At 43.6% G+C, this 119,519-nt stretch overlaps 4 protein-coding genes and 1 pseudogene across 12 annotated transcripts; 3 read left to right on the top strand and 2 right to left on the bottom strand.

Moving 5' to 3' along the window:
• Window positions 1-1,692: 1,692 nt before the first annotated feature.
• Srsf7 (serine and arginine rich splicing factor 7) lies at window positions 1,693-8,408 on the bottom strand. 4 transcript variants are annotated; one of them, XM_075954941.1, is made up of 8 exons: window positions 8,211-8,360; window positions 6,895-7,075; window positions 6,151-6,327; window positions 5,205-5,279; window positions 4,903-5,004; window positions 3,729-3,782; window positions 3,184-3,219; window positions 1,693-1,988 (listed from the first exon to the last, which is right to left on the bottom strand). In XM_075954941.1, exons 1-8 carry the CDS (start codon window positions 8,236-8,238, stop codon window positions 1,934-1,936), a joined length of 708 nt encoding a protein of 235 aa, XP_075811056.1. In that variant the 5' UTR covers window positions 8,239-8,360; the 3' UTR covers window positions 1,693-1,933. The 4 variants fall into 4 exon arrangements, with proteins under 4 accessions (XP_075811056.1, XP_075811055.1, XP_075811057.1 ...); XM_075954940.1 differs by having other exon boundaries at window positions 4,894-5,004; XM_075954942.1 differs by lacking the exon at window positions 3,184-3,219 and having other exon boundaries at window positions 4,894-5,004; window positions 8,211-8,408.
• Window positions 8,409-13,248: 4,840 nt separating this feature from the next.
• Window positions 13,249-15,286, top strand: LOC142839086 (tetratricopeptide repeat protein 39B pseudogene; annotated as a pseudogene).
• Window positions 15,287-22,599: 7,313 nt separating this feature from the next.
• Window positions 22,600-26,117, top strand: Gemin6 (gem nuclear organelle associated protein 6). 3 transcript variants are annotated; one of them, XM_075955279.1, is made up of 3 exons: window positions 22,600-22,741; window positions 23,532-23,678; window positions 25,637-26,117. In XM_075955279.1, exons 2-3 carry the CDS (start codon window positions 23,551-23,553, stop codon window positions 26,010-26,012), a joined length of 504 nt encoding a protein of 167 aa, XP_075811394.1. In that variant the 5' UTR covers window positions 22,600-22,741; window positions 23,532-23,550; the 3' UTR covers window positions 26,013-26,117. The 3 variants fall into 3 exon arrangements, with proteins under 3 accessions (XP_075811394.1, XP_075811393.1, XP_075811395.1); XM_075955278.1 differs by having other exon boundaries at window positions 22,619-22,745; XM_075955280.1 differs by having other exon boundaries at window positions 22,619-22,714.
• A 17,737-nt stretch (window positions 26,118-43,854) lies between these two features.
• Dhx57 (DExH-box helicase 57) lies at window positions 43,855-107,651 on the bottom strand. 4 transcript variants are annotated; one of them, XM_075955847.1, is made up of 24 exons: window positions 107,524-107,651; window positions 101,176-101,393; window positions 88,676-88,834; window positions 86,030-86,239; window positions 84,821-85,656; window positions 83,008-83,183; window positions 80,300-80,421; window positions 78,965-79,115; window positions 77,873-77,997; window positions 74,991-75,124; window positions 73,865-73,919; window positions 69,987-70,192; window positions 66,045-66,161; window positions 63,062-63,158; window positions 62,308-62,481; window positions 61,400-61,600; window positions 58,710-58,986; window positions 57,421-57,516; window positions 57,252-57,335; window positions 54,729-54,863; window positions 53,887-53,961; window positions 50,624-50,758; window positions 47,293-47,493; window positions 43,855-44,484 (listed from the first exon to the last, which is right to left on the bottom strand). In XM_075955847.1, exons 2-24 carry the CDS (start codon window positions 101,385-101,387, stop codon window positions 44,341-44,343), a joined length of 4,122 nt encoding a protein of 1,373 aa, XP_075811962.1. In that variant the 5' UTR covers window positions 101,388-101,393; window positions 107,524-107,651; the 3' UTR covers window positions 43,855-44,340. The 4 variants fall into 4 exon arrangements, with proteins under 4 accessions (XP_075811962.1, XP_075811959.1, XP_075811960.1 ...); XM_075955844.1 differs by having other exon boundaries at window positions 78,920-79,115; XM_075955845.1 differs by having other exon boundaries at window positions 78,920-79,115; window positions 107,344-107,630.
• Window positions 107,652-110,641: 2,990 nt separating this feature from the next.
• Morn2 (MORN repeat containing 2) lies at window positions 110,642-114,881 on the top strand. The gene is made up of 4 exons (XM_075955849.1): window positions 110,642-110,647; window positions 111,016-111,122; window positions 113,005-113,141; window positions 114,657-114,881. The coding sequence occupies exons 3-4, from the start codon at window positions 113,005-113,007 to the stop codon at window positions 114,757-114,759; spliced, it is 240 nt and encodes a 79-aa protein (XP_075811964.1). The 5' UTR covers window positions 110,642-110,647; window positions 111,016-111,122; the 3' UTR covers window positions 114,760-114,881.
• The last annotated feature ends 4,638 nt before the right edge of the window (window positions 114,882-119,519 follow it).

Here is a 119,519-nt window from a genome sequence, read left to right on the forward strand (position 1 = left end):
GCCTACAGAGTTCCAGCACAGCCAGGACTACATAGTGAAACCATCTGGTGGAGGGAGAAAAAAAAGAAAATCTCCGTAGTTCAGGTCTGACTCTATCTCAAGATTCTCCAAAAATGCCAATACAGATATCACTATACCTGATCTCAAACTTACTATATAGCCTACTATAATGACCCTGCGGCTCCTTTTGGCACCATTATTCCCCAAAGTAAACTTTCAAAACAGGGCCTGAACTACTGTTATGCTGAAAAGTGAATGGAACTGGATCAGCACTTTTCCTATCTAGTAGTGGTAGAATTGCAGAATTCTGGCCTACACAGCCAGTGCTCTTGTAAAGGCAGCATGACTGTTTATGGGTTAATTTTATCCCATCCCATCCCATCCCATCAGGCTATCACATCTAGAATGCCATTAGTTAATCTTAAAAAGCTACAGGGTTGAGTGTAACTTTTGACTCAGATATCATACTTTCAAAAATCAAGTATCAGGATTATTTGTTCAATCTCTGCATATTTATTGTTGAAGAAACTTAAATTTTCAAATACAGAATTAAAGCTAACCAAGTGCAACAGATAAGTCTGCCCATTACTCACATAGCTTCATACCATGTATTCAACCAGTCAAATTTGAAAAACGAAGACTCCAAATGACTTCCACTCAGCCAAATAAATTTGAGGCAGACCAGTACAGTATTAAAGTTGCAATACCAGACAACTTTGTTGAAAAAGCCTAAAATGGACAAGGACAGACTCCTGTGCTACTTTTTTTACACTCAAGGCTAAGAAATATAGTAAAAAGTTTGTCCAAAAAACACTCAAAAATGACTGTTACTGCCCTTGTGTTTAGTATACTTAAAGTTTGAATAAGAATCTACTGGCTATACCATTCTAAGGTCTACCTTAGAATACTACCAGATACTATTAAAAAAACAAAAAAAAAACCATGAAATGCTGCTAAATATTTAAGGTTTACAAAACTGCTGTCTCATTAACATTTTTTCTTAACATCTCTTTATACCAGCTTGGCAAAATAGAACAATGTTGTCAGACTGCAAAAATCTAGCTCAGATATTAACAGGGTTTTGCACAGGATAAGGCAATCCATTCAAAGGAAGAATATTGAGGCTGAATAATTTTGCAAAGCTGGTTTACAGGGTTTTGTTCCAAATTCAGACAATTCTTTAAACATGCATTTTTTTTGGTATTAAATTGGCTGTTTGAAAGAAAAAGTACATTGAACAGAAATCATCTCAACTTAATAGTCTGAAAAAACCACACAGCTACTAAAATCTCAGCCTCTAGAAATCATTTTCTTCCTACTTCTTAATATGACATTTACACTAAGTTCCTGTCATGCACCCATTTATAGGCTAAATCAGTGGTCCCTCTAGCTTGAAAATTTGAGACTGTTAGCTTGACTTCTAGTTAACACCAATTCTCAGTTAGGGATCTGCCATGATGCATTCATGCTATTAACAGGACAGATCATTTAACCCATAGGTACAAGGGTAAAATGGAATTTTCCAAGTCCTTTAAAATCCTGAACAGTGAGTGTTATGTATAGAACAGTTAATGATGTTCTTAATATTCTAACACCATTTAACCTCACAGGCCGATATAGTCCAATTAACAATTGTTTTGACACCTGATGTTACCAAATTGAAAAGTATTAATATTGAACACGAATCAAAAATCTAGTTAGAAACATTTTATTTAAATGTGCCAAATAAAAACCCACATCTTCAGACCAAAAGATGTTAATACATTCAACAAAAACAATTACTTAACTGCTATGAATTTTACAGAGCATTAACCCAGATCCATTTTGATTAGATGGTTGATGATCCTTCCTAGGTTACATTTTACAGACATAACAAATCCCTTATAATAATGTAAACAAAATAACTTTTCCCTAAAGGGTGAACTTGAGAACTTCAGTCCATTCTTTCAGGACTTGCACTTCTTCGTGGACTTCCTGATGGGGAACGACTGAAAAGAAAAACATTAAGTATGGAACCAATTAGTGTTATAAAACTTCCTCTTCTTATGCACAAGTCAGAGTAATTCAGTATTTCAATACATTTATAGGGATCAAATTCCTATGGACAAAGGCCTAACATAAATTTATTTTTTTAAAATATTTATTTATTAATTATGTATACAATATTCTGTCTGTGTGTATGCCTGCAGGCCAGAAGAGGGCACCAGACCCCATTACAGATGGTTGTGAGCCACCATGTGGTTGCTGGGTATTGAACTCAGTCAGGACCTTTGGAAGAGCAGGCAATGCTCTTAACCTCTGAGCCATCTCTCCAGCCCCTAACATAAATTTATATATCCCTCTTTTACCTCACTTGGCACTAACTCTTTATAGCATTTTTTTTCACTATTTAATATTTATTATGTATGATGTTCTTCTGCAGGCCAGAAGAGGGCACCAAATCTCATTACAGATGGCTGTGAGCCACCATGTAGTTACTGGGGAATTGAACTGAAGACCTCTGGATAAGAGCAGGAGGTGCTCTTAACCTCTGAGCCATTTCTCCAGCCCCTGGTATTAATTCTTAAAGATTCTTAATTACCTGTGTGGGTTGTGTGCACTGAGTGGGTTGTGTGCACTGAATACAAATGCCTGGAAAGGTCAGAGGTATCAAACTTCTGATATGGGTATTAGGAATTGTACTAGATCTTCTGGAAAGAACTGCAGGTGGTCTTAACCACTGGGCCATCTTTCCAGCCCCAGTATTAAGCATTTAGGAACCAGTCAAAATTTTAAGGTTACATTAAACAATAAGACAACTATTTGAAGTTTTAGGTGTGAATCATTAAGGGTTATTGGACAGGAATGGAGAACAACTATTTAAGATTTATGTTTTTATGTGGACATTTCCTTTTTAGCTATTCTACACACAGGAGGAAAAAAACACGTTTCTTAAGTATAACATTCTGACAACTTGGACAAAAGACTAAAAGCACCTTAAATTTCTCCAACACTTAATTGTTATTTCCAACTAAAGTTATAACTAATACAGAATAAAGTCATCATTTAAAAATGTTTTTAAAATCCAATCTATACAGCACCAATTCTCCAAAGAGTTCAAAGACCACTAAGTAGGAACTTAAGTTCTCCTAAGAGGCCATAACTTTGACAAGATTTGGCAACAAAATATTTTATTTTGCTTACCTTCTTTTAGGTGACGGAGATCTGGATTTTGATCGGCTGTCAAAATACGAAAAATTCTAGTAAGAAAAGGCACGAATCTCTCTCTTCCTTACAGCCCTACTACAAAACAAACCCCCAAACTATCTTACAATTAAAATGTCATTACAGCTAAAATTTCAGTGCCTATCACATTTCCTTAAAAAGGAATCTTAAAATGGCCTATTCCGACATAAAATTGAACTGCAGCATTATTACAGTTCATCTTTTACATTCTGTATAAAGTACATTTCTCAGAATGTTTCTCTATGCACCTATAACTTAAGGCCTCTTAATTTCCCTAAGTAATGTTAAGTCACATAACATTAACTTCTCCATGAATCAGCCAAGTAAATAGGCCATGTATAAATAAAGTTCTCATTTGGGCTACCAATAAGGAAGGTAGTTATTTCTACCTAACATTCAGGTTTTGGGCTAACACCCAAGTTTCAATAATTTACAAGACTTTGAACTCTTTGGATATTGGTGCTATATAATTTAAGAACACTAAAAACAGTTTTATATCCTACCTGCTTCTTGGCCGTGAAATAGACCTGGATCTTGATCTCGACCTTGAACGGGATCTTAAAAAGAAAAAGGGACACAATCACACAAAAATTCCTTTATAACTGAGCACCCTTCCAGGTAAAAGAGACAGGACAGAAGAGCTAAGACAACTGGCTACATGACTCTTGACTTAATATACATTGATCCAATGTAGTACAAATGATCAGAGAAATTTCAAATACAACAAAACCCACCATTTCAAATTCCCACTTGTCATACACAATTGGTCACTACTCCTTTCTGGTACAGGCACAATAATCCCATTTTTAAACACTAATAACCAAGTTAACTGGGGGTTCCATCTGAGAAAATTGCTATGATTTGACTTTTTATTCTTGTTATCATAGTTGAAGGACCTTAATTTGTTAAACCAATTTAGGTTGACTATATCTTTTAAAAACCTTGAAATATTATAAACTGATATAGAAATGGTACAATAATTTTCTCAAATTGTTAACTCAAGAATTACCATATCTAAAGGTTTTGCGTATTCAACAACAGTGAAGGCCAGTGTTTTTATATACACTGCTTTTTCATCTGTAATGCAAAATTTTTATGAAATTTGCATTCAAATGTAAGGTTTTCCCCTATTCAGCTGGTATGGCGGCCTACACCTTTAATCCCAGCAATCAAGAGGCAGACAGAGCCTGTCTATCTTCCAGGGTCTCAAATGCACTCATTCCCAAACTGTTTTAAATCTTACATTTCATTTACTGAGAGTGTATGTTTTGAGTAGGTGAATGCCATAACCTTCCAGAACTCAGAGAGCAACTTGCGGGAATTGGTTCTCTCCTCCCTTTATTTGAGTTCTAGAATCAAAGTCATGTTAACAGGCTTGATGGCAAGCTCTGTAGCCATTTTCTTCAGCCAACTAGCATCATGCCCACCCAGATTATTCACTGTTCTGAGGTGGGTTGTAAACCTCACTAGCTCCCCTTCTATCCTCAAATTCTCAGGCCCAAGTATCCTGGTCTCAGTCTAAGTTCTAGGACTACAGGTGTACATCACTACACTTAATAAAAACCTTTACACCTCAAACATTCTGAAGCATCTCACTTAAGATACTTCACTGTGTCACTAAGATGTGACAATCCATCTACAAGTAAGCAGGAAAAATGTGTTACATACTGGAAATACCTCGATCCTTTTATAGAACCAGACCTAGATCTTCTGAGTGAAGCTGATCTTGATCTACGAAGAGACACAGACCTTGATCTTCGAGGAGATGCTGATCTTGACCTAAAAATTAAAAGAAGTTCTAAGTCCATCTCTTTTCTCCCCCTAAAACTTAAATTTATTTAATCCCAGCATTCAGGAGGCAAAGAGAGTTCAAAGCCAGCTTGGCCTACAGAGTTCCAGGATAGCCAGAGCTCTTACAGAGAAACCCTGCCTCTCAAAAACCCAAAACAAACCCTTAAATTTTTCTCAAGATTTCTCACCTCCTTCCCCGACTCCTGCTGCGTGAGCGAGAGTATCGCCTTCCCCTGGAACGGGAATGTGATCTAGACCGTGACCTATTTTTCAAGTTAGAAAAATATAAAATATTAGATGATAACTCAGTTTTAGTGTTTGTGTACCTCTGCTGAAATCAAATCTCAAACTATTTAAAATTTAGTATCTCATTTGGAAAAACTCTGGGCCTATAAGTTTTTTTTTTTACTACCTAAAAAAAGATTTGTTAAAAGCTGAATTACAACTTAGAATTACAAAATATAAAACACCATAATGCGTTTAAAATAAACCTTGCAAGTTTGCAGGTCGACCCTCTTTGGCCCATGGTCTAGTAGTAGGTCTAGTAGATCTAGACGATCTAGAAGTATCTATAGCCGATCGCTGCATCTAGATGTTTTCTTCAATCTAACGACGATCAAACTGACAGCCAAAAGAGCCAGATGAGGCTTGATTGACGCAAGAAGATTTTTCTAGTTGGGAATGTGGTCAATCTGGTGTTCCTCTTTCTAAAGCGGAGGGGGCCCCAATTGTAAGCCAAATTTACTGTTACGGCGATCACCGACTCAAATTTTCTGCCCTTTAAAGAATAAGGTGAAGCTAGGTGTAGATGGCTCGAGGGGATCTGGCCTCTTATGCTGATCACCTCAAGGTCTAGGAGGATCTTAATTGTCGGATTTGCAAGGCGCCTCAGCATGATATCATAAGGCTCGTGACATTCTGAATCAAGGCGACTGACTCAAACGAAGAAACCTGAAAGGTTTTGACCAGGTTGATTATTAATATATTAACATTTTAATTAAACAAAAAAAAACTGTAAAATACACCTGTACAATTAACATTCAAGTTTATAGAAAAACACTAATTTCTGCCTTGCTAATAAAAGAATTACTTTGATTAACTAGAATACCAACCATTCCTTTATTAATTAAATACCTGCTTCTTCTTCGACGGCTATAGCGATGACAATCATAAGCATAATGTCCCTTTTCACCACACTCATAGCATCTATCATTAGGATCAAAGGGACGTCTTGCAGGTGGCCTATCAAAACGAGATCTCCGAGGCATGCCTGTTGATAATTCAACCCTCACTCGAGAACCACAAATCACCCTACAAAACAGTAAGAAAGCACTATTAAGTTAAAATATTCAGGTGACTTCTAAGTTTAAAAGAACTCTATCAACAAACTACTCATTCTCCCTACCAGCTTTGTCTTTGTTTACAAAGTTCTTCCAATTCCACTTTTCATCTTTAATCTTAAAATTATCAGGGGCTGGAGATGGCTCAGCAGTTAAGAGAACTAGCTGCTCTTCCAAAGGACCGGGTTCAATTCCCAGCACCCACATGGCAACCCACAACTGTCTGTAGTTCCAGTTCTGGGATTCAACATCCTCAGAGTATATATAAGCAAAACACACGTGCACATTAAATAATAAACAAATCTTTAAAAAAAATTATCAGGTGCATGTAATGGCAGTACTAGATAGAGTGGCTGATGCAGGAGGATGCCATGCTACGGACCAGCAAAGGCTGGGAGACACACTATCAAAATACAAGTCTCCAAGCCCCCACCGCAGGTGCAGGTCTCCACACCAGAGAAAACTGATTAGCACCAAGATTACTTACTATCTAGCTCACAGGAATATTTTAAAGAAAATGTTATAACAACCCACTTACTTCCCATCCAATCCTCGAACTGCATCTTCTGCATCTCTAGGATCTTCAAATTCCACAAAGGCAAATCCTGGAGGATTTCTGGCAATCCACACTGTTCTTAAGGGCCCATAGTAACTGAATGCCCTTTCTAACTCGCCTTTACCAGCACCAGTTCCCAGGTTACCAACATACACCTTGGTTTCTGTTTAAAAATGCAAATAAAGCAAACGTTATTCCAAGTGTACCTTAAGCTAGAATTCCTTCCTTTACAACAGACCATCCCTAAGCTGCGCAACGGCACGTTTTGTTTTGGAGTGCTCAAGGAGACTGAGCCAGTCAGTGATCTACAACAGAGCCACACTCCAAATATTTATCTATACATCGCTCAAGTGCAGCTGGGACTAAAAGGCGTGCGCCACCATGCCCCTCACTCCTTTTTGGGGGGCTCTCCATCAATGCCTAAATCGTAGCCTTAACCCCGTGAAATAATAAAGCCCGACTCGTGAACAAATAAATTCTGGCGTCCTTATAGATTGGAAACCTTGGAAAATCTCTGCCAAGGAGCGTGGTGGAGGTAAGGCGTGGGGTGGCTGGGCCCCGCCCCTCCTCGGTCCCGGCAGCCCCGGGCGAGCTAGAGCGCGCGGGCTCCAGCGGCCCGGCCCGGCCCAGCCAGAGGTCTACCCGGGGCAGGGCCGCACCGGTTCCCGTCTTTCACAGCAGGCGCAGGCTCACCCAAATCCCCGCCCCTGCGGCCGAAGCTCCAAAGGACTAAAAAAAAAAATAAGAAAAAAAGAAAAAGAACAAAAAAAGCAGTCCTCGGTCGCAACGATCGCTCTTTCTCTTTCCCCTCACGCTCCTTCCTCAATTCAACCAGTTGCTGGGGCGATGCGCAGCTCGCAGCTACCGCCTTCGCCCCGTCTCTAATTCAACCCCGGATCTCCCCGCTCCAGTGGCGGGAAAGCGCTGAGGAAATGCGCCACCACGGTCGTCAATGTGCTCAAAATGGCAGCCGCGGCGGCCGAGGGCGGGGGGTGGGGGAGCGGAGGCGGACGGCAGTGCGGAGAAGGGGGACACGGCAGCGGCGACCGTCCCACCGGCTTTCGACCCGGCCCGGAGGCCGAAACGCCCCGGTGCCCGAGCCCCGCGGCGCACACGGGCCCTCCGGCCCCGCTCGCCCTCCCACACCCCGCCCCCGCGGCCTCCGGCTTCGGACGGCGTGCGCCGAAGCCGCCATTACGCACGCGGAATAACCGTCTCCAACTGCCGCGCCGACCCCACGGCCTCGCTCCGCTCGGGCCGCGACCAGCAGCGTCCTCCCCTGGGCCCCAGCCGCTCACCTCCTCCATACCGCCCGTAGCGTGACATGATGGCCGGTCCGCGTACTCGGCTCTCGCTCGCAGTGCCCGCAGCTCGAGTAGCACGGACGCGGCAACACAGCTCTCCTCGTCGACACTCCCGGCGGCGCTACAAGGAAGAGGCCGGATTCGCGCTTATATACGCGGCGGGCGGGGATTTTTTTTTCCTCCGGCGCATGCGCCGTGTCAACGTTCTGCGCGGCACAAAGGAGCTGGGTGGAAACAGCCTAGAGGCGGGGCGGAGGGGGAAAATCAGGAGCCGACTCGAGTCGCGGGCGGAGGGATACGTTTCCATGGGAACGTCAAGATCTCGCCCGTAAACCCGCGGCCTCCCGGGCGGCATCCTCTTCCCTCCCCTCCCCTTCCCCTTTCCTTAACCCCACCGGCCCTCCTTACCTTTTCCCAACCCTTCTACCTCTTCATTTTAACCTAGGAACTGACAGCGTTAGTGACCGTAGTACAGATGCATTAGACCGTTCTGTGGAAGTCTGTAATGTTTAACTGCTGATGTCGCTGTCGCCACCTTTCGGTTTGGGTTACCTGGCCTAGTCTTCTGCTCGGTGATCTTTGAGTCTCTTCAGAGGTAATTAAACTGACCAGAGTGAAAACGCCCCTTACTCCGCCATTCTGCTAAAGATCATTATGAAGTCCCAGGCCTCCAAGGGGGTGACTTCCCTCAGGGACTCCCATTTGCGCCGACTGGCGGTCCCTTTAACCAAGTCAAGTCACTAATGTGTCGCCAAGTTTGTTCTGCATCCTGAACAAAGGGTTAGAGCTGGGGGGTAGGGGTTCTGGTAATGTTAAAATTGCGGCAAAACTACAAGTTTGCAAGCATACTGACCCGCAACAATTCTTAAATTCCTTGCATCTGAAGCACAAAGTATTTTTCTTTTCTAGTGCTTTTGGGGTTTTTGGAGTTGTCTTTGAGCTTTTATTTAAACCGGGCGGTGGTGGCACCTTTAATCCCAGCACTCTGGAGGCTGAGGTAGGTGAATCCCTGTGAGTTGTAGGCCAGCCTGGTCTACAAGAGCTAGTTCTAGGACTGTTACACAGGGAAACCCTGTCTCGAAAAACAAACAAATAAACAAACAAAAAAACCCTTAGCGCTCAGCCTCTCAATATATGTAAATTTGTGAAATTATCTTTATATTGCTTTAATCTGCCTCTAATTTTACACAATGTGTTTGACAGAAGCCAACTCTAAGAACAGTTAAGTTCTTTTATTTTTTATTTATTTACTTATTTATTTTTTTGGTTTTTCGAGACAGGGTTTCTCTGTGGCTTTGGAGCCTGTCCTGGAACTAGCTCTGTAGACCAGGCTGGTCTCGAACTCAGAGATCCGCCTGCCTCTGCCTCCCGAGTGCTGGGATTAAAGGCGTGTGTGCCACCATCGCCCGGCTATTACTGGGTCTTGAGGAAGGTTGTTTCCTAATTTTCTGAGAAATCGCCACACTGACATCCAAAGGAGCTGTACCAGTTTGCATTCCCACCAGCAATGCTTTCCTTTTCCCCACAACCTCCCCAGCATAAGCTGTCATCAGTGTTTTTGATCTTAGCCATTCTTACAGGTATAAGATGGAATCTCAGAGTAGTTTTGATTTGCATTTCTCTGATGACTAAGGATGTTGAACATTTCCTTAAGTGTCTTTCAGCCATTTTAGATCCCTCTGTTGAGAGTTCTCTGTTTAGGTTTGTACTCCATTTTTTTTATTGGATTATTTGTTCTTTTGATGACCAGTTTCTTGAATACAATAATCTTTGTGTATTTTGGAGATCAGACCTCTGTCTGATGTGGAGTTAGTGAAGATCTTTTCCCATTGTGTAGGCTGTTGTTTTGTCTTGTTGACCATGTCCTTTGCTTTACAGAAGCTTTTCAGTTTCAGGAGGTCCCATTTATTAATTGAGAAACACTCTTCTAACCTGAATGACATCCCCAGTCCCTGGTTTTTGTTTTTATCTGCTTCTCTTCTGAAAAGCATTAAAGTATAAAGATTTTTATACTCGTCGAAGGAATAGTAATTCCATAAAGCCTCATTAATTTCACTCTTTTGTTTGTTTGGGTTTTTTTGTTTTTCAAGCCAGGGTTTCTCTGTATCTTTGGAGCCTGTCCTGGAACTCACTCTGTAGACCAGGCTGGCCTTGAATTCACAGAGATCCGACTGTCTCTGCCTCCCTAGTGCTGGGATTAAAGGTGTCATCACCACTGCCCAGCTCAAGTTGTTTTAGATTTAGGATTCAATAATTTATTTTGCACCATTTTTGAAGAAGAGAACCATGTAGTTAGGGATAGTCCAAGAGTGGATGTGTATGGTTTAAAATAGGGCAGTTCATACTCGGGCGGTGGTGGCTGCTACGCAGGGAAACCCTGTCTTGAAAAACCAAAAAAAAAAAAAAAAGTCCCCTTTTACCCTTTGGAACCTTCATTTGTAACTGCTTGTTGACTGCACTTAGAGAAACACTGCTGGGGCTGGAGAGATGGCTCAGTGGTTAAGAGAACTGCCTGCTCTTCCAAAGGTCCTGAGTTCAATTCCCAGCAACCACATGGTGGCCCACAACCATCTGTAATGAGATCTGATGCCCTCTTCTGGCCTGAAGGCATACATGCAGACAGAATATTGTATACATAATAAATAAATAAACAAATATTTAAAAAAAAGAGAAACACTGCTTAACACCATTGACTTTCCTTTGATACTAATGTAGTCCCTAGAAATGATTGAATTCCACCATAAATTAATAAATAGCCAAGTGTGGCGCATGTGTCTATATCCCAGCATATGATAGATAAATACAGAAGGATCATTGCATGTCCACACACCACATACACAAACAGAGAGGGAGATAGAGATAGGGAGGGAGGAAGGGAGGGAGAGAATAAATGAATGCATTTTTAAATTTTAAATGTATTTTAGCTAAAAAAAAAAATCTAAGGAAAATCCCAGCATTCAGGAGGCAGAGGCAAGCAGATTTCTATGAGTTTAGAGGCAGCCTGGAAATTCAAGATCATCCAGGGCTGCATAATGATAGTGAGATCCTGTCTCAAAAAAAAATTCAAGATCATCCAGGGCTGCATAATGATAGTGAGATCCTGTCTCAAAAAAAAAAAGAGTGGACCTGGTATGATGGCAAACACCTCTATTCCCAGAATTTGGGAGACAGGCAGGAGGGTCAGGAGTTCAAGGTTACCCTTTACTACATAATTTGGGGCTAGTGTGGACATCTTCATTCACATTAACAAAAAATAATGCCTACTTTGTAGGAGTGTGCTAGCACAGAGATAAAAAACTGAATAAAACAAATCATGCCTTGAAGTTCCGAGGTCGGATATAAAGGCAGATGTATGAATAACTACAGCAACACAGTGAGAGGTATGGGTCCGCAAACAATGTTGTGAGGGTTATGCTAACATAATGGGTATGGTTTCAGAACAAGCAAAATTTGAACCGTGGAGAATAAGATTCTATGGCATATTATTTGAAAGTTTTGTTAACAACTTTGTCCTTAGGCTGAATCTGGCTGTCACCTCGGTGCCTCTGGGTAACCTCAGTTTTATCCCTAGTACCATCTTTTGCTTTTGCAAGCATTGGGTATAGAACGTGGGGCCTCATGTGTGTTAGGCAAGAACTCTACCACTGCACTAACTTTTCAGCACCACCTATGGCTATGGCCACCCCAAAGATGTTCTTTCTCAATGCACTGGATGGCTTTCCCATGAACAGCACATCTTCCAGGGTTGTGTGTGGTTCTTTGCTTTTCAAAAGTTATTGATTATATCTGCTATTCCTTGAAACATAACTTGTAAAAACAAGCATTTCTCTAAAATAAAACCTCTGAGATGGCACTCCTCAATATTTTTCCTTTTTTCCCTCTTTGCTAAAAGCTGCATTTCTTTGCTGGGCATGGGGTCCCATTTCTTTTTTTTCCCTTCCTTTCTTCCTTCTTTCCTCCCTTCTTTCCTCCCTTCTTTCCTTCCTTCCTTCCTTCCTTCTTTCCTTCCCTCCTTCCTTCCTTCTTTCCTTCCTTCCTTCCTTCTTTCCTTCCCTCCTTCTTTCCTTCTTTCCTTCCTTCCTTCCTTCCTTCCTTCCTTCCTTCCTCCTTCCCATCCTTCCTTTCTTTATTATGCGTGCAATGTTCTGCTAGCATGTATGCTTGCAAGCCAGAAGAAGACACCAGATCTCATCGCAGATGGTTGTGAGCCACCATGTGGTTGTTGGGAATTGAACTCATGACCTTAGGAGGAGCACATAGTACTTTTAGCCTCTGAGCCATCTCTCCAGCCCCAAGGGGGCCGTTTCTTTAATCAGCGCTTGGAAGGCAGAGATAGGTGCATTTCTGTGAGTTCAGGCCAGCCTGGTCTAATGGTTCTAGGACTGACGGGGCTAAATAGAAAGACCCCGTCTCAACACCCTTCACAAACAAACCAACGAAAGACCTAGTCCAGTGACAGTATGCACACAGTACTGAAAACAGTGTGGGGATTTTCCATCCCCATAATCTTTGTCCTTAATCTGAATGAGAGAAATATATAGGTATCCTTTCTAACCAGAGTCTTGACTCCTAATGAGAGATTTTACAGCCATCACAGCAGAATACACAGAAGCATGAGTTTATGGAATTTGTACAATGGCTAACTGGGGACAGAAGAACTCCACTGCTTACTAAGGGTTTACTTTGTTCTTGTTTGGTTTGGGTTTTTGGTTTCTAGAGATAGGGTTTCTCTGTGTAACCCTGGCTATTCTGGAACTAGCTCTGTAGACCAGGCTGACCTTAAACTCATAGATCTGCCTGCCTCTGCCTCCCAAGGGCTGGGATTAATGGCGTGTGCACCACCGCCCAGCCATTTACTTTTTAGTGGTTAGTTTTCTTTAGTAGATTCTAGATGAACTTTTCAGAAATGCATCTTGTGGGTACATAAAGTGATCCTCTCCCTGTCTGACTTAGATAGAGAATGCCCTAATGCTGCATCTCACAGCTAGTCTTACATTTGCCTCCATTTTAACAGCAACTTGAGACTGAGCTTTGTGTGGAAGAAGAGCCTCTGGTCAGGAGTACAGCAGCTACTATCATTGCAAGTTCACTTCAGATATTCCTGCCTCTAATTGAGGAAGCAAATATGTCACGGTTCCTAAGAAATGAGGACAATGATGAGAACATGCTAAATATGTCCCTTAGTCTAAGAGAAGGGGAAAATGATAGGGTGGCCAGAGTAACTAAGAACCTCAGTCTAAGAGAAAGTGAAACAGAGGACAAGTTTGAGGATGCCCACGAAATTATCCCTGTGGCAACAACAATGAATCTCCTATCATCCTTGGAAGAATGTACAACTGGGTTGTACTTGTTTCTAAATAACAGATTCGCCGACGCAATCAATCTTATTCACCCCTGGTCAAAAAACAGCCCGTACCACGCCCTGATCTACAGCATGCTTATGGTTGTCAAGGCCATCCTGACTTTCGAGCCACAGGACATTCAGATTGGAATGAATGCTGCAAAGGAGGCTTTGAAAACCTGCAACAATTTCCGAAAAAAACCCAGGATAACGACTTTATCTCGCCTCGTGAGTAGACAGGGAATAAAGTCCATCAAAGAGGAGGAACTACATGCAGAAGTCTGTTATGCCGAGTGTCTGATCTTGAAGTCTGCCATAACATTTATACAAGACGACAGTTTGCTGAATTTCCTTAAAAGCGGCATCAGCGTTGGGTCAAGCTACCAAATATACAAAGACTGCCAGCAGGTCTTAGAACTTATGCCGGAAAGCCAAAGTAAAACCCACAGACACCTGGATGGAGGGGTAAAGTTTGGACTTGGAGTGTTCAATCTGATGTTCTCACTTGTGCCGCCAAGATCACTTAAGCTTCTCAATATTGTTGGCTATTCTGGCGATAGAGAAGTCGGTCTGGCCCTGCTTCACGAGAGTGCATCTGAACCTCACATAAACAACATCTTAAGCGTTTTCACTCTCCTCTTTTATTACAATTATGTGCGTGTAGTTGTTGGTGTCGAAAAGGCTTCCACTTCTGCTACAGAGAGTCTCTTCCTAATCTACCTGCAGAAATTCCCCAATTGTGTTGTACTTAAATTTTTTCGTGCACGTTTTAGCATGCTAAATGGAAATTTTGAAACTGCGCAGTTAAAGTTACAAGAGTGCATTATTACTCAGAATGAATGGAAGCAGGTTCATCACCTCTGTTACTGGGAACTTATGTGGTGCCATATTTTTCTGCAGAACTGGAAGCAGGCATACAACTATGCCAATCTACTGTCTCAACACAGCAGGTGGTCTAAGGCAATATACACGTACAGCAAGGCTATAATAATGGCCTTGCTTCCTCCTAATTCTGTGAACTCAGACGAGAGCATGAGCACTGTCTTCTTACACGTGGATAGCCTGAGAATCAAGTTTTTAGGCTCCTCTGTGCCAATAGAAAAGTTCATTGCCGAGAAAAGCCAGCGCTATGGCACTACAACAGGCTGGTTCACAGCACAGCCTCTCCTGGAATTCATGTATGCCTGGAGTGGCTTCCGAGTCATGAGCAAGAAAATAGAGCTTATTTCAAGTTGGCTCTCAATAATTGACAGAGGAAAAGACCTTTTGAATGAAAATCCAAATGAGGAGTATGGCATAGATGACATGAGCTTGTTAAATCTGCTGAAAGGTCTCTGCCTGAAACACCTGGGCAAACATTTGAAGGCTGAGCACTACTTTATTCGTGTTATTAGGAAGGAGAAAATGTTAAAATATGACCGATATTTGGTGCCATATAGCTACTATGAACTGGGAATGCTCCATTATCTGAAAGGAGATTATGCCAATGCAACAAAAAACTTAGACTACATAAAGAACTATAAAGACTATTCCATGGAAGCCCGGCTCCAGTTTAGGGCTCATATTGCCCTGGAGCAAATAGCTAAATTAGAAAAGTGATTTTTGACCCAGTGTGCTTCTCTTTAGTATGGGTAGAATATCTACAATCAGTCAAGCAATTAGTGGGTAGAAAAGCAATTCCCTTGTGAAAAACAAAAGTCCAAGAGGCAGCTGCTAAGAATCTGATTAGTCAATAAGAAAGGAATACGACATTTCTTTGCCCTCTCTCCTTCTCCTTCATAAAATGCAATGCTTAAGACTGAAAACTGGAGTGACGCACATTCTTGAAAAGAAAAGGCAAATGCTGTACATTGCAAACATATTCATGAATGTATTCCATTAACAGTTTCCAAATGTCCAAAGGTTTAGCCTCCCACTAGATAATGAATATGTCCTGCACAGAACATAGAGAATGCTTAACTGGTAAAAAAAAAATGACCTCAGTATCTGCCTGTTTCAAAAATAACAGCACACCGGGTGGTGGTGGTGCACACCTTTAATCAAGAAGCAGAGGCAGATGGATTTCTATGAGTTTGAGGGCAACCTGGTGTACAGAGTGAGTTCCAGGACTGCCAGGGCTGTACAGAGAAACCTGTCTTGAAAAATCAAAAACAAAAATAACAGCATAATGAGTAATATAAACTCTGAAAGGTTTTCTCTTATAAACAATCACTTTCATTGCCTTTTATATCAAAGACGATTTCCCGTGTGATAAGGACTATCTTTTACACTGAGATGAAGAATACTATTAAGTTCTATTGTGAATTTATAATTGGCCAGAGAATAGAGAAGAAGTCTCCACCCATATATAAACCCTATGATAATAAGTGGAGGAGATCAAGCGGATGATAGGCTATTGGGTTTAAAAAAGGGGGGGAGCAGGGGACATGACTTAGCAAATAAATCATTTGCCACAAAAACACGAAAACCAGAGTTTGGCTCCCCCGAACCCAGGTAAATTCTTCTGGGTGTTGGCAGCCTCACTTGTAAGAGGTGGGAGGAGGTGGGGGGGGGGGTCCCAGGAAGCAGCTGGCTAGTTAGATGAGCCAGAGTCTGGGAGCTCTAGGTTCAGCTGAGAGACTCTACCTCAAACAAAGCCTGCTAATATCAAACCCAGGCCACCGCATGTATAGGCACATACATACACTCTCACACGTGTTCAGACACATGAAAAGAAGCAAATACAGGCACACAATACCACACACAACTGACAAAATTAAAAATTAGCAAACATTTTTTTGAGGAATAAAAGGTGAGGCTCTTGCCAGGCGGTGGTGGCGCACGCCTTTAATCCCAGCACTCCAAAGGCGGAGGCGGGCGGATCTATGGGAGTTCAAGGCCAGCCTGGTCTACAAGAGCTAGTTCCAGGACAGGCACCAAAGCTACAGAGGAACTCTGTCTCGAAAAACGAAAAAAAAAAAAGGTGAGGCTCTTGGGAGGTACAATCAATGACTGAGGAACCCTTGCTTTCATTGTCCTTTCTAAGCTGTAATTTCTACTTTAAGACCAGCTGGCTTTCAACGTCACTAATCCATTGGATAGGCCAATCTGTGAGCAAGTGGTAGTTACAGGTTTGGAACTCAGTATTGTTTTATCTGCCTTAGGGCTAAAAAAGTTTCCAGACCAGTAAATTGGGCTGAGCTTATCCTCCATTCTTAAAGTTACACCCTTGACACAAATCTTGGGAAAGAGCCAGGCAAGGTGGTTCAGACATATAACCCTAGCACACACAGGCTGAGGCAGGAGGATTCAAGTTCTAAACAAGCCTGGGCTACATAGAGAGACTCTGGATAAATGAGACAGAACAAAAATAAAGTTGATACTGGTAATGTTGTTTGCCTAACATGTGCAAGGTCCTGAGTCTCATCCCTAGCAGCCACAAAATAAATATTTTTCAGTTTCCTAAGTTTGAATTGCTAAACACATTATCTTAATGCTCAATGGGTGTTGTGTCCAAAGAATTAAATGGAGCACAATGAGGTGTCAAGTTATTTCAGAATGAGAAATGCCTGTTTTTTTAGATTTATTTTTAATTGGTGTATGAATGGGGGTGGGGATGCAGGAAGGAGGGAGCTACAGGCAGTTGTGAGATGCCCAAAGTGGGCGCTGGGAACCCAACTCCAGTCCATCTGGAAAAGCAGTACATACCTTTTTTTTTTTTTTCCTGAGACAGGGTTTCTCTGTGTAACAGCCCTGACTGTCCTGGAACTCCATCTATAGACCAGGCTGGCCTCGAACTCACAGAGATCTACCTGCCTCTGCCTCCTGAGTGCTGGCTGGGATTAAAAGCATGTACCAACACCGTCCTGTTCTTTGCATTGATATTTGATCATAGTCAAAAACAAATATCTGCAACCATACTTATTCATATATTAAAAAGAAACAAATGGGTTGAAGAGATGGCTCAGCAGTTAAGAGCACTGACTGCTCTTCCAGAAGATACATGTTCAAGTCCCAGCACCCACAGAGCAGCTCACAACTGTTTAACTCTTGTTCTAGGGAATCCAGTGCCCTCATACAGACATATCTATAGGAAAAACTGCAATGTACATAAAATAAAAAATAAATTATTAAAAAAGATACAAACCTACAATACCCACTTCTCAAGGGGCTAAAGGCTAGAGGGTTGCTAGACAAAAAAAGAGAAAAAAATCTCAGTTTTTAACAATGCGTGGTGTTGGATGCTTGTAATCCCAGTACTTGGGAAATGGAAGCTAGAGAATCAAGAGTTCAAGGCCAGCCTCAGCTGCACAGCAAGTTAAAGGTCAGACTGGGCTAAATGAGACCCCCACCTAAAAAATAATTCTAGAAAACATAGCAGCAAACTAAAGCAATATATATATGTGTATATACACATATATATGTGTATATATACATATTATTTTAGCTGGGCAGTGGTGGCACACGCTCTTTAATCTCAGCACTCGGAAGGCAGAGGCAGGGGGATCTCTTGAGTTTAAGGCCAGCCTGGTCTACAGAGCAAGTTCCAGGAAAGCTAGGGTTGTTACACAGAGAAACCCTGCATCAAAAACAAAACAAAAAAGATTATTTTATGTGTATTGGTGTTTTGCCTGCATGTATGTCTTTATGAGGATTTCAGATCTGTGTGAGGACCTGGAGTTACAGACAGTAGTGAGCTGTCATGTGGATGCTGGAAATTGAACCTGGGTCTTCTGCTCTTAACTGTGGAGCCATCTCTCCAGCCCCTATAGCAATATTTTGTGTGTGTATGTGTGTGTTTACTACGTGAGGACATGTATATGGGTGTGTAGTGTGGGTGCACACATGTAGAGGCCACACCTTTGTGTGTGTTACATGCAGTTATGCATGTGTGCTGGCCACACCTTTGTGTGTGTTACATGCAGTATGCATGTGTGCTGGCCACAGCTTTGTGTGTGTTATATGCAGGTATGCGTGTGTGCTGGCCACAGCTTTGTGTGTGTTACATGCAGGTATGCATGTGTGCTGGCCACAGCTTTGTGTGTGTTATATGCAGGTATGCGTGTGTGCTGGCCACACCTTTGTGTGTGTTACATGCAGTATGCATGTGTGCTGGCCACACCTTTGTGTGTGTTACATGCAGGTATGCATGTGTGCTGGCCACACCTTTGTGTGTGTTATATGCAGGTATGCATGTGTGCTGGCCACACCTTTGTGTGTGTTACATGCAGGTATGCATGTGTGCTGGCCACAGCTTTGTGTGTGTTACATACAGTTATGCATGTGTGCTGGCCACAGCTTTGTGTGTGTTATATGCAGGTATGCATGTGTGCTGGCCACAGCTTTGTGTGTTATATGCAGGTATGCATGTGTGCTGGCCTGCCAGGCACATATACGATACAGACATTAAAATGTCTTCCTCAATCACTTCTTTTTATTATTATTATTATAGATAGGGTCTCACATGTAGTTCTGGCTATCCTGGCACTCAATAATATAGATCAGACTGGCTTCAAACGCACAGAGCTCCACCTGCCTCTGCCTCTCAAGGGCTGGGATTTAAGGCATGAGCCATTACACCTAGTTTCTACTTTATTTTCTGAGACAGAACTCACAGAGCTAGGACCTTGCTGCTTTGGCCGCAGGCCTGGAATCTGCCAGTCAAGGTCCCCAACCCCTGCGGTTACAGAAGCACATTGCCATGCCAGGCTTGTATGTGGGTGCAGAGGATCCAAAATCAGGGCCTCCTTGTGCTTCAAAACGACTTTACACAGTGAACCATCTCACAAACTCTCTACCTTGGTTTTAGAGACAGGGTCATACTATGTGACTTTGGCTGGCCTGGAACTCAATAAGCAGACCAGGCTGGCCTCTGCCTCCCTACTGCTGGGATTAAAGGTGTGCACCACCACACCCAACCTAAAACAGTTGTGTGTGTGTGTGTTCTTGAGTGTACTTCTGGAAGTCACAAAACTTGTAGTTCGTTCCTTCCACAAATGTCCCAGAGATCAAACGCAGGTCATCAGGGATAGTGTAGCAAGTTCCTTTAACCACTGAGCAGTCTCACTGAACTACAGGGCCTCATCTGGCTTCTCATGCTTTTGGTGCAAGCAAGCACTTTACTAACAGCCGTCACCACAGTCCACTGTATCAATGCTAACGGCCGTCACCCCAGTCCATTGTATCCTTTAAAAATAAAAATTTTACATGACCGAGTGTTTTGCTTGTATGTATGTCTGAGCACCACATAGGTGCCTGTTGTCCCTGGTTGCCAAGAGTGTCAGCTCCTGGGAGTTACAATTGTGAGCCGCCATGTGGATGCTGAGGATTGAATCCTGGTCCTCTGAAGAACAGCCAATGTTCCTAACCACTGAGCCATCTCTCCAGCCTCCTAATGTATTCTTTTCCTAAATTTCCTAAATTTGTTTTCTCTCTTTGTCTCTCCCTTTCTCTTTCTGTGGGGGTGGGGGCAATCTCAGGTGTCATTCTCAGGAAATCCACCCACCACCTTTGAGACAGAACCTCATTGTTCCAGAATTTGACAAAGGGAGCCCTAGGAATCCTTGTTTCCCCTTCCTGGGGGAAACAAATGACCACCACCATTACGCAAATACTTTATCCATGCAGCCATTTTTAGGCCCTCATCAATGTATTCTTGATGACTAAGCATTAGAGACTGAAGAGTTCTACCAAGCCTCGGCATAGCAAACATGGCACCCAACAGGGTTTGCCTGTTATCCTTCTCCCCCTTGCTAAAACCGTTAGTTTACAGTCCTCAAGCTAACTTCCAAAATTCATCCCCTTATTTGGCCACTAACTCACTCCTGAGACAAAACATCAAAATCCAGCAATCAATCAAGCTGGGTGGTTGTGGAGCACGCCTTTCTTTAATCCCAGCACTTGAGAGGAAGAGGCAGGAGGATCTCGGTGAGTTCCTGGTTTATAGAGCTAGTTCCAGGACAAGCTCCACAGTTACACAGAGAAACCCTGTCTTGGAGAACAAAACAAGAACAACAACAACAACAACAAAAAAGACATAAAACAAGCAAGCAAGCAAACAAACCAAGGATTCAATCAAAATTCATTATTTGGCTAGTATGTCCAATCAGGACTTACCAACTCACCCTAGCACAGACTCTCCCAGCTCCCCCCTCCCCCACTTCCCTTTAAAAACCAACTCTTGGGCCAGGCAGTGATGGCGCACACCTGTAATCCCAGGAAGACAGAGGCAGAGGCAGGCGGATCTTTATGAATTTGAGGCCAACCTGGTTTACAAGAGCTAGTTCCAAAACAGGAACCCCTGTTCTGGGGTTACACAGAAAAACCCTGTTTCAACAAATGAAAAAACAAAACAAAACCCCGACTCTTGGAAAAAACACCTGCTTGTTGGTTGCTTTCTGCAGCTACTGCTGCCTTTGCAGCCTCCCCACCCCACTGGCCCCTCTGGAATAATAAATCACCTTTGTGTTGAGAGTTTGCTGTCTGGATACGTCCTGTACCAATTGGGGTGAGGGTCCTTCCCAACAGAGACACTTCTATTGGCTGGTACACACAGAACAAACAGAAAAAGCTACAATACTTTGTAGTTGCTACACAATACTTGAAATTGATTTTTTTTTTGTTTTAGTTTTTAGTGACAGGGCTGGTATGTAGGCCAATTGGTCTTGAACTCTCAAACATTCGCCTACCTCTGCTTCCCAAAAACTAGGATTAAAGGCCTGTGCACCTCGTGTAACTCAAATGCAACTTAAATTTCTGATAGTTTGGAAAGGGTAGGGGAATGACCTTGTCTCGAAAGAACAAAACAGTACTCAAAAGAAAACGTACGGGGCTGGAGATATGGCTCAGTGGTTAAGAGCACTGACTGCTCTTCCAGAGGTCCTGAGTTCAATTCCCAGAAACCATATGGTGGCTCACAGCCATCTATAATGAGACCTGGCACCCCCTTCTGGCTTGCAGGCACATATGGAGAATGCTGTACACATAATAAATAAATAAATATTTAAAAAAAAAAAGAAAACGTACGTCAAACCTTATATTTTGCAGTAAAAGTTTAAACTGGGTGGTGGTGGCACACACCTTTAATCCCAGCACTCAGGAGGCAGAAGCAGGCGAATCTGTGAGTTTGAGGCCAGCTTGGCCTACAGAGTTACAGAACAGGCTCCAAAGCTACAGAAAAAACAAAACAAAACAAAACGCTTAAAATGCAAGTGAACAATTGTCACAAATTGGCTCTTTTATTCTGGGTTTTTAAAAGGTCAAACATTTCCTCCCACACTCTAATAACTTGGAATTTACATTAGCTTTGTAGATTTACAGAGGGTTTTAACTGGCAAAGTCTAACTTAATCCATGGAAACCACATTAATATAAGCAGTCAGTCATTCAATCAGTGAAGGTTTTGAGAGGATTATTTGATACGGAAGTCCACATAGTAATAAAAAGGAGATTCTTTTTTAATGTTTCTGCTCCTTGAAGTTTTCTGTTTTGTTTTTTGTTTTAATCACCCTTGGTTCCCCCCCCCCCCATAGGCAGGATCCTTGTACCACTTTTCAGTATCAGTGTCGAAAAAGGAGTCTGCAGTATGTCACAGTCCAATTAACTACGTGCCCAGAAACCTGAAGCAGAAGCAAGGGCTATATCCTTTTCCACCAAAGAGGTTTATAATGAGCGACGGCATTCAACCCAATTCAACGCTGATCGTTCCAGCTTCCGCACCGCCCTCGAATCGGGCTGCCTGCAAGTCCCAAAGGCGAACGCATTTTAACTGCCCCAAACGAGAATCCATGCCATTCACTTCAGCTTCTAGAGCTCTAAGATTTACCCAGGGAGGGCTTTGTCTTGAATCCATGGCAAAAGCGCATTTTTATACACACTTGCTCTGAGAGCGTGGTACGCATATTTTCCTCTTATAAAGATAACTTGAACTGTTCACGGTGGCCGCGAGAACTCAGGTTTCCTAGCACCCAAACTGCAGCTCCGGTGACTCCTCCCCGTAGCAAGGACGGAGGCAAAGGACTACAGAGCGGAGGATTCTGGGGGAAGGAAATGACATCAAGCGCAAAGCATGCTGGGCTCAGGCGGGCCGACTCAAGGCGGGTCGGCGGCGTGCAAGCCTGGTGGGGTCGTAGCTATGCGTGTCTGCGGCGTTTTCTCGGGTTGTCTGGAACCAGCAGCTGGTGCGCGGAAATTCTGATCTAGAGAGAGTAGGTGGGAATCCGACAATTCCGCATCAGTTATGCCTATTCGGGGTTTAGAGCAAATCCTTTTATCTAAGGAAAACAGCTGAGGATTTGAGTATCATCCAGAGTTCAAAGCCAGATTGAAAGCCGTATCTGGAATTGGGAGAGCAGGGTAAAGGGACATGCGAGAGGAGTTTCAGAATTGCTTCTGCGGCCATCGGTATTACCGTAGCTCAGGCTAAATTATAAATAATTTTTCTTTTTCCGGATATGGTAAAAAACAAAACATCCTCAAGAATTCTCCAGTTACTTATATTAAAAATGGGCAGTCTGTTGTTCCATTTGAGACTGGAGATCCACACTGTGTTAACCAGGCTGGTCTCAGACTTATCTCAGTGTTACTAGTAGGTAGGACTGTAGGTGTAATGTAAACTACTAAACCAGCTCTATGTATTAGTACTTACTTGTATTAAGATTAAGAAACTTGTTGCCGGGCGATGGTGGCGCACGCCTTTAATCCCAGCACTTGGGAGGCAGAGGCAGGTGGATCTCTGTGAGTTCGAGACCAGCCTGGTCTACAGAGCTAGTTCCAGGACAGGCTCCAAAGCCACAGAGAAACCCTGTCTCGAAAAACCAAAAAAAAAAAAAAAAAAAAAAAAAAAGAAACTTGTTAACCAGGACTACACAGAAAAAAAAAGAAAGACAGAAAAAAAGAGAGAAACTTGAGGCAAATTACAGACGTCAGAAGGGAGATTAGAGGTTAAGATATTTGCTTGTGTGGAATATGCATAGTGATTAACTCAAATGGTTTTAGATCTAGCCAGCCGGTAACCATGAGTGAATGGATGAAGAAAAGCCCCTTAGAATGGCAAGACTACGTTTATAAAGAAGTCAGAGTGGTAGCCAGTGAGAAGAAGGAGTATAAGGGCTGGCTTGTGACTACAGACCCAGTCTCTGCCAAGTGAGTATGCACCTTATTTCTGGAAGTGAGAGCCCCAGGTACTGCCTAGATATCCAGTGTTAGAAGACAGGTGATTAAAGGCAGGTTATTTGCACATGAGAAGTGCTGTTTTACTGTGTGTACTGTAGCAAACTAGACAGCTATAGGAATAGAAAATAGACATTCTCTGGTGGCGCAGGTCTTTAATCCCAGCACTCGGGACGCAGAGGCAGGTGGATCTCTGGGAGTTCGAGGCCAGCCTGGTCTACAAGAGCTAGTTCCAGGACAGGCTCCAAAGCTACAGAGAAACCCTGTCTCGAAAAACCGAAAAAATAAAAGAATAAATAGCTGGGATTGTAGGTCTTTGCCACTAAGGTCTGTCCTGGGAGTTCAGACTGAGCTTCAGAATTATTGTCAGAGATTTGTTTGTAGTATATTAAGCAGTGTTGCCGTATTCCTAATGTTGTGTCCTTTCCGTCTGTCTTGCCTGAGTGGGGTGTGGGTATTTGCTGGGGATTGAACCTAGGGTCTCCTACGTGGAGATGTGTGCTCTACCATCGGTTCTGACCCACTTGCCATCCAGGCTCGATGATAGGACTTTGGTTTTAATTTTTAGTTTTTAAAATTTTCTTTAATCCCTTTAATTTTATGCTTTGTTGTTTTCTTTGGTCTACTTTGCATATTTAAAGTTTACCTTTTTTAACAGGTTTATGTGTATGTGGTATATGTATGCTTTTTTTTTTTAATATTTATTCTTTCTACGTGTATGCCTGCAGGCCAGAAGAGGGCACCAGATCTCATTACAGATGGTTGTGAGCCACCATGTGGTTGCTGGGAATTGAACTCAGGACCTTTGGAAGAGCAGGCAATGCTCTTAACCACTGAGCCATCTCTCCAGCCCTATGTATGCTTTTTGTTTTGTTTCTCTCTCTCTCTCTCTCTCTCTTTTTTTTTTTAAGGACAGGATTTCTCTGTATAGCTTTGGAGCTTGTCCTGGAACTAACTAGCTCTTGTAGACCAGGCTGGCCTTGAACTCATGGATCTCTGATCCGTGCTCCCCCTACCTCTGCCTCTCGAGTGCTGGAATTAAAAGCTAAAGGTGTGTGCCACCACCGCCAGGTATGTAGACATTTTCAAGTCTGGTATGTGTGCAGGTAAGGTTGGACATATGTGCGTGAGTAGATAGGGCCTGAGATTGATGTCCACTGTCTTCCTCACGTACTCTCCTCCTGTATGGAGAGGCAGGGTTTCTCACTATGCCTAGTCCAACTGGCCACCTTGCTATAACTTTTTTTTTTTTAATCTTCATTTGTCGCACTTGGGAGACAGAGGCCAGCGGATCCCTGTGAATTCAAGGCCAGTCTGATCTATAAAACAAGTTCCAGGACAGCCAGAGCAACACACAAAAGTCTCACCTCCCCCCTCAAAACAAAAACAAAACAAACAGGGCTGGAGAGATGGCTCAGCGTTTAAGAGCACTGCCTGTTCTTCCAAAGATTCTGAGTTCAGTTCAATTCCCAGCAATCACATGGTGGTTCACAACCATCTGTAATAAGATCTGGTGTCTTCTTCTGGCCTGCAGGCATACATGCAGACAGAACACTATATACATAGTAAATAAATAAATCTTTAAAAACAAACAAAAAAACCCCAAACCCGCTTTGTTTGGAAGTGGCTAGCAAACCCCAGTACCTTACAAACGCTAAGCATGCCCTCTGCCGTTGAACTACAGACACTTCAGCCCCACCCTGACCCGCTCACACTATAGCTACTACATTAGCTGTGTCCTGTGCTGATTCTCTAGGCAAAATGTTTGGATGTTTAGGATGTCAGTGAATGCTTGTGGAATAAGTAAAAGCATTTGGGACAGTTCGCTCTTGTTCAGGTGACCTGTTTGGGTTGGTGATGTCCCATTGCTTCTTTATAGTTCTTGAGGTTTTTCTTTTACAAATCTGTTCTGAACTTATTTTTCTTTAAAGTATTGTCCTCGTGACCTTCCTTGAAGATGGCAGCTTGTCTGTGACTGGAGTTATGGGGCATTCTGTGCAGACTGTGGAAGTTGTGAGTGAAGGGGACCACAAAGTGAGGGAGAAGCTGATGCGTTTGTTCACATCCGTCGATTGTGAAGGATACAGCCCCGAGGATCTGGAAAAGCGAAAGAACAGCCTGAAGAAATGGCTGGAGAAGAACCACATCCCTGTCACCGAGCAGGGAGATGCACCAAGGACACTGTGTGTGGCTGGGGTTCTGACTGTCGACCCACCCTATGCTCCAGAAAATTGCAGCAGCTCCAACGAGATCATTCTGTCCCGCATTCGGGACCTGATTCAAGGACATCTCTCGGCCCCCCAGTGAGAGGCCGAGCCTGCGGACAGGCTTACTCCAGAGGACTCCACTGTTTGGTTTTGTGTTAATTGTTTCTATTGTAAGTTGATGATATTATAGGAGTTCAGAAGCACAGTGGGATGTGTGTGTGTTAAGTTTTTGTGTAGGTCAGATTGGATGAGTAGACCTGAGTGCTGATTTCCCTGGGAAGTAAAGGCCCAAGAAGAGCATCCCCTGCACTGAAATGGAAGCAGGGACGTAGTACTTGTGAGGGGTTTTTCTGTGGCGCGGATAAATGCTCTTTTTGTAAAGCAGGAATGCATTTTGAATAGACAGAACAATGTTAAATAGCCAGGTGGTGGCACATGCCTTTAATCCCAGCACTCGGGAGGCAGAGGCAGGCGGATCTTTGTTTGACACCAGCCTGGTCTATAAGAGCTAGTTCCAGGACAGGCTCCAAAACTACAGAGAAACCCTGTCTCAAAAAAAAAAATGTTAAGTGAATTTATAAATTTCAATATAAGATATTAAAGTAAAAATCACAGTCTCAGGTCCCTTTGACTAACCAGACCTCTGTGTTATTAAAATACTGGTCTTTGAGGTTGAAAACAACACAGTATTTGAATTAGAGTAATTTGGTTTGGTTATGGCTTGTGCCCCCTTCAGTTCTTGTGATGGGAATTTCTAACTTTAAGATGAGACATGGCGCTACAGAGGTAGCTCAGCAGTTAGGTGCACTCGCTGTTCTTCCAGAGGACGTGGGTTCAGTTCCCAGCACTCACATGGCTTCTCACAACTGTCAGTAACTCCAGTTCCGGGGACCTAACATACATGTAGGCAAACACTAATGCATGTAAAAGGAAATAAACCATTAAGAAAACAGAGATGAGATATAATGGGAAATCTTTAGCCACGTGGATCTCTGAGTTCAAGGCCAGCCTGGTCTACAAAGTGAGTTCCAAGACAGCCAGGGCTGTTACACAAAGAAAAGCTGTCTCAGAACAAAAGAAGAAAAAAGTTAACATGCTCCAGCTCTGACTTAATGGAGCCGATGCCCTGTTACTGTCCTGTACCTCCAGCACTGAGCTGTTTCTCTTCATAAATAGCCCATTGCAGGTATTCGGTTTATTTTAGTGACTCAAAGATGACTGGTATGGAGGATATTTTGTTTTGTTTTTATTTATTTATTTTTTCCATGATATTTATTGAGCTCAACATTTTTCCCTGCTTCCCTCCCTGCCTCCCTCCCCCCCTTCAATCCACCCCCAAGATCCCCAGCTCCCAATTTACTCAGGAGATCTTGTCTTTTTATACTTTGTACTTCCCATGGAGATTAGATCAATGTAAGTCTCTCTTAGTATCCTCATTGTTGTCTAAGGTCTCTGCGATTGTGTTTTGTAGGCTGGCTTTCTTTGCTTTATGTTTAAAAACCACCTTTGAGTGAGTACATGTGATAATCATCTTTCTGTATCTAGGTTACCTCACTCAAAATAATGTTTTCTAGTTCCATTCATTTTCCTGCAAAATTCAAAATGTTATTTTTTTCTGCTGTGTAAATGTACCACATTTTCCTTATCCATTCTTTGGTCAAAGGGCATTTAGGTTGTTTCCAGGTTGTGGCTATGACAAACAAAGCTGCTATGAACATAGTTGAGCACATGTCCTTGTGGCACGATTGAGCATCCTTTGCATATATACCCAAAAGTAGTATTACTGGGTCGTCAGGAAGGTTGTTAACTAATTTTCTGAGAAATCGCCACACTGACATCCAAAGGGGTTGGACCAGCTTGTATTCCCACCAGCAATGCAGAAGTGTTTCCTTTTCCCCACAACCTCTCCAGCATAAGTTGTCATCAGTAGTTTTGATCTTGGCCATTCTTACAGGTGTAAGATGGAATCTCAGAGTTGATTTGCATTTCTCTGATGACTAAGGATGTTGAACATTTCCTTAAGTGTCTTTCAGCCATTTTAGATTCCTCTGTTGAGAGTTCTCTGTTTAGCTCTGTACTCCATTTTTTTTTAAATTGGATTATATGATCTTTTGGTGTCCAATTTCTTGATGTCTTTGTATATTTTGGAGATCGGATCTCTGTCTGATGTGGGGTTAGTGAAGATCTTTTCCCATTCTGTAGGCTGTTGTTTTGTCTTGTTGACCATGTCCTTTGCTTTACAGAAGCTTTTCAGTTTCAGGAGGTCCCATTTATTAATTATTCCTCTCAGTGTCTGTGCTGCTGGGGTTATATTTAGGAAGTGGTTCCCTTGTGCCAATGCGTTCAAGTGTACTTCCCACTTTCTCTTCTATAAGGTTCAGTGTGACTGGCTTTATGTTGAGGTCTTTGATCCATTTGGACTTGAGAGGATTTTTTTTTTTTATGGTTGAAAGTTTTGGCTATTGGTAAATATTTTTTTTTTTTTGAGACAGGGTCTCACTATGTAGCTTTGGCTATCCTGGAGCTCACTATGTAGTTCAGGTTGGCCTCAAACTCACAGAGATCCACCTGCCTCTGCCCCCTAAGTGCTGGGATTTAAAGGCATGGACCACCAACCATGTCCTCTCTTTTTTCTTTCTGAGGAAAAGATTTATGTTCTATTTATGTGTATTTGGGTGCCTGTGTGGGCGTACACCATGTGTGTACATGCATGGAGGCCAGAAGAGGGTGTCAGATCTAGAGCTGGATCAGGTGGTTGTGAGTGGCTTGCTGTGGGTGCTGGGTCCCCTGTAAGTGTAGTATTCTTAACCCATTGAACTGTTCCTGTAACTTTTATAAGGCTGGCCTAGAGCTCTGTGAACCTTTTGCCTCGGGTCAGGCATACACCATCACACAGGCAAGATTTGTATCTCTAACACACTCCTAGTGGCCTTTTATTTTTTTTAAATACTTATTTATTATGTATACAATATTCTGTCTGCGTGTATGCCTGCGGGTCAGAAGAGGGCACAAGACCTGACTAGAGAGTTGTGAGCCACAACGTGGTTGCTGGGAATTGAACTCAGGACCTTTGGAAGAGCAGGCAATGCTCTTAACCGCTGAGCCATCTCTCCAGCCCAGCCTTTTATTTTTTTTTAATGTTTTTTTTATTAAGGTTTATTAAATAGCCCTGGCTGATTTTGACTCTCCCTTGTCCTCACAATCTGCTTGCCTCAGCCCCCTGAGTGCTGGGATTATAAGTGTGGGCCACCACACCTTGCTTTTTCTCACAGCCTTTAAGAACTGTCTAAAAGCAAAATTCAGTGACCAAAACTCTTTAATTGAGGAAGGAGAATAGGAAATAACCAACTTGATCATGGAGATGATTCTGAGCAGGTGACGCCTTTGGGAGGTGTCTGTATAGACAGGAAACTAGCCACAGCATCACTCAGGCGTGGCCTTGGCTTGGAGACAGATTCTGGGGCATTAGTACTGGTTAGATAGATTTGCTGTTAAACTAGTCTATTGGGCACATGCTGCTTCTTGGCAACTGAATCCTTTGTTTAAACAATCTGAGTGCTGGAGAGGGTAAATGATCCTCTCTATTTTGGAAACCACCTGCTCCCAGCACCTCAGCTAAGATGCTCCCAGAGAGGTTTGCTCACCCGGTTCTGACCCTTCCTCAAGGCTGTCGGTTACAGTTTCAGGAGTTTTAGGTTCTGAAGAAGCGCTCTCCCCAAGCTGGCTGCGTTTCCTGTTGGTTCTGGGTGACAGCCAGGGCTGTCTTTGAACATGATATCAACAATACTTTTTATTTTTTTATTTTATTTTATTTTTTGGGGTTTTTTTTTTTTAGTTTTTTCTTTTAGTTTTTTTTTTTTTTTTTTTGGTTTTTCGAGACGGGGTTTCTCTGTGGTTTTGGAGCCTGTCCTGGAACTAGCTCTTGTAGACCAGGCTGGTCTCGAACTCACAGAGATCCGCCTGCCTCTGCCTCCCGAGTGCTGGGTTCTTTTAGTTTTTTGAGACAGGGTTTCTCTATGGCTTTGGAACTAGCTCTGTAGACCAGGCTGGTCTCGAACTCACAGAGATCCGCCTGCCTCTGCCTCCCGAGTGCTGGGATTAAAGGCGTGCGCCACCATCGCCCGGCTTTTTTGGGTTTTTCGAGACAGGGTTTCTCTGTGGTTTTGGAGCCTGTCCTGGAACTAGCTCTTGTAGACCAGGCTGGTCTCGAACTCACAGAGATCCGCCTGACTCTGCCTCCCGAGTGCTGGGATTAAAGGCGTGCGCCACCACCGCCCGGCTCAACAATACTTTTTTTTAAAAAATATTTATTTATTTATTATGTATACAATATTCTGTCTGTGTGTATGTCTGCAGGCCAGAAGAAGGCACCAGACCTCATTACAGATGGTTGTGAGCCACCATGTGGTTGCTGGGAATTGAACTCAGAACCTTTGGAAGAGCAGGCAATGCTCTTAACCACTGAGCCATCTCTCCAGCCCTCAACAATACTTTTTAAAAAGCAAAAGACTTGCGCTGGAGAGGTGGCTCAGTGGTTAAGAGCGTGTACTGCTCTTCTGGAGGACCTGGGTTTGAGTCCCAGCACCCACAGCTGGCACACAGTCAGCTGCAACTCCAGTTCCATCTAACACTGGCTGTGGGACACCTGCACTCACAGGCACCCCCCCCCCCCCCAGAACGTAAAATAGGAAAATTAAATCCTTAAGGCTTTCTGGCACTCATTCAGCTTTAAATTTTTATTTATTTTTTAATTTAAATTATTTTGGGTTTTTTTTTTTTTGAGACTGTTCTTTTTTTTTGTTTTTTTTGTTTTGTAGTTCTGGCTGTTCCGAAACTCACTATGTAGACCAGGCTATCCTTGAATTCAAAGAGATCTGCCTGCCTTTGTCTCCCAAGTGCTGGGATTTTTAGGCCTGGTTTGAATTTTTTGAAAAATTCTTTTCAGAAGCAAAGTTTGTAGTCATTTCTTCCCATACAGGGTTTGTCTGATTTCCTAAATATCTCCATTGTTTCTTTCTTTTCTTTTTTTTTTCTTTTTTTTAGAAGAGTAGACTTGGGCATCTTATTTATTTATTTATTTATTTATTTATTTATTTATTATGTATACAATATTCTGGCTGTGTGTATGCCTGCAGGCCAGAAGAGGGCACCTGACCCTATTACAGAGGGCTGTGAGCCACATGTGGTTGCTGGGAATTGAACTCAGGACCTTTGGAAGAGCAGGCAATGCTCCTAACCTCTGAGCCATCTCTCCAGCCCTCTCCATTGTTTCTTAAAGACAGTATGGCTAAAATAGATTTTTCCCAAAATTAATTTTTTTAAATTATTGGAGCTGGTCAGGTGACGTCCCACCAAGGTTGATGACCTTCGTTCCACAGGGTGGAAGCAGAGACTTGACTCCTGCAAGAACCCCACACCCAATAAATCTAAAAATAAAATTGTTGAAAAATTAGAAGCCTTTACAGCCAACTGTTAACTTCAAGGGTATTGATGGAGGTGTGTGGTACTTGGTTTTTTTTTTTTTTTTTTTCGAGACAGGGTTTCTCTGTGGCTTTGGAGCCTGTCCTGGCACTAGCTCTTGTAGACCAGGCTGGTCTCGAACTCACAGAGATCCGCCTGCCTCTGCCTCCCAAGTGCTGGGATTAAAGGCGTGCGCCACCACCGCCCGGCTGTGTGTGGTACTTGGAAGCAGATTGTGGGATGCGAATTCATGCCTAGAACTTGGGAAAATCAGCATATTGAGGGTCAAGTTAAACATATTGTTTCTACTTCCAATTATAGTTGATTTTATAGAATATTATAAAATTAGAAGATTTTGTTTGCTTGTTTGATGAAAAACGTCCAGGCCTGGGCAGATGGCTAAGTTAGTAACGACTCTGGGATCCATGTGTGATGTGGAGACATGAACCTAACCTACAACCCCAGTCCTGGGTTGCTGCATTAGGCAGAACCAAGACTCGCTGGCTAGGTGAAATGGCAAGTTCCAGGCTTAATGGTAGATCTTGTCTTGAAAATTAAGGTGGGGGCAGGAGAGACAGCTCAGCGATTAAGAGCACTTGCTGCTTTTCCAGAGAACCCACAGCAATGGCTTACAGCTGCCTGTAACTCTCAGAACAAGGGTTCTGATGCCCTTCTCTGGCCTCCTCGGCACCTGGGCAACGTGGTACACATTCAAATATTCAGGTACATACATAGCAACGTGGTATACATTCACATGTTCAGGTACATACATAACAACGTGGTACACATTCAAATATTCAGGTACATACATAGCAACGTGGTACACATTCAAATATTCAGGAACATACATAGCAACGTGGTACACATTCACATATTCAGGTACATACATAACAACGTACACATTCAAATATACAGGTATATACATAACAATGTGGTACACATTCAAATATACAGGTACATACATAACAATGTGGTACACATTCACATGTTCAGGTACATACATAACAACGTGGTACACATTCAAATATTCAGGTACATACATAGCAAATACATTTTTAAAATATGTAAGATGGAAAAGTGACATTGAGTCAACCTCTGACCTCAGAACATGCCTCTCTCGTACACATGTGCATGTACCACATCCCACAAACATGTCACTGAGAAGTGATTTCCATGGAGTTTCATCACCCTCATTTATTATTTCTTTGTTTCTTTTTCTTTTCTCTCCTGGTTCTTTTTTTTTCCTTTTTTTTTTTCTTGAGATAAGTCTCCTGTGGCCTAGGCTAGTCTCAAACTATAGTCGTGGATGGCCCTGAAGGCCTGATACCAGATTCTGCCTCGCAGGTGCCGGGATCACAGGAGAGTTGTTAGTATGTGTACCTGACACAAAGTTCATCTTTAAGAATCTGCTAAAAGCCGGGCGATGGTGGCGCACGCCTTTAATCCCAGCACTCGGGAGGCAGAGGCAGGCAGATCTCTGTGAGTTCGAGACCAGCCTGGTCTACAGAGCTAGTTCCAGGATAGGCTCCAAAGCCACAGAGAAACCCTGTCTCGAAAACAAAACAAAACAAAACAAAAAGAATCTGCTAAAAGCCGGGTGGTGGTGGCACACGCCTTTAATCCCAGCACTTGGGAGGCAGAGGCAAGCGGATCTCTGAGTTCGAGACCAGCCTGGTCCAGGACAGGCTCCAAAAAAAAAACCACAGAGAAACCCTGTCTCGAAAAAACCAAAAAAAACCAAAAAAACAAAAAAACAAAGCCACAGAGAAACCCTGTCTCGAAAAACCAAAAAAAAAAAGAATCTGCTAAAGCCGGGCCTTGGTTAATCCCAGCACTCAGGAGGCAGAGGCAGGTGGATCTCTTTGAGTTCGAGGCCAGGCTGGTCTAAAAGAGAGTTCCAGACATCCAGAACTGTTAAACAGAAAGACCCTGTCTCAAAACCCCCTTACCAAAAAAAAAAAAAAATCCTGTTAAGATGGCTCAGCTGGTAAAGGTGCTTGCTGCCACACCACACCTGAGTTTCATCCTTGATGGAAATAGAGAATCAATTCCTGAAAGTTGTCCTTTGACCTCCACAGGTACATTGTGTTCACACACACAAATATAAAAGAATACTTATGGGGCTGGTGAGATGGCTCAGCGGTTAAGAGCATTGCCTGCTCTTCCAAAGGTCCTGAGTTCAACTCCCAGCAACCACATGGTGGCTCACAACCATCTGTAATGAGGTCTGGCGCCCTCTTCTGCATACACGCAGAAAGTATATTGTATACTAAATAAATAAATAAATATTAAAAAAAACAAAACAAGAAAGACCACAAACTGAGACCACCCATGCTCCACCGAGGAACAGACCATCCAAAGGAAATTCCTAACGTTCCAATTATTGTAAATAGGATCACATGATGTCCCTTAGCCCAACACACACCCATTCGCCAGTGCACCTCTAGACAAGTCTGTCGATCAGGGGTCCTGAACCTTAAAAAAAAAATTCCTCTGTTATTATAAAAACCCTACCCAGCCGGGCGGTGGTGGCGCACGCCTTTAATCCCAGCACTCGGGAGGCAGAGGCAGGCGGATCTCTGTGAGTTCGAGGCCAGCCTGGTCTACAAGAGCTAGTTCCAGGACAGGCACCAAAAACTACAGAGAAACCCTGTCTCGAAAAAATAAAAAAATAAATAAAAACCCTACCCTAACTGTACTCAGGACTCTCCGATCACGCCAATACTTTGGGCACAAAGAGTCCGAGTTCACAAACTTGTGTAAAAATAAAGGCTCTTTGCTTTTACATATGGGACTAGGTCTCTTTGTTGGTTTTGGGGGAACTTTGCAGATCTGGGTGTAAGAGGAGGTATTTCTGCAGTCCCACTGTGAGTTTAAGGATAGCTCCGTTGTATAATTGAGTTATAAACTGGTTTTTCTGTTGACTATTGAGATTGCATGTTTCAGTTAATCTATGCTCACCGTAAGAAACGGGGTGCAGAGATTGTGTGGAAATACTGGGGCAGCTGCAGTGGAAGTGTAGAGCTGTGCAGGTGATTTCAGACAGGCGGGCACAGAAGCATCTCCGGTTACCAGTGCTTTGTCCTGATCGGTAATCGGCTAGTTTCCTTGTTATACGCCATTGTCCCTTAGTGTTCATCATGTAGCGTGGCCTCTGAATTAGGACATCTGTCTTCCAGAGAGCACACCACACCTCGGCAGTCTTATGCATGAACAACCCCTGAAACCAATAGACTTTTCCAACAGACTTGGGAGAGAAGTTATTGTGCTTAGACATTAAGGTTCCTGTTTTGGTTTTCCATAGTAGACAAAGTCTACTGGATTGGACTTTGTTCAGTTAGCATGACGATAAGGCAAGGGTGTGTGTATATTTTAAACACCATAACATGGGCCTAAGTACGATAACTTGAGTTTTGCAGTGCCAATTATTAATAACAGCAATCACATTCAAATCATATCTTCACTTTTTAAAAAAGATGTATTTGTCTGCATGTGTGTCTATGTGAGGGCGTCAGATCCCCTGGAACCGCAGTTACAAACAGCTGTGAGCTGCCATGTGGCTGCTGGGAACTGAACCCTGGTCCTCTGGAAGAGCAGCCAGTGCTCTTAACTGCGGAGTCGTTTCTCCAGCCCCAGTATCTTCACATTTTTAAAATAAGTGATTTTTTTTAAAAGATCAGAACTGGTAGATCATGTCTTTTAATCCCTTTCCCTCCGTACCTAGCTTTTTCCTATTTGTACGTATCATTTTCTTTACACTTCTATACCTAGCAATACAATATAAGGGTTTATTTTATTTTATTTTTATTTTTCGAGACAGGGTTTCTCTGTATCTTTGGTTCCTGTCCTGGAACTAGCTCTTGTAGGCCAGGCTGGCCTCGAACTCACAGAGATCCACCTGCCTCTGCCTCCCAAGTGCTGGGATTAAAGGCGTGCGCCACCACCGCCCAGGCTGAGTCATTCTTATCAAACCACTTCAAGAACAATGTCAGATATCTTACTGGGATGGAAATTTAGAAATGTCAAAAGTTCCACCACACAAGTGATACATCTCTGCAGTTTTACGTTTTTGTTACTGTTGTTGTTTGAGACAGGGTTTCTCTGTGTAGCCCTGCTGTTCTGGAACTTGCTTTTTAGACCAGGTTGGCCTTGAACTCACAGAAATCTGCCTGCTTCTGCCTCCTGAGTCATGGGGTTAAAGGTGTGAGCCACCACTGCCCAGCTGCAGTTTGACATTTGTGATACCAAAAGAGCTTAGAGAGATGGCTCAGTATGTAAAGTGCTTGCCACCCAACATGGGGAACTTGAATGTGAATCCCCAGCACTGTAAAAAAGCCAAGCTTGTGGATCTGTCACCTCAATGCTGGCTGGAGCAGAGTTAGGTAGGCAGATCACCAGAGACTGATGGCCAGCCAATCTAGACACATTAGTGCGTTTCAGTTTCATGAGAGACCCTGTGTAATGGAAAAAGTAAAATGCTGCAGGTTCCCCGAGGGGCTGCAGTAGGCAGCGGGCCATGAGACCATGCTGCAGGTCTCTGGAGTGGCACACTGCACGTGGAGGCGGGCAGCAGGTCCAGAGAGCAGCCAGTCCCAGGCAGGGACGGTGCAGTTCCCCGAGTGGCTGCAGCGGCCATGAGTCCCAGGCAGGAAGCAGCTTGGTGGGTGAGAGACCTCAATGGGGCAGGAGTTCCACAAGGAAAGACAGACAGGTCTGGCCATGAGACCTTGCTGCAGGTCTCCAAAGGTGGCTGGTCTTGAGCAGGGAGCCACACAGTGGTGGGCAAGAGACAGAGACATGGATAGGCACGCAATAGAGTGAGGTTGGGTATCTAGTTAGTGGGTTATGGAAGGGAAGGGAAGAAGGAAGAAGAAAGAGAGAGAGAGAGAGAGAGAGAGAGAGAGAGAGAGAGAGAGAGAGAGAGGAGAGAGAAACAAGGGGGGGAGGGGAGAAGTGAGTAGAAGGGAGAGACAGAAGCTGCCTCTTCCAGAGGGAGATAGAAGAGGGACTCAAGCTGGAAGCTGAAGATCAGCTTGCCTCAGCGGAGCATGACTTGTCTCTTAAAGGGACAGAGCAGACCATTACACCCTGTCTTCAAAAACTGGATAGAAAGCAATAGAGAATCGTAACGTTGATCTCTGCCCCTCACACCTGCCCCCTCACCAAGTCCCATATCTGCCTGGGCCACACAGTGAGACCCTGTCTAAAATGCAAAACAACAAAAACAAGGAATGGGGATACAGCTCAGTGGTAGCTTACTTGCCTGGCTTGCACAAGGACCTGGATTCAGGTCCCAGCCCTGCAAAATAAAACCCAGCTTCCCCCAGATGGGGGAGGAGACCAAAGGACATGGAAGAAGCCTACCACCCTGGAACAATCTGAAACTGTTGTTGCGACAAGAGAATTCTGTCTATTTCATCTAAGGCACTCCAACAGCCCCTGACACAGACTCAGAATCTAGCCTGTGTGAGCTCCTGAGATTTGATCCTAAGCATAGAGGTGGAGGAGGTTGGAGTGAGAGCTAACTTCCAAAAACAATAGCTACTTTTGTATTTTATTAACAGGCTGAATTTCTTAAGGAGTTTCTCCCCTTGGATGCGGAGAGAAACAAGCTCCAGGATTTATGATTAAATTCAGCACACTTCAAGAGGGAAAAGCAGCGTATGCCTAGCAGGGGGGTGGGGGTGTGTTCAAGTAACAGCAGTATGAGCAGAGCCATTATTCATGGGGCAACTGGGTTACACCCACAAGATACTTCCAGTGTGTCATCTCCTTTAGATCTTGCAATTAAGAGAACGTATCGCAGAGTGTGCATACTCAGGGTGTGTGTGTGTGTGCACGTGCCGCGCATGCCCACCAGAAACAGACCCTAGGTGTCTCCCTTCCTTGTTCTTTGCCTTACATTTTTTCCCATTCCATTTACTTATCTATGACTTAGTGCATGTGCCCCACAGCTTGCACGTGGACGTCGGAGGACAGGTCCTCTCCTCCCGCTTTGTGGATCCTGGACATCACACTCAGGTCAGCAGTCGTGGTAATAAGCTTCTTTACCCACTGTCTTGTGGATCCTGGACATCACACTCAGGTCAGCAGTCGTGGTAATAAGCTTCTTTACCCACTGTCTTGTGGATCCTGGACATCACACTCAGGTCAGCATCGTGGTAATAAGCTTCTTTACCCACTGTCTTGTGGACCCTGGACATCACACTCAGGTCAGCAGTCGTGGTAATAAGCTTCATTACCCACTGTCTTGTGGATCCTGGACATCACACTCAGGTCAGCAGTCGTGGTAATAAGCTTCTTTACCCACTGTCTTGTGGACCCTGGACATCACACTCAGGTCAGCAGTCGTGGTAATAAGCTTCTTTACCCACTGTCTTGTGGATCCTGGACATCACACTCAGGTCAGCAGTCGTGGTAATAAGCTTCTTTACCCACTGTCTTGCTAGCCTCCACCTTATTTTTTTTTAATTGATTTTATTGAGCTCTACATTTTTCTCTGTTCCCCTCTGCTCCTCTCCCCTCCACTTCTACCCTCTCCCATGGTCCCCATGCTCCCAATTTACTCAGTATTTCCCATGTAGATTAGAACCACGTATGTCTCTCTTAGGGTCCACCTTATTTATTTATTTAGAGACAGAGTCTTTCACTAAACCTGGAGCTCACCAGTTTGGCAAGCTGGCTTACCAGCACCCAGCACTGAGACAGACACACACTACTATGCCACCGTGCCTGGTTTCTTCGATGGGGCTGGGGATCTGAACCCAGGTCCTCATGCAGCAAGCACATCACTGGCAGCCATCCCTCCAGCCCCCAAACACTATCGTTTTGTGCTGTAATTTTACGAAGTACTTTTTCAAAATTATATTTTATGACATTTTAGGAACATGTTTAAACTGTTGCCTAGAAGGGAGCTGACATTTACCGTATGACTCAGATTTACATGCTGTACTTAGATGTATTATTCAAATTAAACTACTCAGATATATAAAGACAGGAAAAAGATTAAAATTTGTTACATGCCAGGGAGCCAGTTATAATACAGCGATAAGGGACTTGAGGAGGAGAGCAGTTGTGTTACCTTCTCAGTGGGATTTGTTGTCTCCATCCTGCCATTTCTCGTCAATAAAAACCATCTGACGAGCCTGTGTTATACATGGCCCTGACGTATGGGACTCAAGAAGGAGAGGCGCTGTCATGCAATGACTCCATCCACAGAGAGCTCAGCTGAGCTTGCTCGCTAAGGCTGCCTCAGACTAAACACAAAGCATTCCTGCAAACTAGTTATGGAGTAACTACTCTATTTCTCTAGCTAGGCTGCAGGCAAACGTTTAAAGGAGCCATTTACCAGTCTCTCCATAAACTTACAGTAAGTGCTGGCTGTCTAGCTTAGAAATCAAATTTAGGGGGCTGGAGAGATGGCTCAGCGGTTAAGAGCATTGCCTGCTCTTCCAAAGGTCCTGAGTTCAATTCCCAGCAACCACATGGTGGCTCACAACCATCTGTAATGAGGTCTGGTGCCCTCTTCTGGCCTGCAGGCATACACACAGACAGAAGAACATTGTATACATAATAAATAAATATTAAAAAAAATCAAATTTTACCTCAAAATACAGTACTACATTCTGACTGTTAAGTGCAAAGAAGTATTCATGTCATAATTCCAGGGTAAATTTTTATTACATTTTTGTTTTGTTTTAAGACAGGGTTTCTCTGTGTAGTCTTGGCTGTCCTGGAACTCACTTTGTAAACAAGGCTGGCCTCAAACTCAGAGATCCGCATGCCTTCCGAGTGCTGGGATTAAAGATGTGTGCCACTACCACCCTGTGAGCTATATTTATTTATTTGTGTATGTGCACACGTGCCGTCTGTGGCGGTCAGAAGACAACCTGAGGGGTTGATGCCGGCCTTCCCTATGTGAGTCTTGGGAATTGAACTCATATTGTCAGGCTTGGCCTCTGAGCTTTCATGCCAGCCTGGGCTGGGGATTTCCTTCTCTTAAAAAAAAAAAAAAAGGAACCAAATAGAAGACCCGATTATCAGTCCATACATCTTTGAACACCTGATCTTTGATAAAGAAGCAAAAAATATAAAATGGAAACAAGAAAGCATATTGAAGAAGAGTGGTGCTGACATAACTGGATATCAACATGTAGAAGAGTGAAAATAGAGCCATATCTATCACCACGCACAAAACCCAAGTCCAAATGGATCAAAGACCTCAACATAAAGCCAGCCACACTGAACCTTATAGAAGAGAAAGAGGGAAGTACATTTGAACACATTGACACAGGGAACCACTTCCTAAATATAACCCCAGCAGCACAGACACTGAGAGAAACAATTAATAAATGGGACCTCCTGGCTGGGCGATGGTGGCGCACGCCTTTAATCCCAGCACTCGGGAGGCAGAGGCAGGCGGATCTCTGTGAGTTCGAGACCAGTCTGGTCTACAGAGCTAGTTCCAGGACAGGCTCCAAAGCCACAGAGAAACCCTGTCTCGAAAAACCAAAATAATAATAATAATAATAAAGTAAGTGTTCAACATCCTTAGTCATCAGAGAAATACAAATCAAAACAACTCTGAGATTCCATCTTACACCTGTAAGAATGGCCAAAAACTCTGATGACAGCTTATGCTGGAGAGGTTGTGGGGAAAAGGGAACACTTCTGCATTGCTGGTGGGAGTGCAAGCTGGTACAACCCCTTTGGATGTCAGTGTGGTGATTTCTCAGAAAATTAGGAAACAACCTTCCTCAAGAGCCAGTAATACCACTTTTGGGTCTATATCCAAAGGATGCTCAATCGTGCCACAAGGACACATGCTCTGCTATGTTCACAGCAGCTTTGTTTGTCATAGTCAGAACCTGGAAACAACCTAAATGCCCCTTGATTGAAGAATGGATAAGGAAAATGTGATACATTTACACAATGGAGTACTATACAACAGAAAAAAATAATGACAGCTTGAATTTTGCAGGAAAATGGAGCTAGAAAACATTATTTTGAGTGAGGTAACCCAGACACAGAAAGACAATTATCACATGTACTCACTCATAGGTGGTTTTTAAATATAAAGCAAAGGGCCGGGCGGTGGTGGCACACGCCTTTAATCCCAGTACTTGGGAGGCAGAGGCAGGCGGATCTCTGTGAGTTCCAGGCCAGCCTGGTCTAGAAGAGCTAGTTCCAGGACAGGAACCAAAAGCTAAGGAGAAACCTCGTCTCGAAAATCAAAAATAAATAAATAGATAAATAAATAAATATAAAGCAAAGAAAGCCAGCCTACAAACCACAATCCCAGAGAACTTAGACAACAATGCGGACAGTAAGAGAGACTTACATAGATCTAATCTCCATGGGAAGTAGAAAAAGACAAGATCTCCTGAGTAAATTGAGGCATGCGGACCTTGGAGGAGGGTTGGAGTGGGGAGGGGAGAAGCAGGGAGGGGAGCAGAGAAAAATGTAGAGCTCAATAAATATCAATAAAAAAGGTTTATTTATTTATTTTGGTGTTTTGTTTGCATATGTGTCTGTGCACCGTGTGCATGTGGTGCTCTCAGGAGCCGGAGAGAGCATCGGATCCCCTGGAACTGCTATACAGGCGCTAGGAGTTGAACTCAGGTCCTCTGGAAGAGCAGCCATTGCTTTAACCATTGAGCCCTCTCTCCAACCCAGGCGATTTTCTTTTCTTTTGGCGCGGGGGTTCAAGACAAGGTTTCTCTGTGTATCCCTGGCTGTCCTGGAACTCACTCTGTATATTAGGCTGGCCTTGAACTCAAGCGATCTGCCCGCCTCTGCCTCCTAAGCGGTGGTAACAAAGGTGTGTGCCATCACTGCGGGGCTGGGTTTTTTCTTGTTTCATGCTTTAAGTCAAGGTTTCCCAACCATTTTCACATTCAGATACAGTTACAGGATGACAGTATTTATGGATATGTGCCTGGAAGCTGTCAGGCTTCTGGAGAAGTTCTCAGTGTCCTGGGTGTGATACCTCCACTTGGACCTGCTGTGGCGAACCTGTGTTAAAAGCTGCAGGTCTGCCTTGGACAGAGTTCTTACCAAAGCGGCAGGAGCTTTGCAGTAGCATCACGAGACAAAATTTGTTAAAAACAAAATCAAACAGAAAGCCCTCTTGGGCTGCAGAGATGGTTCAATCAAGAGTACACACTGCAGGCTGGGCGGTGGTGGCGCAATACTTCTCGGAGGCAGAGGCAGGCGGATCTCTGAGATGGAGGCCTGTCTGGTCTACAGATCAAGTTCCATGACAGCCAGAGCTACACAGAGAAACCCTGTGCCAAAAACTAGAACCAAAATAAACAAAGAGTGCATAGCGCTTCTGCAGAGGACCCAGGTTCAGCGCCACCTCCATGTTGGATGCCTGGCGGCCACTGCTAAATCCAGCTCCAGGGATCCAGTGCTCTGGCCTCTAAGGGCATCTGCTCACTCATGTATAATATACCCTCCCCTACACTTAATTAAAAACAGATCTTTTAAAAAGTCATTTGGAGAAATAACAGGTCTCTATTTCTTCTAAGGGGCCTTGCTCCATTCATTCTGAAACAAGAGCTTAGTTTCAGCAGCAGATCAGAACCTGGATACTGTGGGTGCTTTAGAGACTAAAACATATTCACTTAGTTTAAGCTCTTCAAATGTATTAATTTGGGGCAGCCTAGAGTTTCTAAAACTTAAATACATTTTTCACTGTGATGCAGGTGTGTAGGCGGCTAGAGCCACCTGACTTGGGTTTTGGGAACTGAACTCAGGTCATCTGGAAGAGCAGCCAGTGCTCTTACTGCTGAGTCACCTTCTGTCCAGAGGGAAGAAAGATACCTTCCTCTTTCATTCTCTGAAGAGCTTGGGAGCCTGTCCTGGAAATCACTCTGTGGACCAAGACCAGGCTGGCCTCAAATTCACAGAGATCCACCTGTCTCTGCCTCCTGGGTCCTGGGATTAAAGGTGTGCGCCGCTGCCCAGCTGGAGTAAAGATTCTCAAATGTAAGTTTAGAGAATGAAAACAGGGTTGTTGTGCTTTTAACAGGGGTGTTGTAGAGGAGACCACCTTGCATTTTAGTACCCTCACAGAACTAAGTAACTTGCTTTTCTGTGAGTTTATCTCTCTCTCTCTCTCTCTCTCTCTCTCTCTCTCTCTCTCTCTCTCTCTCTCTCTCTCTCTCTCTCCCTCTCTCTTTTTTCGAGACAGAATTTCTCTGTAGCTCTGGAGCCTGTTTTGTGTCAGGAGCCATTTCCCCCCAAAAATATTGCAGGGACCATTGTCCTGGGGAGTTTGCAGAGAGCCCCACACCCCAATGGTATTTAGAGCTGTTTTGTTGGCAGAGCCTACCCCACACCCAACTACCTTGAGAGCTATCTGTTAGCGGAACCTGCCCCACATTCCAACTATCTAGAGAACTAGGTGTGTCAACTCGTGACTTCCTGACTGAGGAATCGTGACCTGACCGATTATAACCTCCTGGCCGCCAACCTCGTGACCGGCTCCAACCTTGGCTGCAAGATTCCTTCCTGCCCACGCCCCGGCCCCCCATCCCAACCCAAATTCCTCATCCAGGGGCTATATAAGCTGCAACCATGACGCTAATAAACAGAGGCTTTGACAACAGAATTTTGCTTGGCCTACTTCCTCTCTCCCGCCCATGTCTTTTCAGATAGCAGCGCCTCTCCTGGACCCCGGAATAACTGACCTGCCAGGCGGGTTACAACCCCTAGACTAACTGACCCGCCAGGTCTACAGTTCTGGAACTAGCTCTTGTAGACCAGGCCAGCCTCGAACTCACAGAGATCCGCCTGCCTCTGCCTTCCGAGTGCTGGGATTAAAGGAGTGCGCCATCACCGCCCAGCTTCAAAAAATGATTTTATTTTATTTCTATGTGCATTGGTGTTTTACCCGCATGTGTGTCTGTGTGGGGGTGTCAGATCTCCGTAACTGGAGTCACAGACAGGTGTGAGCTGCCATGTGGGTGCTGGGAATTGAACCCAGTCCTTCTGGCAGAGTAGCCAGTGCTCTTAACCACTGAGCGAGCCATTTCTTCAGCCTGATTTCTCTCTCTCTCTCTCTTTTTTTTTTTTGTTTTTCGAGACAGGGTTTCTCTGTGGCTTTGGAGCCTGGAACTAGCTCTGTAGACCAGGCTGGTCTCGAACTCACAGAGATCCGCCTGCCTCTGCCTCCAGAGTGCTGGGATTAAAGGCGTGCGCCACCACCGCCCGGCTTTTAGCAGATTCTTAAAGACGAACTTTGTGTCAGGTACACATACTAACACACTCCTGTAATCCCAGCACCTACGAGGCAGAATCTGGTATTAGGCCTTCAAGGCCATCCACGACTATAGTTTGAGACTAGCCTAGGCCACAGGAGACTTATCGCCCGGCCTGATTTTTCTCTTTTGAAGATAGGCTTTTACTTCTTTTTAAAAAGCTGATCTTTTATGAATAAGAATGCAATGCCAATAAGTTTGCTCCACAGCCAAGTCTAGAATGAAGTCTTTATTTTCCTGACGCACATGATTTTCTTTCTCTCATTCAAGCTCTCTCCATTAAGCCTTTATTATCATGGGGGAAAACCAAACCAAACATTTCTCATGCCCAATAAAAAACAGGAGAAAAGGATTATCAATCATGTATAGACAAAGCATAATAAAAAGTAGGAGAAGAATACAGAGTAAGACGGAAACTTGTATTAAACACTCATTTTTGAGTTATGAGGTGAATCTCATTCAGTCTGGTGCAGTCACAAAGAGGCAGGCTGGGTTTAGACTGTTCTACCACTGACACTCCAAATTGTGCCGGGAGTGTCCCACGCCTTCAGAAACACGGGTGTGGAGCCTGGCTGGCTGGGCACTCAGGCCGCGTGTCCCCAGCTCCCCAGGGCCAGCCCCAGGTCTTCAGTCGGAGGTAGAAGTGCTGCTGTGACTCGCAGGGAGCAGGGGTGGTGACGAGCAGGCGCCCCGCACTCGGGGTTACTGTGTGGTGACAAGCTTCACGATCATGCTGATGATCCGAGAACCTCGAGGACACGTACACAGATCTGTGCTTGGGTTTTTAATTTTATCCTGGAGGAGCTGGTCAAGTTCACAGCGAAGTTCCTTTACCAGTTCAGCTATCTACAATGAAAACGCAGTGTTAGCTGTGCTGGGAGGAAAGGGGAAGGTTTTCACAGAGAAATATCCAATCATGATTATCATTCTGCAATATACTAATGAGGCCCATTATAAACACATCTATCTATCATTAATTTATCTCTATCACATCTATTTATTATTTGTTTAAAGATAAGCTCTTGCTATGTAGTCGGGCTGGCCTGCAGCTTTTACCCTCTCACCCCAGCCTGTGAGTACAGCTTGTTGACCTTGTGTCTGTGCATGCATGTGAACATACATGTGGGTGTGTGCATGGGAATCTGAATTCAGGGCCTCATGCTCACACAGAAAGTACTTTACTGCTGGGCGGTGGTGGTGCACGCCTTTAATCCCAGGCGGATCTTTGTGAGTTCAAGACCAGCCTGGTCTACAAGAGCTAGTTCAGGACAGGCTCCAAAGCTGCAGAGAGACCCTGCCTTGAAAAACAAACAAACAAAAAACAAAACACTTGGGGCTGGAGAGATGGCTCAGTGGTTAAGAGCCCTGACTGCTCTTCCAAAGGTCCCGAGTTCAATTCCCAGCACCCACATGGTGGCTCACAACCATCTGTAATGAGATTTGGTGCCCTCTTCTGGCCTGCAAGCAGATATGCAGGCAAAACACTGTATACATAAAAAACAAAAAACAAAAAAACAAAAAAAAAAACCCACTTTACTGATGTGCCACCTCCCCAGCCTTGTTAGGTTTTTGAGACAGTCTCATACTGTAGCTCAGACTGTAGCCTCGAACTCACAAATATTTCCAACTCATCCTCCAAAATGCTGGGATTCCAGGTGTGAGCCCTATGTTCAGCCGAAGCTTTTTTTAAATTTTATGTGCACTGGTGTTTTGTCTGCATGTCTGTCTGTGTAGGGGTGTTGGATCCCTGGAACTGGAGTCACAGACAGTTGTGAGCTCCCATGTGGGTGCTGAGAATTGAATCTGGGCCCTCTGGAAGAGAGGCCAGTGCTCTTAACCACTGAGCCATCTCTCCAGTCCCAGTGGGAGTTTCTTAAAAACCATGTTTGTATTTTTTATTTGGTGCATTTGTGTGTGCATTTGGGCCACAGCATGTACGTGATGGTCAGGATGACCTGCAGAAGGCCATTTCCTCCCCCTCATAAGCGGGTCTGAGGGCTGACCACAGCTCCTGGTTTGGCAGCAAGCACCCCTACCTGCTAAGACACCTCACCAGTCTTTTTCTGCCGTTTTTCTTTTCCTTTTGAACAAGATTTTATCTAGCTAGCTCAGCCTAGCCTCATAAAGCTGAGGTTGGTCAAGAGTTCCTGTTACTTCTTATTCTGGGATTATAGGTATTACCATGATGCAAGGGTTTTTTTGTTTTGTTTTGTTTTGGTTTGGTTTAGCTAGGTTCTCACTATGTGGTCTCACTATGTATCCCGGGATGGCCACACTGAACCCACAATGAACCACTCACCTCAGCGTGCAAATGCTAGGATTATAAGCACACGCCGCCGCCACACCTTAGGAGGGAGGCTGCAGGTTTGTCTCCCGTCTGGGATGGCATGGTTACAGATGTGGAGCCAGGATCTAGGGCAGTCATCTTGCTCCACAAGCTGAGAGGGCCTTTATTGTCACTGAGCTGCTGCACCAAACCAGCCGTGCCTGGCCCCTTGATTTATGATAGCCACTAGTCACATATAGTTATTTGAATAAGCGTATAAACTGTGCCTGTGTCTGGTTCAAACTGAGATGTGCCAATAGTGTAAATACACCCCTGTCTTTAGAGACTTAATATGAAAAGAGAATATAAAGTAACTCAGCTTTTTATATTGATTACATGTTGAAATTAAAACATCCTGGGTATATTAGTTTAAATAAACTACATTAAGATTAATTTCACCCGTTTTTTCCACTTTTTTTTTATAGTACTGGGGTATTTTATATAAAGGTTTATACCTGCTGACTGCATGCTCTACCACTGAGGTATATTCTCAGGATTTTTTAAAATAAGGTTTTACTGTGCTGCCCAGGCTGATCTCTTGTTTCTGTTTCCTAGGTGACTGGGATTATCGCTATACATTTTAATTAATTTTTTGAAGATTTATTTATTATGTACACAGTGTATGTTTACAGGCCAGAAGAAGGCACCAGGTCTCATTACAGATGGTTGTGAGCCACCATGTGCTTGCTGGGAATTGAACTCAGGACCTCTGGAAGAACAGTCAGTGTTCTTAACCTCTCAGCCATCTCTCCAGCCCCTCATTTTAATTAATTAATTAATTAATTATTGTTTTATTTTTGTGGTTCTGGAGATTAAACCCAGGTCCTGCCAAAGAGCTATAGCCTGACCACATTTTTCTTTCATAGTAATGGAAATGATGATGCTTTATTTTTAATTGTTTACAAGTGCTGTGTTTTAATAGTCTTTGTGATGGTATGTAGTGTCCTTAGGTGATCAGGGTGATTTTTATCCACTTATTTTTGCTTAGTTGTATGATATTACGGAAGTCCCAACACCCTCTCTCTATAGATTCTGCTTGTTTTGTTTGTTTTTGAAGCAAGGCTTTTCTCTGTCACTCTGGTTGTCCGCAAACTCACAGTAATCCTCCTGCCTCAGCCTCCCAAATAATGGAGACTCTGATTTTAAACCTTTCCATCAATTCTAACCCATCTGGGCATCCCTGCCCCAGGTGCTTCCTGGCACCGTTACTAGGGTGCTTCTCTGCTTCATGTGGTTCCGCCCTTGCCGTCCATGGGTTCTGTCGTACATTTCACATCATCAACGCTCTTCATGACCTGAGCCTTTAAACACATCAGCTATTCCTTTACCTGATGGGAAGCAGCTACAAACCGGATCCACCCATCATCCAGGGAGACCACGAACGCTCCCCTCTGAAGCTGCACGTTCACTTGGCCTCCTCCAAACAAGACCAGGGGGTACACAGACACCATGCTGCAGTCGCGGATGAACACTCGGCTAGTTTTGATTTTCTCATGGTACAACAGGTAGGGGCTGTCGAAGTGTCTGACCTGTAATATAAGACCTCAGATGACAACGATTCCCACCAGTCCTGTGGCTTTCAAAGCTGTCAAGAAGGGCTCTCAATTACTTTTCCGTTGAGCTTCATGCTTTTATGTGTGACTACCTACTGGATTATCCATTCAGACATCTAATCAGCATCGAACACTGTCAAGCATCTCTCTGTTAAGAGGGGTGTGTAGCTCAGTGATAGAGCATTTGCCTAGCATGCACAAGGCCCGGGTTCCTACAACAGTAAATAACCTTTTGGTGGTATCCAAACAAAGTTTTTAAAAAGACGTTTTTGTCTGTATGGACAGGTGTGTGCATGCATGTGCCACAGCACACATGTAAAGGTCAGAGGGCAACTGCAGGATCCAGTTTTCTTCTTCTCCTGTCAAGGTCCCAGGGACAGAACTCAGGTTGTCAGATTGGCATCAAACACCCTTACTTATCTTTTTTTTTTTTTGGTTTTTCGAGACAGGGTTTCTCTGTGGTTTTGGAGCCTGTCCTGGAACTAGCTCTGTTTTTTTTGTTGTTTTTTTTGTTTTTGGTTTTTCGAGACGGGGTTTCTCTATGGTTTTGGAGCCTATCCTGGAACTAGCTCTTGTAGATCAGGCTGGTCTCGAACTCACAGAGATCCGCCTGCCTCTGCCTCCTGAGTGCTGGGATTAAAGGCGTGCACCACCACCGCCCAGCTGGAACTAGCTCTTGTAGACCAGGCTGGTCCCGAACTCACAGAGATCTGCCTGCCTCTGCCTCCCAAGTGCTGGGATTAAAGGCGTGCGCCACCACCGCATCCTGAATACACTCTTACCTCATGGTCTCGGCACTTAGTTCCTGCACTGGAACGTTCTCTCCTTAGAGATTTGTATGGCTCGCTTTTCATTCAGGACCTGATAGTTTTTGACTCAGGGTTCTTCCCAGATTGCCCTGTAGGAAAGGGCCCCTCTCTCAGTCTTGATACCTGCTGTATCTTCTTCTCTAGGGCACCTGCCATTGGCCAATATTGGCTTATTTCCCACCTATCTCCCTAGTCAAAACAAGCTGCTTGAGGGAGGACCCTGTTCACTTCCTGTCCTTCATGCCCACATTAGTCACAGCCTACAACAGAGCCCAAAGCAGAGATCAGACCGCAGGCACTGCTTGGATGTGTGAATAATGTTGTCTTCCACGTGGCTAACGGAAAAGAGGAATGACATTAAGCCAGGCCTCTGCTGCCTGAAGTCAGATGCAGTCAAGACGAGTGGATGAGACCCCGGTCCTCAGGCTCCTCTGAGCTCAAGGCGACCCTTCTGTGGCTCACCACCATCTTCTCAATAGCACCATGGGTAGACCTCATTTCACCTCTACTCTTTGGGCTTTTTGTTTGTTTGTTGCTTTGTTTTTTCAAGACAGCGTTTCGCTGCAACTTTGGAGCCTGTCTTGGAATTGCTCTGTAGACCAGGCTGGCCTTGAATTCACAGAGCTCCACCTGCCTCTGCCTCCCTAGTGCCAGGATTAAAGGTGTGCACCACCATCAACTGGCATCCACCTCTACTCTTTGTTTTGTTTCGTGTGGAGACCAGGCCTGCTTCTGCCTCCCGAGTGCTGGGATTAAGGCATGCAGCACTCCGCCTGGCTCCTTCCTCCTCCATCTCTCCTGGAAGCGTCACTGAGCATCTCCTTTCAACCATGCATCATGCTAGACTCTGGAAATGCAAAAAGGCATCAAACTCCACAGAATAACATGGTAAGAACAGTGGACAAATTCATACTCGCTGGCAATGGAACAGAGGAGGTAGAGGGATTTAGAGGGGAAAGAGACACTAAGGAAACTCTGTTCATTTCTAGATTGAATGTAGGGCTTGCCACAGCAGGCAGGTACTTTACACCCACAGCCAGGCAATGTCAGGGTAAGCATGAGTTTCCTGGGAACGAGACTATCACTCTGGGGACAGAAGCAGTGTGTCTTCTTACCATGACACCAGCCTGCTGGTGCAGGGGAACACTGTTCCATTGTATGCATTGCTGCAGCATCCAGAGTGATAGAGGAGGTGGGTTTTGAGGGCCAGGAGCCAGATGTGAAGGGTCAAGTGGGAGTCTACAGTAGACTCCATATATGAAGATTTAAGAAAAGGATCGAAGCTGGGCGGTGGTGGCACACACCTTTAAACCCAGAATTTGGGAGGCGGAGGCAGAGGCAGGAGGATCTCTATGAGTTCGAGGCCAGCGTGGTCTACAAGAACTAGTTCCAGGACAGGCTCTAAAGCTACGAGAAACCCTGCCTCAAAAAACAAAACAACAACAACAACAACAAAAAAAAAACAAAAGAAAAAGGATCAGGATATTCGTAAGAGTAATAATGCAGAAGGCTGGGGAGAGTGGGGAGAGTTCCAGAAGATTAGGGGGATGGGAGAGGGCAACCTGGTAATGGAGACAGGGACCAGGGACAGGAGGGGATACTTCAGGAGCAAATGAACATTGTTGTTTCAAGAGGAGGGAAGTTAGAAACGTCAAAACCACATGAGAAGCAAGTGTGCTGAGGACTAGGTGAAGCCCTTTAGAGTTGACATCTAGGAGGCTACAGTGACCATGGATGGCTTTAGTCTCTAGGGAAGAGGCCACAGTCTCAACAGCAGTAGCTGAAGGAAGAACAGAGCTAAAGGGTTGGCAAAAACATGCTGATGATGTAAGTAGCTCATGCCTCTTAAAAAGTATATATATATATATATATATATATATATATATATATATATATAGAGAGAGAGAGAGAGAGAGAGAGAGAGAGAGAGAGCGCCCTAGCTGTCCTGGAACTCGCTCTGAAGACCAAACTGGCCTACAGCTCATAGACATTCTCCTGCCTCTGCCTCCTGAGTAATGGGATTAAAGGTGTGAGCTACCATGCCTGGCCCACGACTTCTTAAACTAATTAAAAGAGACAATTTTCACTTGAGAGCTGGAATGGGCACTTTTGTATACAGTACAATTTTCTCAACATGGCGCTCCTTTCCAGAAACAGGTTGTCAGCTGACACAGATTCAGTCCTCTCTCATGCTCGTACTGCTGGGACACTGCAGTCACGGAGCTCATCTGCCATAGGGACTGCGTCTCTCATCCGACAGTGTGCGGAGCAAACGCTCTAAACAGCACCGTTCTGACCTGATAGTTCACCGAGGAAGGGTGAATGTGCACGTATCCGTCGTTCTTCGTGACAAACTTCAACTCAGCTGACTTCGGCTGCAGTCTGACAACTCCAGTACTGGTCTTCTGGAACTTTCCTTCTGGGGTCTTGACCTATACAACAGTATTTATAAAGGTAGATACACATTTTCTCTGTGGGACTCATTCTTTGGCACAAACATGTCTTGTTTGAATAGTTTTTGTTGTCGATTTTTTCAAGGCAGGGTCTCACTGTACAACCCAGGTTATCCTGGAACTTACTATATAGATTGGTTGGCCTCAAACCCATGGTCCTCCTCCTGTCTCATCTCTCTAGTACTGGTGTGCATGTGTGTGTGTGTGTGTGCGCGTGTGTGCAGGCATGCATGTCATGTGGAGGTCAGAGGACAGCTTGCATGAGCTGCTTCTCTACTTCCACCATGTAGGTCCCAGGGATCAAACTCAGAATGTAGGCTTCAAGGCAAGCACCTTTACCCACTGACCCACTGACCCATCTCTGGCCCAGGACTGCTGTATAGCTTGCTTTTTTCTTTTTCCTGAGATAGGGTTTCTGTGGCTGTCCTGGAACTCACTTTGTAGGCCAGGCCTTGAAATCATAGAGACCCAGCTGCCTCTGCCTCCTGAGTCTGGGATTAAAGGTGTGTGTCAACATCGTCTAGCCAAAGAGCTTCCTTTTAAACTTTGTTTACTGAACACATTTTTATATTTGTTCAAGATTTTCCTAAAGAATTGTTATCAAGAGTTATATAATACCTCATTCTAAGTATCTGTAATTTCACCATTAAACTGTCTCACAGAGATCTACCTGCCTCTGCCTCCCAAGTGCTGGGATTAAAGGCACATGTCACCACTGCCCAGCAATTTTTTTCTTTTTAAGAAAGGGTCTCTGCCCATCAAAATCCCAGCAAAATTCCTTAAGGACCTTGAAAGAACGGTACTCAACTTCATTTGGAAAAGCAAAAAACCCAGGATAGCAAAACAATCCTGGGCAATAAAAGAACTTCTGGAGGCATCACAATCCCTGAGTTCAAACTCTACTACAGAGCTACAGTACTGAAAACAGCCTGGGACTGGCATAATAACAGACAGGAGGACTAATGGAACGGAATAGAAGACCCGGGTATCAATCCACACATCTTCGAACACCTGATCAAAAAATATCAAATAAAAAAAGACAGCATATTTAACAAGTGGTGCTGACATAACTGGATATCAACATGTAGAAAAATGAAAACAGACCCATATCTACCACCATCCACAAAACTCAAGCCCAAATGGATCAAAGACCTCAACAGAAAGCCAGTCACACTGAACCTCATAGAAGAGAAGTGGGAAGTACACTTGAACGCATTGGCATAGAAGAACACTTCCTAAATAGAACCCCAGCAGCACAGACACTGAGAGAAACAATTAATGTAACCTCCTGAAACTGAAAAACTTCTATAAAGCAAAGGGCACGGTCAACAAGACAAAACGACAGCCTACAGAATGGGAAAAGATCTTCACTAACCCCACATCAGACAGAGGTCTGATCTCCAAAATATACAAAGAACTCAAGAAATTGGACAGCAAAAGATCACATAATCCAATAAAAAAAAATGGAGTACAAACCTAAAAAGAGAATTCTCAACGGAGAAATCTAAAATGGCTGAAAGACACTTAAGGAAATGTTCAACATCCTTAGTCATCAGAGAAATGCAAATCAAAACAACTCTGAGATTCTATCTTACACCTGTTAGAATGGCCAAGATCAAAACTACTGATGACAACTTATGCTGGAGAGGTTGTGGGGAAAAGGGAACACTTCTGCATTGCTGGTGGGAATGCAAACTGGTCCAACCCCTTTGGATGTCAGTGTGGCGATTTCTCAGAAAATTAGGAAACAACCTTCCTCAAGACCCAGTAATACCACTTTTGGGTATGTATCTAAAGGTTGCTCAATCATGCCACAAGGACATGTGCTCAACCATGTTCATGGCAGTTTTGTTTGTCATAGCCAGAACCTGGAAACAACCTAAATGCCCCTCGACTGAAGAATGGATAAGAAATATGTGGGGCTGGAGAGATGGCTCAGAGGTTAAAAGCATTGCCTGCTCTTCCAAAGGTCCTGAGTTCAATTCCCAGCAACTACATGGTGGCTCACAAAATCTGTAATGAGGTCTGGTGCCCTCTTCTGGCCTGCAGTCATATACACAGACAGAATATTGTATACATAATAAATAAATAAATTTAAAAAAAAAGAAAAGAAAAATGTGGTACATTTACACAATGGAGTACTACTACACAGCAGAAAAAAAATAATGACAGCTTGAATTTTGCAGGAAAACGGATGGAGCTAGAAAACATTATTTTGAGTGAGGTAACCCAGACCCAAAAAGATAATTATCACATGTACTCACTCATAGGTGGTTTTTAAACATAAAGCAAAGAAAGCCAGCCTACAAACCACAACCCCAGAGAACTTAGACAACAATGCAGACACTAAGAGAGACTTACATTGATCTAATCTCCATGGGAAGTAGAAAGTATAAAAAGACAAGATCTCCTGAGTAAATTGGGAGCATGGGGACCTTGGGGGAGGGTTGAAGTGGGGAGGGTAGCGACAGGAAGGGGAACAGAGAAAAATGTTGAGCTCAATAAATATCAATAAAAAAAAGGAAAGGGTCTCATGTAGTCCATGTGGCCTTAAACTGTGTGGCTGAGGCTGTCTTTGAACTTCTAATCCTTGCCTCTATCTCTCATGTGCCGTGATTTCAGGTGTGCACCACACACCTGGTACATGCTACTGTAAACTTAGATGGTCTGCTGAGTCAGTGTTCTCCTGGCTCTATCTTTATGCACATTTGCAAAATTTCTCTAATAGTCCTAGAAATAAAGCACAGTTAAGATGATAGATAAATTTTACCCTCATCCAGAGTGGTAATTTAAGGACTCACTCGGCAACAGCATTAACCATTAAATTTTTGTGTGCCATCTTTAAAAGTAAAGAAGTCTATTTCTTTGTGTAAACTTGCATTTCTTTGTACTACTAAACGGGCATTCTTTGTGTGTGCATTGTCGGTTCACCTACATCCTCATTTTATACAAAATATGTGTCCTTATAGATTGGGAGAATGAATGAACGGGGAAACCTTGTGGGCTGTGTGTATCTCTTGAAGATGACTAAGGAGCATATTTTAAGTTTATCCTTTGGTTGCTCATAAAACAAGACAGAGGAAGGTTCAGGAAAAGGGTGCTGTTACCTGCACTACGTTTGGATAGAGAGCAGCACACAGCACCGCAGATATCAGCTTGGGGTTCTCAGCATTCGTGTTGGCCTGGGAGAGAAACACAGCATTGTCCATAGGAGATGTTTTCTGCAGGTTTGACATTATATTTCTTTCTTTCTTCTTTGTGAACCAGGGTTTCACTATGTAGCCCTGGTTGGCCCTGGACTCACAGAAATCCATTGGCTTCTGCCTTCCAAGTGCTAGGATTAGAGGTGTGTACCACCACACCTAGCCATTTTGTTTGATGTCTATCTTAAAACAAAAAAAGTATCTACTTTTTTTTTTATCAATTATAAAATTTCTTTCTAAGCAGAAAATAAATCTCCCAGACCATAGTCACACAGGACACATTTTAAAGAGCCCACAACGATTCTAGATGCATGCAAAGCAGTTAGTTGTAAAGTCAGTGTCTAGACTGTGAGGTGATTAAGGGAGCCCTCGCTAGAGCCAAGGTGAAACTGCTGGCAAGCCCTGCAGCTCCCAGCACGACCTAAGTGAACTCTTTTTGTACAGGTTTAAACAAACAAACAAACGCTGGCAGTGCTGATAAGCACCCTGGAGAGAGAGCCTGGTTTGTGAGATGCTGAGACGCTCCAGCCAATACTGATTGCTTCAGAACAAAGGAACGTAAGTTCATCTGGAAGAAGAACTACTTGTGTAATTACACAGAATGGACACATTTGTGGGCAGGGGAAATCAGGAGCGGGCTAACCCCTGCTCACTGGGCTGAAGTGAAGACTGGCCGTGACGCCACAGGCCACATTTCAGTTGCCGGCGATGGCACTGAAGTGAACCAGACAAGCATACTGCTTTACCTCTTCTCCTGTGGCGTCCAGGACGCCATCTCCTCCTTGGGCCATTTTCTCAATTTCCCTTGCTCTGAGTCCCTCTTTCACAAAGCCGATGTCGGACAAGAGCTCCGTGAACTGCCGTTTGAGGCTGGCCATTTCCTGAAAGAAGGAACAAACTTTTAAACGAAGGAGCTATGAACACGTCAAAGGTGAGCGGCTCACAAGCGTGCAGCAGCCGTGACTCGTAATGAGTGCAGACGGCCCATATAACAAGACAGAGGGCTTTCACTTACTACAAACTGGCAGACAGTTACAAACCAATCCAAAGCCTTTGAAATCCCTGATGAGAACCTTTTTTTCTTCTTTTTGTTCTTTGAGACAGGGTTTCTCTGTTTAGCCCTGGCTGTCCTGGAACTCGCTCTGTAGACCAGGCTGAGAGATCTGTCTGCCCCTGCTTCCTGAATGCTGGGTGGAATTAAAGGCTTGCGCTGCCACCACCACCTGGCTAAATTTTTTGGTTTTTGTTTTTAAATAATGTATTTATTTGTACTTTATGTACATTGAGGTTTTGCTTGCATGTGTGTCTGTGTGAGGGAGTCAGATCCCCTGGAACAAGAGTTCCAGAGAGTTGCTAGCTGTCATGTGGGTGCTGGGAATTAAACCCAGGTCCTCTGGAAGAGCAGCCAGTGCTGTTAACCGCTGAGTTGCCTCTCCTGATGACCATTTCTTTCTTTCTTTCTTTTTTTTTTTTGGATTTTTTGAGACAGGGTTTCTCCGTAGCTTTTTTTTTTTTTTTTGGTTCCTGTCCTGGAACTAGCTGTTGTAGACCAGGCTGGCCTCGAACTCACAGAGATCCGCCTGCCTCTGCCTCCCTAGTGCTGGGATTAAAGGCGTGCGCCACCACCGCCCGGCCTGATGACCATTTCTTAAATACCATATTACATTCCACACATTTTAACTGGGGTGTGGTAGGTCTGATTTTCTTGCAAATTCTTGGGATGGTGAAAACGGACGTGATTTACTGCGCTGGGGTCCTGCTTGCTGCTTTGGTTTCCAATGTGATTTACTGTGCTGGGGTCCTGCTTGCTGCTTTGGTTTCCAATGTGATTTACTGTGCTGGGGTCCTGCTTGTTGCTTTGGTTTCCAATGTGATTTACTGTGCTGGGGTCCTGCTTGTTGCTTTAGTTTCCAATGTGACTTACTGTGCTGGGGTCCTGCTTGCTGCTTTGGTTTCCAATCTTTCTGTCTGCATTTCTGTCCAAGTCCTGTCAGCTCCTTACCTGAGCCTGGAGTGGACAATGTTTCTCTCTGTGGAACTCATGTGCAGAACTTTCCCTCTTTTCCTACTCTGTGGTCTTACTGGATCACAGGTGATGCTGGGGATGAGGATGTTATTAAGTGTTTTAGACACAAAAAAGTACAAATGTCTTGGTCTTGTGCCTTTTGCTCAAATCCAGGCTGCAAGAACCGAATGCAGTGGCTCGTGTTCGCCATTTCATAACTTGGAAGGCAGAGAGAGGCAGGAGGCTGTTGGACCCAGGTGTTTGGGGGCAGCCTCAGCAACAAAGGAAGAGTCCACCATTTTAAAAGTGGGGGGCAGCCAGGCGGGGGTGGTGCATGCCTCTAATCCCAGCACGTGCGGGAGGCAGAGGCAGGCAGATCTCTGTGAGTTCAAGGCCAGCCTGGTCTACGAAGGGAGTTCCAGACATCCAGAACTGTTAAACAGAGAGACCCTGTCTCAAAAAAAAAAAAAGAACAAAACAAAAAGGTGGGAGAAGACAAACATAGGTGGTAGAGGGTTTGCCTAGCCTGCTGGAAACCTGAATTTGACCCACAGCACAGTCTGAACAGAACAGGTGCGGTCTCTACTCTGGCACAGCTGATCTGACAGAGGGGAAGAAATAGATGCGGGGGATCAAGAACACTGATTTTATGACCCACTGTCCTCCCCTTCTCCGTCCTCCAGACTTTAACAAAACAAAGCTGGTAGAGCTCGATTCCGTCACTTCTTTGGCTTCCTAGACACTGTGGAATGAGGTCTAAATATTGTCACAGGCAAGGACAGAAACCCTATCTGTGACTATGCAAAAGACAACAAACTGACCACTGACAAACTGTGTGTTCTGGTGCACAAAGGACAAAATTAACCAAGAGAATCTGATTCAATATTAGTTCTTTGGTTTCCCCCCAAGGAGCTCTGGAGTTAGGGATGGTCACGGACCCCACTGATAGTGTGCTGAGAGCTACAGCTGTCTCTTGAGAAGTCACATGATATGTGTGTGTATGTACCACTGGGGAGACGGCCACCCTCACCATGCTGATAGTCTGCTCTGTCTCCCACATTAAAGAAGCACACAGTTGGCAATGTGGACAAGTCAGGTGAGAGTTTCATCAGTGAAGCCATTCTGCACAGCCAAGGAAACCACGCATGCTCAGAAATAACCTTCCCACCGTCCAGAGAGGACAAATGGGTAGAGCCGCAGGCCCCTGCAGAACTGTGAGCCCCACAGTGGAAATGGATGAAGGGGCAGCAGAGAAGCCACTCACCTGCAGAGTTCTTCCTGACAGGAAGTTCTGTCTGCAGTAATTATAGCCCGCTCTCGCGCTTTCTTTTGTACTCAGCTGCCAACCCTAAATTGTGGAGAAAATCAAGCTGAACTTACTTTAATGTTGGTGCCAACTGTGGTTACAAACCTAAGTTCTGAGATCACCTTACCTTATATGCACAGAGAAGGGCCAGATAGTCACTGTTTGCAAATGCAAATTCCAGCTTTTTCTGGTTAGCCTCTTCTTTTTTATCCCAGGGAGACACCTAAGTGAGGGGGATGGATTTGCAGGAAAGTTTATCTGAGGCTTCAAATGGCACTTCCCTACTGCCAAAACCCACTGCTTGGGGCAAGCGTCTTGCACGGTACAAAGTGTGCTAGTCCATGGGTAGGCTGATCCAAGGCAAGCACGAAACTGAAGCTAATGAATGGCCTTTTGTTCTGTGAGTTCAAAGTGAGCCCAAGATAAACAATTATGGTTTTTTAATACCAAATGGCAAAGGATAGTCATCAAAGACCTACCTATTTTTTGGATTTGTTTGGCTGTTTCTTTCTTTTGGTAATGATTTATTTTTATTTTATGTACATTGGTGTTTTGCCTGCATATATCTGTGTGAGGATGTCAGATTCTCTGGAACTGGAGTTACAGTAGCTATGAGCCGCCATATGGGTGCTGGGAATTGAACCTGGGTCCTTTGGAAGAGGAGCCAGTGCTCTTAACTGCTGAGCCATATTGCTTAGACTAGCCTTGAAAACTGGTCCTAGGGCTGGAGAGATGGCTCAGTGGTTAAGAGCATTGCCTGCTCTTTCAAAGGTCCTGAGTTCAATTCCCAGCAACCACATGGTGGCTTACAACCATCTGTAATGAGGTCTGATGCCCTCTTCTGGACTGCAGGCAGACATGCAGACAGACTATTGTATACATAATAACTATTTAAAAAAAATTTAAAAAAAAAGAAAAGAAAACTGGTCCTAGCGGGAAGGTTGTACAAAACTCAAAGCCACAGTGGGATGGTGATACATCTCCCTGCCTTAGTACTGGAGATGGAGCCCAGGGCCTCACACATGCTGGCAAGAGCTACACTTTAATCCTTAAAGGCCACTGACTTAAATTCTTGTAAATGGGTGAACTGTATACACAAATTATATTTCAAAAGTTACTTTTAAAAGTTGGTAAATGCGTTCATTACTTTTTGAAATTATATAGGGGTCTCTTGCTGCCTTACTGTTTTTTGATTTTTCTATAATAAGCAATAGCAAACTAAAACCACATTATTTTAATAGCTATACCTCTAATACCCAAGGGTTTTTTTGGGGGGGAGGGGAATAGAGATCTTTCTAAGGAAAAATTTCACATCCCATATACAAGCAAATTTTTAGAGGGCTCACAGACCTCTGAGGTCTAAAGATTCCTTCTAGACTGTGACATAAACTCCAATTTAGACAAATGCTCACTTACAAAAGGAGACTTAAAGGCCAAGCTTGCAGCAATGGTGAGAGCCGGGTCCAGACAGCGGAAGATAGACCCAAACAGCATCAGTTTGCCGATCCTCACGTCCACTGGCAGAGAGGCCAAATGATAGCCCAGAGGGGTCAGCTTCTCATCTGGAGTTAGGGCTCCCAAGTCCCGTAACCGCACTTTTGAGGCACGAAGGGAGTCAATATGGGGAGGTTCAATGAGCCGCGCGAACACAGACTGGAGATTATGAGAGCTGAACATTTCCAAAATTTTAATTCTGAAAAAGAAAAGAAAATCATAATTTGTAAATTTGATATATGACAGAATGAAGCAGAGGGGCACCTTTTGTTTCTTTCTTTCTTTTTTTTTTTTTTGGTTTTTCGAGACAGGGTTTCTCTGTGGCTTTGGAGCCTGTCCTGGAACTAGCTCTGTAGACCAGGCTGGTCTCGAACTCACAGAGATCCGCCTGCCTCTGCCTCCCGAGTGCTGGGATTAAAGGCGTGCGCCACCACCGCCCGGCTACCTTTTGTTTCTTGAGTGAGCAAGATAAATGCTTTTGTAAAAAAGACTGGCTTTGATCATTTCAATTCTGTGTAGGTGTGTCTGCACGTGGGCATGTGCACCCGAGTGCAGGTGCCATTGGAACCCAGGGTGTAGACCCCCTGGGGCTGCGGTTACAAACTGTGGGGAGCTTCCTTTCCTGGCGTGGGCGCTGGAACTGAACTAGGGTTTTCTGGAAGAGCAGCAAGTGTTCTTAGTTACTAAGCCGTCTCTCCAGTCCCTGAGAAATGCCTTTTAAAACCACACACTTGTGGGTTCTGAGACAAGTAGAAGCTGCCTCCCTAGTCCTAGGACTGCAGGCTGGGCCACTGCACCCAGCAGCACTGCTGCATTAAAGAAAAGACTGAAAGTCTCTGGTTCTCTAGTTTTCTTAGCAGTGAACTACAGAAACACTCCAAGTTCTCAACTTACCCATATTCAAAAATTCTTTTTTTTAATATTATATTTATTTATTATGTATACAATATTCTGTCTGTGTCTATGTCTGCAGGCCAGAAGAGGGCACCAGATCTCATTACAGATGGTTGTGAGCCACCATGTGGTTGCTGGGAATTGAACTCAGGACCTTTGGAAGAGCAGGCAATGCTCTTAAACACTGAGCCATCTCTCCAGCCCCTCAAAAATTCTTTTTTATAAACTTTCAAAACTGCTGTGTTCTCGTAACTGTGGGTTCAAATTACAAAGGAGCATTCACATGGGGAGGCAGTGTTGGAGGATGTGGAAGCTTGCATACTGCCGAGGCCAGGGAAAACGGTACAGCTGGAGGAGGCACCTCAAAGAAACTGCAATTAGAGCTACCAGATGGCTCACAGATTGGACCTTTTCTTTTTGGTTTTTCGAGACAGGGTTTCTCTGTGGCTTTGGAGCCTGTCCTGGAACTAGCTCTTGTAGACCAGGCTGGCCTCGAACTCTACAGATGCTATTCCTTAGTGCACGTATTTGGTACTTAGTCTCTTCCCACCTGAGCTGGTTCACTAACGTGATGCGCTAGCAGTGAGGAATGCACGGAAGTTTCGAGTAGGAAAAGGAAAGGATGGCCTATGCTGGCATCCAGGTTTCCCTATCTTCCTTTGAGTCAATCAGCTTCCAAAGTTCTCTCAAATCCCTTCACTCCCTTCCACCCACACCACCAGGACCTCAGTGCAGAGGATCAGCCCCTCCCCTACTGCTTTTCCTTTGTTTGTTTGGAGATGGGCTCTCACTGTATACCCGATGAATCTGGCTTCAAAGCCAGGATCCTCCTGCTTTACTCTCTCAAGTATTGGGATTATAGGCATGTGCCATTCTGCATGGCTTCTTCCTCGATTTGTAACTTCCAGACTATGGACACAGCGTTTCTACATCCTGTAGCATACATGCTATGTGAAGGAGGTTACAGGGCTGGGATTGTAGACCAGTGGCAGAGCACTTGACTAGCATGCACAACATCTTGGGCTAAACCCTGCACTTGGAAAAAATAGAAAGAGCTTTATGCAAGTAATCTGTATCCTTTGGGGATTTTTTTCACTTTTCAAGTTAACAACTGGATAAAAGAGCATGGATAAATTTCATTCCTTATCTATCACCAATCAATTTTTCATAAACATTGAATCGAAACTTTTTTTTTGTTTTCAGACAAAGTTTCTTTGTGTAGCCCTGGCTGCCCTGGAACTAGCCCTGTAGACCAGGCTGGTCTTGAACTCACAGAGATTCATTTGTCTCTGCCTCCCAAGTGCTGGGAGTGAAGGTGTGCACATTGAATCTGTTCAAATCCTATTTTATGACATTTGTTCATTGGCTAATAATGGTGTTGTAAATTCTGTTTACTTTTCTCTGATAACGAGACTGTAGATTTTCCCCTGGAATAATGTGACATTAATGCATAACCGGGCAGCAATTCCCTGGCAAGTCAAGTTACTTTCCTAATTTACAAATGCATTTTTGAGCTTCATGGTGGGGCCGTGCTCTGCAAATGCGAGACTGTGTGTAGAAAGGTAAAAGGAAAGGGAAGGGCCACACGTGACGTGCTTTCTTTGCAAATGAATGAGCTCATCCACTCTATTCTTAGCAAAGTGTCTTCCACTAGGAAAAGGAGAACATGAAGCACCATGGGACTTGCTGGGAGCAGAGCACACACGCCAAGATGTCACCTTAGGCACAGCTGTTCCAATGGCACTCTTTGTATTTCTGGTAGCTGCTGCTTTAAAAGCTGATGGCTGTAGTGGTGGCTTGTGAACAAATGGAAGCAGACTCCAGATGCAACACGGCCAGCTCGACCTTTTCTCTGCAGAGCATTGGCCTGGGACACAAACGTGTCCTCTAGACTTTCCATCCCTTTGCCGGCATCGTATCTGGAAAGGAAAAGGAAATACAAGACTGAGTGATTCTGTATGTATAAGTACACATGTGTGTGTGAGCATGTATGCCAGAGGACAGCCTCGGCTGTAACTCTCCAGGCACCATCTTCTCTCTCGCCAAGCAGGGCAGGCTGGCCGGCCAGTGAGTTCCAGTGACCTGCCGGTTTCCCTTTCCCAACAGCGGCCACCACATCTAGCCTCTTTCTGCTTTTCTTTCTTTCCCTCCCTCTCTCCCCGCCCCTCCCCCTTCCTTCCCAAGTGTGGGTTCTGGGGACTGAACATAGTTCCTGCAAGTACTTTACTGTGCCACTTTTAAATCTGTGGTTAAGACTGCCTGGCATGGACAAATAGTCCTGCTTATTACTTAATCCCTACAGAGATACACAGTGTTCTGTGTATTCCAGGACTGCTATTACTAGTGCTGATTTAAATGCTACCAATACCACCACACACATTTTCTAAAATCATTTCCTTTTCATCCAAGCACACGAGGAAAAAATCACATGGGAAAATGAATCCATTGCTTCTGAGGTAAAACTTTAAATTGTGTCTCCTTGTTTGACTTTATCATTCATGACGCTGGCCACGGAATCCCACAGACAATATTCCTTTAAAGGGGACCTTAGCATTAACCCTCCACAGCCCTGCCATCCTAAACGAGGTATCTGTAGTGCCTCTGTTACCTCACCAAAAGAGAATACCTCTTTTCCTTCATCTTCCCAGAATCGATGACATAAACAACATCGTCAATGGTTATGGACGACTCGGCAATGTTGGTGGAAATGATAATCTTGGTTACGCCCGCGGGAGGCTTTACAAACACTGCCTGCTGCTCTTCACTGGATAACGATGAGTGCAGCGGATGGATAACACACCTAAGGAGACGGAAAACCACAGTGAGGGTTCTGGGGCGGGTGACTCCAGGTCGGCAGCTTCCCTGCCCTCCTCCAGGCCCAGCTCTTCTCAGTGTGAGGCTCCTTCTGATCTTACAAAACACTGCGCCAGCTCTGGAGAAGCTGGGGGTTAATGCAGTAGTGAGCCACCAAGAGGAACAAGCCTAGGTCCAGAGAGAGGGAGGCAGAGCCGTGATACAAGTCAGGGTAGTCCCTGCTAAGCCTCCAGGGAGTGTCTGATAGCTAGCTTTGCCCGGTACGCGAAGGCACATCCAGGGACTGGTGGAAAATTACTTTCCCTCAAAATGACAGCATCTTCCCCTCCTCTTCAGGAATCTAGCAACTGAAATTGCATGCAAATTTGCTGAGTCACTATGATAAATGAAGAGAAATGTCTGTCCTTGATGGAAAGGAGTGACATTTCCTGGAGCGCAGAGGTCTGCCCACGTCCAGCTGGCACAAACAAGACAGTGTAAGGAGCGTGAGAAGCACAGGGCCCTTCTGCTCCTGTCTCGGTAGGTGGCTGCAGTGAGTGACTATGGCTGGACAGCCCGCGGCTCACCGGTGACTGCGTCTGTTGTTGAAGAGCGCGTTAGACTGCAGCTGCTCATAAAGCATCTTGATTTCTGCCAGCCCCGGTAAAAATACAAGTATAGCACCTGGGATCGAAAAGAGAGACTCAAATAAATGAACAAGGAAGATAGAATAGGTTATAAATTGTTTGTAAACCAATAATCTGGTAATTTTTCACTATCAGTTTTTCTTTGTAAAGCCTCAGTATTAAATGAATATGAAATCACATTTCTGTATATACCCTGATTTACTTTTTTTAAAGATTTATTTATTTATTATGTATACAATGTTCTGGCACATATGCCTGCAGGCCAGAAGAGGGAGCCAGATCTCATTACAGATGGTTGTGAGCCACCATGTGGTTGCTGGGAATTGAACTTAGGTCCTCTGGAAGAGCAGTCAGTGCTCTTAACCTCTGAGCCATCTCTCCAGCCCCAATACTCTGATTTAATAAGGACAAAGTAGAGTAGTATTACTCTTTTCCAATAGAAAATGGGAGTGTAGAAGAGGATGCCTTAAGTTTGTGCATGTGTGCAAGTGTGATGTGAGCCATCTGAGGACCAAAACAATACCTTGCACACACAGGCCTAGTGCTTCAACATACTTCCTCAGACCCTGGCCACTTGCATTCTGTTTCTATGGTTATGAGGGCTCTTTTGTTAATGAAATCCAGATATGTTAGTGGATATGATAAAAAGAAACTCTGATCTGCCTATCTAAGTTCAGACACATTTGAAGGAGACAGTTTATTAATTAGTCGTGCCTTATTAATCACTGATGGCCTTTAAACTTGTCCATTAAAGAAAATGAGCAGCAGTAACAGATTATACTGTATTTCTGTCCCAACAGTTACTTTATTTTGTAGTTTTTGAGACAGGGTAACCCTTAGTAGTTTGGGTGGTCTTGGAACCCACTCTGTAGTTCAGCTTGGCCCTAAACCCGGGTTGACTCTCCTGCCTCAGTCTCCCAGGTGCTGGGTGGGGTTACAGGCATGAGCTTCCACGCCTGGCTTTCTCTTGTGCTTCATTCACAGAAGAAGCTGACAACCTCCTCACTAACGTCTCCCTCCATCTCATGTAGGTAAGCTGGATGCCAAGGTCAGCTGTGTAGTAAATCAGGGCCCCCAGAGCTCATTACCTACAGCCATGCTTACTCTCCCCATGGAACAAAGAAGGAATCTAAACCATCACAAAAACAGAGGCAGGCCAAGCAGAGGTCTTGCGGGGATGTTTCCTCACACTCAGCCGCCCTGAGGAAAGAAGGGCATCAGTACCAAGCACAATACGCAGTCCTTCGGCCAGGCCAGAGCTGATATGCTGAGTGCCTCATTCATTACAAACGCTCAGTTTCTGGCCCCAGATCCATGCTCTTTCTATTACACGTCCCATGCTGCTCTATACTAAAATGACACAGATTTAGAGTAGTAAAATAATCTATATAGAGATGGGGAACTTGTCTATATTTTTTATCTACTTTATTATGATCTGTTCCTCCCTCGTGGCTTGGCTACCTGTCGGGGACAGCTCTTATCTTCACAGATAGATCACTGGTTCTTTATTGTTATTTTTTGAGACATGGTCATACAACCCAGCTGGCCTGGAACTGCTATGTTGCTCTGTAGACCAGGCTGGCCTTGGACTCGCAGATCTGGCTGCCCCTGCTTCCGCTTCCCAAGAACTGGGAGTATTCAACGTGCCTGGTGAATTTTGGCAATTTTCTAAAATTTCTTTTTGGCTGGCATGTTTATTTTCAGTAAATCTTTTTCTTTGGAATGAAACCAGGCCTAGTCCATTAGTAATACATTAGCAACACCTGATCACTTACTTGCCAAGAGACAACAAATAAGAAACTTAATAATTTACATGGCTTTCAAGTCTCCTTAGGACATATCACATGATGGTAAAGTCTAAACTGAGAGAGCAACGTTACCATTTCTCTTAAGTAATATAGGACAAGCATATAAAGTCTTTTATTGATCTTTATTGAATTTTACAATTTCACTCAATCAGCACCCAATCCTTCAACAAAAATTGGTTTTAGCTAGGCATGGTGGTGTACACCTTTAATCCCAGCATTTGCAGGGATAGGTGGCTCTCTGTGAGTTCAAAGACAGTCTGGTCTACATAACAAGTTCCAGGCCAGTTAGGGCTACATAGTGAGACCCTGTCTTAAAAAATATATATTCTGCCGGGTGGTGGTGGCGCACGCCTTTAATCCCAGCACTCGGGAGGCAGAGGCAGGCGGATCTCTGTGAGTTCGAGGCCAGCCTGGTCTACAGAGCTAGTTCCAGGACAGGAACCAAAAGCCACAGAGAAACCCTGTCTCGAAAAACCAAAAAAAAAAAAAAAAAAAAAAAAAATATATATATATATATATATATATATATATATATATATATTCTATATTTAAATGTTCCAAGCACTTTCCTAGGAGCTGGGAAGTCCAGGGTGAACAAGAAACCCCTCCCTCACCACTCTCAGGACAGGGTTAGCCTGGCAGTGCAGCCCTGGCTGTCCTGGAACTTGCTCTGTAGACCAGGCTGTCTTCAAACTCAGAGTCTGCCTGACTCTGCCTCCCAAGTGCTGGGACTAAAGGTGTGCGCCACCACCGTCTGGCTTGTTTTTAATCCTAATTTTCTTGTATGTCATGGTGCTGGGGATCAAGCCCTTGTCTGAACACACTGAGCAGATGCTCCACCACTGAGCCGCACCCCAGCCCTACTTAGTTTCTTTCAGGAGTTGAGACAGCTTTATAGAAGATTGACTACTGTCTATTTCACAAACAAAGCAATTAAAATCAAGAAAAGATAAGGACTTAGTCAAATGTTTATGGTACCTAATAGCAAAGCTAGGAAATCTACCAGACTCCAAGCTTGGGGTCTTACCCCGTGCCCTATGGTCTCGTGTGCACTTTTCCAAGGCCTAAGTGTTTACTATGTGGATCACTGGGGCCTAGAGAGAAGAAACGTTCACCTGGAGGGTAGGAGTGCTTGCCGTCCACAATCCACTCCAGCAAGGCCTCTATTAAGTCGAAGTTGACCCTTTCAAAGTCCATGACAGACATTGTCTTGATGACTGACTTGCTCACCCCTGAAAGAAAGGTAAAGATCAGAATAATTACACCTTCTGCCTGTGAGGTAGGTGAATCTTGGCTTGGTTTAACAGTACAGGAGTTCAAATGTAACTTACGTGGTGAATGCTTTCTTTCAGTCCCTCAGACAGCACTGCTAAACAGAAGTACTTCCTTCTCTTTTTTCTTTTAAGATTTATTTATTTATGGGCTGGAGAGATGGCTCAGTGGTTAAGAGCACTGATTGCTCTTCCACAGGCCCCAGCACCCACACACCCAGCTCACAATTGTCTATAACTTCAGAGCCTGACACCTTCACACAAGATATATATGCAGGCAAAACACTGATACAAATAAAATGAAAATAAATAATTTTTTAAAAAATATTTATTTATTTATTATGCATACAATATTGTCTTGTGTATATGCCTGAAGGCCAGAAGAGGGCACCAGACCTCATTACAGATGGTTGTGAGCCACCATGTAGTTGCTGGGAATTGAACTCAGGACCTTTGGAAGAGCAGGCAATGCTCTTAACCTCTGAGCCATCTCTTCAGCCCCCAAATAAATAATTTTTTAAAAGATTTATTTATTATGTATATAGTATTATGCCTGCAATATGCCTTCAGGCCAGAAGAGGGCACCAGATCTTATTATAGATGGCTGTGATGTGGTTGCTGGAAAAGCACAACCAGTGCTCTGAACCTGTGACCCATCTCATCAGCATCATTTTTTGAAGGCTAGCCTTAAACTCAAGAGAAGGATGACTTTGAGCTTTTGATTCTTCTGCCTTCCTCTCAAGTGCTGGAACTGTAGGCACACACCGCCACATCTGGTTTCTGTGTTGCTAGAGATCAAACCCAGGGCTCCACGCCAGGTACGTAAACACTGTATCAGTTACATCCCAGCCCAGAAATACTTCGTGCCCCATTAGAACTTTGAACTCTCTCCTTCCTTCCGTCCTTTCCCCCATCATGTATGTATCGAATGTTTCAGATCTAGAACAAAATTCAGTCAGACACATTTTATTTTATTATTATTTTTTTTTTTTTGGTTTTTCGAGACAGGGTTTCTCTGTGGTTTTGGAGCCTGTCCTGGAACTAGCTCTTGTAGACCAGGCTGGTCTCGAACTCACAGAGATCCGCCTGCCTCTGCCTCCCGAGTGCTGGGATTAAAGGCGTGTGCCACCATCGCCCGGCCCAGACACATTTTAGAAACCCCGTCCAGATTCAATCAAACCTTGAGTCGGATCATCAGGAAGCCCAGGTAGCGGTTACCATAGGAAGACACAAATGGAGCACAGCTGTCTCACGAGCATCTTTACAACAGTGCTAGACTGTTACGGCGCCTTGAGACAAAAAAGATGCTTCTTCCTTGAAGAATGCATGCGAGTTTAAAAAATTCCTCCATGCAGGGCATGGTGGCGCACGCCTTTAATCCCAGCTGTCGGGGAGCAGAGGCAGGTGGATCTCTGTGAGTTCGAGGACAGCCAGGGCTACACAGAGAAACCCTGTCTTGAAAACCAAACCAAACCAAACCAAAAAACCTGAAAAAACCAAACCAAAACAAAAAGACTTCCTTCACACCATACCCATGATGTCTATCCCCACGTGTAAGGATCTTTAATCTTGGGGGCTGGAGAGATGGCTTAGTGGTTAAGAGCACTGACTGCTCTTCCAGAGGTCCTGAGTTCACTTCGATCACATGGTGGCTCACAACCATCTGTAATCAGATCTGGTGACCTCTTCTGGCCTGCAGGCAGGACACTGTATACATAATAAATAAATCTTTTTTTTTTTTTTTAAGGATCATTAACCTCTCCCTCCTCACTGGAGTCTTAGTAAAGGCTTCCTCAGCTCTCCGGTCTTTGGGTCTCTCACTAAATATGAAGCCCAGTTTCAGCTAGACTGACTTGTCAGTGAGCCTCAGGATCTTGTGTTAGATGTGTCCCATCCATCCCGTCCATCCATCCGTCCGTTCGTCCATCCATCTGTCCATCCATCCATCAATCCATCCATCTGTCCATCCATCCTCTCCGTGTGCTGAAGTTGCAGGCACTCAGGAACACACCTGGTTTGTATGTGAGCTCTGGGGATCTGAATGCAGTTCCTCAGGTTGTGTAGCAAGTATTTTAATCCATGCATCCTCCCCAGTCCAATCTTGACATTTTAAAGATTATTTTGTAGAGTGTTCTTCTATTTGGTTATCTGATATTTTACCACAATCAAATTAAATCATGACTATCACAAAACAATGTTGAATTTTCAGTGCATGATTGAGGTCTGCAATCTTTGTTTGCCCCATTATTGTGTTAACTTGATCATTTAGTTAAGATTCTTCCCTGTCTAATTGTTATTCATTCCCTTTGTAGTTAAGTCATTCATGGAGAGGTATTTGAGACTATTTAAATATTGGGGAAATTTTACCAGCCAGTGTTAGCATTATACATAGACTTTTATTTACTTATTTATATTACTTTTTTTTTTTGAGACAGGGTTTCTCTGTGTTGCTCTGGCTGCCCTGGAACTCGCTCTGTAGACTAGGCTGGCTTCGAATTCAGAGATCCACCTGCCTCTGCCTCCTGAGTGCTGGGATTAAAGGCCACCACCATCATCTCCCAGCTATACATGGACTTTTAAAATAACATATTTTAATTGGGTATAACAGTATATGCCTATGGACCCAGCTACATGGGAGGATGAAGCAGGAGTTCAAGGCGAGCCTGCACAACATAGTAAAACCTCTGTCTCAAGAAAATAAAAAAAAATTAAATAAAATGACAGCTTTAAAGATTCTTCCTTTAAATGCATTTTAATTGTGTTGTCAGGGAAGCCCTCCCCTGTGACATACTGCACCTGTTACTGTTCCTTCTTGTGTGGTCTGCTATACCTATAACCAGAGGTGAATACACAGGACACACACTTTGTCTTTGTCCTTAAGGCTGAGACTGGCGCCAGGTCCCAGCCACCCTCCCTGCTCTTTCCCCTGGTTTCTTCTTCCCTCACTCGTATTTTCTGCATAAGAGCCGCTAACCTTTGTTCCTCCTCCTGCAGGTCAGCTGGTTTTTCTTTTTTCTCCTAGCAAAGACTTTTTTTTTTTTTTTTAATTTTGAGACAGGGTTTCTCCGTAGTTTTTGGTTCCTGTCCTGGAACTAGCTCTTGTAGCCCAGGCTGGCCTCGAACTCACAGAGATCCACCTGCCTCTGCCTCGCGAGTGTTGGGATTAAAGGCGTGCGCCACCACCGCCTGGCATCTCCTAGCAAAGACTTTTAAAAATTAATAATGCCGGGCGATGGTGGCGCACGCCTTTAATCCCAGCACTCGGGAGGCAGAGGCAGGTGGATCTCTGTGAGTTCGAGACCAGCCTGGTCTACAGAGTTAGTTCCAGGACAGGCTCCAAAGCCACAGAGAAACCCTGTCTCAAAAAAAAAAAACCAAAAAAAAAAAAATTAATAATAATGCCGGGCGGTGGTGGCGCATGCCTTTAATCCCAGCACTTGGGAGGCAGAGGGAGGCGGATCTCTGTGAGTTCGAGACCAACCTGGTCTACAGAGCTAGTTCCAGGACAGGCTCCAAAGCCACAGAGAAACCCTGTCTCGAAAAACCAAAAAAAAAAATTAATAATAATAATAATAATAATAATAATAAAAAGAAAACTCCCCTGGTAGGTATGGTAGCTATAATCTATGCGGTAGAACTGCTGACTTGGGAAGTTTAAAGTTGTTTTGACAAATTTAAGGCAATGTTACCATAAAATAAAAGCCCTATTTTTCTGGATCATGGTGGGATAGAAACGACAAGATACTTTTGGCATATTTAATACCATTCCCTGAGTGCGCATATTACCTTTATAGCGGACCAAGAGCTGCTTAAAATCTAACTGTTGATCTGGTATTGTGTCTTTGACGGAGTCCTCGTCCTGAAGCTGAAGCGACAGCCTCAGGTCTTCCTCCACCTCTTCGAACGCAGTTCTGTTGTGCCTGGCTTTAAGCTTTTCCTTTGCGATCTGTTTCATGGAGCGCATATATGGGCTCCCATCCTGTAACACATATCTGAGGGAGAAAGCACAGGAGTATGTCTTGGGGGTGTAAACCAGCCTCTCACTTTGTTTCTGTCCAACAGAGAGCTGTCCTGCTTCTGCCCAGTTCGTGTGCTCCCTCCCAGCAGCCCGGGACTCTGCTGGCTGTGCCCTGTTGCTGGTGGGGATGAATGCCATTGGTTTTGTCTAGACAACCAGAGAAGACTACGGAGAAAAGCACCCAGGAGGAATGGAGTGCCCCTAATTTTAATTCCTTCTTTGAGAATCTTACCCATGCCCCAAAGGCCCCAACTATAATTCTAAAGCAGCCAATTCCAGCCTGTGCAACCAAATGTAGTCCTGACTTACCAGTTCTTTTCTGAACACTGCTATAAGACCATCTTCAAACACACTGCAAGACTCTTATTAGACAGTTGGAGTTTGTTAGAGAAAACACTGTTACAGTGCCATGCAAAGGTATACACACTAAAATCTCTAGGTCTGCCACTAAATCACCGCGCCACAGGACTTCTGAGAGTCAATTTCAAAAGCCTTATTTTCTCATCATTTGGGAGACCTGATGGACATAACTATCTGGGAACTACTTTCCCTAGAGGTTGAAAGGTTTCTTAGAGACCCTGTGAAAGGTAAGGGCTGGGGACAGCGGCCAAGTGGGCTCTCTTTCCTCCTACCATTTTAGTTCTTATTTCTTCATGACTCTCTAAAAGACTTTATTTGCAGAAAGGGTCCTATGGCTTTTTAAGAAGTCTAAAATGTCAGAGTGAGTTCCGTGACAGCCAGACAGTTATACAGAGAAGCACTGTCTCAAAGAAACAAATAAAACCAACCAACCAAACAAACAAAGAAACAAAAACCAACCAAAGAAGTCTAAACTGTCATTATTCTATAATCTTTGACTTGCTTCAGTTCCTCCCCACCATGAAATGTCATATTCTCCTTTTACATTCAAATTTCATTTGGTTAGCATTTACCAAATGCCAGTTTTACATAGGGCCATGGCAGTGTGGTGTGGTGTGTGAAATAAAGAGCCTTTCAAGAAACGTGGAAACCAAGGAAGCACCAAACAGTCTCTATTCTGCAAGACAGACCGGTATAATAAAAGTACCCAAGGCTTGTAAGAAACAAGTGGATGAAAATTCACCAAGATGGCACTCGAGCTGAGGGTTAAAGAATGTCCTGGAAAAAAGGGGGAGGAAGGAACAGACAGTAAAGACGTGACAGCCTGCTGTCTGAGAAACAGCAATCTGATGATAAGATTCATTCCGCAAGCTCCTAGACATTCGGGGCTGTTTTTACCCTAGAGTTTAGTAGTTAGTAATAAGATCCTCATCTGGAAGTTTTTAATCACAGAAGTCCTTTTAATCACTAAAATGCTTTGAATCTGATAGCCAACAAGGATGGGTTTAACAGCAAGAAACAGCAAGGATCAAAGCTTTGAGGATTCATGGCTAAAAAGTCATAGAGAAATCCCTTGTATACAACAGAAACTACCATTCCTACCCAATTCTGAAACTATATAGGTTGATCCCTTTTGTTGTGGTTTTGTGCCCACGTGGACGTGTGTGTGTGTCTATGTGTGTGTGTGTGTGTGTGTGTGCTCGAGCCTGCCTGAAGAGTCAGAGACAACGTGTGTAAGTCAGCTCTCTCAAGCTCAGTGGAAGTATTTGACCCTTCCTCCTTCACATACATCCTTTTTAAAATTTTTTTGTTTTTGTTTTTTTGAGACAGGGTTTCCCTGTGTAACAGCCCTAGCTGTCCTGGAACTAGCTCCTGTAGACCAGGCTGGCTTCGAACTCACAGAGATCTGCCTGCCTCTGCTTCCCGAGTACTGGTATTAAAGGCGTGCGCCACCACTGCCCAGCTAAAAATTATTTTTTAAGATTGATTTTTAATTAGTTTTAAGTATGTATGTCTGCATATGGGTATGTGGATGTGTCTGTGTGGTGCCTGTGAAGGCCAGAAGTGTCAAAACCCGTGAGACTGGAGTTTCAGATTGTTGTGAGCCACTATCCACACAGTGGCTGGAAATTGACTCTATGCTCTTTAGAAAAGCAGTTAGTATTCCTAACTGCTGAGCCATCTTTCCAGTCTCCTGCATAGACACCCTAACATTCAGCCTGTATGACAGGCTTCCTGCATAGACACCCTAACATTCAGCCTGTATCACAGGCTTCCTGCATAGACACCCTAACATTCAGCCTGTATCACAGGCTTCCTGCATAGACACCCTAACATTCAGCCTGTATCACAGGCTTCCTGCACAGACACCCTAACATTCAGTCTGTATCATAGGCTTCCTGCATAGACACCCTAACATTCAGCCTGTATCACAGGCTTCCTGCACAGACACCCTAACATTCAGTCTGTATCACAGGCTTCCTGCATAGACACCCTAACATTCAGCCTGTATCACAGGCTTCCTGCACAGACACCCTAACATTCAGCCTGTATCACAGGCTTCCTGCACAGACACCCTAACATTCAGTCTGTATCACAGGCTTCCTGCATAGACACCCTAACATTCAGCCTGTATCACAGGCTTCCTGCACAGACACCCTAACATTCAGTCTGTATCACAGGCTTCCTGCATAGACACCCTAACATTCAGCCTGTATCACAGGCTTCCTGCATAGACACCCTAACATTCAGCCTGTATCACAGGCTTCCTGCACAGACACCCTAACATTCAGCCTGTATCACAGGCTTCCTGCACAGACATCCTAACATTCAGCCTGTATCACAGGCTTCCTGCATAGACACCCTAACATTCAGTCTGTATCATAGGCTTCCTGCATAGACACCCTAACATTCAGCCTGTATCACAGGCTTCCTGCATAGACACCCTAACATTCAGTCTGTATCACAGGCTTCCTGCATAGACACCCTAACATTCAGCCTGTATCACAGGCTTCCTGCATAGACACCCTGACATTCAGCCTGTATCACAGGCTTCCTGAGAACATGATGAGAACAGCTAACATTTACAGAGCATCTATTATGGTCACATACAATTCTAAACACCCACTTTCTTCCCTTCCAGTTTTAATTTTTAAGTTTCTTGAGACTGGGTTTCTCTGCCTAACACTCCGGGCTGTCCTGGAACTCACTCTGTAGACCAGGCTGGCCTTGACCTCACTGAGATGCACCTGTCTCTGCTTCCTTGAGTGCTGGGATTAAAGGCACGCGCCACCACAGCTTGGCTCGGTTTTAATCTTTAGATAAGTAGGTACTTAGAAAGGCCAGAAGAGAGAATCATATCTTTGGAGCTGGAGTTACAGGCAACTGTGAGCTACCCAACCTAACCAGTCCCCCAACTAGGAACTGAACTCAGGTCCTCTAGAAAAGCAGCAAGTGTTCTCTTTTGCTACTCTAGTTAATCTTGTTATTAGTTCCTCACACAGCCCTTGTGACCCAGGGAAGTGTTAGTATTAACAGATCCGTTTGACACACAATGAAAGTGAGCTCGGAGACACTAACTTACCTCTCAGAGTTAGTTACTAAGAAGCAGAACTTAAATACCAAAAGTTTGTTTGCTAACAGAAGGAGGAAAACAAAAACTCAATGGAAACATTAAATGAAAGACTAAATGCAATTGGAAAGGAAGGTTAGTATCTTGCATACTAAAAATTAACAAGAAGTGTGTTTTCAAAGATTTTTGATGAACTTCAATTAATATCTTCCTTACCTCGTCATGGCAATTGCATCCTCCAGAAAAAACTGATCAACAGGAAATGCACGACCTAGAAAAAAGGAAAATAAACTAGAAAGGCATCAGACTACTCAGGAAGGTAGCTGGAAATGTGTGTGCACGCGTGCACGCTCGGGCGACTGTGTTTGCACACACTATCTATATATTAAAACAATACTTGGAATAACAAAGTACTGTTAGTTCTGTGTTCTTGGAAGTATTTTGTTATTTGTCTTTTGAAACATGGTCTCTCTACATAGCCCTGGCTGTCCTGGAACCCACTATTTAGACTAGGCTGGTCTTGAACTCAAAGTGATCCCCTTGCCTCTGTCTCCTGAGTGCTGGAGTTAAAAGTATACACCACTACACCCAACTTAAAAATATTCTTAAAAAGATTTTGATGACAGAAATTTGTAGGCGTAAGTTCTAACTAGCAGAGGGAACATAAGTGGGCAGTAAGGGAATGATAATTCCTAACGGGACTTTACAAACCATCACACCGTTTCTTCCCTCCCCACACAGAGACTTGAAGCATTCAGCGCTGTATTGCAGACCCAGCGTGTGCTTTCTCCTTCTCTTTGATTGCCACCACTTGCAAAACAAGCTCCAATAATGCCATTATTTTAGTCGGTGTTTCCAAACTGTCCCTGTGGGTCAATCAATGGTAGAAGGGCAAGCCCGGGCTCAGAATGGTGACTATCTCACAAGAAGGCTGCGAAAGCACCACAAGCAAACAGACTGTCCACCTCCCTGTCTCCAGAGGGACCAGTATCTGAGATTTAGCACAATCCATGAGTGAACAAGTATGGTATAAATCGGCATATTTTCCCTTTTTATAACAGATTATTCCTGAAAACATACGTTTTGATGTTAAACACACAGAATGCTAGAAATCCTAAGAACTAGGACTTTAAAAGGTCACACACAAAATTAAAATCTGGCAGGTGGATAAATGACCTCCTCCTTGGCTGCTTTACACTGGGACCTTCCGTTGTAAACGAACCTCTTCTCTAGACAGGAAGAAACGCCTCCTGTTTCGAATGGACTCTCAGGTAGCGACCCTTGCTTACTTAGAGGGATGCACAGCAACAGGAGGAGACTGGAGAACGTGTGCTTTGGTTACCTGGAATAGTGATAACTGGGCAATAGCTGAAATACTTTGAGAAGAGCCCAGCATCCAGAGTTGCACTCATGAGAATGACCTGGAGGGTTGGTCTCTGCGACACAATGTCCTTCAAAACTAGCAGTAGGAAGTCACTAGAGACAAGAAAAGACACCCGTGGGTCAGACACATGCGACATGTGAGAACTAACGACTTTTGTGTATTTGGAGCATTTAAGACTTAGGCGGGAAATGTAAAACTTAGATGTGTCACAGTCCTGGTTGTAAACAGTTTGAATTTAAAAATACAAAACACCAGTTCTCTTCAACTAAATTCAGTGCAAGGCCGATCAAAATACAGATAAGATTTATTGCCGAAGCTGATCGTTCTGATTCTTTATATCTACAGGTATACAAAGTACACATATAAAGATTTTCATAATAGCACTGTTTGTAAGAGCAAAGTGATGGAAATGGCAAACGGTAGCAGTATCCAGTCTACGGAATGGCATGCAGCTGCTAAAAGTCTAAGCTAGAGGTCTAGATGAGGAGCAAACACTCCTGAGCCTATGGTTAGTGGAAACCAAAGCACAAACCCTTCTGTACTTATGGAGTGATGCATGCTGCAGGACAGCAGGACTCCAAGTCATCCACACAGGGCTACGCGAGCCCGCAGCTGCCTACACTCTCATCAACAGGGTAGAGCCTGCTTCTGTTCAAATGGCATCCCCAGTGTGCCGTTCTTCTCCAAGTCCTCCAGGGAGCTCTCAGTGAGCGCTCACTACCGTGGCTCTCAGTGGCATGGCCGCACTCACCCTGCTCTTACTAAGAGTCAGGACTCCATTCTTCCTGTTCTTGAGGAATGCAGCTCAGGGTCTTTGTACGGCAGTAACTTGCGAGAATGAGTTTCTGCTAACCATTCTCACAAATGGTCCCTTACTTCCTTCAAGTCTTTACTCAAAACACATGTTCAGCAAGGCCTTTCCTGGCTAATCTATTAACATTTCAAATGAACCCACATCCCACCATGTATTTCGTTCCTTCTTAGAACTTAATACTTTGTATTTTAGGGGGCTGGAGAGATGGCTCAGAGGTTAAGAGCACTGGCTGCTCTTCCAAAGGTCCTGAGTTCAATTCCCGGCAACCACATGGTGGCTCACAACCATCTGTAATGAGATCTGGTGCCCTCTTCTGGCCTGCAGGCATACATGCAGACAGATCACTGTATATATAATAAATAAATGAATAAATCTTAAAAAAAAACACTTTGTATTTTACTTAGTTACTTCATTATTAAGCTCCCCTAACAATCGGAATGCAAACCCTCCCGAGTGCTGGGATTAAAGGCATGCGCCACCACCGCCTGGCTTCAATGAATATTTATTAACTTACAGAATAAATACATCTTTCTATAAGACACCATCTGAAAACAAAAGATTTCTAATAAAGGAGCAGGTAGTCTTTCATTCATATGTTTTCTGTTTGGTTTTTCAAGACAGTGTTTCCTCTGTGTAGCCCTGGCTGACCTGAACTCACTCTGCAGACCAGGCAGGCCCAGCTCCACCTGCCTATGCCTCCGAGAGCTTGGATTAAAGGGTGCTACCTGGCTCCCTTCTGTTTAGTTCTTTTGCTAGCTGAATCTTCAAGCTTGTTTGCTTTAATTTTTTTTTATGAGTTTCATAATTTGACATTTTCAGTTTCCTTAGTCTGACAAATTTACTTTAGGTCTTCTCAGGATATCTGTAACAGCATTTTTTGGAAGGCCCTTTACTCCCACAACCTTTCTTTTCTACTAGTTTGTTATTCTTTTCGCACAACATTTATATGACAAACTGATTAACATCATGTGTCTATGTGGCCTTTGCTCAGTTTCTAAAAATGTTTCTTTTCCTTTTTTTTTTTTCCGAGACAGGGTTTCTCTGTAGCTTTGGAGCCTGTCCTGAAACTCGTTCTGTAGACCAGGCTGGCCTCAAACTCACAGAGATCTGCCTGCCTCTGTCTCTTGAGTGCTGGGATTAAAGGTGTGTACCATCACTGCCCATCCTAAAAATGTTTCTTAATGATTTCTAATTTTTTAAAATAAATTCTAGTCGGGCGGTCGTGGTGCAGGCCCTTAATCCTAACACTTGGGAGGCAGAGGCAGGTGGATCTCTGTGAGTTTGAGACCAGTCTGGTCTAGAAGAGCTAGTTCCAGGACAGGCTCCAAAGCTACAGAGAAACCCTGTCTCGGAAAATAAATAAATAAAATAAAATAAATTCTAAATGCCTTATTATGATTTTTAAGGCCTCTGAAGATTTGGCTCCTGTTTTTCTTTCCCCTGTCATCTTCTCTTTCATTTGTTACTGCGCAACCATATTGGCTTTCCTCAGCTCTGGCCTCATCATGCCCATTCCCACAGCAGAATGCTCCTCTGTGCTGTCTTTGTTCCAAGTGTTAGAGGGATGCCCTTTCCTACTGTAGCTTACGATTTAAATGTCATCTCTTCAGAAATGTGGTCTCTGACCATCTTTCTGTGTCACTTTTTGTGGCTTCTCGTTTCTTTCTCCTCTCAAACTGTGAAGATGAGGAGGAACTTCTTACGTTTGTATCCCCAGCAACTACCACACCACTAGGCACTAGAAGTTGGCATGATAAACTTGCGGATGATCCAGAGGACAGAGGAAGCACATATGGGCCAGCCCTGGGGACACGGCACGTGCCTAGGAGGCTCTCCTAGTGATGGGCATGCCCTCTCCAACCACTGCACCACAGACCTTGGCGATCAAGTCAGCACTCCTCCCTCCGACTTAGCATCCTCAGGCTCTCTCACCACTAGTCTATGAAACTCAGCTGGAAGCAGGGGACAGTTCTTCAGCCATGTCTTCGGGGACAGGAGAGGGTGTCCATGGAAACCTTCCTTTTACCTTTCCTCTGTCCTCTCATGCACTTCGTCGACAATGATGTGGGTGACCCCTTGCAGGGCGGAGTCTCCTTCCAGCCTCCTCAGCAGCACGCCTGTGGTGCAGTACAGCAGCCTGGTGGCCGAGGACTGACACAGAAGAGACAATGTCACTTAGTGAGGTTTTGGAAAAGCAACTATTGGCAAGCCAAACTGAATGAGTATGAATGAACTTAGAACCACCAGCAATTTCATTTAATATGAGATAGTAACTATAGCTTCTGGCTAAGGTCAACATACACCTTCTGCCTCATACTAAAACTTTAAGACTCTCAAAAAAAAAAAAAAAGCAACCCAACACCTAAAACTGTTTTGCTTGTTTTTTTGAGATAGGGTGGATATATATAGCCTAGGTGTCCGGGAGCCCACTATGTAGACCAGGATGCCTAGAACACAGAGATCCTTCTGCTTCTGCTCTCAACTGCTAGGAGTAAAGGTGTGCACCACCAGGCCTGGTTATGAAACATTTCTTTAAAGTTTAAGTCAAGTCTACATTTGCTTCAGGTTTAATACAGGTTTAATCATTTCTGCTAATTAAGAATAAAAGCCAGGGCTAAGAGAGGGCTCGGCAGTTAGGAGCACTGTTGTTTTTTAGAGGACCCAGGTTTGAGTCCCAGCACCTACATAGCAGCTCACAATCATCCATAGCTTCAGTTCCAGGGATTCCATGCCCTCATCTGGCCTCCGCAAACACCAGGCATGCACATGGTGCATAGACATACAAGCAAGCAAAACATTTATATATGTATATAACACACACATATATAATAAAATAAATCTAAAAAAAGGTTTTAAAAAATAGAAAGTCTATATAAAACATATTTGGTGCAACCAGCTAAGAGTTCCTACATCAGAATGTTTCTCAAGGGATTCCAACCCCACTGAAGGTGATTGTTAAGTTAATAAACTGTAGGTCTATATCCCTAATTGCCTGTCAGTATCCAGATCCCCCAAATTCTTTATGTCTGAAAACTGATTTCCGATGACCAGCAAGTAAGCAGCGCACACACACCTTGACACTTTCCAGCCGGATCTGGTATCCCACAGTCAGACCCACCCTTTCTGCTCTTTCCTTAGCGACGCGCTCAGCAACAGAGATTGCAGAGATTCGTCGGGGCTGGGTACAGATGATGTTCGCCACCCTCTCAGGTGGCCCGTGCAGAGAGTTATCCAGAATAAACTGTGGAATCTGTGTGGTTTTCCCACATCTGTATGTCAAAACAAAGGAGTCCTAAAATGAAGTTTTCAAGGGCTAGTTAACAAAGCAATCACGGGCAACAAGGATCTAAAGCTGACGAGAGAGAGCCAGGCTGTTCAGCGAGTGCCTATAGTGCCTAGTGCTACCACCTACTTAGAACCCAGACCTAGTAAATCCTAGGAAAGGGGCCTCAAATGATAGTCTAATATCACTGATAAAATGAGGATCGTGGAAAAGACACAAGTAAGAGCAAACATGCCTCTAGGGATGTGAACTCTAGATATAGATTCCAAAGAAAAAGAGAATTAGCTTATGATCTAAGTATTCTAGGGGGCTTTGAGAGAAAGTGTGCTTACTGTGCAACATGAGGACCTGAGTTCGAATCCTCAGTACTCAGGGAAAAAGCTGGACATGATTGTGCATGCTCCTGTAACCCAGTGTTGTAAGGGGGGGGGACAGAGGATCAATGGACAACGGGGCTTGCTAGCCTTCAGCCCAGTTCCAGGTTCAGTGAGACCCTGTTAAGGGATTAAGGCAGACAGAGCTAGAGCAGCCCACCTGACATCCTCCTGCAGCCTTTCTACTCATGAGCTTGGACACCTGTACAAATCCCTGTCTCCCCCACCAACAACGTTTCATAGTCTTCTCTTTGATGTAGATTGACTTGGCTATAAATGAACTAAAATAAAAAAAACTATGAGAAACTAGAAGATATAAAATTACTACGATCTTAGTTGAGTCTCAGCACAAATAGAATAATTCTTTGTACAACCCTGAATAAAAAAACCAATTAAGCCTGAGAGTTGCCTGGGACAAGCAGGCTTCTTTCCAGTGAGAGTATGGAACAGGAAAAAAAAATGTTACTTATGTTGTTCCTAAAAAGAAAAAATGAAACAAAACAAAACAAGGAACTTTAAGGAAAGCAGGATAAATGCAGAAGGCTGCTGCTTTCAAGCCCTCTGACTTCACAACGGGCCCTGCGTCAGTAAAGGGCTCCCGAGGCAGAGGCGCACATCTACAAGATAAACGTCGGAGCTGCTTTGGGGTGTGGCCCTGCGACTACAGAGGCGGCACAACAACCGCCTACACGGGTGTCATTTAATACCTGACAGCGAGAACAAACGTGCGGCAGCCTCACCACAGCTGTTTCTACGTGTGCACTACAGCCGCGTTGGAAGTAAAGCACTTTCTTACCCAGTCATACCACTTATGACAACCACCTGGTGCTTGCTCAACAGTTTAAGAATTGTTTCTCTTTCTTCCCAAGCAGGCAGTGTTCGTCTCTCTTGCAGAATTGAGTAGAACTGTCTGGACATCTAATAAAAGTCAAGGAGAAGGCAGCGGTTGAGTTACGTGTGGTCGCCTTTCACAGAACTCCACTCAGCGCCCCACAGTAAGCTGCACCCCCTCCTGCTTCCTCTTCAGCAGTTCGCTCTCACGGCTCAGACACGGCAGCCTGAATGCAGGGGACTTTGGTTAGCAGGCCGGCTGCTGAGCCCACAGTGGAATCACAACCATCTTCCCATCTAAATAAACTGAAAGGTATAAGCTTCTCTTGCTTAGCGCTTAGCTGATCCTTCCCAATGGGAATATTTCTGTCAACACTGCAATAAAGCCTGTGTGTCCACACACGCACTGTCCAATACAGTAACTCTGGCCACATGGAGCTACTGAGCCCTTGGCATGCAGGAAGCTCTTCTGGGGCACCGAACTTATCTTAATGAGTAAGTGTAAGAGGCCAAAGCTGGTCAGGAGGTGCTGCAGTAGACAGCGTAGCTCTACACCATATCAACATAGGAGCAACTGCCAAAGCTTTCTGTTTGGCCATTCACCATAACTACGGAAATCAGTTTCACACTATAGGTCAGTACTCCGAACACTGCATTGTATGCTAATCCTATGGGGGAAGAGAAGACGGAGGGTGGACAGTTAGTAAGTACAGGGTTGGCTAGGAGGGAAACTTCTAATGTTCTCTAGCACAGCTCAGGCTGAAGTGGGAAAACAAAGCCATTCTGTGCTACACAGTAAGTTCTGGCCAGCGTGGGCTAGAGACCCTGGCTTTAAAAATAATGTTTTTTGTTTTTTGCATATATCAAAATGGCTATATAAGGATTTTTTGAATGTTCCCAAAGAACTGATAAATGTCTAAGGTGACAGATAATACAAGCACTAATCATACATATACATGCACTAAAATGCCATACAAGTATGTCTGTGTCAACTAAAAATAAAATAGAGTTGGAGAGACAGTTCAGTGGTTAGGAGCCTGTATTGCTCTTTCAGAGGGTGAGAGTTCAAGTCTCAGCACCCACATCAGGTGGCTCATAACCACCAGTTAAGCCTAGCTCCAGAGATTCAATGCTCTCTTCTGATCTATGAAGGTACCTGACTGCACACATGTGGTGCACATAAACTCACATAGATACAACACAAATGAATAAATAATAATATTCTTTAAAACTAAAATAAATTTTAAATGAAAAAATAATTTATTATATTCTGAAACAATATAGAATTATACTATTATCATTTCCTGCATCATGCAAAGGCATACTTTTCTTGTTCCTATCTCTTTCTTTCTTTCTTTCTTTCTTTCTTTCTTTCTGTCTGTCTTTCTTTCTTTCTTTTGGTTTTTCTTGACAGGGTTTCTCTGTAGCTTTGGAGTCTGTCCTGGTTGAACTCACAGAAATCCATCTGCTTCTGCCTCCTGAGTGCTGGGGTTAAAGGCAAGCATCACCACTGTCTGGTTTCCTATTGTTTTCTTTACGGTATTATTATATACATTTTTATGATCTATTGGCATTATAGTAAATACTTGATAATATATAAAAATATAAAAATCACAGAAGGGTCCTCAGACATCATCAGTTAATCTAATCCACAAATTCAATAACTAACTGTTGCCTTACATCCAACTGGGTCCCCCAAATTTACTTACGGTTTCTTTTAAAACAATCTTCATGTCAATGTGAAAACAGCACAGCCTTTCGAGACAGCGGGCTTGAATCTCTGTTACCACTTACTATCTATGTGACCTCAGGGACGTTATTTATCCTGAGTCTACAAAATGGCATGAGTCTTTCCCCCTTCTCTTAAACATGGATTTTCTAATGTAAATCACAGTATTAATATTCCCTCCAAATATTAAATTAGCTATTGCACCAAAGATTCTGAGACCATTTGGTATACATACAGCATTTGATATTCGCCAGCTGAGGCGTGTTCTCAATGCACCTAGCACATGTACCTAAATCTGCAGTAGCATGTAGTAAAGTTGCAGCAGCATGTAGTAAATCTGCAGTAGCATGTAGTAAATCTGCAGTAGCATGTAGTAAATCTGCAGTAGCATGTAGTAAAGTTGCAGTAGCATGTAGTAAATCTGCAGTAGCATGTAGTAAATCTGCAGTAGCATGTAGTAAAGTTGCAGTAGCATGTAGTAAATCTGCAGTAGCATGTAGTAAATCTGCAGTAGCATGTAGTAAAGTCTGTCCACTGGGGGGGGGTGGCTCATTCCTGTGATATATAGCAAGATTTTGTTCTAAAAGGCCAAAACAAACAAACCCAGCCGAGTGGTGGTGGTGCTCACCTTTAATCCCAGCACTCAGGAGGCAGAGGCAGGCGGATCTCTGTGAGTTCAAGGCAGCCTGGTCTACAGAGTGAGTTCCAGGACAGCCAGGGCTTTACATAGAAACCCAGTCTCATCAGGGATGGAGGGGTTAGGGGAGTGTGGGGGGCACGGCAGAGAAAAGGAAAAAATGGCTGGCTGGCTGGAGGCTGGAAGGGATGAGAGAAGGAGTCTTATAACCACCAGAGAGAACCAGAAGCTGGGAGGAAGGGTCACCAAAGCGTCCCAATCGTTGCATCCAGACCTCAGGGAGGTGGTGCTGGCCCTTGTATAGTACCTGTTTCAGCCGGAACTGCTTGCAGATCCTACTGTTTTCAGCATATACTGACTTTGCAGGCCACTCATATTTTTTGTAACTCTTTTTCTTAAGGTTCACATAGCTTTCATTCTCCACTACTGGTGTAGGACTTTCACCCTCATCTGCATCCTCCTCCAGTTCCGATAATCTTTCCGCTTGAATGGAGAAGAAAAAGACATTTTGAGTTAGTCCTTCCTTTAGGAGAGGAAGAAACTCGCTAACAAAGTAACAACTACAGAATCAGGAGACAAAGCAAGTGCTGAAGCTTGAATGAAACAAGTCTATTCATTCGATACTTCTACTCTCCTAGAACAAACGGTGCTAATAAACCAAAGTAACAACAAAGCTTTGTTTGGCGGGGGAGGTTTGAGACACGGTTTCTTCAGGTAGCCCTGGAACTCACTCTGTAGATCAGGCTAGCTTCAAACTCAGATATCCATATGTCTCTGCCTCCCAAGTGCTGGGATTAAAGGCGTGCACCAAAAACAAAGCTTTCAATTCAAGGAATTAACATAGAATGTCTTAGCTACTTGCAAGTGTCCTCCAAATTCAATGGTATAAAATGACCCACATGTCATTAAATGATCCACTGATCCACAAAATGTGGTATATCCATGTAATGAAATCTCCCTCAACAACAAAATGGAATGAATACATACTATGGCATGCATGAGCTTTGAAAACATTATGCTAAGTGAAAGAACCCCTCTTCCAAAAGCTTCCCATCATACGATTCCATTTCTATGAATAGGCAAACTTGTGAACATAGACTGATAGGGGACTAATGAAAACAGGTTTATTTCAGGGTAATAGATAGTGGTTATAATTGTGCAACTCTAAAACATAAAAAAAAATACTGAATGATATCCTTTAAGTACATGAGTTTTATGGTATATAAATTACATCTCAATAATGGTACTGAAAAGCTGGATTAGGAATGGGTGCTTGCCCGCCACGAGAAAAGCCAGAGGTTCAGACCCCAGGGCCACCAAAAACAAATAAATCAAAAAGCCTCCCATGACATAAAAATTGCCATTCCCCAGGGACACAAGTGAATACGATATATAGAAGCTGCTGTTCAGGAGCGAGGCAGGGGCTGAGGAGTCCACCTAGCTAACTACCCAGCATGCTCTCTACTTAGACATTTACCAGGAAACTCTGTTTTCCTTCTCGCAGTGCTGCTGTTCAAACCCAGGACCTCAAGCCAGCCAGGTAGATTTCCTGCTGCTGAGCTGCATCTCCACCCCTAGCCAGGAAACTCTTATGAACCATGGGAAGTCACATTTTCCCGGACAATAATAAATGAAAGTAAATTCTTTGATGAGCGCCGAAGAGGAGCTCACGGTGTAAGAATCTTCGTGACAGAGTAGACAGAGCCAGTGGCCTACGTATATATTTATACTTAAAGATTCATAAAAACAGCATTTTGATCAATTTTTTTACTAGCCTAGAATAATAAAAAACAGGAAGGAATGGATACCATCTATAAAAAGTAAACATATGAAACCCAGTTAAATGAGACTGTCTGAGCTCAGTCTACAGAGTCAGGAACAAGGCAGACCTTTCCCAGCTCTGCTCATCACCCAGGTCGTCATTCTCTACACAGTGACAATAAACTTATCCATCAGCCCAGCCTTTCTCCCTAGGGCGCTCAACAAAGTGACACAGCTGGATTCACAGGGAAGGGTACACGCGGCGACCAGTCAGTGACCCTCATCCAGCCTCATGTTTTACTTTTAAACTTGTCATTCTGAATGCTGAACTCGTCCTGTCCCCATCAACATTTACATACCTTCTGGAACTTGATTTGAAAGAAAAGGACTTGGAACCACTGGTCTGCGGTAGGCAGGCTTAACTGGCCTGGTCTCGGAAGGGTCCAGAGGGGAGTTCACAGGAGGATCGCTGTACTTGTGACGAGTGTTTGTCAGTAACTTGACAATCTCAGATTCTTCCTCTAAGAGGGTCATCAGAGAATACACAGCAGGTTCTGAGGTCTTTGCGAACTCCAAGGCCTTGCCATAAAGGAACTCAGAAATATGTAAACGACATGCCAGAGGTAGGTTCTCATTGGTGGAATAGAATGCCACAAGGGGAGCTTGGGAGGGGTACTTGTGGTCTTCCGAAAAGCGAATCTCAAGCTCATAGAGAAAAGCTGTATCGTCGTCAGCGTTAAGATGAGAATCATCTACGGTTCTCTCTGCTCTCCCAATGATTTGATTTGGGGGCACTTCATGTTTGAATTTGCATTTTGACCCAAATTTACAGTTTCCTTTGAGGTAAAATCTACAGGTCTCAGGTGAAGTGTCCCGCACACTGTTGGCACCTCCCTTCTGCTTGGACTTACAGAATTTATTTGTCAAGTACTCTAGTTCCAGTCCAATGGTCCAGACTCTGTGCTGAATTCTTTCTATAAACTTTTCTCCACAGATTGACCTGAGAGCGAGCGCCTCCTCCTGTCTCTGCTCCACACACTCATGCAAGCTTATACGAGTAGCTGCCTCGGACAGTCTCATCCTCTCTCCAAATTTCTCCGAAAAACACTGGTCCAGCAGATGCTCTAGCGCTGCCCCCAGATCTCCATCACAAACCCTCAGGGCCAAATGACAGTGTCCAGTGTTGAAACCATACCTGGTGAGGGCAAAACATGACAAAAATGTCATGTAGAAAGTCTTATTACAACACTAAAGTGGAATTCACTTAAATACACACATATGAAGTCATAACTGGGACAGCTACAGTCTGTACTTTGAAAAAGCATCTTTGATGACACTAATCCCTCCATCCTAAAAGACAATTTTAGTCATATTGGGCTCTGCTGGCACCACGACAGGACATCACAGAAAGGTACTCGGGTTTATAACACAACGCAGTTGGACATCACAGAAAGGTACTCGGGTTTATAACACAACGCAGTTGGACATCACAGAAAGGTACTCGGGTTTATAACACGACGCAGCTGGTTTGACTTCTCCCAGCGTCCGTAAATGATAAAAGCGGTTACCTGGAAAGTTTTTGCACTGCAAACGGTGAGACTGTAAGTTCTGGAACAGGAGACTCTACTTCTTCTGGGCCGATATATTCCCAAGAGATGGGGTCAGGAATAAAGGCAGGCTCTTGTCCAGCCGGCCAACACTGCTCGTCATCACACTCTGGCTCCTCCTCCTCCTGCTCCTGCTCCTCCTCCTCCTCCTCCTCCCCAGAGATCTCTTTTCTAGAGAACGGGGCATTTTCACAAGTTAGACGTTAATGTCTACTTAGGTCAGAGAAAAGTTCTGCAAGGGTCTAAGAATTGAATTCACGGAGCCAAGGACAGGGGACCCGATTGCTCTCCAGCTGCTAACTTCATCTGGCAGCGAGCCACTACTTTCTGTCGTGAGGATAGTAGTTCCTAGGTAAACACATGCCATCAGGCCTAGGTAAAGCTGTCTATAGAAACAAATTCTATGAAGTGTCTCAATAACCCTGCTATATATTACTCGAGTCCCCATTTTTCCAATGATCAATTGAACCTCAGAGAGGATTAGTAACCAAGGTTACCCAGAAAGGATCAACAAGATTTTCACCCTAGACTTCTTTTTTTTTTTTTTTTTTTTTTTAGGTTTTTCGAGACAGGGTTTCTCTGTGGCTTTGGAGCCTGTCCTGGAACTAGCTCTGTAGACCAGGCTGGGCTTGAACTCACAGAGATCCGCCTGCCTCTGCCTCCCGAGTGCTGGCCTGCACCACCATCGCCCGGCTCACCCTAGACTTCTAAGCCCAGAGCTGAAGGGGAAGCCCCAGCCAATTACCTTGTTTGTAGGGTGTGATCCCCTTAGGCTAATATTTACTTATAAAATCTTGCAGGTATGCTTCCCGCCTCCTCTTTGATTTTTCCTGTGCTTCGCGGGAACTCTGGCTTTGTAAGTCCCCCCTTTTCTTACCTTTATTAAAGCTGAATATTTTATAATAAAGCTAGTCTGGTTAATTCTATCGACCACACGCCAACACAGAGCCTGCACTCTTATCCACAGAAGCCATCTCTTGCTCTACTTATTCGGAGATACTATCCCTATCTTTTTCCTAGGTCTAAGGTCTGAGACAAACAAAACTCTTGTAGAGGACAGAACATTCTCTCTCTGTCTCTCTCTGTCTCTCTCTCTGTCTCTCTCTCTGTCTCTCTGTCTGTCTCTCTCTCTGTCTCTGTCTCTGTCTCTGTCTCTCTCTCTCTCTCTCTCTCTCCAGGGTTTCTCTGTAGCTTTGGAGCCTATTCTAGAACTAGCTCTTGTAGACTAGCCTGGCCTTGAACTCACAGAGATCTGTCTGCCTCTGTATATATTCCACACTTTCTTCATCCATTCTTCCATTAAAGGGCATCTAGGTTGTTTCCAGGTTCTGGCTATTACAAACAATGCTGGGAATAAAGGTGCGCCACCAGCGCCTGGCTGACAAAACATTTCTACTCCTGACTGACCTTCACTAGTTCTGTGAAAGGATTTATTCATTTATTGAACTGCTCAGGAAAGAGCCTAGGCAAACCACTCATGATTTCTAGCAAGCATAAAAAAAATGAGCAAACCTCTTCAACTGATAATGTAACACACAGAGCAGTTAAAGTGCAAAGTCAGAGAGGAGGCAGCTAAGATCTCAGAGTGAGCTGGGTAGTGGTGGCGGAGGAAGCGGAGGCAGGTGATCTCTGTGAGTTTGAGACCAGCCTGGTCTACAGAGTGAGTTCCAGGACAGGCTCCAAAGCCACACAGAAAAACTGTCCTCAAAACCAAACCAAACCAAACCAAAAAAAAAAAAAAAAAAAGATTTCAGTATAGTGAAAGCTCTTTCGCTTGGGCAGAAGGTACAATATTAAAGCTTGATCTAGGAACCGGAGAGATGGCTCAGTGGTTAAGAACACTGGCTGCTGCTCTTCCAGCACCCACAGGGCACTCACGATTGTCTGTGACTCTAGTTCTAAGGACTCTGACCCTTCTGGCCTTTTCCGGTACCAGTCCTGCAGGGGTGCTAGACAACCGCAGGCACACCAGCCATATCCATAAGAAAAGAACAACAACAACAACTTCTCTTGCTGGGGGTTGGTGGGTGGGAAAGCTGAGGCAGGAGGACTGCAATGAGTCTGAAGCCAGCCTGGGCTGCGTTAGCAAGAACCTGCCTCAATATTTGCTCTTAGAACAAGTCTCCTACTTGCTCACACAGGTTTTTAGTTGGAATGTTTTCAAAAAAGCACCAACAACCCATATTAGCAAGGGCCTGGAGAAAAAACCGAGGCAATCCGTGTTACTGCTCAGGGTGGGGTGAGACATACTCGCTCTAAAACTGCCGCTGGGTAAATTGCTCTGCTATTTCTTTGGCCTCACTTTCAGCTAAAGCACGCTGAAAGGGTACAGTTGCATAGGCTTACACCAGCAGCTCTGCGGGGTCACAAACTGCGGCATGTCAGCATATCAGACATTCTGCAAATCATAACAGCAGCAAAGTTACAGTTACGAAGTTGCGATGGAATAATTTTATGGTTGGGGGTCGCTACAACATGAGGAACTGTTTTAAAGGGTCACAGCATTAGGAAGAACCACTCCACACTGATCCAGCACCCAAAGCTGAACAGGCGTCTGCACTGTCAATGTGTTCTTAGTATAAAATGTACTCAAATAAGATACTTTACTCAGATCCCGCGTCCACATCCTGTTCCTGCAGGTCTCTCAGAAGGGCCTTCACCTTCTCCTGATTCTCTGAAGTCATGTGCAGCGTCTGGAGGGGCACTTTGGCTTTGGGCTTCCACTTAGGCCGTGGCTCTGCTTTGCTTTTGTTATTGTCATTGGGCCTGAATTAAAACCACACGTTCATGAGCAAAACTTTGATACACTCATTAGAGTTCCTACACACACACACACACACACACACACACACACACACACGCACGCACACAAGGACAGCAGATGGTGTCAAATGTGGAGAATACATTTTCTACAGTATCTACTGGATTTTCCCCAAACTCCTTCAATCTGCAAAGTTCTCGGCCTGTTCTCTGACTGACACTTTTAAGAGTGCAATCTACTACCTTACAGAAATCCTCACCACCCGTATTTGTCTCATCATTTCTTCAGAATTTGTGGGTCTTTTTTTTTTGGGGGGGAGGGGGGTTACATGCTCTTACCTCACAGACACTTATCCACACATCCCTATACTTTACCCTCTTCCTGTTTGTTTGCTTTTCAGACAGGTCTGGTGGCATAGGCTGGGGTCAACTAGCTATGTAGCCATGGACACCCGGGCTGATCCTCTGGCCTGCCTCTGCCTCCCTCGTGCTGGGACAGTGGTGTGGTCCACTGTGCTGTCTCCATCCTTCCATTTGGACACTATGTCCCAAACTCCCCATCTCCTCCAGTGACTCATGCAGCAGTTATCCCCACTTAATTCTTATTTATCTCACCTTACCTTGCATGGGGCTCAAACGGCCCCAAGGAAAAGATCCAATCTCCCTGGTGTCAGAAAGCCATATACTAAAGTGTGACCAGAGTGACCGAAATGTTACACACCCCTTTTCAACCTCTCTGTGGTTTGCTATGTTACCCAAACCACACTAACGACCCAGGGCCACTCCAGTAGAGCTTCTCTGCTGACTGCCCTGGCCCATCCGCTCTGTCACATGGCTTCTCTGCATTCCCCAGCCTTCTAAGTGCAGCCCCGGCCCAGGGCCTTCCAAGTTGCTCCAGCTCCTCTGCCTTGAATGTTTCTCTCAGACAGGTTCATTGCTTGCCCTTTACCTCTCTTCTTGTCCTTGTTCAAATGAGACCTTTTAGAGAGCCTCAACACGACAGCAACTCACTTCTGGTGTTTTAGCCACACATTACCCTGCTTGAAGGCGTAAGTCACAAACAATGCCAATTTGGGATTATGATTAATAGGGTGATATTTATTTAAAGGGGAAAAAACTTACAGATCACTTTCAGCCCTCTGCGTAACCAGGAAGGAAGTCAAGTCACCGGCGGAGCAGGAAGTGAAGAGAGAGAGGAGAGGGAAGTGGCTGCTTTTTTAAAGGGAGAGAGACCACGCCCCAAGGGGCTGGTATCTCAGCGACGATAGGCTGGAGGAGTGGGAGGACCTCCCGCAACACCTCCCCCTTCTGTTTAAATAAGAGAGTTCTAAACCTACTATGAAATTATATACAATAAGTACAAATATGCTATTCTAACTAGCTTAGGTCTTGTATAATAAATAACTTGGCCAAGTCATGAGAGAAAGTAACTACATTTATATAGTCTTCAACCCCATCAAAGATCTGAGAAGGGAAATAATGTTACCTGGGTAATTAGGAAGTTCAGTAAAACAACTTCCAAAACATGCAACAAATCACAGAGACAACTAGCTACCTAGGCAATCACCCAAAGTCACATTAGCAGCGTTGAAGCAACCAACTTTGGCTAAGGCCTAACATAACTGACACACCATTTTCAAAGGCAAGCAACTTTCAAAACTATCTTACCCTGTCTTGGCAGGATAAGACAGCCCTGTTTTATCCATTGATGCATGCTCTGTATCTTTGTCAGTGGTTGAGGTATGGGCATTTCTTTGCCCCAAGGCCAGTTCTGCCAAAAAGAAATGCTCCAGGTGGAGTGTCTTTGGTGCTCAACATTCTCTCGGGAATAGAGTGGTGCTGCCAGGAGCAATTGTGTCTCACTACCACAAAACTCTGAGTTAGATTAAAGGCCATTTTCTACAGCTCTTTGAAGAAGTTGAAGATTATCTATCTATACTGAGTATAATCTCTATATATCTAAAGAACCTGATTAGTCTAATTATAAATGACAAACTTAGATGACTATTAGTCTATATAATTCTCAATATCTATCTAACTTAAAGACTAAGACAATAAACGACTGTGAAACAAATGAGGACAATGACCTCCAAATATAAACAATGTACAAATATACATTGCAGTGGGTAAATATATACCAATACACGAACATTATATAAGTATCTTAATCAGAGGTAGAAATGTACACTGCAATATGATAAATATATACAATATATATATGTCAATACATAAAAAATGTTTTAAACATAGGTAGAAACATGAATGCATACAATAGTCAATACAATTTAACTTTGTATCAATATACAAGAATCTATATCAATATATTTGTCTAACAACAGTAACTCACAATTACAAATCTATTATCCCATCATCCCTCTTTTTTTTTTTTTTTTTTCAAAATGATCCCTGAGCTTATAAAATTCCTCCCCCAACCCTCAATCGTATACTAATTATAATCAACCCCTAAATGATGTCCCTAAACCCAAGGGCAAACTTTACTGGGAGAGGGGACGTCGTCCTCTAAAATTACTTCCAGCTGTCATAGGGGCGACGTTCTTTCTGGGGGATCCTGTGAAAGTAAAATGATGGTTAAATTTCAAGATCAATGTCTTTTAAAATTGCAAATAGTCTCTGAGTATTTTGTGGAGGTCTGGCCAGAATGTTGTACAAGATGTGCACCATTTCAGCTAACCAAGTTGGAACTGTCTTGTGCAGCTGGTACCCAAAGCAGGTCTTGTTGTAGCGCTATCAGTATCTGACGTCATATCAACCAGGTGGAGTTGTTGTTATGGGGCCCCATCTTCTGCCTGGAAACTTCAAATGTCACTTCAGGAAAAACTCATTGTTCATTATGAAAAACTTAAGCATTAATCATATAGACATATATAGACATATATATATTCAATGAAAGACATGATAGATATATTCAATGAAAAGTATGATAGATATGAAGAAAAGCAAAGATGTTTTCTAAACTCATATTTCTTTCTGTCCCACATCATGGCTCTTGACATGAGACAGAAACTCCAGAAACTCTGGGTTTTTCTCTTACTAACAGGCTTGGAATTGGAGAGGGACTGAGCCAGAGTCCAACTTCAAAACCAGCTTTATAAATTTAGAAATATGGTTTAATATTACTTACACAACCCATTCAGTTTTCTTGATATTTCCTATCGGGCAGGTATTTTTCCATCTGTCAGTATCCAAACATCCAGGGTCCCTTGAATTTCTCAAAGATGAGTGTTTTCCTGTGGAGATAAGAACAGAACCCTGCCCCCATTCTATATGTTTTTCTTACCACCTGTATGAATATCATCATTGTGGATAAGTTGTCATTTCTCCTTTCCAAGAGGTTTCTCCTCTTCAAATCGAAACTTTATTAATTTTGATGGTATCCACAATTTTTCTTCTCCTGTGGAAACAAGAGCAAAACCCCTTCCCCAACGTAGCACATCTCCTGGCTTCCACTGAGAGGTCAGCACATCTTTGAAATAAATCGGTTGATTTAGTTCAGCAGACTTTTCCATTATCCAATGTCTTTCTGCTGCTGTCGTTCCTTTCTCATTAGCGTTAAGAAAATTCAAGGTTAATAAAGCATTATGTAATCTATTTCTGGGGGTATTTTCGGTCCCTTTCTGTTTGTTCAGCATATCCTTTATAGTACGATTTGATCTTTCTATAACTGCCTGACCTGTAGGATTATTTGGTATACCTGTAATGTGTTTTATATTATAATAATCAAAAAAGCGTTTCATTTTCTTAGATACATATGCTGGACCATTGTCTGTCTTTATTTGTGCAGGTATACCCATGATGGCCATAACTTCCAATAAATGTGTGATTACTGAATCAGCCTTTTCTGAGCTCAGGGCAGTAGCCCATTGAAAACCTGAATACGTGTCTATGGTGTGGTGTACATATTTTAATTTACCAAATTCCATAAAGTGGAACACATCCATCTGCCAGATTTCATTTCTCTTAGTGCCCTTTGGGTTACTCCCTGCAGGCAACGGTGTTTGATTATAGAAAGAACAAGTAGGACATCTCTTTATAATGTCCTTAGCTTGTTGCCAAGTAATGGAAAATTCTTTCTTTAGGCCTTTACTATTGACATGATGCTTCTTATGAAATTCTGAGGCCTGCAACACACTTCCAATCAATAATTGATCAATCTCAGCATTGCCTTGGGCTAGAGGACCAGGCAGACCTGTATGGGAACGGATGTGTGTTATGTACATCGGACAAAGCCTGTTCCTGATTATGTCTTGTACCTGGATAAACAATGAAGTCAACTCTGTGTCATCTGGTATAAATTCAGCGGTTTCAATATGCAAGATAACTCTTTCTGCATATTGTGAATCTGTAACTATATTAAGAGGTTCTTTAAAATCCCTTAGCACCATAAGAATGGCATATAATTCTGCCTTCTGGACAGAATTATAAGGGCTTTGTTCCACCTTACTCAATTCATCTGACTTGTAACCTGCTTTCCCTGATTTATTTGCATCAGTATAGAACGTACGGGCTCCAGTTATTGGAGCATCACGTACAATTCTAGGAAGAATCCAAGAAGTTCTTTTTATGAGGTTAAGTCTACCACTTTTGGGATAGTTGCTATTAATTTCTCCCAAAAAATTAGCACAAGCTCTTTGCCACAGTTCATTGTCTTCCCATAACTTTTTTATTTCTTCAGTAGTAAAAGGCACTATAATTTCTGCTGGGTCTATACCTGCTAGTTGACGAAGTCTCAGCTTACCTTTTATAATTAATTCAGAGACTTTTTCCACATAAGTTTTTAATTTTTTACTTGGTTTATTAGGTATAAATATCCACTCTAAAATAATATCTTCCCTCTGCATTAGAATCCCTGTAGGAGAAATTCTGGAAGGCAATATGACTAGGATGCAGCTAAGATTTGGGTTCACCCTATCCACATGTGCCTCCTGTAATTTTTCCTCAATCATTGTCAGTTCCTTTTCTGCTTCAGCTGTCAGTTCTCTTGGACTATTCAAATCTTTATCACCATCTAAGGTTTTGTTTAAATGAACTATTAGATCAGGTGTTATCCCAACAGCTGGTCGTAGACTGGAAATGTCTCCTAACAATCTTTGGAAGTCATTAAGAGTCTTTAAGCGGTCTCTCCTAATTTGTGCCTTTTGCGTTTTAATTTTCTCTAACCCTATTCTGTAACCTAGGTAATTAATAGAATTTCCTCTTTGAATCTTTTCAGGGGCAATTTGTAATCCCCACCTAGGCAAGACTTTCTTTACTTCTTCAAACATCCTTTCTAAAGTATCTTTATTTGAATCAGATAACAAGATGTCATCCATGTAATGATAAATAATGGACTTGGGGAATTGTTTACGAATTATTTCCAATGGCTTACTTACAAAATATTGGCACAGTGTAGGACTATTGAGCATACCCTGTGGGAGGACAGTCCATTGATATCTCCTATTGGGCTGAGAATTATTATAAGTAGGCACTGTAAAGGCAAATTTTTCTCTATCCTTTTCTTGTAACGGTATAGTGAAAAAACAATCTTTCAAATCAATAACTATAAGAGGCCATCCTTTTGGTAACAGAGAAGGCAAAGGAATTCCAGATTGTAGTGAGCCCATAGGTTGAATTACTTTGTTGACAGCTCTTAGATCTGTCACCATTCTCCATTTACCAGATTTCTTTTTTACAACAAACACAGGAGAATTCCAAGGGCTGGTTGATTCTTCAATGTGGTGAGCATTTAGTTGCTCCTGCACCAGCTGTTCCAATGCCTGTAGTTTATCTTCAGCTAGAGGCCACTGTTTGATCCATATTGGCTTCTCAGTTAGCCATTTTAAAGGTAGGGCTGTTGGTACCTCTAAAGGTTTGGTATTTGCTGTATGTTCTTGTACAGCCTGAATGGCTAGTGACCTTTTTCCATAATACCTCATCATATCTTTCCCAGAATTATGAGTTCCTGGAACTACAGGAATGTTAATCTGGGTATTCCATTGCTGTAGCAGGTCACGGCCCCATAAATTTATGGCAATATTGGCTATATATGGCCTTAGTCTTCCTATTTGCCCTTCGGGCCCTATGCATTCAACCCATCTTGTGCTTTGTTTTACACGAGATAGGGTTCCAATTCCCAGGAACTGAACATCTACCTCTTGAAGAGGCCAATTCGGATGCCAAGATTCTGGGGTAATGATACTTACATCCGCACCTGTGTCTAATAAGCCTTCAATAAAAGTGCCATTTATACAGACTCTTAGCTTTGGTCTTTGATCATTAATAGAAGTCTGCCAAAATATACGTTTACTCTGTCCAACTGGGTTTTTTGACTCATCCTCCACATGGATTTCATCATTTAGACCAGTATTACTTTTTGCAGCAGAAATTGGAGCTTTTAATTTTCTTGGTGAGGCACGTTCTCCACTGTGACTGGGAATGACTGGGCCACTGTTGGCTTGGGGGCCTGCGAGAGGCCCCTCAAGGAGTTTCCCGACGGTATCGGGTTGCCTTGTTTGTCTGTTGTTGACCTGCATTCATTGGACCAATGTCGGCCTTTACCGCATCTCCTACATATACCTGAAGGCCTAGGTCTCCTATCTTTGTCATTCCCAGAGGAGATAATATTCCTAGAAATTCTGTGCCTGCAATCCCTTTTCAGATGTCCTAATTTACCACAATTAAAACACCTGGCAGTTTGATGTCTCCTCATTGCTGTGGAAATCGCTTCTCCTACCCAAGATTCATCGTTATAGCTAAACGTCTCAACATTCATCGTATGCTGAATCCATTCATCCATAGGTGCTGATCTAGACTTTAAAGGCCCAATTATCTTTTTGCATTCTATGTTTGCATTCTCAAAAGCTAGAGATTCAAGAAGTATTCGTCTAGCTTCTGGGTCTGTTACCCCTATGTCCAGAGCCTTAATTAATCTTTGCAAAAAGTCAATAAAGGGTTCTCTCTGTCCCTGCCTAATTCTGGTATATGATTCAACCCTTTTTGCTGGATCTTGTATCCTATTCCAAGCATTTAAAGCTGCTTGGTGACATAGACACAGTACTTCATCATCATAAAGAGCTTGGACCTGTGGATCAGCATATTCTCCTGCACCAAGAATTTGATCTTGGGAAACCTCAATACCTTTTGCTCTTCCTTGCTGTTCCATATGTTTGGATTCTTCTCTGAAATAAATTCCAAACATCAAGGAAGGTCCATTATCTAAAACTGCAGACACTAACTGATGGAAATCATGGGGGGTAGCTCTAGCATTAGAAGCCCAAGTCCTTATCATTTCCTTTACGTATGCAGAGTGCAAGCCAAAATTAACAATAGCTTGCTTAATTTCTTTTAGATCATTCATTGCTATTGGCGTCCATCTAGCTTCTCTGACTCCCTTTGAGCCTTTAGAAGTTGACGCTTTGTCAGAATTAAGTATAGGGTATGCTGCTAAAACCTTTGGTAAGCCAGTTCTAATAGCTGGTGTTGGCATTGTATTCTGTCCTTGTGCCTTATTACTCTGTTCACCAGCTCCAATCATTTCTTCAATCATTTCAAGTCTTTTTATTATTGTCTCTTTTGAATCCTTAATCTCCTGACCTGCATGAGTTTCTAGTAAAGATTGTATGGTTCTTAGGAGTGCCATGATCTTCCTAAATGATAGAATATGCAAAAAAATACTGAAACCTAGTAACCAGTAAATTAAGTTATCCCCATAGTCATATAAACCTTGCATGATATAACCCATTGTATTGGTAACCAGAACAGTAAAATTCGCGTTGGAAACGGGAACTGCCATATTACCTATTATCCAGCAGGTGGCGCTGTTGCCAAGTCTCGACGAAAACACGGTCCTGTTTCAAAGTCCGCCTAGTATTTGTTAAAAACTGGAAAATGTAAGTTGCTCAACAAAGTAAATGTAATTAAATCAATTCCAGAGATGGAACCAGAAACCAGAATCCAGGGGTAGGGAAGAGCAACCTGGAAGCCGCTTATGCCTCCACGTGACAGAGTCACCCTGAGGGGTTGCAGCTTTCAGCAACCACGTGCTCTGGTTCGCGCCACTTAAGAGCTGTGCTTGCAAGGGAGATTTGAAAACGACTCAGAAAAGAGCAAATCACGCGGGCAGAGACTTCGCGGGCCTGTGGAGTTTAAATCCACAGGCAGCGGCTGAGGAAGCAACTGCTCCCGCCAAGCTGAACAAGCGCCCGCCAAGCCGAACTTGCGGCCGCCAAGCCGAACTTCCGGCCGCCAAGCCGAACTCGTGGCTGCGAGCCGGGAGAGGTTCTAAAACCAAACGTTGGGCGCCAAATGAAGGCGTAAGTCACAAACAATGCCAATTTGGGATTATGATTAATAGGGTGATATTTATTTAAAGGGGAAAAAACTTACAGATCACTTTCAGCCCTCTGCGTAACCAGGAAGGAAGTCAAGTCACCGGCGGAGCAGGAAGTGAAGAGAGAGAGGAGAGGGAAGTGGCTGCTTTTTTAAAGGGAGAGAGACCACGCCCCAAGGGGCTGGTATCTCAGCGACGATAGGCTGGAGGAGTGGGAGGACCTCCCGCAACACCTGCTGTGGAATATTAGTTGAAGATGTGTTACATCTGTTTATGCTGTGCAATACTTGTTTAATGATACAATGATGGGCTGCATTCTTTGATGTTGCAGTTGTGTAACTCGGTAAAGCTGTGTTACTTTGCCTGTCTAAAACACCTGAACAGCTGAACAGCCAATAGCTAGGCAGGAGAGAGGCATAGGTGGGGCTGGCAGGCAGGGAGAATAAATAGGAGGAGAAGTCTAGGCTTGAGAGAGAAGAAAAGAGAAGGGAAAAAAGATACAGACTAAAGAAAGGTAAAAAGCCCAGAGGAAACCGTAGTTAAAGAGAATAGGGATAACTTCAGTTAGAAAAACTGGCTAGAAAGCTAAGGCCAGGCGTTTGTAAGAATAAGCCCCTGAGCATTTGTCTGGGAAGGGGTGGTCCCCGCAGAGGAAACTGTAGTTAAAGAGAATAGGGATAACTTCAGTTAGAAAAACTGGCTAGAAAGCTAAGGCCGGGCGTTTGTAAGAATAAGCCCCTGAGCATTTGTCTGGGAAGGGGTGGTCCCCGCAGGGAAACAACTAGGACACCACCGCACACACTGCTTCCTTCACTGCTCCTCATGGCACTTCCTGCCTCTGCCACGCTCACGGCCCTTCTCTCTTTATGGAGAGAACGACAATGTTTTACTTATTGCTACAATTCTCGTCTCTAAGACATTACCCAGAACAAAGAAGGCACTTGGTAAATGGCTGCGAATATCTGAACATTTAACACTCTAAGACCTATCGTGTATGAACTTTGAAAAAAAAGATCTGCATTGCGCTCAGACGTTGTAAAACTTTAAGACAATCCTGAAGCCATTTTTGAATCCTCTCAGCCTCTGTGCCATAGTGCTTCCCCTCCTCCCCTGGGAACCAAGGACCTAACAGCTACACTCGCCCGTACTCAGTTCCTGAACAATTACCCATATACGTATGCTTTGGTTCGGTCCCCTGGGAAACGGGGTCAAAATGACCTCTTACCTCATCTGATCTGGCAACAGCTCTCTAGTCAATTATTGGTAATAGCCCTTTCAAATAAGCCAATCAGAATAGTCAAAGAACAACCCCCCTTGCTTCTGTGGTCCCTTTAAAAGTAGACTGTACCCGCTATTCGAGGTCCCTTGGCTTCCAGAATGCTGGGGGACTCTGTCATGACAGAATTAATAAAATCCTCATGCTTTTGCATCGGCTATGGTGGATGAGATGGTCTCTGGGGGTGACTCCTTCTCGGTGTTTGAACACTAGAGTCCAACAACGTTAGGTCTTGAGCTAGCAGGTAAGGTGAAAACAGACTTTGAAATTACTCTGAAAAAGCCAGTGACTTATGGCTCATCCCAGTAGAAGCTGAGGGAATGAAGAACCGCTGTGAGCTCTAGGCTAGCCTGGGCTACAGTGCAACCTTGTCTACCACCATCCCAGACAAAGAAATTACAATTACTCCTTCATATGCCATTATTTGAGAGATATATTGTTCTTAATATGTTTATAATGTCTCAAATAACTTTTATTTTATTTTGTTTTTGAGACAGGGTCTGTAGACCAGGCTGACCTCAAACTCATAGAGATCCGCCTGCCTCTGCCTCCTGAGTGCTGGGATTAAAGACATACACTACTACTGCCCAGCTCTGTTTTTTTCTTTTCTTTTCCTTTCTTTCTTTCTTTCTTTCTTTCTTTCTTTCTTTCTTTCTTTCTTTCTTTCGAGAATGGAAAAACATGTAGATTCTCTGGGGAGACAAGTGACAATTGAGCTATTTTAGTGAACATGTATGAAGAACATATGTTTAAAATCCTACAATCACAGACTCATTGCAGCAATTGATCTGGTAGCTGGTTTAAGCAACTTAACTTCAATTTGTTTCTCTTTTTCTTCTTTTCTGAATGCATACAGTTGAATTCACTTAGGCTAAAAGTATGCATGGCCTTATGATATCATCAAATCTTGCATTCACTTATACTCCTTTCTTACTAATATTCAGACGAGCAATTCCTGTGAATATGTTTATGTGTGTGGTCGTTCTAATGGAGTCTGTCCACCTCTAAGAATCCCATATACAACTTAGTACAGTTTAGGAGTCAATGGGAATTTTATACTTATATTAGGCACATTTACTTTTTGTTTATTCATTTGTTTTCTTGGACAAGGTTTCTCTGTGTAGCTCTGGCTGTCCTGGAACTTGCTCTGTAGACCACCAGGCTGGCCTCAAACTCAAGAGACCCACCTGCCTCTGCCTCCCAAGAGCTGGAGCCAGGCGATGGTGGCGCACACCTTAAAACCCAGCACTCTGGAGGCAGAGACAGGTGGATCTCTGTGAGTTCGAGACCAGCCTGGTCTACAGAGCTAGTTCCAGGACAGGCTCCAAAGCCACAGAGAAACCCTGTCTCGAAAAACCAAAAAAAAAAAAAAAAAAAAAAAAGAGAGCTGGGATTAAAGGTGTGCACCACCATTACCTGGCTAAATTTACTTCTCAAACGCTTTTTAGACTTACTAGAATTCTGTCTATTCATTAATTAAAAGCTGGATACAAGGGAAGTTGCCTATGCACCACATGAAATGCCATCAGATGATGTCTGATCTAGCTGGACAGTATGGAACCCATCAACTAGAAAGACAAAGTCAGATTGCATTTTGGGCTGTTTGATTTTAACATCAACCCATGAAGTCTACAGAATGCTTTTTTTGTTGTTCTTTGTTTTGTTTTGTTTTTTGATTGTTTGGTTTTGTTTTTCAAGATAGGGTTTCTCTGTAGCTTTGGAGCCTGTCCTGGAACTAGCTCTATGTAGACCAGGTTGGCCTAGAACTCACAGAGATCCACCTGCCTCTGCCTCCCAAGTGCTGGGATTATAGGTGTGAGCCACCACCACCCGGCTTTGTTTTGTTTTTTGAGACAGGGTTTCTCTGTAGCTTTGGAGCCTGTCCTGGAACTATTTCTATGTAGACCAGGTTGGCCTAGAACTCACAGAGATCCACCTGCCTCTGCCTCCCGAGTGCTGGGATTAAAGGGGTGCACCACCACTGCCTGGCAGTCTACAGAATGCTTAAGATTTTAAACTTTGCTGTACTTTTAGCTCTTCTAGTGTTTACTCTTCTATAAACATTTAACTCAATGAATGGTAACATTATATTCAGTCCAGTGTTATAACGTAGTTAAGGTCGGTCAGAATTTAACCTACTTAAAAAAATAAAAGTTGTGATTTACCACCATGCTTTAAAAAGGTTATAAAGAAAGCTGGGCAGCAGTGGTGCATACCTTTAATCCCAGCACTCAGAAGGGAGAGGCAGGTGAATCTCTGTGAGTTCAAGACCAGCCTGGTCTACAGACCTAGTTCCAGGACAGTCAGGGCTACAAAGAGAAACCCTGTCTCAAAAAAACAAAAAAAACAAAAAAACAAAAAACAAAAAACCCAAACCAAACCAACCAAAAAACAAAAAGTTATAAAAAGAGGGGCTACAGAAATTCAGAAGAGAATTAACTGGACCAGAATTACTCATTCCAACCCCCTTCTTGGCTGTACTACATATTAGGGATCGAAACTATTTCTGTAACTGAACATTCCAAAAGTACAACAAAAGGCTGGCAAAACGGTCCACTGGGTAAAGGTGCCCGTGACCAAGTCTGATGAGCAGAGTTTGATCCCTAGTGTAATATTCCTAACACCTAGGACCCACATGGTAGAAGGAAAGACCCAGCTCCCACGAGATGTCCTTTAATCTCCACAGGCACACCACAACACACATGCAAACACCACACAAATAGGATGTAGGAAATGCGCAATGACCTGGGTGGGTGCTTCGATTCAGTGAAGACACAGAAGTCATCGCCATCGTCCCAAATCCTGCTTGAGGCCTTTCTACCGCCGCCGCCGCCACCACCGCCACAGCCGCCCCCGTGAGATTTATTCGTGTGACCCCTGCCTCCTCTTCCTCCTCTAGAAGATCCCTTTCCATCCCCTTTGCCTGGCTTGCCTTTTCTTCTTATGGAAGAACTCATTTTCACCTGAAAGACAAAAAATGAATATAGAAACCATAAACCACATAAATATAGTAGTGGATAAAACCCGCTTTAAAGAAATAAAAATAAACATTTTACATGGGTGAGGTTAGGGACAGAATGGTTAAATTGCTTCACATAATTTTTTTTAAAACAAATACATGTACCTTAGGACTAATATTTAGCAAATTTCTCTGACCAAGAATGTACATCAGAGACACATGGAGGAAGTTAAACACACAGACATGCCTTTAATCCCAGCATTTGGGGAGCAGAGGCGGGTGGATCTCTGAGTTTGAGGCTGGTCTGGTCTACCTAGTGAGTTCCAAGACAGCCAGGGCTACACAGAGAAACCCTGTCTCAGAAACAATACAAAATAAAAAGATATATACAATAAACTATAGAGAAATCATCAAAAATGCAGTAGAACATACTTAATGACTAATTAAAAAAGAAAGCAGGACAGAGTAAAGTAGAAACAAAGGTACAGATATAAGACATAGTTAACAACAACGAGAATGTTATGATAGACATAACTCCCATTATCTCAATTATAACAATAAATGTGAATGGAATAAATAATCCAGTCAAAAGATCGTCAGGCTCATTTTTTTTTTTAAAGGAAGGAACCATAAAGTCAAAGATACAAACAAAAGGATGAAAAAGATGAGTTAAACATATGAGAATTTATGTTCCAGGTATATTATGTACCAATAAAAAATTTCAGGAGGGGAGCTGGAGAGATGGCTCAGAGGTTAAGAGCATTGCCTGCTCTTCCAAAGGTCCTGAGTTCAATTCCCAGCAACCACATGGTGGCTCACAACCATCTGCAATGAGGTCTGGTGCCCTCTTCTGGCCTGCAGGCATACACACAGACAGAACATTGTATACATAATAAATAAATAAATATTTAAAAAAAAAATTTCAGGAAAGGAAGAAGAACTATGTGAATATCAGATGAAATAGACTTTAGAACAAAAAAAATGTTACTTGAAATAAAAAAGATACAACATAATGATAAGGAAGATATAACAATTATAAGATATTTGTACCTAACAATAAGGCACCCAAATTCACAAGGCAACAACTATAAGAAATGGAGAAACAGATATTCAGTAACAGTAGCACCCACTTCCTATGATGGTAGAACAGTTGAGGAGCAACAAGGAAAGAACTCTTTCTCTCTCCCTCTCTCTGAGACAGGATTTCTCTGTGTAGCTCTAGCTGTCCTGGAACTCATTTTGCAGATGAGACCGGCCTCAAACTCAAACTCAATCGGCCTGCTTCTGCTCCCTGAGTGCTGGAATTAAAGGTGGCTACCGCAACATATATATATTTTTAAGACAGGGTTTCTTTGTGTAGCATTGGCTGTCCTAGAACTAACTCTGTAGACCAGGCTGTCCTCAAACACACAGAGATCTGCCTGCCTCTGCCTCCCAAGTGCTAGGATTAAAGGCGTAGGCCACCACCACCCGGCCTATCTTAATACATTTTTAGAAGATAGAAATAATACAAAACATGCTCTGCCACTAAAATAAAATGAAATTAATAACTAAAACAGGCACAAACTGGTCAACTCACAAATATATGGAAATTAAAACCAGATCTCTTGGCATTTTTAATTCATGTTTTATGTATGTATAGAGTGTTTGCCTTCCTCTCCTACAACTAGAAAGCTCTTTGGAGGCAGCAACTCTGCCTACTTTGACTGCCACTGTACCTCGAGGGTATGTATTATCTCACAGAAAGCAGGAGTTAAACACGTACTGGGGTGTGAATGACTGAAGGTTGATGCATAATTTCTGTGAGAATGAGGATTCACTCAGTAATCTGTCTATCCTACAAATACTTATTTAACATTTATGTGCCAGATCTTGGGGATTTAACAGCTAAAACAAAATTCATGCCTTGTGAAGATTACTTTCTGGAGGGTATGGCAGATAATAAATGGATAATCAACTAAGTCTGTTTTCCTCTGCTATAACAGAATACCTAAGATTGAGTAACTTACAAAGAATAAAGGTTTAATTTGGGCTCACAGTTCTGAGGGTTAGGAAGTCCAAAACACAATGCATCTCAAAAGATGACAGTCAAGAGCCTTGCAATAGGTCTTGGCAGGGCAGAAGAGAAGAGAGGCAAGAAGGCTTAAGGAAGAGGCAAAATAAGAGGTATTGCTTTGCTTTATAATTAATCATTTCATGAGAATGATTTCTTTCCCCTAAGGTATCAATCTCTTTCAATTACCTAATACTGGTAATCAATTTCAACATGAGTATTTTGTTTGTTTGTTTGTTTTGAGACAGAGTTTCTCTATGTAACCCTCCCTGGCTGTCCTGGATCTCTCTCTGTAGACCAAGTTGGCCTTGAACTCACAGAGATCTGCCTGCCTCTGCCTCCTGAGTGCTGGGATTAAAGATATGTGCCACCACTGCCAGCTCAACACAAGTTTTTGAGGGGACAAATAATATCCAAACTACAGCAACAAAGAAACGGTTGCTCTCCGGAGGTGGAAGGTGCCCTGCTGCTGAAGACGCCCTGCACTTCAGACACAGTGCCCAGAGGAGCTGAGCTGGATCTGACTGAAAGCTTCCTCCCTGAGGACTAGCTTTCGTGGTTCCAGAAAGAACCATGCAAGCTTCCATGAGAAGCAAGTAGTCTTACCCAGCTTCAACATCTATGAAACACAACAACCAGCAAGGCACAATAACGCTATGAGGCAATAGTGGCATGCATACCTTGGTGGTAACCAACAGCTCTCTGATTGGAGTTAAAGCCTGATCAACAAAGGGGAAATCATGTCTGATACTGGAAACTTAGCCAATTACCCAGGGTCAGTGAAGTCATGAATCTTAGACAGGAATCTACAACTACCCCTTAACTAAATTAACATACTTTCTAACTACATTTAAAATATCTATACTCATAGGTAAGTGTAGCTCCTTGACAGACTGCCTTGGTTGTAAACACAGATTTACTATGAGGTTACAGCTGGCCTTGCTCAAACCATTATTGATGAGCCATGGGAAGGAAATGTTTTGCTGAGACAGCCAGTCTCCCAAGATAGGTTGTCACCATTGAGATAATACCAGAAAGATGCAAACTCACATATACCCCCCCTGAAGCTGCATTAACTTCCTCACCCCCAAGTCTCTATTTAAATTGCAAGCAGTCCCTTTCCTTCTCACAGATACCTCTTTCCTGTAGGAGAGTGTCTGTCCTTTGTTGTTTGAAATGAACAGTCTCATCTGTTGAGGTCAGACTCTGGTCCCTTTCTGCCTTCTTTCTCTTTACTATGAGCTCTGAAATCTAACAGTTCTCATCCCCTTATCAAAGAGACCTCTTTTTGCAACAGACAAAACCATTACAGAAAATTACAATTGATTTGAAATACAAAGAACAAGAGATTGGGGGGGAGGCGGGGAGGAGGCAGAAATTTTTAATAAAAAAAATTTAATAAAAAAAACATAAAAAATAGAACAAGAGATTGTGCAGTGCACAGTCCCAGCCAGTACACCTGTAACACAATTCCTGCTCCTTAGATTCAGGGCTCATTGTACAAGGACAGAAAGACTGAAAGAACAAGAGGAACAGGAACTTTGCCGTGAGATTGTGTCTCCTAGAAAAGCCAGAGGCTACACCCATGAAGTTTCATCAATATGGCTGCCTAGATAAGACCTAACAATAACAACACCAACGGACATGCTAACACAGGAAGACAGACATGCTAACACAGAAAGACAGACATGCTAACACAGAAAGATGAAAGCTCACAGGCCTCTACCCTGTACAAGGAACTACATGCAACTGGGAAAACTGAGAGTGGGGGAAATGGTTTTCCTCAGGGAAGAGCTCCCCAACTGGTTATTCAAAACCAAGTGGTCAGCTTTGAGGTCATATACACGCAAGTAATATTATATGGACTGAGAAGGTTGTATTTACTCATTTAGGAATACATATATATGTGTGTGTGTGTGTGTGTGTGTGTGTGTGTGCGTGTGTATATATACAAAAAGCATATGTACGCATCTAACAACAATAAAATAAAAAGTCATGAATTTAAGAGACAGCAAGGGAGGTACAAAGAGGGGCTGGAGGGAGGAAAAGGATGAAGGGTGATGAAATTACAATTTCAAAAAGCATAAAATTAGAAAAAAACCAATGGAGGCTATTACAGAGTATTGGTGGATGCCTCTCCACCTAATCCATGAACAAATGGTGAGAGCGAGCCATGAAATGTTTGGGAGAAGAATGTTCCGAGAGGCAGCGATGACAGAGGCAAAGGTTTCAAATCTAGAACATCAATCAGAGGCCCTGGGGCTGGATGTCAGGGTAAGGCAGGGTATGTATGAAGAAAAACCACGACCTCAGTTAGGAAATGAGTATAGTTATCCAGATGAGTAGGGGGAAACACGCAATGATTTAAAAACTGGGGGAGGAAGCATCAGCTGTTTACACCGGAACTCCATTGGCTGTAGAGAGGAGGGGCAGGGCAGTGCAAAAGTGTCTGTGGCAGGGAGACTTTGTGGCAGGAGAGGATGCTAACTTCTAAGAAATGAGCGTTGTTTCTGGTTTGGGCTAACAGTACAAAAAATGTATAGGTAAGAGGGTAATCCGGCCTCGGTGGAATGCTACGCAAGCATTTGAGTCACACTTTCAAGACAGTCTTTCCGATAACTGAAAGTTTATCTCCTCTACTACATCCTCTCGCCTTAGCAGTGGTACCTGATTCCAGCCCGATTTAGGTTAGCAACAGTATCAGCTGGAGTGTGAAAGTTAGATAAAGATAGTGGTTTGGGATTTGAACCCAAGATTGGTTAGTTTTCCTATGAATGGCAGCTTCATAGTGAGTCGTTCATGAACAGCTAGTTCTGAAGAGAGTTTCTCCATGGCGGGTAGGACCCCCACATGCCCAAACACATAAATACAGAAACAAAACAAATACTGCCCTTGAAATTTAAAATTTAAAACTCGCTGGGCAGTGGTGACACACGCCTTTAGTCCCAGTACTCTGGAAGCAGAGGCAGATGAATCTTTGAGTTCCAGGTCAGCCTCGTTTACAGAGTGAGTTCTAGGACAGCCAGGGCTACAAAGAGTCGGGGGAGGAGGATATTAAAACTCAATTATTTTAATTTCTCTCTAACTCCAGATTCCTCCCAAGTAAGAATGTCTTAAGTCTAATTACAAGTTCTCTACAGACAGTGGTATATTCACATATGCTCACGAAAACATAAGGGCATTAAACGCTTAACAGGTCACTAAAAGAACGACACGAATTGAATTTTGTAATGCTGTACATATGAATAATTGCATATCTTTTTTTTTAATTGAGGAAGAAAGGAAAACATATACACATCAAATATCTCATCATCCAAACCACGCAGTCTGGTTCAATTCATACACTAAGGAATGGTGAGAAAACGGCAAAAAGATTCCATACTCATGTAAAATAAGTTGCCTCACACCAACACACAAAAGGTTCCATTTCCAACTTGAGCTGTGATTTTTCTCACAAAAATCTGAGCCAAGATTTACTGATTATAGTGGCATCCGATACCACATTACCAAACGTTTTCTATAGAATACAAATGAGGTTGTGTAATCCACTATCTATCTAGTCTGGGAAGATTTAATCTTTCTTTACCATAGACACTGGACCTAAGTTTGGCTCTTAAAAGGATCCTTTGTTTCACACCCAAGTTTGGCTCCCACGTACTGTCAGCATCACCACGCTGGGGTGATGAAAACTGAACCCACTCCACTTGCCTCCCAGGCAATCTCCGACTACTATGCATCACCCAGCTCCATTCAGATACCTAGTCATGCAAGGTTCCTTTCTTCAACATACATCTCCAACCCTTTCCCCAAATAGTCCCTCGAGTCGCCACGGAGCCACAGACAGGAAATGGGGCTGGAGCCCCTCCAATCCAACCCTGTTCGGAGCCTCGGGCGTCACAACCTGGGCTGCAGGTCCCGGGGTCTCTGGGATCCTGCCGGTTCTGCTTCACTGGCCCGGGGTTGATGGGCAGGGACACATCGGGGCAGGATGGTCCTCGGATGTGATCACTGGAGTGGAGGCGGCAGGTGGGCCTGGCAACCCAGACCCCGCACGGCCCGCACACGCCACGTCAGGCCGTACCTGGCTCGTAGCGTCGCCGGCCGCGGCACTCAGGAGGCGGCACCCTGGGTCGGGGTCCGAGCTGGGCTCGGCCTCCCTTCTCGGACCTCACCCGCAGCAGCCGCCCCGCCCAAGAGCCTTCTGATTGGCTCCTTGCGTGTCTGCTTCCGGGTGAGAGTTTGCCCGGTCGCCCCAGCAACCGAGCCCCGCTCTGTCCTAGCGCCCTGCTCGCTCGGAGGCTGCAGAGCTGGCGAGCCAGGGGGAATCGCAGAGTCGCGACAGTCTGTCCGAAACGTCTCCGTCAAGTGAGTGCACTTCCTCCGAGGCCGCTGGGGAAGGGCGCCTTTACCTGGAGCGATGGACCCGGAGCCAGCCGCCGCATCCACACTGTGGTGCAGCGCCTGCGACAGCCCGGCCTCTGGGAATCCGGAGACGTGGCGTGGGCCTCCGAGTCTGTCGTTGGTTCACTGTGTCTATGTTTCCCTTACGGTGCCAGACCGTAGCAATCACAGCGGTTCCTTGCTAGCTCACTTAATCCAGAGCCTTGAAAGTGGAAACGTCATCCCTTTATTTACAGATACTTTATTAGTTTCTGCAATCAAACGCACATAGATAGATTAAACCTTACATATTTAATACACTGAAGTGACCTCTGTATAGATGGAAAGAAATTAAGCTTAATGTTTCTAGACTAATATGGCTGCTGATTTCTGCACAATGCCAACTCAACACCGGTAAAATGGGGTACCCCCCCAAGTTGAAACCACTGCTAAAGTTTGAAAAATTCAAATTATATGTGTATATATATCCTTATATAAACATATATATACACCAATAATAGCAGTATGTTATGCATCGATAATAACAACGATTTTTCCAGAACCCGCAGTCATCTGAACAAAATTGTAGACGTCCAGCATCACCTTAAAAACAGAACAAACAAACAAAACCCACCGAACAACCAGAAAACAAGCACAGGTTTGTGATTGCTGCGGTGCCGGCACCATATTTTTATTTTTTATTTTCATCTGGAAAGAAAACATCCTGAGTAATATCGTTACAACCATCTTTGCAAAGCTACTATTGCATCTTATAAAGCAGGACTAAGATATTTTTACATTCACAGAAGTATGCTACATCGCTGCCCCACATCGGTAACACTAGAGGACACAAAAGGCGTCTGAGACTCGATTCCCGCAGACTTCCAGCAGAGGGCGTGAGAAAGCTCTGTAAAGCCATGTGCTCTAGTACAGGATTTTCTTTCAGTGGTGGCCCAGTATAAGGCACTGCTCTCTCATGAACATCAGCCAAAAACCATTATTAAAAGCAAACAAACAAGAACCAAAAAAAAAAAGCAAACAAACAAAAAAAAAAAGGAAAATTTCCCCCCAAATAAGATTGTACAAGACCGAACTCATAAAACTGCACAAGACATGGATGGACATTGGAAGAGCGGCTGAGGACTTCCTCAGTTTCTTGTATGATGGGTTCTGTTTAGTAGCGTCCTGCTTAGCAGGTGCTTACTGGTTGCGCCTCAAGGGCCATTCATCCCCTAACTAGGCATTTTCTGGTAGCACTCAATACTGAGCAGGGTGGTGGGATGGGAGAGAGATGTAACTGCTCCATGGCTGCTGTTTTAGTGGCAGTCACCAGAGACCAGACACAAAGGTTTCAAGAGGACCCTAAGTTCTGAGACTAGAGGAGCTTAGGGGTGAGAAGAATAAAGACTGGGAGAGAGGCCGCATCTGAGCGAGGGCGACAGAATACCAACTGGTAGTGTCTACAGTTAGACACTAGCCTTCATGGCTTATAAAGGCTCATCCACTTAGTGTAAAGGATGAGGAGATTGAGCTGGGAGCCATTTGCCATAGGCCAGAGAAATTTAGGAATCTAGGAAGTCTAATGCCGGAGCACGGACCACTGTATTCTGTGTCCCGCTCCAGAATGAGTGGTAGTTTGTCAAGCCAGAGAGGCCATGTCTGCTTCAGGGAGCACAGCACGGCTCCTGTGGGCACCGCAAGCAGATCTGGAACTCCGATAAGCATTGTTAAGCACTCAGAGCAGTTCTGTGTCTCTGTCCTTTCACAACTTCATACTTTGTATCTCTGTTTCCATTTGAGAGCTGGGCTGACCCAAGGCTTTCTCCTAAGGCCCTGATGTATGGAGAGAGAACACAGCTCTTTGTCAAAACCAGGGGTATGCTTGGCAGAGCCAGTAATAGTCTAGGGCCGGGACCCTGGGAACTCCCCTCCTCCCCTCTCGAGGCTCTGATGTATAAAGAAAAAACATAGCTCCTTCTCCAAAACTGAGAATATGCTTGGCAGAGCCAGTAATAGTCTAGGGCTGGGACCCTGGGAACTCCCCCACCCAGGCTCTGATGTATAAAGAAAAAAACATAGCTCCTTCTCCAAAACTGAGAATATGCTTGGCAGAGATGGTAATGATCAGGGATCAGGGCCTTGGAGGAGCTGTGGCTTTGGAGCAAGATCCCAGCTCTTTCTATCCTAAGGGGCTATGGTTATCAATCCCAAGGCCATATTCCTAACAATACAAAAGTAATAGTATTTGGGGTCGGAGAGATGGTTCAGTGGTTAAGAGCACTTGTTGCTCTTGCAGAGGACCTGGGTTCAGTTCCTAGGACCTACGTGGTGGCTCACAACCATCTGTAACTCTGCTTTCAGGGGATCTTTTGCTCTCTTCTGACTTCTGAGGGCACCAGGCAGAGATGCGATGCTCACACATACATTCAGGCAAAACATCCATACACATAAGACAAAAACAATTTTTTTTCAAGACAGGGTCTACTTAGTGAGTTCCAAGCCACTAACTGGCTACATTGGTGAGATCCTGTCCCCACCAAAAAATGAATTTTATACTAATAAAGTTTTAAGAAGTAAATAAAAATATATCATCTATGCAAAATTATTTATTTTCTCAGGACCTCACACCAGACAATGGAAATGCCAGTCAGGAGGTGCTTGCACCCACGTGAAGAGAATTTACCTGAATAATGCTGAAAGCACACATTTATTATAAGTTTTGTGACATTAAAATACTTAAATTTACCTTTGTTTTCTTCAATCTCTTAAAGCATCTTCAGAAGTATATAAGATCAAGTTTATATTTCCAAATGGCGACAAGTATGGTGAGCATGCATTTTAATTACCTTTTCATACAGAAAATTCCATAGTTTAGGATTTTGAAAATGAGACTCACTCACTTTATAAAACTATTATTGGCATATTATCTCACTTAAAGGGAATAACAGACATCCCAATAGACGTATAGACATTTAAATCAAAACTGTTCCATCTAGACAGGATGCCTTAGAACCATGTGGAATCTGTCCTCCGTTCTGACTCCTTAGTTTTAGTCCTATGAAGCCGGAAAACCAAAGATCAAAGGAAACCCGCACATGGGTTGGGGGCAGTGGTGGATAGGCTTCTATGTGGCTGTTACATGGACCTAGTCCACGCCCCCCACTTCAAAGCCGCAGGCTCCTTTCCTCATTAGATGGTGACTGTACGAGAAGATCTTCTGGGATCTACGAGAGAAACGGGACAGGCATCCACACCACTCCTGACGGGATTGTCTACACGGGAAGCTGGAAAGATGACAAGGTATTGGGATCACCTTTCACTCTGCTGGTGGAGAAACCATCCCGTGGGTGAAGTGATTCTAAGCGGTTTATTCTTGGTCAAATGCATTATTAAAGCTAGTTTAGCATCTCACAGCTGTAATGGCATTACGTAGGGGCCGAGGATGAGGACCTCAGGTTCCTGGGCTATGTAGTGAGACCTGTGTGTACACTAGACTCTATAGTGAAGAGAAATGGTTTTACTTAGCATCTGTTACTCTATACATAATATTACACTCATGAAGAGAGCTAATATTATCTTTCTCAGCTCCCATTCATTGAGTAAAGCCAAACACATTATTTTTTCCATTTAACTTTAACAACTTTATAAAATGGGTCCTATTAATACTATTTGTTTATTTATTATGTATACAGTGTTCGCTTGCATGTGTCCCTGCAGACCAGAAGAGGGCACCATATCTCATTACAGGTAGTTGTGAGCCACCATGTGGTTGCTGGGAATTGAACTTAGGACCTCTGGAAGAGCAAGCAGCCAGCCAGTGCTCTTATCTGCAGAGCCATCTCTCCAGCCCCAATATTTATTTATTTAAAAAGATTTATTTATTATGTATACAACATTCTGCCTCTATGTATGCCCACACGCCAGAGCAGGGCACCAGATCTCAGTACAGATGGTTGTGAGCCACTATGTGGTTGCTGGGAATTGAACTCAGGACCTCTGGAAGAGCAGCCAGTGCTCTTAGCCTCTGAGCCATCTTTCCAGCCCCAATACTTTTTTTTTAATAGATGAGGCAAATCAGACTCAGGATTTTTTGTACAGATGGTAAGTGATAAAGTAGGAATGTGTACCTGGCTCTACTTGAATATAAATTCACCTTTAAAAATATTAAGTGTATTATATATTATTAAATATTAAATTTATACTATTAAAATTATTATATGTATTAAATGTATTTATCTATGTGTGAGTGCCACAGCATTTGTGAGATGGTCTCTCTGTCCACCATATGAGAGCCTGGGATCAAACTTGTCAGACTTGAGCAAGCACACTTCCTCCCTGAGCTTCATGCCCAGCTTTTCACTCTAAACTCAGGTTTGTTTTTAATGTGGTAGGCTCTTTTTCCACTGCACCATCACTCTGCACCAAATTCACATTATTATCATCATTATTATTTTTTTTTTCAGTACGGGGTTTCTTTTCATGTTGCCCTGGCTGTCTTGGAACTCATTCTGTAGACCAGGCGGACCTCGAACTTACAGAGATCCGTCTGCCTCTGCCTCCCGAGTGCTGGGATTAAAGGTGTGTGCCACCACCGCCCAATCAAATTCATTCTTAACAACTACTGTGAACTGTTCTGAAGTGACAACACCAGTTGCTCTTTAAGAGTTTTGACGTACTTAGGTATCTTGAGGATCCTGGTTATCATCACCTTGGTTCCCCATATGTCCAGATACCCCCATATCCAGAACATTTGAGTCAGTAGGCTTCTCAGAAAGAACAGGGGAAGAATCATGGTAAAGCATCTATAGGGGTGACATGAAAATGATGGGAACAGTGTTACTGGTAGGCTGGTGTGTGTGGAGAAGGCTGGTGTCTGGGAACAGTGTTACCGGTAGGCTGGTGTGTGTGGAGAAGGCTGGTGTCTGGGAACAGTGTTACTGGTAGGCTGGTGTGTGTAGTGAAGGCTGGTGTGTGTGGAGAAGGCTGGTGTGTGTGGTGAAGGCTGGTGTCTGGGAACAGTGTTACCGGTAGGCTGGTGTGTGTGGTGAAGGCTGGTGTCTGGGAACAGTGTTACTGGTAGGCTGGTGTGTGTGGAGAAGGCTGGTGTCTGGGAACAGTGTTACTGGTAGGCTGGTGTGTGTGGAGAAGGCTGGTGTCTGAGTGTCTCCTTTCTTACAAACAGATGAACGGCTTTGGGAGACTTGAGCATTTTTCAGGAGCCGTGTATGAAGGACAATTTAAAAACAATATGTTTCATGGTCTGGGGACTTACACGTTCCCAACTGGGGCAAAGTACACTGGAAATTTCAATGAAAACAGGTAACCTTAAAATTTAAGAACAATACAATTCTAAAAGATTCTCTTTAGTTGTGCTTGTTAAGTAGTGTATTTATTAATTAATGCTGAATAATCTTTGTGACATATTTGATCTCCACAAAAGGTTGAGTTATCTTAGTGGTTGGGAAATGTAAGAGGAGAAGCTGTGAAAATTATAGCCTTTTAAAATGGAATATTATTTTTGTAAAGTTTATTAGCCACCTCCCACCCTCACCCTTCCAGACAGGGTTTCTCTTTATAGCCCTGGCTGTACCAGAACTCACTCTGTAGACTAGGCTGGCCTCAAACTCACTGAGATCTACCTACCTCTGCCTCCCAAATGCTAGGATTAAAGGTGTGCACCACTACTGCCTGGCTTTTAACACAGCCTCTGTGGTCTCTGTTAGTGTAGACCATTTGAGCAATGTGTGATTCTTGAGCAAATTTAACCCAAAATTATTTAAGTGAATAATTTTTACTTAAAGTATCTCAGTTTGTATTTGTAAAAAAAGCAGGCCTGTGGCTAATTTCATAATGATTTATTTCATTCTGACCTGATGTGTGTGAGCATTTTTATTATGCTAATTTTAAAGTGTAAGCAAAATTAGACAATGTTAAATTGCTGTCATTTATGAGCATATGACTGCAGAAATAAAACGAAATGAGACATAGATATAGCTTTATAAACTTAATCTTAATACCATGCCACTGGAAAGTTCCTTACTGGGTGGGGGTGCAGCTTAGTGATAGAGGCTTGTGTAGCATACATGAAGCTTTAGGTTCAAACCCCAGCACCATATAAAATCAGGCATGGTAGCACATGCCTGTAATCCTGAAACCTGAGAGTTGAGGCTCAGAAGTTCAGTGTCAGCCATGGCTCTATGGAGAGTTTGAGGCCTCAAAAGGAAAATAAAGTTTGTTTATTAAGTATCTCTTTCATATGTCTAGAAATGAAAATGCTACCGAATCATTATGAAGTCAGTGTGGATACGTTTCTAAAGGGACAGAATGGTATTCTCCTCTTAGGACTCCAGGTTTCTAACAAGGACACAGAAACTGCTTCCACTGATAATGATAAAGGGAGAAATGGCAATGCGTGGGATACATGAGTGTGTTTTCACCCCTCTGGTGGGGCCCAAAGAACACCACCCAAGCACAGCACTTCGAACAGAGCTGATGATGCAGAAATAAATAAATGTTAAATAAATGAATGTTTGGGTTGAGCCAGATAGCAAATTTGTAGTGTGTATTTTCAAGTTTGAGGTGATTGTTTGCTTTTTTAAAGTTAGTTTATCTGACCCTGAAACCATGAGCACCTAAACGTACATAGAGACAGTGTTGGTTTGAAGTCGTGTGTTTTCCTAGTGTATGGACGCAGGGTACTGGTTCTCAATAGAAATCGGAAGCAGAAGGGTAAAATGCCTTAGACAGGCTGTGTAGTATACAGGCCAGACAGTGTGTCTGCAGTGTAAGTGACCAGTCCTAGTCAGCAAGCACGCTCACCTGTCACTTCTGCAGGGTAGAAGGTGAGGGCGAGTACACGGACATCCAAGGCCTTCAGTGGAGTGGCAACTTCCACTTCACAGCTGCTCCTGGACTGAGACTGAAGCTCTACATGTAGACATGCTGACTGGGCTAGTGCCGAGATGCGGCCACTGCAACTCCCTTGTAGGCAAAGCAGTTAGTCACCTGAAATTACCTGCACCCCACTGTAAGTTTACCAATAAAACCGTTACTCACTTATGTCTTTTTTTGAATTTGTGTGTGTATGTGTGTGTGCTCGCGTGTGTTCCTGTGCATGTGTGTGAATATATGTGTATGTGTGTGTGCTCATGTGTGTGTTCTTATGCATGTGTGTGAATATATGTGTATGTGTGTGTGCACATGCGTGAGTATTTGTCTATGCAGTTGTATGTGGAAGTCAGAAGGTGATGTCAAAATGTACTTTCCACCACTTCTCACCTAAAAAAATATTTTTTTTTTAGACAGGCTCTCATTATATAACCCTACTGATTGAGGCTGGCCTCAAACTCGCAGAGATCCACTTACCCCTCCCCCCATTCCCCATGAGTTCTGGGATTAAAGGCATTTGCCACTACACCTAACTTTCTTTCACCTTATTTTGAGGCAGTATCTCTCACTGAACCTGGAACCTGCAGTTTCTGTCAGATTGGCTGGCCAATGAGCCCCCATGATCCTCCCGACTCTACACAGCGTTCCTAACTAGCACTGTTCTAACAGGCAGATGCCACCATGTCTGGGCAGTGAATCTGAGGTCCTCAGGTTTGCAAAGCAAGCCCCTTGCCCACTGAACTATCAACCCAACTCTTTAATTTTGTTTTTATTAGCAAATAACTTTTAAATAAGTTGTGTGAGTTAAATCAAAGTTTATCCATTTTTTAAAGATTTATTTACTGATTGATTGTACATGGGTGTTTTACCTGTATATACTCTGTGTGAGGGTGTCGGATCCCCTAGAACTAGAATTACAGACAGTTGTGAGCTGCCATGTGGGTGCTGGGAATTGAACCCAGGTCCTCTAGAAGAACAGCCGATGCTCGTGAACCGCCGAGCCATCTCTTCAGCCCAAGTTTATGCATTTTTAAAAATGGAGAAGTACTCTTCAGACTGTGCTTAAGTCAATTTCTAACTCTGTACCTCAAATTTTGTCAGCCCCTCCCCTCAGTTTGTGCTTTCAAGGTTATTTCAGAAGAAAAACATTTTTCATGAGTTATCTTACAGATTATGCAGTCAGTTGCTCCCCATCAAAATGATTTACTGTCGCGGTGAAGCTTAACCCGAGATCTGTCTTTTAGAGAAGAACCTGGGTGCAGAGGAGTGTTGCTGACTGTAGCTGCCTCGTTGTCAGCGTATCCTGGAGCCCATGCCTGGCCGATGCCTTATTTCCATAGTCTAGTCTCTCCCGTTCCCTCCCCTCGAACCCCAGCAGCCACTGTTCTCTTCTCTGGTTCTAGGAACGTGGCTGTCTTGCATACCTTATATAAACGGAGTCATGCAGCATTTGACTGGCCCTTCTACTACCCCCAGCTGTGCTATCACCTGTTGCAAAATTCCTTCCTCATGAAACGCTGCGTACAGTTTATCTCTTACAGGACATTCAAGTGTATGTGTATGTGTGTGGCTTGGCTATTGTGAATAGAGCTGCAGCGACGTAGGACTGGTTGCTCCTTTGAGATCTGATGTCAGCATCTGTGGACAAGTGTCCAGCAGGAGTGCTGGGTGACACCGTAGCTCTGCTTTGTCCTTGAGGCTCCTCCGTGCTGTGTTCCACAGTGGTCACAACGCTTTGTCTCCTCACAGTATGTGAGGCTCAGTTTTTCCACACCCTGAACGACATTGTCTTGGTCTCGCATCCAGCAGCATGGTTTTCTTTTTTAATTCTCAAATAATTAAGAGTTCCCTATATATTTTTTCAGAAAAACTCTTTTTTTTTTTTGATTTTTTGAGACAGGGTTTCTCAGGCTGGCCTTGAATTCACAGAGATCTGCCTGCCTTTGCCTTCAGAGTGCTGGGCTTAAAGGTGTGCACCATCACCGTCTGACTTCAAATGATTTATTTTTAAGAAAAGATGTATTTATTTACTAATTAATTAGTTTGTTTATTTAGTGTGTGTGTGCATGTGTGTGTGCCCAGGTTCCCATAGAGGCCAGAAGAGGATCAGATGCCATGGAGTTACAGTTACAGGCTTTTGTGAGCCCCCTGATGTGGGTGCTGTGGTCCGAACTCTGGTCCTTGTGGCTGGGTGGCAAGTGTTCTTTATAGATGAGCTTTGTTTGTCATAGCCAGAACCTGGAAACAACCTAAATGCCCCTCGACTGAAGAATGGATAAGGAAAATGTGGTACATTTACACAATAGAGTACTACACAGCAGAAACAAGTAACAACAGTTTAAATTTTGTAGGAAAATAGATGGAGCTAGAAAACATTATTTTGAGTGAGGTAACCCAGACACAGAGAGGCAATTATCACATGTACTCACTCATAGGTGGTTTTTAAACATAAAGCAAAGAAAACCAGCCTACAAACCACAATCTCAAAGAACTTAGACAACAATGAGGACAGTAAGAGAGACTTACATAGATCTAATCTCCATGGGAAGTAGAAAGTATAAAAAAGACAAGATCTCCTGAGTAAATTGGGAGCATGGGGACCTTGGGGGAGGGTTGGAGGGAAGGGTAGAGATGGGGAGGGGAGCAGAGAAAAATCTAGAGCTCAATAAATATATTTAAATAAAAAATTCTATAAAGCCACAAAAAATAAAACCATACCAAAAAAAAAGACATAAAGCTGAGAGGGGTTTTGGTGGGGGAGTGGGGGAAGTTGGAGGAGGGAAATGGGCAGCTGGGGATGGATATGCTCAAAATATCCTTTATACGCATATGGAATTCTTTTTTAAAAAAGATGTATTTATTTACTATGTATACAGTGTTCTGCCTGCATGTATGGTTGAACATCTGTAGAGGGCACCAGATCTCATTACAGATGGTTGTGAACCACCTTGTGGTTGCTGGAAATTGGACACAGGACCTCTGGAAGACCAGTCAGTGAGCTTAACCTCTGAGCCATTTCTGCAGCCCACATATGGAATTCTTATGCAATAAATTTTAAAGTAATACAAATAAAAAAAGCCAGTCATGACGGGAGTACTCCAGCACTAGGTGGTGATTACTCTTACATAGTATTGTAAGAAGTCTGAAACGGTGTCTCATGTCTTTAATTCCAACATTTTGGAGGTAGAGGTAGGAGAATTACAAGTTCAAAGTAATTTTTTTGGCTAGACCAGGCTACATAAATACCTAACCAAAAAAAAAAAAAGCTGCAAATTCCAGCAAGGGTTGAGGAGTGGCTTATGAAGCCTGAGACCCCTAACTGCGGAGTTATTAGCCAAAGATGGCGGCTGCAGGAACACAGTCGCTTTTCCGCGGGGTTGCAATCCTGAGAGAGCCCCACTCTCCAGTAGATGGTCCTATGCTCAGGCACATCCATGGATTCAGTAGGCGGGGAGGAAGAGCACATGAGGGAAAAGCTATGGGGGGGGGGTAACAGGAGAGGAGTCCCAGGGGAGGAATGGGGGGCAACAGGAGAGGAGCTGGAGGGGAGGAATGGGGGGTCAACAGGAGAGGAGCTGGAGGGGAGGGAATGGGGGGGCAACAGGAAAGGAGCCGGAGGGGAGGAATGGGGGGGCAACAAGAGAGGAGCCGGAGGGGAGAAATGGGGGGTCAACAGGAGAGGAGCCTGAGGGGAGGAATGGGGGGGCAAAAGGAAAGGAGCCTGAGGGGAGGAAATGGGGGGGCAACAGGAGATGAGCTGGAGGGGGGGAATGGGGGGGCAACAGGAGAGGAGCCTGAGGGGAGGGAATGAGGGGTGGATTCGAGCAGAACACATATACGCATGCATGGAATTTTGAAACAAAAATATACTAAGATATACTGAATTATTCACTTCCAAGGGACAATTTTATATACAGTATATGAATTATACCTCAGTTTCTAAAATATAAGTCTGTAGTAATATAACCTGTGTCCAGCAGTCTTAACTAAGCTACACCCCAAGGCCCCAGAAAGCTACTTTTCCAGATAAAATAATGTTTAAAAGCACGAGACCTACATTACTGAATTATTTCACTATACCTATAAATATGTACAATTGAAAAATGAAATAATTTGAATGGTAAAATTATCAAAATAGTTTAAGTCATTCTATAGTTTAAAAATTACATTAAAAATCTGATTTTTTTTTTGTGAAACTATTCCAAAACTGGCCAAAAAGAAAAAAGTGTTGAAATGAGTAATATTCCACTTAATTAAATGTGCCATATTTTACTTAAAATATTGGAAATGTGAGCCGGGCGGTGGTGGCGCACGCCTTTAATCCCAGCACTCGGGAGGCAGAGGCAGGCGGATCTCTGTGAGTTCGAGACCAGCCTGGTCTACAAGAGCTAGTTCCAGGACAGGCTCCAAAACCACAGAGAAACCCTGTCTCGAAAAACCAAAAAAAAAAAAAAAATATTGGAAATGTGTTTCTCAATGTTACGGACATAAAATTTGTTTGGTGTACTAATATAAATTTGGGTTGAAATAGCTTTTAAAATTTTCAAGTAATAAAATAATAATAAAAAGAACAGTAAAATTACAAAAAAGAAAAAGAAATAGCTTTTGAAGTTTAACACTTCAGTAATAATAATAATATTTTTATTTTCTCATAATAGCTTTGTTATTAATTGCAGAAGACTATAGTGCTCAGCATACAGTAAAAATTAGATATTTTTGAATGTGTTGCTTCGGATTAGCCAGTGTTGCTTTAAATGAATAGTTCTTACTATTGTGCTGCGATTTGAGAGGGTGGAGAGGGTGGTGTTG

Source organism: Microtus pennsylvanicus, chromosome 21 (assembly GCF_037038515.1).
Source record: "Microtus pennsylvanicus isolate mMicPen1 chromosome 21, mMicPen1.hap1, whole genome shotgun sequence".
NCBI lineage: Eukaryota > Metazoa > Chordata > Mammalia > Rodentia > Cricetidae > Microtus > Microtus pennsylvanicus.

Coding starts and splice junctions, on each gene's coding strand:
- Dhx57 (XM_075955844.1), bottom strand. CDS start 101,387: ATGAGTTCTTCCATAAGAAGAAAAGGCAAGCCAGGCAAAGGGGATGGA. Junction 77,998..78,919: donor TCCGGCTGGAAAGTGTCAAG/GTGTGTGTGCGC, acceptor CTTCTGTGTCAG/TCCTCGGCCACCAGGCTGCT. Junction 61,601..62,307: donor GGGAAGATGAAGGAAAAGAG/GTATTCTCTTTT, acceptor TTTCCTTTCCAG/ATACGATGCCGGCAAAGGGA.
- Morn2 (XM_075955849.1), top strand. CDS start 113,005: ATGAACGGCTTTGGGAGACTTGAGCATTTTTCAGGAGCCGTGTATGAA. Junction 113,142..114,656: donor GGAAATTTCAATGAAAACAG/GTAACCTTAAAA, acceptor TCACTTCTGCAG/GGTAGAAGGTGAGGGCGAGT.
- Gemin6 (XM_075955279.1), top strand. CDS start 23,551: ATGAGTGAATGGATGAAGAAAAGCCCCTTAGAATGGCAAGACTACGTT. Junction 23,679..25,636: donor ACAGACCCAGTCTCTGCCAA/GTGAGTATGCAC, acceptor TTTTCTTTAAAG/TATTGTCCTCGTGACCTTCC.
- Srsf7 (XM_075954940.1), bottom strand. CDS start 8,238: ATGTCACGCTACGGGCGGTATGGAGGAG. Junction 6,328..6,894: donor GTTCGAGGATTGGATGGGAA/GTAAGTGGGTTG, acceptor ACTGTTTTGTAG/GGTGATTTGTGGTTCTCGAG. Junction 3,220..3,728: donor ATTTCACGGCCAAGAAGCAG/GTAGGATATAAA, acceptor GTATTTTGACAG/CCGATCAAAATCCAGATCTC.